Source organism: Salvia miltiorrhiza, chromosome 1 (assembly GCF_028751815.1).
Source record: "Salvia miltiorrhiza cultivar Shanhuang (shh) chromosome 1, IMPLAD_Smil_shh, whole genome shotgun sequence".
NCBI lineage: Eukaryota > Viridiplantae > Streptophyta > Magnoliopsida > Lamiales > Lamiaceae > Salvia > Salvia miltiorrhiza.
The window spans coordinates 75,669,594-75,781,339 of record NC_080387.1 but is presented as its reverse complement, the minus strand read 5'-3'; the positions used below and the strand labels follow the sequence as shown (position 1 = coordinate 75,781,339).

The following is a 111,746-nucleotide window of genomic DNA, read 5'->3' as shown; positions in this document are numbered from 1 at the left end:
GTAATTAATCTACATACATAATTCATAAAGATCATGAATCATGATCATAGGCTTGAGAATTCTTTCTCAAACCAAACTAATTTCTCTATAAAAAAAAAACAAATAAATTTTCACCATTAACAAGACAACACGTGTCAGCCGAAATCCTCTTTACACCACGCATCTCCTCTTTGCGGCGGCGGCGACGGCGCCGCCGATATTTTCCTCAGCCTTTCTGAAGAAGGCGTCGATCTTGTCCTCGGCCACGGCCTCGAAGAAGTCGAGCTCGTAGAGCTTCCTCTTGCACGAGGAGCCCCGCCGCCGCAGCGGCTTCTTCGGCGCCGGCGGGGGGCTGAGCGCCGCCGGGATCATGTGCTCCGTTGATTTCGGAGTCAGGCACTCTTCCTCCTCACTGATGCAGCTCTCGCTGTCGCCATCAATGCTGTCAATCTTGTCGGAATCTTGAGAAGTCGGCGCAGCATCGATGATTGGAAGTCTGATTTCGAGATCTGCAGACATCGTTACTCGCGCCGGATTTCGCCTCGATGCCGATGGGGGGCTTGGGGGGGCCGGAGGCGTGTGTTGTGGGGGCGGGGAATGGTGAGGTTTTTTTGATAAGCAAAATGAGAGAGTGTGTGTGAATTTATTTTTTGCGTCAATATATGTTTATGTATAAGGGTGGGGGGGAGGCGTGCGATGTAAGGTAATTGAGTGAGGGAAAGGGTGGGGGGTGGGGGTGGGGAGGGGTGGGGTGGTAGGGGGTGGGTGGGGGTTGGGGGGTTTCTTTATTCTTACACAAGTGAGCTAACTTTTGTAACATGTCTATGTCATGAACTGTTTGCTTTTGGAGGTGATGCATCTCAATCTTGGGTTTCTTTTTTTCTCCTTAAATTCACAAATCTTGGCTTTTTCTTGGTTTGTTGCCATTTCTATTTTCCTTTTCTTTTTTGTTGCTTGTCATAGCTAGGGCTCCTAGCACATGAAATATGTTGTGATTTTTGCAGGTTTTGGGGCTGGATTTACCATTCTTGAAAGGATTTTTTTTGTTTGCCTCCTTTATTTCTGGCTTGTTTTGATCATTTAATGCATAATATCATACACTTTCTATTTGATGAGATGCCTTTTATGTCCAAAATTCTTTCATTTTTAGCAATCGTGAGATTTTACGCTATGTTCTGTTTTACGCTTGTCGTATTTGATTAAAGAAGATCTTGTATGATATTGCCGATCTCACAGTTTGTCGAGTTGGGGATTCAGATTTAAATCGATATTGTAATGCTTTTGTGGGTGTATAGAAAAATTGGTATATAGTTGATTTTAGGTTTAGTTGGAGTGTAGAGTAAAATAGACCTATTATCATCATAGCCTAAAATAAGTAAGCATTGCCTTTTCCTTCTATATCACACTTATGATGACTTAAGCTTGAAAAAAGGGAGATTGCAAAGTGCTTTTTCCTTGCTTATTTTGAGGGACTAATGATTCTACAAATTGCAATTTTCAACTTTCCTATTCATCTTGCAATTGATGATCAAAGATGAGTTGAGCTAGGTATAAGCATCCCAATATCACATATAGGGCCATTTGCCTATAATTCTAACGGTTGATACCAGAGACGGATCTAGAGGCCGGGCACCCTCGGCGGTCGCCCGATCAAATTTTATTTTTATTACCTATATATATATTTATATTTTGATGAAATTTTAATGATCGCCCGATCGCCCGATATATTTTCTTTACTAAAAATTCATTAGAATCATCCGATTGAATTTCGCCCGGTCCTAATTAAATTCTTAGATCCGTCCCTGGTTGATACTATATCACGCTATATATATCCAGTAATACACATTCTGTCGTAACATCTAATTCTGTCTTTTACTCCACATAAATACAAACCACAATCTTGGAGAATCACTTTAAAATGGCATAAACCTAAGTGATCACATTAATGCAAAAAATAGAAGCCTATTTAGACCAAAAAGATTCTTAACTTAGATGACATTTGGTCTCATTATTCCCATTGCTGTCTAAAGTGATGCTCTGCTGTTGATACTGAGCTTATGAGGTGTTCTACATTAATTAAATTCATTCAATCCACATATATGTATGTATATGTGTATCTAAATGTAGAGAGAGAGAAAGAGAGAGAGGAGAATTGACATTACTTTTTGGGATTAGTGCTAACTATAACTGCAAGTTTAGAAGTTACGTTACTTGAAAAAGTTATAAAAGTGGTAACTAAATGGGCTCCCACCACTTCTCACGCGGTTTTTGGATTATATCTTCTATTTTACCTTGCTTTTCCCATACTTTCTATTTTTGTCGTTTTAATTTCTTTTTTTACACCTTGAAATATTCTAACTTTAAAAAAAATTATGGAAGATACGATCGAATGAGCAGATAATATGATTTTGTGATAATTTTAATTTTAGAAATTGTATTTAAAAAATTGTTCAAAAGTGATACATAGTGCCAACATTATAATTGGCGACCAAAGATGACACATAATTACTAACATAGATGAAATAATATTGTAGGTGGATATACAAATTTACCCTAATATTATGATTTTTTTTTTGTGATAATTTTAATCCAATCATTTTTTTAGTTTATCTTATTTTGAACGTGACCCCAACGATGTGTCGTCCACATTGCTAGCCACGTATTATTTTTGGTCACAAGTTGTAGCTCTACAACAATAAAAAATCACTTTTGGGCTAAAATTGTTGTAAATTTGATTCATTAGCTTGAACAATGCGTGAATGATTTATTAAATTAAATCTATTACGAAAAAATTTAATATTTTCATACTAAGCAATGTAATTTTTAAAATAAATAAATTAATATTCGTATGAACATAGCAAATTGCTATGCTAATACAAAATTGTCAACGATGCTTAGCTCAAATAGCAAAGTTGAGACACCCAAAGTCTCTTCCTTGTAAGAGGTCCTGGATTCAATTCCGCCTACGTACGATGTAGTGGTCCTGTTAACGTGCGGTGTAGTGGCTTATTTGATTATATAATATTTGTATATCACTTGTAATTCAAAAAAATAAATAAATTAATATTTACATATTACGAGTAAAAATAAGATTTTGTTTGAATCCGAGGAAGGGAGAACCAATGGTATACATGAAAAATAATGAAGATGTACAAAAAAACACAATTAAAAATAGACCCCTAAAAAAATACAATTAAAATAGAAATTATTTAAGTTATTATTGTACAAATTCCGATACGGTGACTAAAACGGCGAGGATGTTTCCAAACCCCTCTGATTCGGTGCTGTTAGAATCGGAAACATTAATTATCTAATCTTTTTTTAGAGCAATTAATTAATTAGTTATCTAAATCTAATATGCAATAATGCAATGTTTGCCACCTCCCTTCCACCCCCTCGAAATCCACCCCCCTTAACCATCACCAAATTTCAAATTCTAAGAGGCTGTCGACAAAATTCAAATATATATTTTTTTTAGGCGAAAATTCAAATATATTTAAAATCTTTTAATTATAAGAACGATCACCCACCCATTTAACTACATGAGAAAATGGTATACACTATACTATATTAGTAGAATGCTTGAATGATCAAATAAAACCATCATGATTACTTAAGTAGAAACCAATTTAGGTCATATATTCATTTTAATTGAGGGATGATTAAGATTGATTAAGCTTAAAATAATGATTTACTTACATATTAAAGTTATGGAATAAAATTGGTTTTTACTTCTCTTATTAAAAAAAATTATGAAGTCATTTGAGGGACGAATGAAGTATATAATATCAGGTACATGATCATGTCAAATCCAATCTGAATCATCGATCACTATATGATACTATATGATTTGTCATAATTGATCATTGTATATATGATTTACATTGTCATCAATAATATTTTTTTATGACAACCTCATAATTAATGATTTAGATTAAAAAAGAAAAAGAAAAAAAGATTTGTATGTGATTGTATGATACGATATTGTGAATGAATTAATTAATGATATATATATATATATATATATATGTGGTAGGATATTAGCAAATTAGCATAGGATACCATGGGAGAAGAGCCTTGAATACACGTAACAACCAGATCTCACTTATTAATAAACAAATAGTGGGTGCAGTTGGACTTACCAATTTTATGCAATTTATCCACACTATATATGAATCTTTCCACGTGAACTGTCCCTTTTCTTTCTTTTTTCACCCTTCCCTTCAATTTAATTTCCTCTTTATATATATATATATATATATATATATATATATATATATATATATCCCATATATTTATTTTGTTATTGCTGAATTATTATATATGTGGATGATTAATTGATTATACTCCCTCCGTCCCAACTTTTTGTATCCACTTCTAGTAGTATTTATTACTAAAAATGGATACAAAAAGCTGGGACGGAGGGAGTATGTATTATGTAGATTACTCGCAGTCTATATAATCAAGTACTAGGGCTCTCTCACATGATTGTTTTTTTTTTTTTTTTTTTTTTTTTTTTTTTTTTTAATGTAATTGTTTTTTATTTAACTAATCACTATGTTAGGTCTTAGCAATATTGGCTGCAATTTATCCATAAATTAATAATCAGAATTTTCTTTTGGAACTCATGTTCTAATAATTGGTGGGTACAATTTGACTATTTTGTCATTTGTTATGGCCTACGAATAGTGCCAAATACTATTTAGTATTTTTAAATAATAGTATCCATTAGTTACGTCTTCAGACTACTTACTGCATGACTCAAAAAACAGAACTTTCTAAGAAACTAAGCACCATATAATTCATCATACAAAGCCAGTGAACATTAATTAAATGAATCTCTCTCTCTTTCTCTCTCTCTCACACACACATGTGCGCTACAATATGACCCTTATTTTTCAATAAATAAGACATATATACTGATGAACAACAGAAACATGCAGATTGATAAATAATGAAATTTAAAAAATTGGTATTGAATAAGATATATATATATATATTGATAAACAAGGCACGCACGAGATAGTGTCTAAGATCTCACTAAAAATAAGGGGTTTCATTGGAGCGCGTATATATATATATCATTTTCAAATTATAAACTCTCATACTAGCGTATTTATGGAGAGAAATTAAAAGGAAAATCCAAGTTATTTTTTGAAATGTTAAGATATTAGAAACAATATTAGCTCGTGTTAAAATCATACTCTTTGCATCCTCAAATAATAAAACTTATCCTCTATGAAGGATGTATTTCATATATAATGATATTACTCTTTCTTGTGCTCAATGCAAATTATTTAATTATTCAATTTTTCCATGCAACTATCGAAGGTAAAAAGAATAAATTTACCTATTTTCTTGGTGTACAATTTAATACGGAAAGAGGCACGTATTCAGGTGATGGGGGGGAGTATATTGTTTTTTTATATACACAATTATTTTAACTTATTATTAGATCTAATTCTATGAATCTACCTATATAATCTGAATAAAATAGAAATAGTAATAAATTTTACTCTTGTCCTCAAAGCAAATTGTTTAATTATTCAATCTTACATGCAATCATTGAAGGTAAAAATAATACTTTATCCGTTCACAAAAACAGTCTTAAAAGGGAACGACACGAGTTTTAATAAAAATAGTAATGATAATTAATTGTATTATAAGTGGAGAAAAGAGCTCATCATGTAATACAAAATTTCTAAAAATGAAATGGAATTAATTTTTGTGAACGTTTCAAAATGACAAAAATATATTATTTTTTATGGACAAATGGAATAAACTTATCTTTTTTCTCGGTATACGATTTAATATAGATAGAGGCATTTATCCGGGCGATGGTGAGAATACTAACTCTCTACATACACAATTTATTTAAAATTTATTAGATCTTCATTGTACGAATCTACATAATCTGAATAAAATTGTAAATACTCCCTCCGTCCACGAAATGAGTACCCATATTTCCTTTTTCATCTGTCCACAAAATGAGTACCCATTTCCCTTTTTAGCAAGTGTACCTCACACATCTCTTTAATTAATACACTCAAAAAGTGGGACCCTTAAACTATTCACACTACACTCCATATATTTCTTAAAACCCGTGCCGTCCACAAATGGGTACTCATTTCGTGGACGGAGGGAGTAAATTATTGAAACGTAAAGAATGTGACACAAAAAGATTTGGGATGATAAATATAATGAATAGTGTATGAAGAGGATGATGCATGAGGAAAAAGTGCGGTAGTATATGGTAAAAAGGTGTGATATGCTACATGGAATAATGTGCAATGATTGTGTACAGAAATTCATGCTCAAGGTACATGTTCCTCGTGATTTTTAGCAGACAAATTATCATGTGATTTCACCACCTTAACCACCACCATTACCTTTATTCCTTCACAAGCTTGCTTACCCACACATATTTAATCCCATTGAGATTTTATCATTTCTTCTCTAAAAAAATTCCATCCACTCCAAATATTTGATGTTCTAGCTTTTAGCTTAAGTCCTTGTCAATTAAGATCACATATTTAATCCCATTGAGATATATCATTTTTTCTCTAAGAAAATTCCATCCACTCCAAATATTTGATGTTTCTTTTCAATTAAGATTGATAGGAAATAACACTTGGTCTATTGGTGATGGTGAGATGGAGTTTCATTTTCTATTCGAATCGTTGGATTGTTTTCATGTATACTTTGATAAATTTTTCAATGAATGATAGTGAGATTTTGAATATACGTGACGACAGTCCAACGATCGGAATAGAAGATGGGATACTATTCTTAAGTTGAGGTTCCTGGGCTGATGAATTAGGAATTTATATTCGTATTTTTTTTTATTTAATGTGGTGTTTTATCTCGTATTTTTATGTGATTTTGTATAGTATTGTACATTGGTGGATGGTGGATATCCCATCGGGTGGCATCAACTATCAAGCCAAAATTGAGGAATGTAATCTTCAAATAAGTGTCATCTGCGGTAAAAAAAAATGTGTAGGAAGAGTTATTGTATTGAAAATCGAACAATTATAAATAATATGCATTCATGAAAAAAATAAAATAGAAAGTTTGAGGACAAATAAAGTGCTACCCATTGAACATATACTCTCTCGGTTGTTGAATGTATTGACAGTGATGAAAATATGTTATAATTAGTATTGAAAGTTGTGAAAATATAAAAAATAAAGGTACATGAGGTATTTATAAATGATGGGGTATAGTCCAAAAATATGTAGAAAGTTATTTTGTGTGTGTCACATAAAAGAAAAGTAGTAAGTTTTTAATGGGCGAATGGAGTATTAATTTACGAGTTAATGACCTTGATTACATACATCAAATTAGGATTTAATGAAATGTATATACACTAGCACTAAATTTTTATTATGTAACTAATTTATACAGGTTTAAACGGCATGGAATAAATAATTTTGATATGATTATATGAGTAAATAAGTCAGCAATAGAAAACTATTACATTAAAAACACAAACTGCTTGCTAGCTAAAACTATAAGTACTATATACTATTTGAAGGTATGTAATTACCGATGGATTCGAACAATAATCTAATATCTACTATACTAAAATAAATATATCCACTGTTAAATTTAGAGTACAATAATAAAGTAAAATCATGTGTGTATATATATATAAGAGAATGCGACAAGCTAATGTAATATTTAATCAGAATTGAAAATGGATTCAAACTGCAAAAAGAAAAGTTCATTTGGTAAGTCAAAAAAATTATGTAAAATTGTAAAGTTCATGGTTTAACTCCAACCAAGATTTGATTTATTTCGTTTTAAACAATCATCTAATTAAAGTACAAATATAAACCACCACGTAAGTTTCACATCCTCAAATTAAAATGTGGTCACATAATACAAATTTCATCAACTGATATTTAACAGAAACACCATGATATTGCAAACTAAATTTGTATCCTAAATGAATTTGATATTTCTATGACTCTCAATCTGCAGTTTGATTTCAATAATAAAATTTGGATCTTCACTTCCGCCGCGCAACTGCAATGGAAGGAAATTTGTAAGTCATCATCATAGCTAATTATATAACTCAAGAATGCTGAATAACACACCAATTTTACAGAAAACAGACTAACTATCAATGTTTTGTGGCCATTTTGGTTCTTGCAACTTCTGCACATTTTTTTTTTGTTCACGATTTTGAAACAGAAACAGAACGATGTATGGCTAATAGCAGCAAATCGATAACGAGGTAGAGTTCTACGTGATTTCCAGAACATGACAGCAAAACAGATAGATGGTCTACAAGGAAGTGTACAATTTTAAGCCGGTGAGAAGGGTGACGTTTAGTGAAGCTGAAGAAGGCAAAGAACAAATGATGCTCTAAAAATTTATAACAGTAACAACGTAATCAAAGCTAATATGACAGAAATTTCTGATTTGGATAAAAGCTGTAGCACAAGGTATCAGTAGACATCGACTTACTGTTTAGTTTCGATGACAGAAGAGTGCTCCGAACCAATAAACGAACTATTGCTGCTGTGTTGCCTGAAATAGAACCACTTAATTTCATGGAGTGGCATAGTAAAGTTCATCTTTCACTAACTTGGCCATACAAGAACAACCTGATGCTGCATTCCCAACAATTCAATGTGAATGAACTTTTTATTTCATGAACACCGGATGTAAACAACGAGCGCATTATAAGACCATAGACTGGTATGGCTTCTAGGAATGCACCGGAGCATCATATTTAGTAATGCAGTAAAACTATGTATTGAATTTCAATAGGATAGACTTCAGTTAGAGTCTTCATATCTACTTTGACAGCTGCATAGCTGAGCATTTCTTCAAGTGCATATTCATATTTATATAACCTTCATTTGCATTGCATTGTTGCAAGAGCATATATCTTCATATTAAAGTATTACAACAGTCAAACTCCAGATGAAAAGCAAAGCTGAATCAAGAGAATTCGAACGTACCACCATACACTATTTCACTCCAGCTTGTTTCAACAAGTGCCGATAGCTACGGCCTCGTATGACACGCTGCCAGTGGAACCGAACGGAGTTCTTTAAGCTCAGATTTAGCCGTTCTTGAACAAGCCTGAAGCACTTATATATGTCAGGACATGCCACAAAGGTACTCACTTCAACTGCTAAATCAAACCCATGCATCAGCATATCGTACCATCTAACAAGGCACCTCTGGATCCCACGGCTGACAGGGCGAATAAAAGACGGATCACGTTGGGTGTACAACAAACCAACCTGCAGAATGTATTAAAATTACGAAAATGATATTGTTAAAAGTATGCCACACCCTCAGATATGAGCCGGATAGGGAGCATGCATGTTAGGTATGATAATTGCCTTTTGCAACTAAAGGACTAATCATGACAAATCTTCTATAAAGCACCACTTCTGTTACCCTTTATTGTCTATAAGCAAAGGATAATCTAATAATAAGGAAGTTGCAAAAAATTCACTCAAGACAATAGCAGTCTGTAGCTTATAGAAAGTGGAAACACTCCAATCTGACAGTGAAGTAGTTCGGTGTAAAAGAAGTGCATGAAGGTATACAAGAGCCTATTATTAAACAAGGCATCCTGGATTTCTGGAATGCTGAGATACAATGAACTAAGAATCCAAGATTAAGGTGACAAAGTAAACATTACAAATGTCATTATTACCTGTAGCAGTGCATCAGCGGCAGGATCCTCCAAGAACTCGAGGCTCCAGTCAGCAAAGTAATTAACCTGCATTGAGTTTAAGGAAAATCCTATTTTTATTTTTTCAGAAATTCAACTGACCAACTGTTCTACATGAGCAGAACCTCCAGAAGAACTCAAATACCAATTGAGACAACTTTCAAATGCTCTCACGCAATTTAAGAATTGCTTAAATGGACAAAACATGAATCGAGTAGTATTTTGAAATATAATATAACAATGTCAATGAGAATTAGACCTCATTTTAGATGCAGGAATAAAATGACGAACAATTTGGCCAAGTAAAAAATCACAGATAATGTAGAATTTCCTCATTGAAAAGAAGTAGCACCACAGTATTAGTTTAAATTTTACCACAAACCCTGCATTCACTAGAGACTGAATGAAGTCCATTAGCTGAATTTTCGCCCATGCTGCAACATCTGTTTTGGGGGGATGCCTCCAAGGAGCACCGACTCGTAATACATCCTCTGGGATTTTCCCATTTTGTGCATCATCAGCAAACTTTTCTACGAGCAATAATGCTTTATCCATAGCAGGATTAACAACGCTTACCTATAGCAGATAAATAGTGTTAAATAGAAAACGGATGTGGAACTTGAGAAAATAATAGCTTTTCCACATTTTCTGATAAAAAATATTTACTATGGTAAAACTGAAGTAACATACAGGGTAGAATTAATATTTGTGCAATACAAACATATTATCTTGGAATAAAAAATTGACAGCCTCGATTATCTTGTAAACAACACTTCCCCATTTCTCCAAATTGAATCTCGCCCAATTAGCCTCTCCCTTCTTTTTATGTATAGTTGTTTGCTACTTGTGGTTCTCTAAGTTGGCTGGTCCTAATAAGTAGAAAATGGAAAAGAAATGGAAATGCAGATCAGAATTTAAACTTATTATAACCTTACTTGCAAGTACGCTAGATATAGGTCCATGATATCTTCAAATGTAGTCTCATTCTCAAAGTTCATCTCCCTGTGATTGGAAGGATATACATGTTCAGCCAGGTAAAAAAATTCTCGACAATTTCCAAATCGAAAAATAATTCTTCATAATTCAGAAAATGTATACTCTTGAGAAATATACACGCTGTAAGTTATAGTAGTCAGTTCAATGCAATTACTTTCTGCTAGAAACATTTTACTAAAACCTAATTTTCCATTCCTTATGCAGCATCCTGAAATCAAAGTTATAAGTTAGCTGTCAGGGGTGCCAAAGGTTTGATATCTGGCAAAAGATGCATTTCAACAAGATCATGCATCCATTGCCCAGCTCTTCACTCAACCAATCCTTCTCCCTCCTAACCACTATTTTCCGTTCCTTATGCAGCATCCTCACCCATTTTAACTCAACCATCGTACCACCAGCATAAGTGGAACGAGCAGAAAAGATCGGTAACATCAATGACAATTGTGGGAAACTGAAGAGAAAAGGAAGAGTGACAAAAATTTAACCAACAGGCAGGGGGTTCCAAAAACGCACCTTCCATGATTAGAGAACTGAGATTACTGATTAACATAGTTTTCAAGTTATTTGTGGTTTGGTGGAAGCGTATGCTATCGTTGGAAACAAAAGGTAATGCTGAGCCAGTTAGGTCATGATGGTTACTAGAAAAAGGTGTGTGCTGTCTACTGCACTCATTTGGGAAAGTCAACAGTGCATTTCAGGAATGTGTGTATAATATAGTTGTGATGAGGAGGTATGATCAGGAGACACACAGGTAGACATGGACAAAGACAGATAGAGATGGAAACATCAGCATGTAAGAAGAAAATAGTTAAATTGGACAAGATGTTCATTGTATGGACACTTTTAAAATCAAGAGATTGACAGGTGAAGGCAATACCTTTTAGGAACAGTGTAGGCAAAACTAAACCTAAAGAACTAGAACAAGATGATTACCAAGAGGAAAATGCACAGGTTGCATATTAAATTCAATATTGACCAGTATATATATTGAAATTTAGCCTATTAATAAAACTTACTTCTGGTAATAATTACTGAGCTTGAGAGCATAAACCTCAAATAGATGTCGGGAATTTGACCCCAGTACCTCAACAATTACTTCCCACTGCACATTGGATTAGCAACGTGAGTATATGAAACATTTGAGAAATAAATTTGAGTATCTCATACCTCTACATTTTCAAGTATATCTAGAAGCATAAGCACAAATGCAAATTTGGATAAGTTTAAGACTATGATGGTTCTAAACAAGGTTTCATTTGAGGGTGCTAGGATTTATGAAACATAATTACTGTTAGAATTGTTTCTTCATATTGACCAAATCTTCTCTTACCTCTCAAGATAAATCATGGAAAGAAATGGTAAATTTTTAACAATCAGATTCAAATAAACCTAGGTTATACCCGAAACAAGATTAGATGCATAGCCCCATGCCATCTTTATGGTTTAAGTAACGGTGACCAAAGAGCATCGACCTGCAATTACTGATGCTTCTTGATTTATATTCTTACTTCTCGCAACAAGAGAAACGACAATAATTCAAAATCCAATTGAGTAATGGCAGACCACACAACAGGAACAAACAGGGTTTAATATTAAAAATTATTGCTGATAAGAATCTAATATACTTTTTTAGCATTCCAGTTTCATATAATTTATAAGAAAACATGAAATTCTTTCAAGAAACTAATCATATGATCGCAAAACATACAAATGACTAATATTAATTCAATCGACAATACCTCAGACTGACTAAAATAATCATCAACCATATGCAATTTTGCTTCTGCCGGAGTCCATCCAAATGTCTGAAATTAACATTTGCATCAAAATAATCAAAGCTTAACTAATAGCATATGCGTATATTTATATATATATATATATATATATATATATATATATATAGAGAGAGAGAGAGAGGGTGGTTACCTCACGGGAGATGAAAACATCTGGAAATCCAAAATCAATAAAAGCTTTATATGAGTAGTAGCTGCATATTAATTTTGAGCTATGATAAGCAACGAGAAGAACAGGTGCATTAAATAATAACAACAATCAGTTGGAAGACCAATTATGAAGTTATAACACAAACTCGTAAAGCTAAATATTTTGATCAAGACAAAGCTTTAATATAGCTTTTATTATTCTGAAATGTTTGGTCAATTGGTTTTAGACATATCAAACTATTTTATTATTAGCTCGTTTTGGGCAATGATCTAGATGTAAGGTAGTCAATAAGACTAACCACATTAAAGTGTTGCTATAAGTGGTTAAACATCCTACTTGAAGATAAGACCTGAAGAAGTTGAAATGAGCCATAAATAGCTGATAACATAGTCTAAAACAGTCATACTTTGAGAAGGTCATATATGCCCTGAATAACAGGCAAATAAGTTCAACCTGAAATCAGATTCAGTGGTAGAGTGAAAAAAGAATCTGAGCCATTAAAGGAACAGAGCAAGAGTGAGATCAGAAGATCCCGTAAAAGATGAGCCCAAGCTTAACAGTCAGTCCTTCCAGAGGATAGCTAATCTGATGAAACAGGACAAAAAAGGCAGCAAAAAATAATTGGGTAATCAGGAAGAGAGGAAACTTCTCTACTAGAAAATCCCAGGATTGAAAGAGACTATGGGTAAGATTTTTGGAGTTAGCACAGGAGGCTTAAGAGGGTCAAAGAATAATCCTACAGAATCTTCTGATCACTTGAAAATCAGAGCAAGAATGAATGAATGACTTTGTTAGCAGCTATGTCAATTTGTTTTATGCTTTCAACCAAACTGATCTTATGCTTCAATAAACCAGAAATAAATAAATACAAAAACTTACCCATCAGAAGTTACAAAAATGACTGGAAGACACCTTTCATTTGCACCCAAAGCTATTATTCTCCAAATCAGGCTGTCATGGTATGTGGATCCACATATCATTCTATCATTCTCTAAAGCAGCATTTTTCAGAAGCTCTATATTGTTTATCACCAGCTTTGGCTACTTATTTCATCAGTACCCAGGAAAAAGGAAGAAATAGAGAAAGAAGTTAAAAATGAGGCATGGGTGGAACTATCAACAATAAATTGTCTCTCATAATCCCCCAATTATACATTGCATTCATAGTTTATTACCAATAAGGTGCCAGATCCTGTTTGCACAATTTACACTAATGGTGTGCTTTTGAAGAAAGCAGCAAGACTCATATCTACAAAGAGTGATCGTATTAATTCTATTATTAGAAAGCTAAAAAGACACCCAACTGTGCACTATATTGTAACATACGTGTTTTGATTGTCAGAACTGATAGAAAATTGACAGGTGCTCTCCTTCTTCAACTTTTCAGTTTAAACTTGAATAAAACTTGAATACCTGAAAATAATCCACTTCTGCAGCTAAAGACAATAACTCTAGCAACAAACAAGGCCAATCAGTAGCAGAATGTCCTAGGGAACGCGAAAATCCACCACTATTGTTCAAATCTTGAATTGCATTCTCCCTCCACTTTCCTTGAATCCTAATCACCTCTTTGGCCAACTTCAGTGCTGCCATGGCTTCCTTGTAATATGATGACTCCTCCACAGAAATGCTCTTATCGAGAACCCCATCTAACTCTTGCTCATTTAATGCAGAAGAAAATTTAAAAATTGCAGTGTTCCACAATTTTGATGGGGATACCCTGTTCTTTTTATCAACTATATGCATTTTGGAAACAGTCTTAACATTCAAAATCTGGTTGAGGGCCGTGGTTGGACTGTGCCATTTGGTAAGAGTCTTAAATATTTGGTGGGAATTAATAGTCCCAAGCTTTATGGCCCTCTGGGCCATTGACTCAAGGCAGTTCTCAAGCTGAGCCTTCAGCGTAACAAGTTTAGGAGGCGGACACATCGTCCACGATGTCCATGGATATGATTGCCCATGCTTTGGATGGTATTCCTTTACTGATTCTGCAAAGTCGACATAACCAGTAACGTGCGGGCCAGTATTCCATTTATCAAATAGACCTGCCAATAAGAAAATTGGGAAGGCTCTTTAGATCAAGTCCACCAGAATGGTAGGTCATAGTTCAGACATAATTGGTTTGCTGCACCAAACATGACATGAAGACATGAAATCTGCACTAAATACTCCAAGGACACGGAACAACACTAGTCGGGAACCACAAAACACATATTCAGAACATTTACTCATACATAACCAAACAATACATGATAACTGAAACCCCATTGCAAGAGTTATGCTAAAACTATTACTTGATAATCGCTAAAGACTGCAAGGCACACATCACATTACTCTAAAACCCCAAGGAGGCATTTGCATTTGAGGACAAGCCAAGATAGACAGAAATGGTATAGACTAATCCATTGTTTACTAAGATGGATTAGTAACTTGGGATATCATAAAGCCATTAACTATTTCTAAGACTAGGATCGGAAAACTCCTTATGGTGAAGATGAAAATAATCTAATCATGTAACAAATGCATCCAAAAACATAGAAAACATTCTCTAAATAAGTTAAAAAGTAAAGCTATTATGAATCAATTCCAGTATCTCATCTTTCCACCTTCTCTTCCACAAATTCCACATAATTAGGCTCAGCACACCACAATGACACACACACACACATACAAAAAGGGGGAGTCATATTTGCTTACGTTCAAGAATAAGGGTGGTTTTTCCATAGCCACGGGGGCCATGAAGGATGAGAGGCTGAGGCACGCGGTGGTGCTGCACGTGATTGTTGAGCACTGTTTCCAGCAGGGGTCTTGGGATGATCCGCCATGGTTTAGCGTTCGCCATTGATAATCAACTCTGAAACTCAAAATTAGGATTTTTTTTTAGAAAACGGACAAATGCAACCTTACAGAAGTTCTGCTGAGCATCAAACTTACAGACATGGCGACGGCGACAGATTTTTCAAGCCTGCAAACCCAAATTCGATTTCCCCAACTTCTTTCAAATACCTCTTCTTCTGCTATTACAGACAATCATCGGCACACTCATCAATCGCTCATTCTGTTGTGTAATGGGATTCTAGGTGCTTTTTTCACAATTTGATTGAGAGAGGTAGCTCTGAATTGAAGAAGCTCAGTTCAATGGCGGCTCCAGTGAAGTTGTTGTTAGCTGCTATTTAGGTGTTTGTAAATATGTCAACTAAAAACCATTCAAAAACCCCTCAATTAAATCGCCATTTTTTTCTGCTCAAAAAAAAAAAATCGACATATTTTTTATTTCATTTTATACTCCCACCTAGTGGTGCCGCCGGTTCAGGAACCGCCGGTTCCGGGCCCGAACCGGCGGTTCAGGGTCCGGAATCCGGCGAACCTGAACCGGCCCGGATGAAAGTAAAAGGGCCGGTTTTCTGACCCTGAACCGGCGGTTCCGGTCCGGGCCGAAAACCGGCGGTTCCGGTCTTTTTCGTTTTTTTTTTAATTTATTTTTGTATTCTTTTTTATGAAATTAAATAATTTGTGATGAAATTTCAAAATTCTAAATTAGATAATATAAATGACTTGTGTAGAAAATTTAATGATTGTGATGAAATTAAATGATTTATGTCATATTTTTTTTTCCTTTTATGCAATTAAATGATTTATGTCAAATTTTAAAATTAAATGACTTGTGAATTTGTGATGAAATTTCTAAATTTTAATTCAACTTTAAATATAAATTATAAACAAGTGTTGAAATCGAAAATATAAACATGTAATAGTTTTTATGTCATATTTTAAAATTAAATGACTTGTGTTGAAAATGTATATTTTATGAAATTAAATGATTTGTGATGAAATTTCCAAATTTTAATTCAACTTACAATATAAAATATAAACATGTGTTGAAATCGAAAATATAAACATGTAATATCTTTTATGTCATATTTTTAAATTAAATGACTTGTTGAAAATTTATATTTTATAAACATGACAATTAATATATTTTTTACATAATATTTTGTTATGTCATCTTAATTCTTTAGTAATGCTTGTGCTTTTTATTATTATTATTATTATTAAATGACTTGTGTTGAAAATTGAAATACAATAAAAGTACAATAATTCTAACACATTGAGTCATTGACAATCAAACATTTTGATTAAAACTTGAATTTATTCTATGTATACAAAAAATGTTATAAGGATACACATTACAATCTTCAAAATTGAATAAGTAAACAAACTAACACTAACTAAATAACTAATTCATTACAAGTTTACAATAAATTCCGAAAGAGAGTTGGCTAACAGGGGGGAAAAAAAATTAATTGAATTAAGGGCTTGAGCTCAATTTTAATATAAATATTAAAATTGAGTGGCCTACGTATCTTCATTGAATAATGAAGAATCAAAGCCTACGTAGTTCTTTTACCTTAACTTACCTAATCGTAGTCCTCGCCGGGCTCGGATCGTTCGGACTCGGTGAATTCATCGTTTGGGCTCTCGTCGGCTTGATCCCATTGATTCTCTTGTTGTCGCAACTCGGCTTTGGACCAATCATCAAGCAACATGGTGGCCTCCATGTTTCGAGGATCCATGGTGCTTCTTCTTTCGTCCAAGACAAGCCCACCAACGCTAAACGCTTGCTCGACGGAGACCGTGGAGGCCGGGACCGCGAATAACTCCTTGGCCATGGTGGCGAGTATGGGATATTCCCTCTCGTGGGAGGACCACCATCTCAAGACGTCAAATTGTATACCACCTACAGGCTTGAAAGCAAATGTACTAGACAAATATATATCTAGCTCGTTAGTAGTATAGCTCCTTTGTGTATTCATAAATGAATAAGCGGCTTGAGCCCATTCGTTTTGATCAAAACTACTTCCTAAGGTGGAGGAGCCATATTGACCTTGTGAACTAGGAGTGCCACTTGAAGAGTATGAGGGGTTTGCAAGCATATATTTTTGTTCGTAGTCATTAAACAAAATTCTAAGTGTGTTATCTATTCTACGTTTAATATCATCTAAGTTGGGAAGGTACCATTCTAGCATTTCATTGTTTCCTAATCTTGACTCATAGATTTCTGTAAAGGCACCATAATAAATTTCTAATAGACGATAAACACCACCAATTTTCATAGAAGGATCTAAAATCTTAGCAATTAAAAAAACATCGGGAATTTCAAGAAAATATTTTAGCCACTTAATGATCATTTGATATGATACATCCTTCAAATCGTTTCTTTTATAACAATCATTTAAAGCAATACCAATAAACATGCAATGTTCTAAAACTTTAATACTAGTACAATAATAAACACCGGATAAATCCATGGTAGCATTTTGAAAAACCTTTAAAAGTTGAAATAAACTACCACATTGTTTCCAATAAGCGGGCAATAAAAGCAAGTTAGCCTCGGGAGTTACTCTAAAAAAATCACATAGATGCTCAATATGTTCCATGGTAGATGCAAGCATGCCAAATGTTGAATTCCAACGTGTAGAAATATCTTTAACAAAATTTGTATATCGAATTTTTTTGTGACGACAATATTTTTGCCATTTTTTGCCAATAGCGGCTTTTCTATGCAACATATTAACGGCTTGTCTAATGGGATCAACAGCATTATTAATAAGAGTATAAGCATCTTGTACACATCTATTTAAAATATGACAAATACACCGAGCATGAAAATACCTACCTTCAAAAGAGGGTGCGCACGCGGCTTGTAACTCGGGAATGGAGGCGGTGTTGGCGGATGCATTATCAAATCCAACCGAAAATATCTTGTTTAAAATGCGATACTCATTTAACACGGAAACAATCAATTGAGCAATATTAGTAGCATTATGTGTTTCATTGAAATCTCTAAATGCAATTAAACGTTTTTGAATTAACCAACATTCGTCAACCCAATGACAAGTAATACCCATATAAGAATATCTTTGGAAAGAATCACTCCATATGTCGGAACATATAGAAAAATTTTGCTTTAAATTCTTAAAATGTTTTCGTAAATCACGTTTTCTTTCTTCGGCTTGTCGCCTAATATTTTTGCACATAGATGTTCGACCAATTTTTTTGGCGGCCGGATTATAAGCATTTTTTGTCGAACTCTACGTGCATATTCTTCATCCTCCGCTTCTTGAAGTTGTCTAGCATATGCTTCATCGGCAGCCTCCCGGCGTGCGTTGTATGGTCCTCGTTCAACTGGAATTTTCACCCTTCTCCTAGAGGATGATGATGGAACTTGAACATTTTGAGTAAACTCGGGAGAAGTGGGAGTGCTATCAATATCTTCTTCGTGGTCGACATTGATAGACTTGCCACGGTTACCACGACCATGAGACATGATAACAAATAAACAAGTAGAGAAGAGAATATAGATAATAGAGATTAGAGAATAATAAGCAAGAACAATAAAGTAAATGAGCAAGTGAGTGTAGTGATAGTGTAATTGAAATATATAATATAGTATAGTATAATATAGTATAGTATTTAGTACTTAATAGTAGTACTAGTAGTAATATAATGTAAAGCAAGAACAATAAATTAAAGGAGCAAGTGAGTGTAGTGATAGTGTAATTGAAATATATAGTATAGTATTTAGTACTTAATAGTAGTACTAGTAGTAATATAATGTAAAGCAAGAACAATAAATTAAAGGAGCAAGTGAGTGTAGTGATAGTGTAATTGAAATATATAGTATAATATTTAGTACTTAATAGTAGTACTAGTAATAATATAATGTAAAGCAAGAACAATAAATTAAAGGAGCAAGTGAGTGTAGTGATAGTGTAATTGAAATATATAGTATATTATAGTATTTAGTACTTAATAGTAGTACTAGTAGTAATATAATGTAAAGCAAGAACAATAAAGTAAAGCAATTGAATAAGCAAGAGAATAGCTAAAGAATTATAGAGCAAGAGCAATAGCACATAAAGAATGGAGGAGAATTAGAAGTAGAAGAGAGGAGAGTGTAGAATTGTTAATACAATGGAGTGATTTTGAAGGTGGAAGAAGGGGGGTATTTATAGATGAAATTGGGTGGGGGAAAATATGAATTAGATAAAATTGTGTGGGGTAAAATATAATTATAATTTTGAAAAAATAAAATAAAATAAGAAAATTGAAATGTTTGAATTTGAAATGAAAGCAAAGTTTGAAATTGAAATTGAGAAAGAGAGTGGCCGGTCAAAGGCCTAGGGACGCCTAGCCCACTGCCACCCCCCCCAAGCCTGCTGCGCCTGCGGTCTGCCCCCCCTGCGCCCTGCTCTCCTCGGTCCACGCGTCGGAACCGGCGGTTCCGGGCCGAACCGGCGGGCCGGACCGGCGGTTCCGGTTTGGGGAAAATGCGAACCTAAACCGGCCCTTATAACTGGCGGTTCGGCCCTGAACCGGCCCGTCGGTCAACGGTCCGGGCCGGAACCGTTGACCGGCGGGCCGGTTCAGGGTCGAACCGCCGGTTCCGGGCGGCCCTTGGCAGCACTACTCCCACCGTCCCACGAAAATGACAGAATTTACTTTTTGGTCTGTCCCACGAAGCATGACACGTTTCTAAAAATAGCAAAAAAATTATTTTTTATTCACATTTTCATTTTTTTATCTACCACACTTAACACACAAAATATCAATTTTTTAATTCCCGTACTAAAAAAACTGTGTCATACTTCACGTGACGGAGAGAGTATGTTTTAATAATATCGTTATTTAATTCGTAGCAAATTAATACGCTTCAGTGAATCCATCTTACTTTTGGAATAAATTCAACTTCTCTATTTTTGTTAGTGTTAAAAACTTAAAACGAATCAAATGATGTTATTTCATTGGTAAAATAATACTCTCATTCCAAGAATGAATTTTTGCCGAAAAAATTAATAATTTTAAATTTGTTATCAATCAAAATATGATTATACAATTAAAACATTTTAGAAATTAAATCGAATTTACAAAATATGAACCCTGGAACAAATTTATTACTACTAGTTTATTAATAGTCCAAATATTTAAATACACAAACTTTAAGTTTTAATTTAGCACACGACTTTTGAATCTATATAATATATAAAAGATGAGTTTTTTTCCCTCCATGTTTTCCTTCTCTTTTTCTCTCTCTTCTTCCACCAAAATTTTTACTATTTTTTCTTTTTATTTTTTATAATTTAATTATTTTTCTAAACATCATCAAATTTGATTCATGAAAAAAAATCAATATGTATCTTAAATTTAATATAGTATAAAAATTATCAAAAATGAATTTAAAATGAATAAGTTATGAAAAATTTTAAATATTTTATTTTCTATCTCCTCATTAAAAATTTACTACAACTTTTTATTTATGTTTATATGTGAAAAATATTTATTATGATTAATAATACTATATAATAATATGCATAATGCAAATTTTCATTATCGAATCATTTTTAAATTTATTTAATAACTATAATATCATTACACTTTGTATAAATTGAAAATTTATATTTTTAAATTCAGAATTTTATTGAATAATTGATGTGAATTATTATAATTTATTTTAAAACATATTTTGTATTTTTTATATTATTTTATTTATTTATTTATTATTTAAATTTATCATTTAATTTCGATGTCTGTCGTGCATCGCACGAATGAGCATATACTAGTTTTGTTATTAATACACACACGTTACATTGTTTGTAATTGTAAATTGATTTCACTTTACAAACAACAACTTAGTTTTGTTTATTTATGCAATTGCAACCCCGTTTTACATTTTTCAAGTCATGCAATTATCCTCTAAATCAGGTTCAATTTGCAAAACAAAAATTAAAATATTACAACCACAAACATAAATAAAGAAGTTTCCTTCAAAGGACTTAGTTTTTCTTTAGAATTATGTTATTATTATGAATTATGAATGGTATATACAATTTAAGAAACAAAAACAGAAACCTTTCAAGTCTTATACTATGCTTATGGTATAACTAAAACAACCGCATTCAAAATTGGTACACCTCAAATAGATACTTGGAGCCAACTTACAAAAGCTTCAAGCATGTGTAGAGAGAGAGGGAGAGAGACTGGCTTGTGGCCTTGGTCACGCTGCGCCGTCTCCGGCAGCCTATGTTCGTGTAATGTTAGATGATCGTGTCAGCGGGGGAGTATCCCCGATGCTGTGAGAAAATCGAGGCTGCGACGAGCACGCCTCGTCTCGGATCCCGATCTGAGAATGGACAACTGGTTCAGCTGCAATGTGCAAGTCAGATAGTTTCATCAACGAGATCATCGGCCTGTCTATCCTCCTAGTGTCTTCTGCTTGTATCCGTGCTTTAACCGGTCTAGCAATTTCTCCTTCGTCTTCCTCTTCTTGTCCATCTTCAGCCTGTATCGCTCCTCTCTCTCCCTCTCGTACACGCCTTGCCAGAAAACTTCTCCGGTTAACGGCCACAACCACGGTCTGTAAGGGTGGTCGTCGTCGTCTGCAGCCTCTGCAAGGTCTTCATCCATACTTTTCAATAAGGTGATGTTGAAATATTTTGCCCACATAAAGCCTTTCCGCTGATCGATAGGGTGTTGTTCTTGCAGCGAGCCTGAATTGGGATCAATGTAAACCATCTTTCGTGCGCTATGATAAGCCCACACATTTACTAGGAGTTCCGAAATTCGACAGTAACAGTGCTTCTTCTGCACGAAGTGGAACTCAGCATGAGAAACTCTGTATGTGTGTGTGTGTGTGTGTGTGGTAGTTATAGCATTTTTGAATCATACCTCCGGTTCTGAAAAGCCCAGAAAACAAGCGGATGTGTTTGTTGAATTCATGCGTAGACTATGAAGAGAATCAACAAACATCCTGGGATCAACGTTGCAGTTAGAGTCTAACTATTATCCGTTTGACTGCCTCGATGTAATGCAGCGATAGAGTAAGCCGGCTTAGATGTATGTTATGAAATGATAATGGTGCATAAAGAAGTACCTGGAGAACATTACAAACTCCAGAAAAGAAGACGTAGGCATCGCCCAGCTATGTAGGGCCAACCAATGCCCACCACCTTGAGGCATGGGAGGAAGAGCTTCTACATTTGATGGCAACCCATACATTCTTCGAAATGCATCCTCGAAAGCTGCTCTGTGAGTTTGAAATCATCAAAAGAATATGAGTCAGCTAACTAGAGGTGTTTCGAAATGATTGTTAAAGGGCCTAAGACGATCTTTTCAAAGGAAAACAAGATAAGTATAGAATTGAAAAGGTAAATAAATGAAATGCTATTTGGTAACACTCACCTGCACCTTCCTGCATTCATAATATCACATGTTGACCAAAACGTAAGCAGATCATTCTGTCCTACAACACCGGCATCCATATCGAGATGAGTCCAAAAGTATATCACATCCCCTTCAGTGTTTCCTTGTATTGTTTTCTCCAAAACATCTTCAGCTTTTTTAGATAAAGATACCTGAGATGATCAAGCAAGATTAGTCAAATGCAGGCAGCGTTGACATTCATGAGTAATATGTTTTAAAAATTGTTAATTCAAGGGAGTAGTAGAGACAGGACTCAATTTCTTATGTAATTTGGATTTAAAAGAACTGGTCTACGTGTAAGGATGGATGCACATGACAGTAAATATGCATACCCTCTTCCCAGCAGCACGCCATGACTGAAATCCTATCCAAGGTCCCTTGTGAATGTCGTCAATTCCATTAGCTATAGCAAACATTCCTCCAATCTCACAAAGAATATCACGATAAGAAGTGTCATTTAAGATGGGAAGCCGACCAACTGCATCCACATCATCTGAACTCAATCTCCGGGCTCTAGTAGACTGATACAGCAAGCCAAAAAGAAGAAAGTACTATTGAAGTAGCAAGTTAATGCACAGAAAGGAGAAATATAATCAAATGAATGGCCTCACCTAAATACTTAAACAAAATTGTATCGGGTCTTAGATTAGTATGGAAGAAATCATTAAAATGAAATCAGAAAATAGGGGATACTTGGTCCATCAGATTTACATAATAAGGCCATAAAATAGTAATCCAAGTACAATGCACCAACCCAGTTGTGAGGAACTTACAAGGCTTAACCCGCGGTATAGCGAACCATGGTGCAGAAATGGCCAACCCCCTGCACCATTGTAGATCTCATAAATGCAAATTGGTTGCCCAGTTCTTTCTAGTTCGCCTTCATCTCTCAGGTTTGTTTCAAATCTGAGCTTTTCTGATTTTCGAGCATTACGATAAATCTCATCCCATTCACCAATATCTTTCTCCAATCTTTCGTCAACCTACACAGCATAAGAGGATGCCATCAGCTAAAAGAGATAAATGGGGGGTTGCAGTTAAATGATGAAAAAGACTTCAAAAGTGACAAAAGAATGGTTGTACCTCCTCTCTTTCCAGCATCTCAACTTCGTCAGAGCTCTCTAATTCGTTCAAGATCTCCCAGTCCAAAACTGTTGGCATGTCCTCTTCCAGACCTTCAGGATTGTACCCACTGACATTTCCCAATGCAACGTAACTTATCATGTCTTCCTCAAGGTCATATACAACACTCGAATTCACACTCAAATGATCTTCTATATACAGATGTCCTCTCTCACTAGATATCTGGTCGAGCTCTTTTCTAAAGAGATTCCATTCCCATACAATATTTTTAAGTTGGGAAGCAGGGGTTGGCAGCAAGACATCTGATGGGAAATCAAAGATATCTTCCACTAACTTTGCAAGAACAAAGATGCATTCTTCTGCAAACATGTTCTTGGCACGAAGCCTTCCGGAGGAGGCAACAGAATGTGCAAATCTAGATAATTTTCTTTCAGATATCAGGAGGGAGAAGGCATTTGTTAATGCTTCAGCATGTTTTTTTGGAAAAATTATTCCATGAACTCCATCAACAACCTACATTCAAAATATCAATCCATGGAAAATATAAGCTTCAGAGGATAGCTACAAGATCACTTCAAAAGAGAAACAAATGTGACGTACATATTTTCTTATGACAGGATAATCTGGAGCAATTATAGGAATCCCATATGACATGGCTCTAGTCAGTAAAGGAGGAAATCCCTGATCTTCTTGGGAGGATCCATACAGAACAATATCAGCGATCAGTATTAGACTGTCCACATCACTATTTATGCCGAAATGCATCAATGATCCTTGCTTTAATCCCAGACGAGTTGCAATATCCTACATAGGTGTAACAGTGTTAGTAGAAAATAATATTAAAGGCAGAACTGAAAACTGCCAGTTTCTTCAAGTAGAAGGTACAAACAGAGCACATCCAATTCTATTTCCAACATTGTGGTTTGAAAAAATGAGCCAGAATCAAACATGTACATACATAAATCATAACAAAATAAATCAAATGTGAGATGATACGGAACAAATTTGGACTAATTATATTATAACTATCAAAAGAATCAGCTGTTGTGTACCGACAAATTATTGCTGGAGGGAGTACCCGTCATCATTTCCCAATAGAAATCAAATGTGGCAATGTTAAACCTTATTGGCATCTCATTTTCTGAACCCACATGGACAGATGCAGTAAAAATTTTACATTTAGAACAGCCAATTGCAAACATATACCTGCAAGGCATCACTGTATACTTTGCTGGAGTTTCCACAAAGGAAAATGAACTTTGATGTAAATCCAACATCATTTTGTCCTGCATATTTGAGGAGCACAGGTTCTAGATCATGCATTGCCACTGCATAATCCCAGGCTAGGTCATAGTAGAAGAATGAACTCCCAAGAACTAGAACCAGCAGGTCATCATCGTGAAAACCATTTTCCTTCCGTAGCTGAGATTTGGAATGAGTCTCACTATAGCTTTCTGCAGCCCAAACATCTATTGGAGATCCAGGAATTACAAAGAAGTTTCCAGTGTCAAGAACACTATATAACATCTGATACAGGAAGAGGAATAATAAATACTCAGAACTAAGACAATCCTTATATAAGTCACATCTTAAGAAGAAAAAATCCAGAAAGAATTTTACCGGGAAAGAAAATTCTGGAAACACCACAAGATCAGCCCTACTGAAAGCAATTTTCCAATTAGAAATGAGATGGCCCCAATCCTTGTCCTCGTAAAGTTGTAGACGACTGGCGAGAGTATCCTCTTGGATAATCCATATCAGAGGCACAGAGCAAAAAGGCTCCTGCATAAGGCTGCATAGATATCAAATTGACAAATCATAGAATACCAAATAGCACTATGCAGTGTACACTGCATGGGAGTATCCATCACATACATGTTTGCTATAGGAATAGGAAACGTGGAGGAGTCCTAAACTATTGTTATGTTCACTGAAGCACTGGTTCAAGATGGTCCTTTCAGAACTGAACAATCTCCTGTAGCTTTTCTCAAGAAAACTCTCAAGTCTTCTCTTAGAAATAATTTTTTCTGTACTGAAGGAAAGTAAATTTCGTGGTACATTGATTCAGAGATCTACTGGTGATGCAGTCTAAGGAAAAATATCAAGGTTGGCATGTTAAGCATGGTGGTGTATGGCATACTAAAGCTTTAAAGACAGGAGAAGACAAAGATAAACTATCGCCTTATGTCAGGCAGGCATTGGACCTTTGGAGTCACTTCTAGCAGTTTTGCTGCAGTCACCCTCTCATAGACAGCAAGCATGGAACCACTCATAGGGATAATATGGACCATGAGGATGTAGTCAGTATTGTAGATTTCCCTACACTATAGTGATCCAATAGCTACCTGGTTGAAAGCCTGTTGGAACATACTTATTTAGCAGCTGAATCTGTAGCTAAACTTGTACCCAAAAACCTTTGCTCAAATTGATGATGCTTGCACATAATTTCCTAGACAACAATTTTGATCACTCACAACTGGTCATATTTGTATGAGATTCTCTCTTTGTTAGGAACAATATCTATCAGTATGTGTGCTTGCCATCAGTGCACCAATCAGATCTATGGGAGGAAATCTTACTGACAGAAAACAGCAAAACTAACTGACCTCAAATGGCTAACTAAATTTGGGCTGGGGAGAAGTGGGTCTAAAGGACAATATTCACTAGGCCTCATTTATCATAGTATTTTACTTTTGTGTTCGCCTCATTTGTGATATAGATCCAGCGATGAAAGTTAAAGGATGTATCTGAAACACAAAAAATTCTTTCAAGAAATAATACCTGGAAATGGCATGTTTTGCCTCAAGGGAATCCGCAACAATACCTTCATAACTGTAGGCAGAAAAAGGCATCGCTCAGCTATAGTGCCTAGAGAAAACTAATCAACAATATATGCAACTAACATACAGAACTTCTAGGGTAAAATGAAGAAATGGAAGAGAAAACATACATTGACCAATCAATGTAACCATATCTTTCAGGCCATAAAATTGAAACTGGACCTCCAAGCTCTTGCCAGACAGAACGAGCTCTGCCATCTTTGAGGGCAAATAACTACAGAAAGTATATGGGGTATAGGTAAACTTTTAAATGTGCATAATAGGAAGATATAGACGTATTTTAGTAACTGATATTATCACAAGTTTCAACTGCAAGCTAATATTTGTTCCAGAACTTTCTCCTACAGATTCATACGTACAAAGGCAGACTCTTAGCTTATATATATATGAAGAGTTTAGATAGTTTTCACTTCTATTACAGCAAGAACGTGTGGTTTCATTTCACATGCGCGGAAGCGTATATCCAAACTAAGATATTAGTTACTAGAGCTTAAGAAGTTGATGAGGACATATACTCAAAGCTCATAGAAATTTATTTACTAAGTAGTTATGCCATTATCTCAGAGTAATAGTACTAAGAGTTATGGCACACTTTCACTCAAGAAGGTATACAACATGCAAGTAATATTCCCAACTCGAATTCCAGGGAGGCTGCTGCTTATACTAATTCTTTGGTTACACCTACTCTATCAAGGTCTGGAGCTTCTGGGCATGAACTCTTTTTTTCCAATGATCTTTACACTTTCTGAATTACTATATTATATCCAGAGCATGATGAATGCACACTATTTTATACAGAAAATTTTCAATTACAGAGATTATCCTTTAGTTTTAGAGATGAAAGTGAAGAGCGGAGAAGGTTAGGAAAAAATTGGGCACTTAGCTTGTATGGGTTTTACAATTGTCATTATGAATACAAAACAGTTAAGTAGCATCAAATGCAAACTGTTATGAAAAAAATACCTTAAGCAGATAGCCGAGACCTTTTAAGTTCTTCATCAAAGAATACAGCAATAGTGCTGAAGGATCTTTCTTCATGTTCCCTAAGATCTTGCATTGATAAAAAAGAATGAATAAATATATTACAGCATTTCAATTGGAATGCATATGGCAATACTAGAAGTTGTTGCCTTTTACAGAATGCATCTTAGAAGTCAACAAAAGGAAATCAAAGATTTGGACAAACATCTAATCCCTACCTTGCAGGGAAAAAAGGTGCGCAAGGTGGGTAGGTAAGATAAATTAGAGCATAACGAAGTACAAAACTTGTACTTGAATTTTCCATAGCTCATCGCGGAAAACATGGCAAAGCAACACCATAATCGAGAGATCCTAATGTTACAATGCTTGTCCAATCACCCACATATTTAACACATGCAAACACCACCTTCTTGCAGCTATTATCAGAAGTTTATTAAGTTTTAGGTTTGGAAAGTGTTAAAAGGCATTGGGTTTTTCCACAACACTTTCATAAGTTAAGAGAAAGACAAATAGATGACTGCCTAAAATATGACAAGAGTGACTCAGTCTCATTGCACTTCATTAGGTAGAAAAGAAGCATGCGTGTGTGTGTGAGTAAGGTATGAAGGTTGCAAACGAACAATATTAAACCTATCTGACATAGATTGCCTTTAGCATTCAGATAATTGATAAATGATCCGCTACAAAATGCATATTCACCTAGAAATCAGCAGAATTAAGGCCATGCCACGTGACTGTTCTGTGACTCTTGCATCTTACCTATCCTCTTGATATCCTATTCAAGCCGAAGCTGGAATTATGAAGTGATTATCACTCACCAAAGCTCTATCTCATTTTTTCACACCTATAATAAGGAAGACAAGCATTTGAAAACAGGATTTGAACTACTCTTCCGTCAAACATAGACATTTGGTTTTGGCACTTACGCTTTTACATTCCAGATCATTATGCATATAATTTCAACAACTATCAAATCTCTGATCATGCAAACCACCAATTCAGCATGTATAACTATATAAGCTCATAATTAACCTTAAATTCAAGTTCAATCATAGGAATTTGAATTTCCTAATTACATCTTAAAGAAACATGTATATCAATCAATCACTTACCAAAGCGATCCTAGGAGGCCGAATACCAATCCTCGGCTGGCTTCTGAGCAAATCGAGCCGGCTTCCGTTCAGCTCTAGCCTCCGCCGAGGCACAAACTCCAGCGAGCTCCCCAGCTCCAACCCCTCCTTCACCGACCACCTCCACCGCATTCTTTCGCCACCAACTCCCTGCCGAAAAGCCAGCATGATCGAGCTCTGCAAAACCATCGAGGCCACAAAAAACACGAAAAGCACCGTGAAAATGCACACGTAGAGCCTCGATTTGCCTTTGAATGGGTAGAACGATAGCTTCCGCTGCTTGTGGTGGTGAGATCGGGAGGTTTTGTGCGCTGACGTCGCCGTTTTGGAGGAGCGCGGAAGTTCGGCCGCGCTGCTAGCGTTGTGGTACCGCTTGAAGGCGAAACGGTCGCGGATCGAGTGGAATGTGGCCGCCGATGCGTCGTCGGAAGCTGAATCTCCGGGGGGTATTGAGTTGCGACCCATTTGATCCCAATCTCGGGGATCTTTTGAGCTCCAGTTCACTCAATTTCGAAGTGATTGAAGAATCGGAGACGGTTTTCAGGTGTGTGTGTGTGTGTGAGGGAGAGAGAGAGAGAGTGGTTCGTTATCAGAGTGTTGATAGTGTGACAGTGATTCGAAGAAGAAGATGAAAAAAAAAAAAAAAAAAATCATGAAAATTTCTCGACTTTTTAACGTGACGCGTTTTTTTACCCCTTTTACGCTTTTTTGTCAATCATTTCCCTTTTTGGTAATGAATTCAAATAAAGCAGACTACTCCATTTTTCCTCCGCTTTTTACAATTCGTAGTTACGAGGGGTTTATTACTCCGTCCATGAAAAAGAGTCATGATTATCCCATTTTTTTGTCCATGAAAAAGAATTTTATTTAATTTTTTGAACCATCACATCATATCTTTTCTCTTTATAAATTGTACTTTTTTTCCACTTTTTAACTAAAATTGTATTTTTATTCTACTTTTTTGTGCTAATAATACCCCAACAAATTATACATTTATCTCACTTACACCTACTTTAACAACTTTTTAAAAATCCGAGCCGAACCTCAAGTGTGACTCTTTTTCATGGACGGAGGGAGTAGTAAATTCTATATTGGTCATTGACTCATTTCATGTAAACATGTTATTTAGATTTAAAACAATATACTCCTACATAAAATATGGTCATTCATTAAAAATATGGTATTTTTTTTATGAAAATATGAAATATATTATTATTCTTAAAATGCCTTTGTCAAATTATAATATGTGATTTGTTTTCGGGACTTCAAAATTGAAATTTAGAATAATTTTATTTATTTTTTTACTTCAAAACTTTTAAAATTGAAATGGTTACATGTTTTCAAAATTCACACCACAAGTCAAGATCGAAATCCAAGCGTAATAAACAACTACTAGAATTATAAATATATTATATTATTGTATACAAAATTTAATACGAATCTTGACCGTATTGGTTGTGAATTTAAGTTTTATTGGTTGTGAATTCACAACTTGAAAATAGTGTTGATTGTGAATTCAAGTTTTATTGGTTGTGAATTCACAAGTAGAAATAGTGTTGGTTGTGAATTGACGCGAATTCACAACTAACACTATTTATAGTTGTGAATTCAAACTTTAAAACTTGAATCTGTGGGTATTTGTAAAAAATTTATATGTAAGGGTAAAATGGTAAATGTGGGTATTTTTTTTTAAATTTTTTATCTTAGTGGGTATTTTTTAATTTTACTATTTCAAAGTGACTATTTTCAAAATCCACTCTAAAATAAATAACAGTATATGCATTTTTACGACAATACTCCCATCATAATGTGAAAAAAGGAAAGAGTAAAGTGTCATTTTGCATAAAGTACATATGAATTGTCCAATTTTTTATATAAAAAATCACATGTTGTGTGGTGGAGGAGTGAAGTATGAGTCCTATTATAGTAAATTGTGTTATGGGGTAATGTTTAAAAATAAAAGGGAACATATTATGTGGACATACTAAAATGACAAAATTAAAGAAACATTGATGGTGTACAGAAGGAAGGACTAGAAGAAATAACCCTAGTTTAAATAAAAGAAACCCATGCTGGTTTTCTTATGAATCATGGTGAGCCTTGTGTAAGTAAGACTCAATTTTACAATACGTGCGGATTGATATAATTAATTAATCCTAAATTGTTGAGGCTGCAGGGGGCGCTTCACAGCGGGGCATATCTGGGGGCGGAGGCAACATCTTCTCATTGGGGGCTTCCCCGTCCTTAACGATGAACGCCATCTTCATTCCCCAACTGTGATGACGCTCGAAATGACAGTGCATGAACCACACTCCTGCGCGCCATAATATTAATGCAACTTTAATTACTTAATAAGCTATGAGACTTTTGCTTAACAATTTATGAAGGAAAAGGAGATGGAACCTGGATTGTTAGCCTTAAATCTGATAGCGCTCCATCCACTTCTTGGAACGGCAACCGTGTTCACCAACGGCGGGTCAATGAGATTAAAGATTGGCGGATCCGTGTTTGGGTCGAAGTTCCCGTATCCAGATCCGAGAACATAGAAGCTGTGTCCATGTAAATGCATGGGATGATCGATTCCATCGCCAACGCCATAGTTGGTGCCTTGAAGCACCATCTCGACTTCCGAGTTGTAGTCCAACATGTACACAGCCGTTCCGAAATGGGCGGGCGCAAAATTCCCCGGCTTATAACCTTGCGTAAAGTCGAATATTATTGGTGTCATCGCTGGGAAATTGGTCGTGAAAACTCCTCTGATCCCTTTGTAATACGCCTCGAGAATATTTTGGGTTTTGGGCAACAACATAGTCACGTTGTTCATGCTGGCCAGCAGCCCGAAGACGTGGACGCAAGAATTTGTGAGACAGGGCCACGTATTGATGGAGAGAGTGACGAACATGTTGTGGGTGATGTTCATAGGAACTTTGATGGGGTAGTTGTCGTCGGCGAGGCTTCTGAGCCTGTTGCTGAAATGGGTGGACCTGGCCACCCCATCGTCGATCTCAGGGAAAGATGGAAGCACCAGTGATGACGGCCGGGTGTAGTTACCGACGTACTCCACGATTCCTGTGGTGTGGATGTAAGTTTTCCACTCGGGGCCGGCGTATACTCTGGCGGCCATGTAATAACGGCTGGGCGGCTGGTTGGCTTCCAGAAGGAAATCTATGGTCTGGCCGGGGGCGATGGCGATGTGATCGGTGTTCAGCGGCTTCGTGTAGGCGCCGTCCATCCCCACCACGGTCACGTTGTGGTCCTTGATTTTGAAGTACATAATGTAGTTCATCATTGCATTAACCATTCTGATCAGGTAAGTCTTGCCCGGCTCCACACTCAACTTCAATGTATCTGCATTAATTGCATCAAACCAAATTAATTAGTAAAACTTTTACTCCCTCCCTCTGTCCCGGTCAAGACGATACATTTGCTCCATACTCCTATTTGTTTGGATTTTACCTTGTTTTGAGCAGGGATAGAGGTCGCCAGGTTGACCATTCATGAGGAAAGCATCAGACAATTTGGCACCGATTCCTAGTTCTGTAGAATCCTCGTAAACTTGTTGCACATCATCATTCCACCACTCTCCTGCATGCAACATTTATTAATTATTCCGAATCGATAGAATTCCAACACAATTAATTAATATTGGTCGAGAATTTTAATTATACCTAGTAAGATGGGAAATTCAGCATGAGGCTTAGGGAAAGGATAAGTGTGTGTCTTGGGCGGTAGAATGATGATGGCTCCATACACAGTAGCTCGAGTCCAATCGATGTGGGCGTGCCAAAACAAAGTGCCTTCTTCGTCGGAGAGCAGAACTCGTTGTCGAAAGCTTTTGCCGGGAGTAATAGGACACTGCGTGACAGCGTTGACGCCATCTGTCCATGGATATCTCGGCATTTTTACTCCATGCCTGAAATCGATCGCCATATATATATGCTTATATATGATGATATATGATCAGTTTCATGCAAATGCTTTAAGAAACAAGGAAGATAGTAAAATAGGACACTTAATAAAAAACGGAGGGAGTATATGAGTTTGAAATGCTTTAATTTGACGTACCAATGGATAGTAATATTTGCATCGGCACGATTAATAACATCGACTACTACCAATTCTCCCCTTCTTGCATATATAGTTGGCCCTGGGAATTGCCCGTTTACTGTTAGCATGCTTTTGGTGGTGCATAGTCTGGTGTGTGAAGTTCTTCTCACCTGCAAACTTACACTTCCAATTAGCTACCTTTTCTATAAATAAAAAACAAAATCAATTAATATTATTAGAACATACTTCAAACTTATGATGAACTAAAGCATGGACTGGAGCCATAATGATACCAAGGTAGCACAGCATGAAAACCTTAAGCTTCCTATGAAAAAACATTTTTCTCAGTGGTGTGTATTTATTTCCTTTTTCTTCTCCGTATTTATAATGTTGATTCTACCTTACATCTCCTCTCATTTATTTCTGAATTAACGTACGTGAGTATTTAATTCTTTCACGTGCATGACTTTCTATTAATAAAAAACAAAATCAATTAATATTAGTAGCATGCATGGGGAACAATACATACTTTAAACTTATGATGAACTAAAGCATGGACTGGAGCCATAATAATACCAAGGTAGCACAGCATGAAAACCTTAAGCTTCCTATGAAAAAAATAATCTTATAAACACTGGTGGAGCTAGAATTTTTTCGAGGGGCTGAATTTTTTTTTGAGGCCTCCACATTTTAGACATTTTTTTTACTAAAATACAAATATAATAGTAATAACTCTACATTCCAAATGTAAAATGTGTACTTGCAACTTTTTTGTTTAATTAAGAACTGAGATAATTGATTGATTAAATGATGGGCTTGATCAAAAGAATGAAGAAGAAAGAGATGATGAGCTCTCTTTTTAGTTGGGCCAATGGAATTTAGGATTTTAAAAACTGAATTTCTCTTTTATTTTGGATTAAAACTTTTAATTGGGGATGCAAAAACTAAATCTAAAATAATTTATATATAAATATTAATACTATTAATTTTTTTTTTTTTGGGGGATGGAGCTGCACCCCATGTTCCTAGCTGCATCCGCCACTGGTGGGTGGTGTTCACTATACGAGGTAGGAGAATTAATTTCCTTTTTCTCTTCTCCGTATTTATAATGTCGATTCTACCTTTACATCTCCTCTCATTTAATTCTTTCACGTGCATGAATGTGAATTTCTGACATCCGAGAAGTTCGGGTTCTGTAAACTGGTGCGCGTATGGGGGTGGGGGTTGATTCTAATCTTTTGATTTATTTATTTCAAGGTCGCAATAAATGTGAATTTCTGACATACGAGAAGCTCGAGTTATGTAAACTGGTGCGCATATGGGGGTGGGGGTTGATTCTAATCTTTTGATTTATTTATTTCAACGTCGCAATAAACTGGTGCTTATTTTACATGCTTATTGAAGGTTAGGTATAGCTACTAACTACAATATATGAGTCGAGTACATTAGGTGTAGCTACTACACGCTCAAATGAGAAAAAACATTTGATGGGTGTGTTTTAGTTATTTATATTCGTGTTGTCTGCCATGGATTATATTTGATGTTACCTGTTTTTGGCGTAGGAATTGCATGAATTATGGTTGAAAGCTCATGGATGGAAGAAGTTTGACAATGACGACATGAATTTGATGGAGTTCGTATGCTTTCGGAAGAGAATTAGAGATTAGGCTTGGACTTAATTATTTTACATTTAATTGAGCCCAAAACTCTTATTTTAGTTTGGAACTTATATTTTAGGGGCCGAAGCTCATGTTGATTAAGAAGGTGGCGACTTTAGGGGTTTAATCCCTATATATATATATATGCTCGTTTAGAGAAGGAGCCGCCACTTCTCCAATATCTACTTTGCTTTAATTTACATAGTTTGACTTTTAAGAATTAGTTTAATCATTAGTTTAGTTTAGTTTAGTTGGCTTTGAAGGTTGACTTTAGCACTGAGTGCAGATTTAAGTTTCATCATTCAACATTGGAATTTGATTTTGTTATTTTACTTCTTAGTTTAATACTTTTATTTTCCTATTCGATGTTTACTTTTTAATTCGGCGAGAATAATGAAACATTAATTTATCAATCTATGAGACCTAATTGGTTTTAAAATTGGTTCCTATTGATTTCGATTTATTCCTAGGGTTTAAAGATAATTATGATTTTATTTAAGTCTGGCCAACTTAGGTTTAATTGGATTACAGTCAATTAGCACCTCCAATCCGTAATTGTTGGAATATGGCTGATTAGTGATAAAACTACCGTGTTCGTAGTAGGAATAAATTGGTGGATTAATTATTACTAGCGTATCTAGGATAATTGGTCTAAACTGGGTTCCTTCCTCTTAATGCTATTAGAATATTAAATCTATGACTGGCGTATCCGGCTAGGTTATATTTTAATAAGGGAAATAGACAGGACTGGCGTATCCAGCCGTCTATGGACACAGTAAGTAGGAATTGGGGTATGTCAGTGCGTATCATGGTATCCTATAACTAGTTGGTTGATAGGGATTAATTAATCTTTGCGTCGATGATCAGAGCTTTGAATTAGTGTGGATTTATTTGAGCCGAGTTACCTTTTTATTGATTAATTTCAAAATTCTTATTTGATTTATTGCTTTCTTAGTTATAATTAATTTTCTCAAAATTAAGGCGTGGTGGCATCACCAAAAATATAAATTTTAAGGAATTGAATGATTTACCTGCTCTCTGTGGAATCGACCCTGCTTGTCATTATACTAATTAGTTTTTGATAATTCTGCAGGAATTATTTGGTGGAATACGACGTCCACCAACATTCCTTATTAAAATTGTTACACAGAAATCCATTATCTGTCTCCTAGGGCACGAATGCAGACGCTGACTAATGTCCTGGTGTCATTGTTGAGATTTTTTTTAGGAGATTAATAGGATTTGCTATAGATGTTGATGATTTTTTTTTCATTAGTTGCAGTGGGGGGAGGTTTATAGGATTTTCAATATCTAGGTTTTATTTTGTGTAGATATCTTTGTTCCAAGGGTAGATAATCTGAGTTTCAAATTTTTTTTTTCTCTTGTCTTCAATAACAGGGCATATCTCTTTTGTTGTTGAGTTTGTTTCAATAGCTGGGCAGATTATTGTGTTTCGATTTTTTGTTTTTGGTTTTGCATAAGTTTTCAATGAACAATTGGTGATGAACAAATTGTTAAACACACAATTAATCCCTTAATTTTCTTCTCCTTAATCTCCGTGTAAAAAAGAAACGTGCCATAAATAGCGGGACAGAGGGAGTATATATCATGACTTTGAATTTATCAACCTATAATTAGCTAATAATTAAAAGTGAAATTAAATAATAAAAAATAATTATATATCCCAAATTGATGGAATAAACCCTAGTTAATAATCACAAAATTAAAATAAAGCATACAAAGTTAAAATTGAAGAAAAAATATATAAGAAAATAAATAAAATTAAAAAATAGAACATAAAGTGGTACATCAAGTTGGGGATCTGTTTTCTCTATTTCTAAATTGGTGCGCATTTCTCTTGTTTTCCTATGTGTGTACTAGGGCTGTAAACGAGCCGAGCCGAGCCGAATACTAGCAGGCTTGAGCTCGGCTCGTTTTAATATTTGGGTGTTCGAGCTGGATTCGAGTTGATCGAACTCGGTTCGTCACCCATTTACCGAGCTTGGTTCGGATGATGCTCGATAATGTCGAACTTAAGTTCGAGCTCGACTCGTTAGATGTTCGTATATATGATGTTCGAGTTCGAATTCGTTATAAATTTAAGAAAAGCTTTTAAATTAATGTGTTACTAGAGCTCAAGCTCGAATTGTTTAAGGCTTGTGCACTAATTCGATTGAAGGCTCGACTGAAGGTTTGTGAACAGGCTCGCAAACATGTTCACGAACAATCGAATCCAAACATGTTCGCAAGCTCAACGAGTCGAGTAATGTCAGGCTCGAGCTTTGCTCGTTTACTATCGAATTGATCTCCGAATTAACGAGCTTTTTTTTCAAGCCGAATCTTGAATAGCTTGCGAGTAGCTTTGTTTATTTACAGCCCTAGGTGGTACTGTGGTAGTGTTAGGTACGAATGAAAATTTAAAATGCTCTGTGGTAGTGTCAGGTAAGAGTGGAAATTTAAAATGCTCTATTGCTTACGTTATATATAAAAAATGTCACATTATCTTAATTTTCCACCTCACCTAAACCCCTAATTTTCCACCCCACCTAATTCCTTCTCTTCTTGCCATTTTTTAGAGATTCCATCTCCTAGAGTCAATACTACTGTAAAAGCTTCAATTTTTACCATTGACTAAGTTAATTTCTAAGTATACAGTGTATTGGTGGTCCCTCAAAGTATTCTCCACTCTCTCGGTCGTTGGTGTGATGGCAAACAAGTAGGGTCTCATTGAATTCTTTATTACCTTGCTTTGGTTGGTGAAGATTGTTTATTGTTGTTTTCCCCCCTTTTTTGCAGCAGCACCTTCGACCTATTCCTCTACTATGGAGTCTACACGAACTTAGCAACTGGAAATGTCTACTTCCAAGGGAGAAGAATCACTCGAGGAAGCACCTCTCAACCTCCAACTAGGGGCAGAGGCAAGGGAAGACCAAGAAGAACTACTAATGTGGTGATAACTTAAGAAAGTGTGGCTAGAGCTCCAGGAGATGGTCAAGATTGAAGTTTGAACTGATGCTTTTGAAATATGTAAACAAACTAGTTTTTTTGTGAAGTTGTGTACTGAAGTTGGCATTTCTGAACAAACTTGGTTTTTTTTTGAAGTTCTGGAGATGTAGGCTATTACGCGCAAGGTCGCCAGCGCCGGCCTTATCAGCGCGTAATTGCCAGTTCTGTCAGCTTTGGCAGCTCTGGCGGCCTTGTGAGTGACGGTCCGCTCTGGCTACCATTTTTTGAGCATTTCATTTCCAGATTTTTTGGAATGTATGGTCAAGTTAAGAACTAGATATATTTTTAAGAGACGAACGAAAATAAAAAAAATGACACTTTTCAGGGACGGAGGGAATACATGAACCACAATATCTATTCTCATAGTTAATCCAATTCTTGACTCAAAAGATCCAAACTCCAAACATAAGCAAAGCAGTAAACATCTCATTCACCTTCTTTCTTTCCCTTCCAGAGTATAATCTGCTCATCTTTGAACAAGATAGGAACACACGGAACCAGATCCTACATAACACAAGGAAAGCAAGGCTTCATAACTTCCTTCACAAATACAAATATCGACAGAAACAAAATCTGTTTTCATACTCTTAGTTTGACACCAATTTTCTTGCAATCGCTTGAGCCCGCGTGAGTGCAGTCTAATCTCACGACATCGTCACTCTCAAATGCTGTCCTCACTCTCTCTACCACGTTTACGTACACGCCATTTCTAGCTGCAAAGTGACAAAAGAGACGATGTCAAGAATCTGATTTTCTCAAATCTCAGAAATATACAAGTAGTTTACTGAGTTTCATTAGAGGGGGAGAACTAAGTCCTCTGTTTCGCTTCTCCTTAGTTTCTTCAAATGTTAGACCATCAGCCACATTCTTCACTAGCTTGGGATATATCGGTGCGTAAGGCTTCCACAACATCAGTGGAATCTGCGGTCGTTGCTTGGGGTCATAGTTACGCCCACGATATAGGAGGAGGATATTTATGTAACGGTATATAATCTTTCCCCCAGTCTTGTCCTACAAACGCACTGCAACACTCATTAGCTAATAAGAATGAGAGGAAGTTGGTGAGTTTTGAGGGATTGAAACCTCGAGATGGAAGCAAATGTTGTCCATGTCAAGAGTTGGCACCCCCAAGCACTTTATTCTCACAGCCTCAGCCCTTTTCCAATGGCTGTGTATATCTTCAAGTGTGTTATGCGTAACACCTCCTCTTCCTATCACAATTAGCTACCAACTCATCAATCCATCAAGAAAAGGGAAAATGTTTCATGACTTATAATTGAGTTCAAAATTCCAGCAAGATAGTGATAGGACAGTAATTGGCTAGTAGAATAGGAATTATGTAATAAATTCATTATCATATATATTATGGTTTATGACACTGAACATAAACTCCCAAAATATATTGATCATTTCAATTTTTATTCTCAATTTTACAAATATTTTCATCCTTTAACTAAATCTACTTTAGTAAGAGTCCGTTTCTTCACTTCCTGATATTTTCTTTATTTTTTGTTTCTCATCTACTTTTCTTCGCACCTTTTATTTTGTCAAAATTTAGGACGTCCTATTACTCCCGGCAAAAGGTTTCGACAACGAATGCTGCTCTCCGACGAAGAAGTCACTTTATTTTGTCACACCCACATCGATTGGTCTCGAGCTACTGTGTATGAAGCCATCATCATTCTACCGCCCAAGACACACACTTTTCCTTTCCCTAAGCCTCATGCTCAACTTCCCATCTTACTAGGTATACAAGCTCGAATTAAAATTCTGTGTTGGAATTTTAGAGTTTGTATAATTAAATTCGGAAAAATATGTTGCAGGAGAGTGGTGGAATGATGATGTGCAACAAGTTTACAAGAATTCACATCAGTGGTGGGCACGTCATGCTTGCCAACGGGTAAGTGATCGATTCGGGATAAATTCCTCTAGTATTGCGTATTGGTTCAGACAATTGATCGAACACCTACTGTTCACTTTCTCCCTTGGCAGTTGGTTCAAAAAAATTGGGCCGCTTTTTTCTAGCATAGCCCATCTAAAAAATGTATTTTATGTATAAATATTTTGGGCCGGGCTGGGCTAGCCCGAAAATATGAAATATATTATTATTCTTAAAATGCTTTTGTCAAATTATAACAAAATTGATATTTTTCGGGACTGCAAAATTGATATTTAGAATAAATCCACTTTTTTTTTTACTTCAAAACTTTTAAAATTGAAATGGTTACACGCTTTCAAAATTCACACCACAAGTCAAGATCGAAATCCAAGCATAAATATATTATATTATTGTATACAAAATTTAATACGAATCTTGACCCGTTTTATGTATTTTAATTCATGAGACGTCTACAAGATTTGGTTTTGTATTAAATGTTACGGTTAATAATTGAATATAAGTTTCTAAATGAAAGTTTGCAATTTTTTTAATTTCACTTTCATATCTAGTATGTTCAGTTTTTTGGTAATAATCGTGTTGATAATTGAAAATTTATATGAATTAATTAAACGAAGTCGTTTTTAACTGCCGTGGAAAATAATTTTTTCGTGTCATTAATTTTTTTTATTTATGACTATTGATAACTAATTAATTCTTAATTCAATGTGGTAGAATAGTTGGCTTACTTATAAGTTTAAAGGAATCAATTAAATCTATTAATGAGACAATTACTAAATTTTAATTTCTTATATCCCAACTTCATGCATGATCTCTTCAACCATTCGTAGTTAACGATCAATCATCTAAATATCCTTTTTAACTTCTTTTTTTCAGCAAATAGAATAATATTTTGCTACCCGCTTGAGTTTATAATATTTTATTTTATTTATTTTGGTGTTTGTTTTAGGGTCAATTCCATACTATATGATCTTAAAATTTTGAATTTGAATTCATCATTTTTTTTGAGACGTGAATTCATCAACTTTTGCTTCTCTTTTTTCCCCATTCAATAAAAGAGGTTGTCTTGGGTACAATTAGGTATATCATACAATCGGGTTACATCCACACTTAGATTATGATCCAAACCCACCGCATCTTGATCTGAACTATATAAATAACACTATTATGGATACATGTTAACTCGATTGTACGGTACACCCAGTTGTACCAAAGTTTTTGTGTCAATTTAAAATTGCCTACAAATTGAAGTTGATTTGGAAAAATAAAAAATAATGAGATAATTAAAATGACTTTGTTTCGACTAAAATAATATCGTTTTATTTGCCACATGTACTTAAGATTTGCATTTTTTCCCCTTACCTACATTACCTTCTCTCATCATTTTTGACAATAATTATTGTATATAGTCCATCTTATAATTATTTAACTCGAAGTTGATTATTGTATATCTTCAATCTTAGGATTTTGGCAATAGTATATATTCAAAATATTGATAATTTAATTTTAAAATAAATTATTTCATTCAAAATAATAAATATATTAATTAATTTTTTTTATAAAAAATGAAATTAATTAGAGATTTAATATAATTATTAATTTTAGCATACGCGTTGGAATATTAAATTTATGGAGAAACTAATAACAAAATATACAAGTGTAGGATGCAAAAATAGAGAAATCAAAGAAAATAAATTTATGGTTTTCCTTTAACATAGAGATGCTAGGTGTTTGGTTTGAGTGATAAGACATTATTGATAAAATAATTCACCTTAATCAAGTGTTTGATTTACATGATTGAATTCACGATTGATAATACGGCCCGCATCTAATCATGCAATTGAGTGATTATTTATCACTCAAAAGTTGGGTGCATTATTTAATCACTCCTCAAATCCTATTAATCTTATCAATCATATCTATCTCATCCATTAAACCAAACGCTAGAGAAGCTTCGTCGAAGAAAAGAGGAGGTAAATTATGGACACGAGTATGGAATATAACTCTTCTAAAAATAAATTATTATTTTCCATACACTTGATCTCACAAGTGTATGAACACGCAAATTAACACTTTTTGAACGTAAAAGAATTATTTGTTTAGATATCTTGAGAAATATTAGTTGAATGCAAGATTACGCATTTATTTTTCTTTTTGTTTTAATTATTGGTAAATCTTAAATTTTTTTAACATTAATATTCCTCTACAATTATAAAGTGATACATTTCGAATGCAAAATTTGTATGACTTCTCATAGTATGATAATTATTCAATTATATTAATTAATTTATATAAATTAATTAAATTGCGTGCAATGCAGGCTTTCTATGCCTAGTAACAATAAAATAACAAATGAGAAATCCTAGAATATCTTAAACAAGACAAATCTGATACTCCCTCCGTCCCGCGAGTCTTGACACGTTTTCCTTTTTGGGCCGTCCCACGAATCTTGACACGTTTCCTTTTTGGGCAATAATTATTACCTTCTCTCTCCTATTTTATCATCTTTATTATATTCTCTCTCATACTTTATCACTTTTATTACCTTCTCTCTCCTACTTTATCAATTTTATACTTTATTAATTACACACTTAAAACACTAATCTACAACTCCTTAATTCCCGTGCCGAACCCAAACGTGTCAAGACTCGCAGGACGGAGGGAGTATGTGCTAATTCTCGTAAAATAAAATGACATAGTTAATTACCAACACACAGAATCTCTTTTACAGCTTAAATTACATGAAAGTTACATCAAACACTAAACACCCTTGTTTATATCATCAAGTTCTCTCCTGTCTCCTAATCTCTTTTCTCATCTCTACTCTTTTTCTTCTTCTTTCATGTCTTCTTCTCCTCGCTCTCTCGTAGAAAATCTTGTCAACAATCTCTTCTATTTTCTCGAAATATCTTTCTCTGAAGCTTCTGCGGCATAAAAGCGTCCATGCAATGCTTCCTAATCCCACAACATAACCAAGCGCAGAAGATACATACTCCCACTCGATCTCACTCTTCTCTTCCCCGTTTTCATCTTCTTCTGGCCACAAATGATCACTGTCATCACTATCAGTACTGCAGCTTATGTTGAGATTGAAACCACACAACCCCGCATTTCCTTCGAAGGAATCAGCTGAAAATGTTTGAAACTGACGGCCATTTGGGATCTCTCCAACCAGCTTATTGTAGGAAAGATTCAGGACTTGAAGAAATGTGAGCCCAGCAAGCTCCACCGGGATCAACCCCGTCAGTCGGTTTCCAGAGAGATCGAGAGATTCGAGGTTCCTCAATTCACCAAATGAGTTTGGGATGCTTCCTTTGAGGGAATTGTGGGAGAGGTTGAGCTGATGAAGTGAGGTTAGATCACCGATTGCATTTGGTATTGCTCCTCCGAAATTATTGCAAGAGAAATCCATGATACCAAACTCTGACCAAATCGTGTGAAACTCTGAATTTATCCCTTTCATGGTTAATGTGACTGTTAATGAAGTCCACAATTGTGAGTAAACGACAACTGAATTGCCGAACCTCAATTGTTCATCACTCTGTAGCATCATTGTTTTCCAACTAGAAAAGTTTATTGATTCCAGATTTCCGCTGAACTGATTGGAAGATATATCTAGAATTTGGAGATCTGGCCAGCTCATGTTGTGACATCTCACCTCTCCATGGAATTTGTTGGAGCGCAAAACAAGAAGGTGCAACTGTTGGGAAATTAGACGCAACTAATTCCGCCCGGGATCAAGTGTGACTCAATATTGTGGATATCGACCGATATGAAACGAGAAGAAAAAATGACACCGATATTTTTAACGTGGTTCGGCCAAACTGCCTACGTCCACGGACCCACACCAATATATTAGAGAATCTCAAAAGGAGGAGTACAACAAAAATACCACACTGTATTTTGTATATGCCTACGCAGAGGCTATCTCTCAACTCACTTTTATCACTCGTGTATAACTTCCACACTGAAGTTTTCTCTCACAAGAATTTTCTCTCTCTATTTCTCTCTCTATCTTTCTTAGCTGAAAGCTTTGTTTGATAGTTGTATTTGGTGTGTTGTGATGCTGCTGCGAGGAAGGATTTTATAGGGGATGAGAGGTGGTAGGTGGCAGATGGTGGTAGGTGGCAAAATGGTGGAGGTGGTTGGTGAAGAAGGTTGGTGGCAGCCTACTTCCATTTTTTTACTAACAATCTCCCACTTGAAGACTGATTTCAATCTGTCTTCACACCTCGATCAACGCAACAGCCTTTCTGTCTTTGTCATTCTAGCAAACCAATTGAAGCTGAGCACAACTTCAATTTATCAATGGTTACTGCCTTTGTAAGCATGTCGGCTGGATTTTGAGCTCCTTGGATCTTTTCAAGAATTAACACCTCATCCTCCAACAGAGATCTGATGAAATGATAACGAAGTCCAATATGCTTTGTTCTAGAATGAAATGCTGAATTCTTTGCCAGATGTATCGCACTCTGACTATCGCTGTGCAAGACATTCTTCGTCTGATCAAAACCCAATTCTGCCAACAACCCTTGTAACCAGATCATTTCTTTGCTAGCCTCGGTGATTGCCACGTACTCTGCTTCTGTAGTGGATAAAGCAACAATCTTTTGTATCTGCGAGATCCAACTAACAGCAGTCGTGCCAACAGTAAAGACATAACCGGTAGTGCTTCTCCTGCGATCTACCTCACCGGCAAAATCTGCATCTACAAAACCTTGTAGTGCTACATCACCTCGTCGAAAGCATAAGCATCTATCAGTAGATCCACGTAGATATCTCAATATCCACTTTACTGCTTCCCAATGCTGCTTTCCTGGATTTGCCATAAATCTGCTCACAACTCCCACTGCATGAGCGATATCTGGTCTAGTACAGACCATGGCATACATCAGACTTCCAATGGCTGAGGCGTAAGGAATTTTAGCCATGAAGTCTCTTTCCTCCTTAGTCTTTGGAGAGTGCTCTTTGGATAGGCGGAAATGGTTAGCTAATGCTGAGCTAACCGGCTTAGCACTGCTCATGTTGAATCTTTGCAAGATTCGATTGACGTAGTTGGCCTGAGACAACTGCAAAACACCTTTTTGCTTGTCTCTGTAAATTCTCATCCCAAGAATTTGCTTTGCTTCTCCTAAGTCCTTCATCTCGAACTCCGCTGAAAGCTGTCTTTTCAACTTCTTGATTTCGTTCAAGTCTGAGCCGGCTACTAACATGTCATCAACATAAAGTAGCAAGATGATATAGCTGGACTCGAACCTCTTGAAGTAACAACAATGGTCAGCATTGCACTTCATGTAGCCATTTTTCTGCATGAATCCATCAAACTTCTTGTACCATTGCTTCGGAGCTTGCTTCAAGCCATACAGGCTCTTTTTCAACTTGCACACCAGCTTCTCCTTTCCTTTGACAGAGAATCCATCTGGTTGTTGCATGTATATTTCCTCCTCTAAGTCACCATTGAGGAAAGCAGTTTTCACATCTAACTGCTCTAGATGCAAGTCCTCCGTTGCGACAATACTCAGGACCGACCGGATTGTTGTCAACTTTACAACCGGAGCAAAGATATCTGTGTAGTCAATTCCTTCTTCCTGTTGGAAACCTTTGACTACCAATCTTGCCTTATATCGCTTTGAACCATCATGCTCTTCTTTGATTCTGTACACCCATTTGTTGTGTAGAGCTTTCTTTCCTTTGGGCAACTCAACTAGTTCCCACGTCATATTAGAGATAAGAGATTTTATCTCTTCTTTCATTGCAAGCTCCCACTTGACAGAATCTCCGACTTGACATGCTTCTTCATAGAATTCAGGTTCACCAGCATCGGTCAGTAACATTTGATTCATGTACTTCCTGTTTGGAACATGAGGTCGAGATGACCTCCTGGGTATAGGAGTTGGAGCTGGAACTGGAGACTGTGGTGGATCAGCCTCAGAGTTGGGCTCCTCCGTCTGCAAACCTTCATCTGTTTGCTTTGATGTACTGCACTCTGCAGTATCATCTGGATCAACGTATGTTGGATCGTCACTTGTTGTGTCGGTGGACTGCACTGCATTCCTGTCCTTGTACATCACATTTTCATTGAATATGACATTCCTGCTTCGAATGACCTTCCTGTTTTTGTCATCCCAAAAACGGTACCCGAACTCATCTCCACCATATCCAATGAAAGTACATTTTAGTGATTTGGAGTCGAGCTTACTCCTGGCATTATCACTAATGTGTACATACGCGACACAACCAAATACTTTCAAGTGAGAAAGTTTAATTTCTTTGCCGCTCCAAACTTCCTCAGGTATTCTGTACTCCAATGGTACAGATGGCCCATGGTTAACGAGATATGCCGCTGTGTTGACAGCTTCTGCCCAAAATTGTGTTGGCAGTCCTGCATGTATCCTCATGCTCCTAGCTCTTTCTGTCAACGTCCGGTTCATGCGTTCTGCAACTCCATTTTGTTGTGGTGTCCCTGGCAACGTCCTTTCTAACTTGATGCCATCCTGGTAACAAAATTTCTTGAACGCCATATCTTCGTATTCTCCACCATTATCGGATCTCAACTTCTTTATCCGTAAGCCAGTTTCATTTTCCACCATGGCCTTCCACTTCTTGAACGCCTCGAACACCTCTGACTTGTGTCTCAAGAAGTAAACCCACACCTTTCTCGAGTGGTCATCGATGAAAGTCACAAAGTAAGACTTTCCGCCATTGGATGAAACTGCTGCTGGGCCCCAAACATCTGTGTGGACTAACTCAAGCTTTACTTGCTTCGGAGTTCTACCACTGGTATTGAAACTCACCCTCTTCTGCTTCCCGTAGATACAACTTTCGCAAAAGTCTATATCAACAGACTGAAGCTCTAGTAGTTTCCCTTTCGAATGCATATACTTGAGCCCTTTCTGGCTCATGTGCCCAAGTCTTTGGTGCCACAAATTTGCATTCTTCTTACTATCAGCAACTGCAATTGTCACACACGCATTCATCGTTGTGTATAGGCTTCCAGTATCCTTGCCACGTGCAAGAATCATTGCGCCCTTAGTGATTTTCCAATAATCACCTGAGAAGTGTGTATCACATCCTTCTCTTGACAATTGCTTGACGGAGATCAAGTTCTTCCTCAACTCTGGAATGTGTCTCACGTCCTTCAATTTCCATACAGATCCATTGAGTTTGATCTGTACTTCTCCTATGCCCACCACGCTGCATGGATGATCATCTCCAAGATATACTTCTCCGAAATTTCCCGACATGTAATTTATGAAGGAATTTCGATTCGAGGTGGCATGGAAAGATGCTCCAGAGTCTATGACCCAATACTCGGCCCTTTTCTCCATGGAACATATCAAGGCATCGCCTTCTTCTTCAGCCACAACATTGGCTTCGGTCTTTGTCTCGTTTCCCTTTGAAGGTACTTTACACTGCGTTCTGTAGTGTCCGACCTGACCACAGTTCCAACATTCAACAGACTTTGATTTGTTGGAATTCTTGTGGATCCTGGAGCTCTGCCTGCCATTCCTTGACTTGCTCCGTCCACGCCCTTGACTTCTGTTTGAGTTTCTGCCTCTGCTTTCTGCATTTAAAGCGGCACCTGAAGTGGAGACTACATCTGACTGCCTCCGGATCTCCTCGGTTAAGATCATGCTCACGACATCATCGAACTTCATTTTGGACTTACCGGCAGAGCTGCTAATGGCCGTGACTGTGCCATTCCAGCTCTCAGGTAACTGCCCAAGAATTAACAAAGCCCGGACCTCATCATCGAATTTGATGTCCACCGTGGTAAGTTGGTCCGTCACTTCGTTGAACTCGTTCAAATGTTCTCCAAATCTTCCGCTCTCCGTCATTTTCATATTGAACAATTTCTTGATCAAATGAACTTTATTTGCTGCAGACGGCTGCTCGTACATGCTGGATAAAGCTTTCATGAGAGACGCTGTTGTCTTCTCATGCTTTATGTTGAAGGCGACTGACTTTGATAAGGTCAGTCTGATTGCGCCGAGTGCTTTTCGATCAAGCACCTCCCACTCGTCGTCCTTCATATCCACTGGCTTTTCCTTCAAGGGCTTATACAGGTCCTTCTGGTACAAGTAATCCTCCATTTGCATTTTCCAAAATCCAAAATTCACACCATTGAATTTCTCCATTTTGGAAATTTTATCGTCTGTCGACATTGCTCCCACTCGATCAAAAAACACGATAATTTTCTCAAAAAATTCGTTTCTGATGTGGAGGTTCAGTTTACACTGCAACCACAGAGCATACTAAGAATTTTAAAAGAATAATTACCGTTGCGCACGAAACACTGTTCGCAAAATTTACTATTCACGAATTCACTATTCACGTGAATAGTACCAGCGCAAGAAAAAAAATTTCGCCACCAACGTGGCTCTGATACCAGTTGTTGGGAAATTAGACGCAACTAATTCCGCCCGGGATCAAGTGTGACTCAATATTGTGGATATCGACCGATATGAAACGAGAAGAAAAAATGACACCGATATTTTTAACGTGGTTCGGCCAAACTGCCTACGTCCACGGACCCACACCAATATATTAGAGAATCTCAAAAGGAGGAGTACAACAAAAATACCACACTGTATTTTGTATATGCCTACGCAGAGGCTATCTCTCAACTCACTTTTATCACTCGTGTATAACTTCCACACTGAAGTTTTCTCTCACAAGAATTTTCTCTCTCTATTTCTCTCTCTATCTTTCTTAGCTGAAAGCTTTGTTTGATAGTTGTATTTGGTGTGTTGTGATGCTGCTGCGAGGAAGGATTTTATAGGGGATGAGAGGTGGTAGGTGGCAGATGGTGGTAGGTGGCAAAATGGTGGAGGTGGTTGGTGAAGAAGGTTGGTGGCAGCCTACTTCCATTTTTTTACTAACAGCAACCACCTGGATGATGATAGCATGCACGGGAAACTGTCAGTGATGTTGTTGTTCCCAACATTCATGAACTTCAACCGCTCGCATCTTTCAAGGGACTTTGGGATTTTCCCTTCTAAAGCATTATTGTTAAGATCCAAATATCCAAGTTGACAATCCATGGGAAAATTATCTGGAATGCTACCGCTGATGTTGTTTTGGCTTAGATCTAAGTATGAAACCACGTTTTCAAGTAAGCACGGCGGTATGCTGCTACTTAATCTATTGCCAGACAAATCAAGAACAGCGATCCTCGTATCACTGCAAAGGGAGGTTGAAATCGATCCACTTAATCTGTTATTAGCAACAGACAAGTACGAGAGTTGAGACGCAGGTGGAATGGGCAAGTGCAACTCACCCTTGAGCTTGTTAGAGTGCAAGTATAGGTATACAAGAGAAGCAGGGATATGGTAAGGCTTTTGCAGATCTGTTAGAAGATTATAAGAGAGGTCCAAATACCAAAGTTGTGTTCCCCAAATCCAACTAGGTATCTCCCCACCAATCCGATTGTCTGAGAGGTCCACGAATTCCATATCCAAAGGTTTGATGAAATTAGGAAAATGGGACAAATTACATGAAGCTAGTCTTAACTCTTTTAGTTGGAGACTGCCATATGAAGTTGAATTGAGGTTGCCAACATCTACTGACAATCTATTGTGAGATAGATCAAGTCGTGTAAGATTCGCAAGGCTTCGAAAGTTTTCCAGTTGCAAAGTGCCATTAAATTGGTTGTGGCGAAGAACAAGTTCCGACAATGAAGGGAGAGCCAAGAGAGAGTGGGGAATATTACCAGAGAATGAATTCCTCTGCAAATCTAAATAAACAAGATTGGAAAGACCTTCAAACAGCGTAGAAGAAAGTGCGCCTGTGAAGAAGTTATATGACAAATCGAGATTAATCAGGTTGGTTAGGTTAGCAAAGGTGGGTGGAATCGAACCCTTCAAACTGCAGTTAAAAAGACTCAAGGTGGTCAAACTTGGAAAATTGGCGAACAAGTCTGGAAGTTCTGTTGAAAGATCGTTAAAATCTAGTCGAAGGATGGAAAGGGAATGGAGTTGCCCAAAGGACTTAGCTAAAGTCCCAGACAAACCACAATCAACCAAGCTCAAGGTGGTGAGGTTGGGTAAATATGATGATATAATGTGGCTCCGTTTTCTACTCTCATGATGAGAGGAAGTAACATTGCTATCATCAAGATAGAGCTCTCGAAGCCCTGTAAGATTTTGGACAACCATCTCCAGTTTCACTGACACATAATCATGGGAGAGATCGAGACTAACCAACCTTCTCAAGGAAGAAATCTCAGCTGGAACCTGCCCACCAAAATAAGCATTGGATAAATTCAAGTGTGTCAAATAGGTGAGATTGTGAATACCTTTCGGGATGGGAGTGTTGTTGAAATAATTGTAGGCTAGATTTAGCTTCTGTAGATGCATAAGTCTGAATAGACTCGATGAATCCGCGATTCCACCAGAAATAATGGACTCATTATCGAGCTGCAAACTAACGACGTAGCCAGCAGCATCACATTCCACACCGGGCCACTTGCAGCACTCATCCCTTTCATTCCATCGCACCAATTTTGTTGAATCAGAAGGTTCGAACTCCAAGATCAACTCATTCCTGAGTTGAAGCAACAATGTTTTTTGATGGTGAAGGCATTGGGTATTATAAGAATGAGTACTCAAAATGAAGGAGACAAGAATAGAGATGAATAACAACTTCGGAAGCATTGTGTGAGTGTGTTGTGAACAAAATTGATGCAATGAGATGTGTAGCTTTATATTGCCACGGGAAAGACTAATTAATAATAAAATTTAATTCAATAACTACTAAAGTCTTTATTGCATCAAAAGTCCAAAGTCTAGGTCGTCCCATTTTAATTTAGTAGTTGCTACAAAAACGAAGTAATATTTCCTTCATATATTCCACATGTAGGCCAATGCAAGATATTGTAGAAAGACTTCTGCACAGTTGATTTGAATGACTAAATAAATTTGTGCATGCTTAGGTCTGTGTACCATTTTTTATACCGAATTATTATACCTAAATAAAACGAGGTGAAATCCTTTGTCTCATTAGCAATTAACCCCATTAATGTGGAGACCAATTCAAAATTCAAATGCTAGAATTTAGCCCAAGGATTGATTGGTGGAGCTTAATAAGCTTTTTCCAAATAATTCATAGTTAGGACTTAGAAGAGTATCAAGTCAACGCTGTGTAGCCCACGTTAAAGCCACATATCAGTTTTATCATTTTCTTCCAATCCCAATCGTGTAGGCCTACTTGTGGAATTTACAAAATATAGATTTATCCTAATTTCAAAACATTAGGAAAAATATCTGTGAAGTCCAAAAACTTAAATTCATTAATTTTTTTTTATTTATCTTACTTATCTTTAGGATTGAGTATAAAATGGTTTCGGAAAATTCTTATCAACCAGAAAATTTCACTTATCAATATCTGAATAGAAAAAGAAAAGAAAAAGAAAAGGAAAAGTTGTGCATCAGTGTATGTGGAAATTACAAATTAAATAGTGAAATATGGTTTTGTCTGATTAGCAACTATAACCCCATTAACACTCTTAAGGTGGAGACCAATTCAAAATTCTAATGCTAGAATTTAGCCCAAGGATTGATTGGTGGAGCTTATAAGCTTTTTCCAAATAATTCATAGTTAGGACTTAGAAGAGTATCAAGTCAACGCTGTGTAGCCCACGTTAAAGCCACATATCAGTTCTATCATTTTCTTCCAATCCCAATCATGTAGGCCTACTTGTGGAATTTACAAAATATAGATTTATCCTAATTGCATAAATAATATATACTCTCTCCGTTCATAAAATTTATGTTATTTTTAGCACAGATTTTAATAAAATGTAAGTGAAGTTGACGTAATCAAAATAGAGCTCTAGAAACCCTGTTAGATTTTGGACAAGGATCTCCAATTTCACAGATATTGTAAAATAATAGGAGATATCGAGACTAACCAACCTCTTCAAGGAAGAATTTCAGGTGGAACCTGCCCACCAAATTCAGCATTGGCTAAATTCAAGTGTGTCAAATAGGTGAGATTGTGAATACCTTTATTGATGTAAATTAAGTACTCCCTATTAATTATTGATGTAACATGTGGATTTATCAACTTTCATTTGTTCTAGGAAGTGGATGAGTTTATTTAATTTGATAATTAATGCAACAAGCTTGGGATGAGAATGGACCATAGCTATTTTTATTGGAACATTATCAATTCAGAAGCTTAAATCAAGGACTTCAAATTAAATAAAAACTCTACCAATTCACTGCCTGAAAGATTAGCAAAAATTATCACTATGAGCACTAAAAATTAACCACATAAATCTATGTATCCACTTCTAAATAGCATATTTTTTAATTAAATAGTTGCGTTTATTGTGAGTGGAATAAAAATATCATTTTATTATGTATGGAAATTTACCAAAAATTAATTGAATACATTTATTGACAGAAATGATAAATTGAATACATTTTTTTTGTGCACAGAGGAAGCAACATATATCCATAGGTTAGAACATTATATAATTAAGTTGATAGCATCCTTTAATAACAAAGGTTACAGAAAACCAAAAGAGATAAACTAATAACAAATTATATATACAAGTGTAGAATGCAAAAATAGAGAAATCAAAGAAAATAAATTAGAGATGCTAAAAGTATACGTGTTCGAATATTAAAGAGAGAAGCTTCGTCGAAGAAAAGAGGAGAAGAGAAATCTAAAATGTAGGACCAGATTATGAAAGTTTGCAAATTTTTTTAATTTCATTTCATATCTACTATATATATATGTTCAATTTTTTAGTGCTCAATAATCGTGTTGATAATTGAAAATTTATATGAAATCAAACGAAGTCGTTTTTAACTGACGTGGAAATAAAATTTTCACGTCATTAATTAGTTGTCAATATTAATTTTTTATTTATGAGTATTGATAACTAATTAATTCTTAATTCAATGTGGTAGAATAGTTGGCTTACTTTTAAGTTTAAAGGAATCAATTAAATCTATTAATGAGACAATTACTAAATTTTGATTTCTTATCCCAACTTCAATCAATGTGGAATAAAGCATATTCATGCATGTTATCTTCAACCATTCGTAGTTAATGATCAATTCGGACATCTAAATATCCTTTTTAACTTTCATTTTTTTCAGCCAATAGAATAATATTTTGCTACCCTCTTGAGTTTATATTATTTTATTTGATTTAATTTGGTGTTTGTTTTAGGGTCAATTCCCGAAAAAATACACCAACTCTGATCAATTTCCAATATTACATATGATCTTAAAAATTTGAATTTGAATTCATTCAAATTTTGTTTCTCTTTTTTCCCCATTCAATAAAATTGCCTACAAACTGAAAATAATAATAGTATCATTTTTTATTTGCCACATGAACTTAAAGATTTGCATTGTATTTTATATTTTACCTACATTACATTCTCTCATCGTTTTTTTAAAATTTTCAACTATTTTTTCACTCAAATAAAGCAAAAAAAAACTTTATTTTTCCACTTTATTATTCTTACAATTTATTTTATTTTATATGTTCTAATTATGTAACATTATTAATTAATAAATACATACTACAAATTATAAACAACCAAATATTTGCTATCTATGTGCTTCAAACATAATAGACCTCCTAAATCTACCAAACGTGTATATAATTAATCTAGGATTTCGAGAATCATGATCATTATTGTATGTCGTCCATCTTATAATTATTTAACTCGAACTTGATTATTGTATATCTTCAATCTTTTGATTTTGACAATAGTGTTGGTATTGATATATTTTTTTTGATAAAGAAATTTAAAGATCGCGCGACAAAAAATTCGAATCCAAGACCTCAGCTCTTATACACACGCTGTTGGTATTGATATTTGGTTTCTATGTTTGTGTATGTAAGACTATGTAATTTATAGATGCTTTAAGGCTTCTGCATAGCATTTTGGTCTTAAAATGACTTGTAGTGATACCATGTACTATCATTTTTTTCGACAGAATAACAGTATTAAATAAATAAATTTAAACGTCGTCGCACCATGGTGAACTTGAATCTAAGACCTTTGTCCTTAAACATTAACGTCTATACCGCTCGACTATAATACACGCACATGATACTATATATCAATGATATTTTATATATGGGCAGCCACATGCAAAGTTGGAGATGAATATGGCATTTATATATCCCAAATTCTCACTTAATTTTCCCTTATTATAGAAATCAAACTATTTTCCTTATTTTCTTATAATTAAATCAAACACGTTAATTTAACAATTAGGAATCACGTTACTTTCTCAAATCATAATTCCTGCGAAATAAACGGGCCACAAGAATTTTATTTCTTATTTACTTTTAGATATACTATTGGGCTAGACAAATTAAATGTAAGAGGAGATGTATAATTTGGTCTGGTTTTTCGGGCTAGCCCATCCCGGCCCAAAATATTTATACATAAAATACATTTTTTAGATGGGCTATGCTAGAAAATAGCGGCCCAATTGTTTTGAACCAACTGCCAAGGGAGAAAGTGAACAGTAGGTGTTCGATCAATTGTCTGAACCAATACGCAATACTAGAGGAATTTATCCCGAATCGATCACTTACCCGTTGGCAAGCGTGACGTGCCCACCACTGATGTGAATTCTCGTAAACTTGTTGCACATCATCATTCCACCACTCTCCTGCAACATATTATTCCGAATTTAATTATACAAACTCTAAAATTCCAACACAATTAAGAATTTTAATTCGAGCTTGTATACCTAGTAAGATGGGAAGTTGAGCATGAGGCTTAGGGAAAGGAAAAGTGTGTGTCTTGGGCGGTAGAATGATGATGGCGCCATACACAGTAGCTCGAGTCCAATCGATGTGGGCGTGCCAAAATAAAGTGCCTTCTTCCTTGGAGAGCAGAATTCGTTGTCGAAACCTCTTGCCGGGACTAATAGGACACATAATGTATAATCTGATGAATGTGCTCGTTTGGAATGTCCGTGGGCTCACGGATGAATCTAAACGAATTATTAAGGAATACTGCATTTTCTTCTCTCTTCTTGTGATGGGTAGCATCGAGCCCAAGTCTAATTTCAATAAGACAATCATTTCTCACCCTCTGCTAAAACAATAAGTTTATACATTCAATGCAATGTTCTCACCTCCCGGAAAAAATAAGTTTATACACACTTTTCCTTTCCCTAAGCCTCATGCTCAACTTCCCATCTTACTAGGTATACAAGCTCGAATTAAAATTCTTAATTGTGTTGGAATTTTAGAGTTTGTATAATTAAATTCGGAATAATATGTTGCAGGAGAGTGGTGGAATGATGATGTGCAACAAGTTTAAAAGAATTCACATCAGTGGTGGGTACGTCATACTTGCCAACGGGTAACTGATCGATTCGGGATAAATTCCTCTAGTATTGCGTATTGGTTCAGACAATTGATCGAACAGCTACGGTTCACTTTCTCCCTTGGCAGTTGGTTCAAAAAAATTGGGCCGCTTTTTTTTAGCATAGCCCATCTAAAAAATGTATTTTATGGATAAATATTTTGGGCCGGGCCGGGCTAGCCCCAAAAACCAGACCAAATTCTACATCTCATCTTACATTTAATTTGTCTAGCCCAATAGTATATCTAAAAGTAAATAAGAAATAAAATTCTTGTGGCCCGTTTATTTCGCAGGAATTATGATTTGAGAAAGTAACGTGATTCCTAATTGTTAAATTTACGTGTTTGATTCAATTATAAGAAAATACGGAAAATAGTTTGATTTCTATAATAAGGGAAAATTAAGTGAGAATTTGGGATATATAAATGCCATATTCATCTCCAACTTTGCATGTGGCTGCCCATATATAAAATATCACTGATATATAGTATCGTGTGCGTGTATTAGTTGAGCGGTATAGACGTTAATGCCTAAGGACAAAGGTCTTAGATTCGAGTTCACCATGATGCGAGGTTTAAATTTATATACTCCCTCCGTCCCAGCTTTTTGTATCCACTTTTAGTAGTACCTTTTAGTAGTACTACTAAAAGTGGATACAAAAAGCTGGGACGGAGGGAGTATTTAATACTGTTATTCTGTCGAAAAAAATGATAGTACATGGTATCACTACAAGTCATTTTAGGACTAAAATGCTATGCAAAGCATCTATAAATTACATAGTCTGACATACACAGACATAGAAACCAAATATCAATACCAACAGTGTGTACCTAGTGATAGAAGATTAAAACTCAAGAGCTGAGGTCTTGGATTCAAATTTTTTGTCGCGCAATCTTTTAATTTCTTTATAACTTGTGTAATATATCAAAAAAAATATATCAATACCAACACTATTGTCAAAATCCAAAGATTGAAGATATGCAATAATCAAGTTCGAGTTAAATAATTATACGATGGACGATATACGATAATGATCATTGAAAGAACCGTCTACCCAACAATACGTAGAACACTTGCACAAGAACTAAAGATGATACCCGGAATGATGCAGCAACACAAATAAAATCGAAAGCAGGAACGGAAACGAACACGCGATATGGTAACTCAGTTCGGTGATAGAACACCTACGTCTGAGAGGTCTCGCCCAGGTTAAATTACAGCAGGACTTATACAAAGACTCAATCTTTCTAACGCCTCTATAATTTCCCAAAACCCCAACACACGATAAACCGTTGAAAGCTAGATAACACTAACTCTCTAAGTGTGAGCCCCGACGAACACACTTAATCCCTTACAACCAATAATTCACAAAACAGATAAAACTGACTTGCTTTGCTCAACACAGAGAATAAACGCAAAGCTAGTTAAAAACAAGAACATAAACACGAATATATGATGTTCTCTCAAAGCAAGGTGCGGCGCTCATAAACTGCTTGACAGAATGCACAAAAAAACTCAACCCTTCTTCGAGGTTGAAGACGACTTATATAGCTGTTGCAATTGAGAATCCTCGCTTGAACCAACTCTTTAAAACTCTGAGAAGTCGATCACTATATCACAAGAGTGACCAACACGGAACAAACACTCTAAGGAGTCCAAGTATATCCATAAACCTTGACCAAATCCGAAAAGGATATTCTCCAAAAATTATGCCCAGTCGTAGTAATGGTATCACAGATGGTCATACATACCACAAACATATAAATGACAACAAAAACAAATAGAGTCTCCAACTCTAACAATCATATATGATTCTCAAAATCCTAGATTAATTATATACATGTTTGGTAGATTTAGGAGGTCTATTTATGTTTGAAGCACATAGATAGCAAATATTTGGTTGTTTATAAATTGTAGCATGTATTAATTAAGAGTGTTACATAATTAGAACATATAAAATAAAATAAATTGTAAGAATAAGAAAGTGGAAAAATAAAGTTTTTTTTTCTTTATTTGAGTGAAAAAAGAGTTGAAATTTTTTAAAAAACGATGAGGGAATGTAATAATGTAGGTAAAATATAAAATACAATGCAAATCTTAAGTTCATGTGGCAAATAAAATACAATGTATATGAATCCGAGGTATGAAGCTATGGCAGCCCATCTGCACATGTATACACCCTCAGATCTAGCTAGCTCGTTTCTCGGCGGCGACATCCGGTTCAGAAGGAGTAGCATAGCACTGATGAGCTCCGTTCCGGCTGACGAGCTCTGTTGTGAATCCGAAATCTGGCGATTTCGCCGTTGAAAGCTTGACGGGGGAGGGGCAGACGGGGTCTGGGGAGGGGGAGGGGAAGTTAGGGTTTGGGGCTCTGTAAACTGTTGCGCATTAAATGTGAATTTCTGACATACGAGAAGTTGGGGCTCTGTAAACTGGTGCGCATTTAAATGCTTATTGAAGGTTAGGTATAGCTATTAACTACAATATATCTATCCGTTAGGTGTAGTGTAGCTACTACTCAGATGTTGCAAATGAGAAAAATGCTTTTGGTTCGGTTTTCCTTAGCCGGCCCCAAATACCACTCTCATTTGTTTGACTGTTTCCCCCATTACTACCAACCTCTTTATTTCTCTTGTTTTCCTATGGGTGGTACTAGAGCTGTAAACGAGCCGAGTCGAGCCGAATACTAGCACTGAGGTGGCCACGGTTCGGCTCCCGATTCGAACCGGAACCGGAACCGGAATCGCCGGTTCTCGGTTCCAAAAACTGGAACCGGAACCGAACCGAAAAATAATCCTCACGGTTTCGGTTCCAAACCGTGAACCGGCGGTTCCGGTTCCGGTTCCGAACCGCCGGTTCCGGTTCGAACCGCTAGAACCGTCCATTTTTTTTTTTAATGTAATTTGTATTATTTTATGTATTGTTGTGTAAAATTTAATGAAATTTGCTTTAATAAAATAAATGACACAAGAAAATATAAAGTCCACATACATTATTTTCTAAATTGAACTTATAATTCAAAGTTACACCTTACAACTCTTATAAATAAAATTTACAAATTACAACATTTGAATGCTAAAATAAAATTAAGGCAATTTAATTTACTTTTTACAACTTAAATTACAAGTTTTCATGAGTAAAAATAACAATTATCGTGAAAAAATACTAATAATTTTGAAATATTACATTTCTTCATATGAATAATTAATTTTTATTAAGTCAATAATTACTCATTTTCCACGAAAAATTTACTTTTTATTAAGACTAAGCATAAAGACCACGGTTCCACGGTTCTACGGTTCCACAGTTCTAACCGTGGAACCTTCGATTCACGGTTCCAAGGCGGTTCTGGCACGGTTCCATCCCGGTTCTCGGTCCCACGGTTCGGAATCGGGAACCGGCAGTTTGAGAAATCCGAACCTTAACCGAACCGGCCGAGCACGGTTTCGGTTTCGGTTCGGAACCGTGTATCACGGTTCCGGTTCCAGAACCGTCCCGGACGATCCGGTTTTTCGGTTCGGTTCTCGGTTCCGGTTTTTTTGGCCACCTCTAACTAGCAGGCTTGAGCTCGGCTCGTTTAAATATTTGGGTGTTCGAGCTCGGCTTCTATGAGATTCGAACACATGACCTTAAATTCATTTAACAAAATGATGAATCAATCATAAATCTTGAAGATCTAAAGGCTAAAAATTGTTCTTATTTTAGTATTAATTTCCGGTATGATCCGTGTCGTTGCTTAATTTAACAGTAGTGACTTGTATACATCTCAATTGATTGTTTATAAAATTATGATTTCTTTTTATAGAAAGTAGTAGAATTAAAAGAGAGATATGAAAAACGTGGTATATTGTTGAGGTCTTTATCAGTCCTTGAATTGGTAAGGTTTTTTTACCCATACCTATGCAAATAATTTGGCATTTAATGACCATTTATGTATAAGTCGTTGTCACACATACACTACAAGAGGAAGGCAGATGATGATCGTGGACTTAGATCGTCCATTCACTCCATTGCCATTTCCCCATCTCATCTCTCTTTTTGCATTTACATTAATTACCCTACCTATCTAGATATTTCTCTCTCAATATATTTCTTTCTCCCATTTTTCCAACTTTTATCGTACAACACTTAAATTTTATTTGTCACGGCCTCTCTCCCTATATGAAATTTAAATAAGAACTTCTATTTAAATTGAGAATAAAGAATTATTCTTACTCTTTTAATCATGAAAATTTATAAATAGATATCTTATTTTAATGAATGAATGCAATAACAAAAATTTAAACTATTGGAGTGGGACGGAGGAGTACAAAAGTTACTCCCTCCTCTCTCCATCCAGGAAAAAATTGTTGCTCCTATTTATAAATGTTTCACACGATTCTACTCACATTTAAACTAGAATCTTACTCATTTAATAATTTCATTCACATTTTATTAAAACACGTGTCATTCACAATGTCACAAGTTTTTGTAAATGGAATGAGTACTTTTTTTTACAATTAAATCTTTATTCATTAATTAGTTTTTCTAAGGAAAACACGTTTCATTCACATTATTATTAGTTTTTCTTGATTTTAAGATGTCTTATCTCTATCTTAATAATAAATTCGATTTTAACTAACATATGGCTTGTCTCTGTCACAATAATAAATGAATAAAATATGGCAGACATTTTAAAATAAATGTATACTCGATCAATCAAAACATAACCAACATAAAACTTTTTATTATATTTAAAATAGTTGAATATTAATTATTATCTATTTTACAAATTGTATAGCTCTTAAAATAGTCCATATATATAGATGGCATGTGAACGATCGGGACGCTACTTGAGACAATCCATATTATGCAGTATAGAGGTGATTCTAGCATGTGAACCGTCGCCGTCGGGACGCTACTTCTTTCCCAATTTTGGTGTCTTATGATCAATTTCTTTTAGTTTTTAATTATTTTTTGTTCATTTTCAACTATTTTACGATTTGACAGCTATGAGTCAAGAGTTCATCTGACCGGTGGATGGCTAGATCATCTAGCCGCCCGAGCAGTCAAATCGTTCTCTTTTTCAAAATTTTCCTACACATTTATGATTGATAGCTGTCAAATCGGTCCAATGTGCAAGACTTTCACAAAAAACCAAGCAAAATCATCAACATTAGACGTATTTAAAGAATACAGCATAAGAAACTTGTATTTATAAAAGATGACATTTTTTATATATAACGTAAGCAATAGAGCATTTTAAATTTGCACTCTTACCTGACACTACCGCAGAGCAGTTTAAATTTTCATTAGTACCTAACACTACCACAGTACCACCTAGGGCTGTAAATAAACAGAGCTACTCGCAAGTTATTCATGATTCGGCTTGAAAAAAAGCTCGTTAATTCGGAGCTCAATTCGATAGTAAATGAGCAAAGCTCGAGCTTGATTTCGACTCGTTGAGCTCGCGAACATGTTCAGATTCGATTGTTCGTGAACATATTTGCGAGCTTGTTCACAAACTTTCAGTCGAATTAGTGCACGAACCTTAAACGATTCGAGCTTGAGCTCTAGTAACATTAATTTAAAAGCTTTTCTTAAATTTATAACGAATTCGTGCTCGAACATCATATATACGAACATCTAACGAGTCGAGCTCGAACTTAAGTTCGACATTATCGAGCATCATCCGAACCGAGCTCGGTAAATGGGTGACGAACCGAGTTCGACCAACAAGATAAAAGCTCGAATCTAGCTCGAACACCCAAATATTTAAACGAGCTGAGCTCGAGCCTGCTAGTATTCGGCTCGGCTCGGCTCGGCTCGTTTACAGCCCTAGTGTACACCCATAGGAAAACAAGACAAATGCGCACCAATTTAGAAATAGAGAAAACAGATCCCCAACTTGATGTACCACTTTATGTTTTATTTTTAATTTTGTTTATTTTCTTATATGTTTTTTCTTCAATTTTAACTTTGTATGCCTTCTCTCTCCAGTTCTCACGCCTCTCTCTCTCACTCTCTACAGCCAAGATGGTTCTCTCCAATGATTACGATTTGCTCAATCCACCGGCCGAGCTTGAGAAGAGGAAGCACAAGCTCAAGCGCCTCGTGCAATCCCCCAACTCCTTCTTCATGGATGTCAAGTGTCAGGGTTGCTTTAACATAACCACTGTTTTCAGCCACTCCCAAACCGTTGTTGTGTGTGGAAACTGTCAAACAGTGCTGTGCCAACCCACTGGTGGCCGTGCCCGCCTCACCGAGGGCTGCTCCTTCCGAAGAAAGGGCGATTGAAAAAAATAGACTCATTTTTCACATTCTTTATTGGATGTGAGTCTGAGGCCTTTTTTTGGTTGGATGTTTTCTTTTTGTGGACATGTAATGCTTGCTAAGACTTGTTGAGTTTCTCAAAAAATAACCCTTCAAGTTATGTTATTCTAGGTTTTGAATTATGTTATATTATAATTGACCAGTTTTTTTGTGAGATTTAAAAAAAAAAAATTTTTAACTTTGTATGCTTTATTTTAATTTTGTGATTATTAACTAGGATTTATTCCATCAATTTAGGGTATATAATTATTTTTTATCATTTAATTTCACTTTTAATTATTAGCTAATAATAGGTTGATAAATTCAAAGTCATGATATATACTCCCTCTGTCCCGCTATTTATGACACGTTTCTTTTCGACACGGAGATTAAGGAGAAGAAAATTAAGGGATTAATAGTGTGTTTAACAATTTGTTCATCACCAATTGTTCATTGAAAACTTATGCAAAACCAAAAATAAAAAATCGAAACACAATAATCTAAGTCATTAACTATTATTGTACTTACAAATTAAGAGTCAATGTTCTTCACAATACCCCAGGTTTCACCGGATACAGCAAAAGCCTAAGAAAAATATATTAACAAAATAAAAATACCAGAATCTAAGTCATTAATTTTTAGATGCCAATAATAATTTAGCTTAGATGGACGAAACGTGCATATTAACTGAATCGTGCCCTGGGAGACAGATAATGGATTTCTGTATAACAATTTCAATAAGGAATGTTTTTCTCATTTGCAACGTGTCAACATCTGAGTAGTAGCTACACCTAATATACTCAACTGATAGATTGTAGTTAGTAGCTATACCTAACCTTCAATAAGCATGTAAATGCAGAACCCCAACTTCTCGGATGTCAGAAATTCACATTTATTGCGACCTTGAAATAAATAAATCAAAAGATTAGAATCAACCCCATCTATATATTATAGCAAAATAAATCTTATCCTACGTGGCATCGTATATTTTTCTCAATTCTCATTCATTCTTATTTATTTATACATTTCTAATCAATTTTTACATTATAGCAAATTAAATCATATCGTACGTGGCATCGTATAATCACCATATTCTGATTTTCCTCAATTTTCATTCATTCTTTCTTTTTCTTTTTTTTTTCTTTTATAAATTTTTAATCAATTTCCATATCTAAAAAAAGATTTATCTTTGTACCGCGCCAGCTTCTCTTCTCCGCACCAAGTGCGGACGGCATTTTTGAAGGGCGCGTGCAATGCACAGCCCTTTAAATAATTAAAAAAAAACAATTTTACTATTTTTTAATTAATTATTTTTTTATAAAAATCACTTAAAAACATAATGTATAATCTGATGTCCGTGGGCTCACGGATGAATCTAAACGAATTATTAAGGAATACTGCATTTTCTTCTCTCTTCTTGTGATGGGTAGCATCGAGCCCAAGTCTAATTTAAATAAGACAAATACTTCTTGCTATTGGGACTTTAATCAAACAGTTGGTTATTTTAGGGATCTTGCTGCTGGCGGGATGGTGTGGGGTTGGCCCTCTCTTCCGGCGTCACTTGCACTTGTGTGGGTCCCTGCTGCATTTTGACGAATAGGTGGTGTGCGTCACTTGCACTTGTCTGGGTTATTAATTTTTAAATTTCAATAGGAAGTACTCATGTAATATTTCAAACCACCTCATAAATCTATCAAAAATTTACCCATTTTACATTTAACAATTTTGACCTTTTAAATATACTAGCGGAAATGAAGTGCATTCGCACGTTAAAATGAACTATTTTAATAAATACTTTTATGAGTGTAAATTTATATATTTAATTTAATTTATTTTATTTTATAGTAATATTTATCATTTTAATACATTTTCTGAATCAATTATCGGACCATGTTTGAAAATTATGATTAGTACTCATAAACTTGAAAAAATTGATATGAAATTATTTTATTTAATCTTTGCATAATAATTAATTATAATTCCAATGGTTCTAGCAAAATTAAACTTCTAATAAAATTAATAACTAAATCCTACGTAATGTAATTAAATAAAAAATTGTAATGGATGTGGATGAAGAGTTCTAATGAATAAGACTACTTAAATAAATATTAAAATATGAAACGTAAATTATAATATATTTTTAGATTTATTATATGTATAATATATTAAATTACACAATTAACCTTAAATTTAGTATATATGAGGGATATAAAAGGCAAATCAAATTTTGTAAAACAAGACTCTTTTATGAGTAATAGGTATAGATATAGATTTACATGGAAGTATGTAATGAAGTATTAGTGGTGATCCCTAGAAAAAATAATGTTAGTTATTTGGGCTATTAATGAGCAGCTTTTTTTTTACATAATTAATACACGATATTGACGGTTGATTTTGTTAGTGTATTAATTTGAGTTTTGCATAACTTAGAGCACCTAATTCTAAATTTAGGCTAAAACAATTGAAAATGAGATAAAAAAAATGCATCCAGCAGATTCCCCAAATTGGATGGGGCCCACAAAATTTTTTACACTTACCTAAATTCAATCTTAAATTTACGCCCACCCTAAACTTATTTTAAGTTTATAATTAGTAGGGCCCACACATAATTATTGTTTTTATGTAGAAAATAGAAGATCTGGTGTATGCATTTATAAAATCGAGATCCTAAAATTAAATAGGAAAGCTTTAGGGAAGAAATATAGGAGCATAATTTAGGGGATCTACTGGATGCATTTTTTTATCTCATTTTCAATTGTTTTGACCTAAATTTAGAGTTAGTGATGCATTTAGGTGATCTGCTGGGAGTGCTCTTATGACTTTAATTTTTCTCTAATTTACAAAATTGTCATTCAAATCAATTTCAAATCGAAAGTTGTCCTTAATATATTATAGATTATAAATTATAGATTAAAGTGAAATAAGAGTTTCATTTTTTATAAAAGGGTTAAGTATCAAATAAGCCCTTAACGTGAAAACCCTTATTACATTGCCGACTCTATGGCAAAGGGGTATCAAATAAACCCCTATCGTAATTAATTTTGAACAATTACACCCTTAGACCTAACGTCCACTTAACAACCGTTTACTTATTATTATTATTTTTATTTATATTTTCAATTTTAGTTGTGTGTTGTACCAATTTGCTTTTCAATAATATGTGCATTTGAATCTTAAATCGTTTCATCATAATTATACTTTATTATTTAAAAAAATTACTTTATTCATGTAATTATATAAATTTTATTGAAGTAAAATATAATACAAACATTAAAATACATAAATAATATAAATATATATATACTATATACATATATGTGTGTGTGTGGTATAAGTATGTCTTGTGGTAAATGTAGTAATAATAATAGTGAGATCCATGACTAATTAAATATGAGGTAGTACTATAGAGGAAACAATATGAATTAGTTGAAAAATGAGATAGTTTATGAGGTGGCACACATGTAGTTCCATTATGGGTAGTACTATAGTGGATGCCTCTCTCTCTCTCTCCATAGGGTACGTATCAATTACATTTGCCTATTAGTAGTAAAATATTTAATTGTAGGGGTTTTTTTAGTATATATTAACTGATTAATCTATGAGGTAGATCCTGTGTTCGATGGAATGATCTTGGATGAGAATTATATAGAAAGTTTTGTGTTTTATAATTAACGCTTTTGTGGATTTTTTTAAAAGTTGTTAAACTAAACTAATTAATCATCTATTGAAGATTATATGATGCTTGCGATGATTCAGTGCAAATTAAAATATATATAAGTGCATGTACGAAAAGATAAAATGCAATTTAATTGTCATTATCTAGAAGAGTATGTAGGGAAAAATATATAATAGAGTGCAAATTGATGAAATAGCGGCTTTATTAAAAAGAAAAAGAAAAAATATAAAAGAAAAACCATTGAAAGCACAAAGAGAGCGGATTCAGGGTCGAACCTCATTAAAACCTACTTAAAGAAAACCCCGTCAGATTTCTGACCAAGAAGAAATCAATCGGCAGAGGTCACACAGAAGCTCCGGATTAACCATCGCCTCCCCGGGACTCATGCCCATGAAAGCAAAAATAGAAAAATCCCAACGCCTGCGAGACGTGAAACGCCAGGTCGCATGCCAATGCATGCTCCCAATGCTCAAGCACTCCATAAAAATAAAGGCCGCGAGTGTCACTCCGAAACCACCCAAAGACCAGATCCCAAACAGAAAGCACCATAAAAATAAGAGAACCCCCACGCACTCCATGTGTTCGAAAAAATGCAATTTAATTTTTTCAAAGATAAGAGTACAGAGCCCAAAGCTTTTTAAGTACAATAACTTTGGTCGTTTTGTAAATGTAGGACAAAATTTTTCGATCTTGTTATTGTAGGAAAAATTTTCAAAATTCGGCATAACTAGGACAAATTTTCAAAATTCAGCGTAAGTAGGACACAGTGTAAATAAATACTGTGTCGTGTCAACAGACAAGGGGACTTGGCACTCGTACGCCAATGTTACCGATATAATCTGGCATCCAGAGCGACATACTCTGTCGTACCGTTCCCTTCCCACTCCTTCCGACGAGGATCTAGCAAATTTTGAAAAACTCAACTTTTTCCATTCTCAAAAACCCTTCGTTGTCAAAAATTTAGTGGAGAGTAATTCAGCCCTGACGACAAACGGGCTGTTCTCCCGCTTTCCTGAGTCCAAGATAGGTAATGATGTTATTTCTGCTCTGGCTTTTCCCTGCTTTCCAACAACTGTTTTGCTGAATAATATTACTTGTTGTTGTTTCATATTCTCTTTTAATCATGAAAATTTATAAATAGATATCTTATTTTAATGAATGAAGGCAATAACAAAAATTTAAGATAAATTTTCATGATTAAAAGAGTAAGAATAATTCTTTATTCTCAATTTAAATAGAAGTTCTTATTTAAACTTCATATAGGGAGAGAGGCCGTGACAAATAAAATTTAAGTGTTGTATGATAAAAGTTGGAAAAATGGGAGAAAGAAATATATTGAGAGAGAAATATCTAGCTAGGTAGGGTAATTAATGTAAATGCAAAAAGAGAGATGAGATGGGCAAATGGCAATGGAGTGAATGGACGATCTAAGTCCACGATCATCATCTGCCTTCCTCTTGTAGTGTATGTGTGACAACGACTTATACATAAATGGTCATTAAATGCCAAATTATTTGCATATATATATATATAGGTAATGGGTAACCAGTTGCGGATCCAGGATTTTTAAATAGGGGGTACTGAAAAATAATCTAATAAACATAAATATAAACGATACTTTAATATTAAAAATAGTACATTTCAAAATATTGTTCAAAAATACAAAAATAAAAACTATTATATAATTATCCAATTTATCATGTGGACTCAGGCAAGTGATAATTTTGTGGTTTTAATTTAGTTAGTAATATTTTTTTTATTCATTTTTTTTGAAGTATTTCTATTAATTAACCATTCCTATTCCCAATATAACCCAATTCGGCCGTCATTTTAAAGTAGAATTGAGGCCCACCAAAATCAAAACAAAATTAAAGAAATTTTCTCTCACCTACTGTTGGAGAACTTTATGGAATACATAATACATGGTATTTTTGTTATAACACATAATAGTATTACTTAAAAAATTTTGGGGGTACAGTCGTACCCCCACTGCCCCACTCTGCATCCGCCCCTGTGGGTAACAAATCCTTGCCAATTCAAGGACTGATAAAGACCTCAACATTCCACTTTTTTCATCTCTCTCTTTTTAATTCTACTACTTTCATCATAATTTTATAAACAATCAATTGAGATGTATATATACACGTCACTACTGTCAAATTATGCAACGACATGGATCATACCGGAAATTAATACTAAAATAAGAACAATTTTTAGCCTTTGGATCATTAAGATTTACGATTGATTCATCATTTTGTTAAATGAATTTAAGGTCATGTGTTCGAATCTCATAGAAAGTTAAAATTTTAATTTTCGAAATTCAAACACTTATACAGTAAATTCGGACATGTTTTACATAAAATTCAGACGTTTTCGTTAGTTTTTATTTTATATTTTAAGAGGGGTTTATAGCTTAGCTCAAACCAATATACTAGCATATAGCAGTGAAGCTTTCAATAGAATATACTAGTATCTAAACTTATTCGTTGACCGTGAGTTGAGGTTATCTATTTTTTAAGGTTTTAAAGGATTTTTTTTAATGGTAAGAAGTGTATACATGTGTTTTTTTAATTTAATACTCTTTACGTCCATAAAAAATAGTTCTAGTAAGAAACGACACAGGTCTTAATAAAAATTTTATTGTATTATGAATGGAAAAAATTAAGTGTCTCACTTTATAATGATAATTAATTATATTGTGAGTGGAAAATAAGGCCCATCAGGCACTATGTGATAAATATTTTTCAAAAATAGAAAGACATTAATTTTTGTGGACGATGAGAGTATTAAATAAAAAGATACATACAACTAAACACAAAATGAATGTTATTGAATGAAAAATGAATAAAATAAATAACGGTATATGCATTTTTACGATAATACTCCCATCATGATGTGAAAAAAGGAAAGAGAAAAAGAAAGTGGCATTTTGCATAAAATACATATGAATTGTCCAATTTTTTATATAAAAAATCACATACTAAAATGACAAAATTAAAGAAACATTGATGGTGTACAGAAGGAAGAATAGTTTAAATAAAAGAAACCCATGCTGGTTTTCTTATGAATCATGGTGAGCCTTGTGTAAGTAAGACTCAATTATTTTACAATACGTGCGGATTGATATAATTAATTAATCCTAAATTGTTGAGGCTGCAGAGGGCGGTTCACAGAGGGGCATATCTGGGGGCGGAGGCAACATCTTCTCATTGGGGCCTTCCCCGTCCCTAACGATGAACGCCATCTTCATTCCCCAACTGTGATGACGCTCATAATGACAGTGCATGAACCACACTCCTACGCGCATAATATTGCAACTTTAATTACTTAATAAGCTATGAGACTCTTGCTTAACTTTAATTTATAAAGGAAAAGGAGATGGGAACTGAACCTGGATTGTTAGCCTTAAATCTGATAGCGCTCCATCCATTTTTTGGAACGGCAACCATGTTCCCCAACGGCGGGTCAATGAGATTAAAGTTTGGCGGATCCGTGTTTGGGTCGAAGTTCCCGTATCCAGATCCGACAACGTAGAAGCTGTGTCCATGTAAATGCATGGGATGATCGACTCCATCGCCAACGCCATAGTCGGTGCCTTGAAGCACCATCTCGACTTCCGAGTTGTAGTCCAACATGTACACAGCCGTTCCGGATTGGGCGGGCGCCACATTCCCCCGCCTATAACCTTCCGTGAAGTCGAATATTATTGGTGTCATCGCTGGGAAATTGGGCTTGAAAACTCCTCTGATCCCTTTGTAATAGGCCTCAAGAATATTTTGGGTTTCGGGCAACGACATGGTCACGTTGTTCATGCTGGCCCGCAGCATGTAGCCGAACACGCAAGAATTTGTGGGACAGGGCCACGTATTGATGGAGAGAGTGACGAACATGTTGTGGGTGATGTTCATAGGAACTTTGATGGGGTAGTTGTCGTCGGCGAGGCTTCTGAGCTTGTTGCTGAAATGGGTGGACTTGGCCTCGTCGATCTCAGGGAAAGATGGAAGCACCGGTGATGAGGGCCGAGGCCGGGTGTAGTTACCGACGTAGTCCATGATTCCTGTGGCGGGGATGTAATTATACCCCACGGGGCCGGCGTATACTCTGGCGGCCATGTAATAACGGCCGGGCGGCTGGTTGGCTTCCACAAGGAAATCTATGGTCTGGCCGGGGGCGATCGCGATGTGATCGGTGTTCAGCGGCTTCGTGTAGGCGCCGTCTGTCCCCACCACCGTCAAGTTGTGGTCCTTGATTTTGAAGTACATAATGAAGTTCATCATTGCGTTAACCATTCTGATCAGGTAAGTCTTGCCCGGCTGCACACTCAACTTCAATGTATCTGCATTGCATCAAACCAAACCACATTACTAAGAATATTGAGTCAGGAGGTTTTTTAGGACAATAACATAGGTTGATTTGAAAATTAGGATAATAACTTTTAAACTTGTAAAAATAGGACACTAATTAATAAGCGTTGCACCCGCATGACATTTCTGGGCCAATTATAGAATTTTCGAACTTTTTCGCACGGACCAAGCACATGACAACCCGTACGGAGGGGTTGATTATGTGGCAAGCACGTCATTTTTACGGCTCAAGATAGGATGTCATGTGCTAGGTCCATGCGGGAAAGTCCGAAAGTTCGATAATTCGGCACGAGATTTTAGAAGTTGTAGATTAGTGTTTTAAGTGTGTAATAATAAAGTGATAAAGTAGGAGAGAGAATCTAATAAAGTGATAAAGTAAAAAAGAGAATATAATAAAGTGATAAAGTTGGAGAGAGAAGATAATAAGGGAATACTTAATTAGTGTTAATTTAAGTGTTTTAAATTCCTTATTTTTGCCAAATATATAAATGTATCATCTTCGTTGGGACGGGTCGAAAAGGAATATGTAGCATCTTGGACGGGACGAAGGGAGTCTTTTGACTTCTATTTGTTTGGATTCTACCTTGTTCTGAGCAGGGATACTGGTCGCCAGGTTGACCATTCATGAGGAAAGCATCAGACAATTGGGCACTCCCTCCTCCGGCTATAAAATCCTCGTAAATTTGTTGCACATCATCATTCCACCACTCTCCTGCATGCAACATTTATTAATTATTCCGAATCTATAGAATTCCAACACAATTAATTAATATTGGTCGAGAATTTTAATTATACCTAGTAAGATGGGAAGTTGAGCATGAGGCTTAGGGAAAGGATAAGTGTGTGTCTTGGGCGGTAGAATGACGATGGCTCCATACACAGTAGCTCGAGCCCAATCGATGTGGGCGTGCCAAAACAAAGTGCCTTCTTCGTCGGAGAGCAGAACTCGTTGTCGAAAGCTTTTGCCGGGAGTAATAGGACACTGCGTGACAGCGTCGACGCCATCTGTCCATGGATATCTCGGCATTTTTACTCCATGCCTGAAATCGATCGCCATATATATATGCTTATATATGATGATATATGATCAGTTTCATGCAAATGCTTTAAGAAACAAGGAAGATAGTAAAATAGGACACTTAATAAAAAACGAAGGGAGTATATGAGTTTGAAATGCTTGAATTTGACGTACCAATGGATAGTAATATTTGCATCGGCACGATTAATAACATCGACTACCACCAATTCTCCCCTTCTTGCATATATAGTTGGCCCTGGGAATTGCCCGTTTACCGTTAGCATGCTTTTGGTGGTGCATAGCCTTGTGTGTGAAGTTCTTCTCACCTGCAAACTTACACTTCCAATTAGCTACCTTTTCTATAAATAAAAAACAAAATCAATTAATATTATTAGCATGCATGGGGAACATACTTCAAACTTATGATGAACTAAAGCATGGACTGGAGCTATAATAATACCAAGGTAGCACAGCATGAAAACCTTATGAAAAAACATTTTTTTTCAGTGGTGTGTATTTATTTCCTTTTTCTTCTCCGTATTTATAATGTTGATTCTACCTTACATCTCCTCTCATTTATTTCTGAATTAACGTACGTGAGTATTTAATTCTTTCACGTGCATGACTTTCACTTTCTATATTACTCTGGAATAAGGGTCTCACATTTTATGTGAGAGTTAAAATAATTAAAGTGAAGTAAGGGCCCCACCTACTTTTACTAATAATAGAAATGGATACCAAAATGTGGGACGGCCAAAAAAGAAAAATTGGATACTAAAGACTGGAAAGAATGGAGTATATTGGACTTGATAATTAGTAATTTCGAAATACTTGATCCAACTACAAGAAAAGAGATGGTTAAAAATTTGATCAAGTGCATGCAGAAGAGCTAGACAGCTCATTACAAGACTCTTCTAGTTGTAATTATAAAAGTTACTCCCTCCTCTCTCTCCATCCACGAAAAAATTGTCGCTTCTATTTATAAATGTTTCACACGATTCTACTCGCATTTAAACTAGAATCTTACTCATTTACTAATTTCATTCACATTTTATTAAAACACGTGTCATTCACAATGTCACAAGTTTTTGTAAATGGAATGAGTACTTTTTTTTACAATTAAATCTTTATTCATTAATTAGTTTTTATTATCTATTTTACAAATTGTATAGCTCTTAAAATAGTCCATATATATATATATATATATATATATATATATATATATATATATATATATATGTATGCAGTATACTTGGGACCATCCATATTATACAGTATTCTTCTTTCCCAATTTTGGTGTCTTATGATCAATTTCTTTTAGTTTTTAATTATTTTTTGTTCAATTTCAACTATTTTACGATTTGACAGCTATCGGTCAAGAGTTCATCTGACCAGTGGATGGATAGATCATCTAGCCACCCGGGTAGTCAGATCGTTCTCTTTTTCAAATTTTTCTTACACATTTATGATTGATAGCTGTCAATCGGTCAAATGTGTAAGACTTTCAAAAAAATCAAGCAAAACCATCAACATTAAACGTATTTAAAGAATACGGCTTAAGAAATAAAAGATGACATTTTTTATATATAACGTAAGCAATAGAGCATTTTAAATTTTCACTCTTACCTGACACTACCACAGAGCATTTTAAATTTTCATTCTTACCTGACACTACCACGGTACCACCTAAGGTTGTAAATAATTCGGCTTGAAAAAAGCTCGTTCGAAGCTCAATTCGATAGTAAACGAGCAAAACTCGAGCTTGATTTCGAGCTCGAGCATGACAGTACTCAACTCGTTGAGCTCGCGAACATGTTCGGATTCGATTGTTCGCGAACATGTTTGCGAGCCAGTTCACAAACCTTCAGTCGAGCCTTCAATCGAGTTAGTGCACGAGCCTTAAACTATTCGAGTTTGAGCTCTAGTAACATATTAATTTAAAAGCTTTTCTTAAATTTATAACGAATTCGAGCTCGAACATCATATATACGAACATCTAACGAGCTCGAACTTAAGTTCGACATTATCGAGCATCATTCGAACCGAGCTCGGTAAATGGGTGACGAACCGAGTTTGATCAACAAGATAAAAGCTCGAATCGAGCTCGAACATCCGAATATTTAAACGAGCCGAGCTCGAGCCGCGCCTGCTAGTATTCGGTTCGGCTCGGCTCGTTTACAGCCCTAGTACCACCCATAGGAAAACAAGAGAAATGCGCACCAAATTAGAAATAGAGAAAACAGATCCCCAACTTGATGTACCACTTTATGTTTTATTTTTAATTTTGTTTATTTTCTTATATATTTTTTCTTCAATTTTAACTTTGTATTCTTTATTTTAATTTTGTGATTATTAACTAGGATTTCTTCCTTCAATTTAGGGTATATAATTATTTTTTATCATTTAATTTTACTTTTAATTATTAGCTAATAATAGGTTGATAAATTCAAAGTCATGATATACACTCCCTCTGTCCCGCTATTTATGGCACGTTTCTTTTCGACACGGAGATTAAGGAGAAGAAAATTAATGGATTAATAGTGTGTTTAACAATTTGTTCAACACCAATTGTTCATTGAAAACTTATGCAAAACCAAAAACAAAAAATCGAAACACAATAATCTGCCCAGCTATTGAAACAAACTCAACAACAAAAGAGATCTACCCTGTTATTGAAGACAAGAGAAAAAAAAAATCGAAACTCATATTATCTACCCTTTGAACAAAGAGATCTACACAAAATAAAACCTAGATATTGAAAGTCCTATGAACCTCCCCTCACTGCAACTAATGAAAAAAAAAATCATCAACATTTATAGAAAATCCTATTAATCTCCCAAAAAAAATCTCAACAATGACAGCAGGACGGACTGGCGTTGAGCCGCTACTAGAGTTTTACTCGGATAGGGTGGATGTCCGACGGGTCTGCGGATGGCGGACAGATCTGGCGCCACACCGATGGAGGTGATGGAGGGGATTGACGGCGAAACGGCGAAAGAAGGCTACAGTGGAGGCGGAGAAAGCGGAACGGCGAAACGGCGGAGGCGGTGCTAGGGTGGAAGAGTCAATGTTCTTCACAATACCCCAGGTTTCACCGGATACAGCAAAAGCCTAAGAAAAATATATTAACAAAATAAAAATACCAGAATCTAAGTCATTAATTTTTAGATGCCAATAATAATTTAGCTTAAAGTCTAATCTAGATGGACGAAACGTGCATATTAACTGAATCACTCCATAGAATTGCACCATTTTTTTCGAATTTTTTATGAATATAGGATGGCTGTAGTTGATATGTGTGTTGTTTGGGTATAAACATTAGTCGGCGTCTGCATTCGTGCCTTAGGAGACGGATAATGGATTTCTGTATAACAATTTCAATAAGGAATGTTTTTCTCATTTGCAACGTGTCAACATCTGAGCGTGTAGTAGCTACACCTAATATACTCAACTGATAGATTGTAGTTAGTAGCTATACCTAACCTTCAATAAGCATGTAAATGCAGAACCCCAACTTCTCGGATGTCAGAAATTCACATTTATTGCGACGTTGAAATAAATAAATCAAAAGATTAGAATCAACCCCATCTTCTATATATTATAGCAAAATAAATCTTATACTACGTGGCATCGTATAATCACTCCATTCTAATTTTCCTCAATTCTCATTCATTCCTATTTATTTATACATTTCTAATCAATTTTTACATTATAGCAAAATAAATCATATCCTATGACATCGTATAATCACTTCATTCTAATTTTCCTCAATTTTTATTCATTCTTATTTTTTTATAAATTTTTAATCAATTTCCATATCTAAAAAAAGATTTATTTTTGTATTTTATTTTATTACATCATACACACAAATTAATATGTATATACATAATACGTTTATATATAGATGTATTCACTTAAATAATATATAATATTAACTTCACACATAATCTAAATAAATAAATTTTATTATTTATTTTATCTCGATAAAAATTAGATTTACATATTTAACAAAAAAAAAATAGGGGTAATTATCTGTAAATCCATAACGTTTACACGAAATTGGTTTTTACTCCTATTTTAAAAAATATGCCTCTAAATACATAACCTTTCATTTTTGTCTCGTTTTTATCTGGTGATCGATTTTTCTTACACCGACGTCGGAAATGACACGGTGGCAATTTAGGACATGTGGAAAAAAAATAATAAAAAAAAAACATCCACATCATCATCTTCCCCACTCCCAAACCATAACTTCCCCTCTCCCCAAATCGTCGGCGCACCCTGCCGCCCCCTCCCCCTCCAGACCCCGTCTGCCCCTCCCTCATCCCCAAATCTCGTCTGCCCCACCCTCGTCAAGCTTTCAATGGCGAAATCGCCAGATTTTTGATTCACAACAAAGCTCGTCAGTCGAAACGGAGCTCGCCTGCTATGCTACTCCTTCTGAACCGGATGTCGCCGCCGAGAAACGAGCTAGCTAGAGTTTAGATCTGAGGGTGTATTTATGTGCAGATGGGCTGCCATAGCTAGGGGTGGCACGGTACGGTATACCTTATTAAATCGACCATACCTTATATCTTACCTTTATCTCCGGTATGGAGAAAATTCATACCTTTACCTTACCTTTACCTACGGTATACCTTAGTTCGGTATACCTTAAGTACGGTATGGAGAATATACAAAACCTTTACCGTACCTTTATTTCGGTATACCTTACCGAATTTCGGTATACAGTACTTTCACGGTATACCGCACTTTAACGGTATACCAAAATAATCGGTATTATCAAAATCGAAAAAATTCAATTGGTATACCGTACTTTATATTCGCATACTTGTATGCATTCATGTAATATATAATAAATTATATAAATGTTATAAGTTACATATAATTTATATGTTAGAAGTAATATTATTTATAATATAATACTAATATTATAACTATGCTATTATATATGTAACTATTATAAGTTAGATGTATAATTTATTGTAAAACAATAATTTTAGTTATATATTAGTATAACTATACTATAATATCAAAATAAATAATTTTATTTTATTGTATAACTTATACTATATACTATATTTTATTTATTTTTGTATCATTTGATGATATTTATAAATTTATAAGTTATACAGTATATACTATATACTATATAGATGTTATAAGTTATATGAGATTTATAAGTTAGATGTAATTTAAGTTATAATATAATATCAATATTAATTATAGCTATGCTATTATATACATAGATGTTACACGTCAGATGTATAATTTATTGCAGAACAATAATCTTAGTTATATAATATAGAATATTATATTATAACTGTACAATAATCTTAGTTATATAATATAGAATATTATATTATAACTGTGTTATGATATCAATATAAATAATTCAGTTATATTAAATTATATAACTTACATACTATATTATATTTTATTCACTTTTATATCATTTGATGATATTTATATTCGCATACTTGTATGCATTCATGTAATATATAGTAAATTATATAGATGTTATAAGTTACATATAATTTATATGTTAGACGTAATATTATTTATAATATAATACTAATATTATAACTATGCTATTATATATGTAACTATTATAAGTTAGATGTATAATCTATTGTAAAACAATAATTTTAGTTATATATTATAACTATACTGTAGGGTGCGGTTATAGTGAGAACCACAATTATCGTGAGAACATAAGAACCAATAAAATTACTGCATCTGCTATACAAATTAATGCATCCGCTATTAAATTTAATGCATCCGAAAAAAATATTTTTTTTGCTCCCTTCAGGATTCGAACCCAGCACCTGCATCCATCCACCGTAGATCTTGATGATCGAATGGCTTAAAATGGTTCTCCGTTCTTATTTTATTAGTGGTTCTTATTTGAACTTCTCCCCTATACTATAATATCAAAATAAACAATTTTATTTTATTGTATGACTTATACGTACTATATACTATATTTTATTTATTTTTGTATCATTTGATGATATTTATAAATTCATGTACAATTGTATATATTCACATAATATAGATTATATACATCATTTTATAAAATTTATAAATATTTTTAAAAATATAGACATAAAAATAAATATTATATATTTTAAAATATAGATTTTGATACGATATATACCGCGATTTTCGGTATACCAATATATACGGACAACTGCGGTATATCAGAATAAGGTATGATACCGCATCACCGGTATATGCAGTAATATTCGGTATACCAGTAATACGGTATCATACCGTATTCTGGTATATACCTTTAATACGGTATTTATTGATTTTTTCGGTATATACCGCGGTATCGGTATACACCGGTATACCCCGGTATTTGGAAAATCCATACCTTTACCTTACCGTAAATCTTCGGTACGGTATCATACCTTACCAAAAAAACCGGTATACCTTAAATTCGGTATTTTACGGTATTTTACGGTACGGTATGACCGGTATACCGAGTTTTCGGTATATTTTTCCAGCCTTAGCCATAGCTTCATACCTCGGATTCATATACATTGTATTTTATTTGCCACATGAACTTGAGATTTGCATTGTATTTTATATTTTACCTACATTACATTCTCTCATGTTTTCTAAAAATTTTCAACTCTTTTTTCACTCAAATAAAGAAAAAAAAAACTTTATTTTTCCACTTTATTATTCTTACAATTTATTTTATTTTATATGTTCTAATTATGTAACATTATTAATTAATAAATACATACTACAATTTATAAACAACCAAATATTTGCTATCTATGTGCTTCAAACATAAATAGACCTCCTAAATCTACCAAACGTGTATATAATTAATCTAGGATTTTGAGAATCATGATCATTATTGTATATCGTCCATCTTATAATTATTTAACTCGAACTTGATTATTGTATATCTTCAATCTTTGGATTTTGACAATAGTGTTGGTATTGATATATTTTTTTTGATAAATTAAACAAGTTATAAAGAAATTTAAAGATCGTGCGACGAAAAATCGAATCCAAGACCTCAGCTCTTGAGTTTTAATCTTCTACCACTAGGTCAATACACACACTGTTGGTATTGATATTTGGTTTCTATGTTTGTGTATGTAAGACTATGTAATTTATAGATGCTTTAAGGCTTCTGCATAGCATTTTGGTCTTAAAATGACTTGTAGTGATACCATGTACTATCATTTTTTTCGACAGAATAACAGTATTAAATAAATAAATTTAAACGTCGCATCATGGTGAACTCGAATCTAAGACCTTTGTTCTTAGGCATTAACGTCTATACCGCTCGACTAATACACGCACATGATACCATGTACTATCATTTTTTAAACAAAATAACAGTATTAAATAAATTAATTTACATGCTTATTTTGATGTGTGTGTCTTGGGCGGTAGAATGATGATGGCTCCATATATACACAGTAGCTCGAGATCAATTCCAATTATATCCTTGCAATTGATGTAAATTACATTTACTTTGCTTTTTATATATATAAAGATTAACCCAACTTTTATTACTCCATTTGTTTGGATTTTATCTAGAGAGCCTACCTTGTTTTGAGCAGGGATACAGGTCGCCAGGTTGAGACCATCTCCAATGGTACACCAAAATCCATTTTGGTGTACCAAAACCTCTCCAATTGTACACTAAACTCAAATCCAAAATGAGTTTTGGGCCACCATATGAATAGTATTACACCAAATTTGGTGTGACACTATTCACTACACCAAAACACTTTATAGACTTTTAGGAATTGCAAACTAACCCCTCTGCTTGCTTGATATAGAGAATCCGTCGAATTGAGTGTTGCATGCTAGTGTTGAAGAAGACGCTCTGTGTTTTCTCAAAATGAAGAAGACGACTTTTTCAATTTTGTAGTGCTATGCATTTAATTATAATTTAGTGCTTTGTATCTGAATTTATTGTGCTCCTACAATGGGCTCTCAATAATTCTTTTGTTTTGTTAATTTCGTAGCGTTTTGTTTTAAGGAATGAACGTTAATTTATTTTATTTTGTTAATTTCGTAGCTTTAAATGATTAGAATGAAAGTTATAAAAATAGAGTTTTAATTTGCAACAACAAAATAGATTAATTTTTAATTACATGACATATTAAAATGTATAATACAAGAATAATTAAAATAATATTAATAATATAAATACCACATGACATAAAAACAGCATAACTAAAATTACACAACATAATAATAATAAAGTTTAGTAATATTTAATGAATTTTAGTTTAAAGTTTAATTTTTTTTGCTTATTTAATAATAATAATAATAATAATAATAATTAATTTCCGTATAATATTTATTTTAATATGAAATTATTAATTAAAAAATTGGGGCAAATGTATAATTTAAAAGAAATACATAGGTATGATTGAAGAAGTATAAAAAGTAAGTGGAAAAATAATATTTAAAGAATATTCTTTTGGTTTGAGTTTAGTGTAAATGGTTGGATAAAAATTACTGTTGGATGTGACTTGGGTGTGAGGCTTAGGGATAGGAAAAGTGTGTGTCTTGGTCTCCAACTTTAATCAAACGTATGTATGATTGATATTTTGTAACAAAAGGAAAACGTGGCTACGAATGTCTAATTAATAGTCGGCCCGCGAGGTGGTACCGTGGTGGTCACTACTGACTCCGAATCATTTATTGACCAATTAGGTGTATGAAAGCAACGGGTAGGATCGAGACTAAGGCGGGTTGTGAGTTATTTTTATAAAAATAATTATTATTATAAGAAAAAAATAATTATCGATATAAAAAAATACAGTATAATGTTTTTCTTCACGTGGATTATTACTAATTTTTATCACAACAATAATTACTTTGAATTATCCGGCCCAAACCCGCTCCCCAGTCCTGTGAAATGGAAAATGGGTAAATTTTTGATAGATTTATGAGGTGGTTTGAAATATTACATGAGTACTTCCTATTGAAATTTAAAAATTAATAAACCAGACAAGTGCAAGTGACGCACACTACCTATTCGTCAAAATGCAGCAGAGACCCACACAAGTGCAAGTGACGCCGGAAGAGAGGGCCAAGCCCACACCATCCCGCCAGCAGCAAGATCCCTAAAATAACCAACTGTTTGATTAAAGTCCCATAGCAACCATTGCGAAATCTAAAATAACCGAGCCACATAAACCGCTATCTCCAAACCCATTCTAACTCTTTGGTGCGGAGACAACCATATTGATCGATTTCCAACAAGCAGTATTTGTCTTATTGAAATTAGACTTGGGCTCGATGCTACCCATCACAAGAAGAGAGAAGAAAATGCAGTATTCCTTAATAATTCGTTTAGATTCATCCGTGAGCCCACGGACATTCCAAACGAGCACATTCATCAGATTATACATTATGTGTCCTATTAGTCCCGGCAAGAGGTTTCGACAACGAATTCTGCTCTCCAAGGAAGAAGGCACTTTATTTTGGCACGCCCACATCGATTGGACTCGAGCTACTGTGTATGGCGCCATCATCATTCTACCGCCCAAGACACACACTTTTCCTTTCCCTAAGCCTCACGCCCAAGTCACATCCAACAGTAATTTTTATCCAACCATTTACACTAAACTCAAACCAAAAGAATATTCTTTAAATATTATTTTTCCACTTACTTTTTATACTTCTTCAATCATACCTATGTATTTCTTTTAAATTATACATTTGCCCCAATTTTTTAATTAATAATTTCATATTAAAATAAATATTATACGGAAATTTATTATTATTATTATTATTATTATTATTATTATTATTATTATTATTATTAAATAAGCAAAAAAAATTAAACTTTAAACTAAAATTCATTAAATATTACTAAACTTTATTATTATTATGTTGTGTAATTTTAGTTATGTTGTTTTTATGTCATGTGGTATTTATATTATTAATATTATTTTAATTATTCTTGTATTATACATTTTAATATGTTATATACGTTTGTTTTTTTTTTGAAATATAGTCGTTTGCAGCAGTTAAAATTTCAGCCATGCATATGGTTTTAAATAATTCACTATTCGTTCCTATTTTATGTCATAATTAAGTTTTATGCGTATTTTTGTTTGATATCGCCTCCCCGGGACTCATGCCCATGAAACCAAAAATAGAAAAATCCCAACGCCTGCGAGACATGAAACACCAGGTCGAATGCCAATGCATGCTCCCAATGCACAAGCACTCCATAAAAATAAAGGCCGGAGTATTGATAAAGGCCGCGAGGGTCACTCCGAAACCACCCAAAGACCAGATCCCAAACAGAAAGCACCATAAAAATAAGAGAACCCCAACGCACTCCATGTGTTCGAAAAAATGCAATTTAATTTTTTCAAAGATAGGAGTACAAAGCCCAAAGTTTTTTTAGGACAATAACTTTGGCCGTTTTGTAAATGTAGGACAAAATTTCTTGAGCTTGTTATTGTAGGACAAATTTTCAAAATTCAGCAGAAGTAGGACACGGTGTACAATAAATATTGTGTCGTGTCAATGGACAAGGAGACTTGGCACTCATACGCCAATGTTACCGACATACTCTGGCATCCAGAGCGACATACTCTGTCATACCGTTCCCTTCCCGCTCCTTCCGACGAGGATCTAGCAAATTTTGAAAAACTCAACCTTTTCCATTCTCAAAAACCCTTCGTTGTCAAAAATTTAGTGGAGAGTAATTCAGCCCCGACGACAAACGGGCTGTTCTCCCGCTTTCCTGAGTCCAAGATAGGTAATGATGTTGTTTGTGCTCTGGCTTTTCCCTGCTTTCCAACAACTGTTTTGCTTAATAATATTACTTGTCGTTGTTTCAGATTCTCTTTTAATCATGAAAATTTATAAATAGATATCTTATTTTAATGAATGAATGCTCAATTTAAATAGAAGTTGTTATTTAAACTTCATATAGGGAGAGGGGCCGTGACAAATAAAATTTAAGTGTTGTACGATAAAAGTTGGAAAAATGGGAGAAAGAAATATATTGAGAGAGAAATATCTAGCTAGGTAGGGTAATTAATATAAACGCAAAAAGAGAGATGAGATGGGGAAATGGCAATGGAGTGAATGGACGATCTAAGTCCACGATCATCATCTGCCTTCCTCTTGTAGTGTATGTGTGACAACGACTTATACATAAATGGTCATTAAATGCCAAATTATTTGCATATAGCAGTGAAGCTTTCAATAGAAATTACTACTCCCTCCGTCCCATTTATAATGGGATTTTACTGTTCGGCACGGAGATTAAGAAGAGTAGAATTAAGGGAATTAGATGTGTAGTGTTATTTTAATTAAAACACACACAATCACACACACTCCCTCTCTCTCTGCCTCACCGGTACACGGCGGCGCCGCCTCGTCGGCTCCTCTCCGTCCCCCCGTCCTCTCTCTCCCTCTCTCCATGGCAGAAACCAAACAAAAATTAAAAATTCTTCCCAAAATTGAAGAAATTGCATAAACCAAATCGAAGAAATCGAAGAAACCAAACAAATTTTTCAGAAACCAAATCGAAGAAACCAAACAAATTTTTTAGAAACCAGATCGAAATTAATTCCAAACAAGTTTCAAAATTAAATCCCCAAATCGGAGCCCTATATTCCCAAATCCACGGCCTCCTCTCGAATCCACAACTCCACAAATCGGAGCCCTAGAGAAGGGCGGTGCGCTGGAGGAAGGAGAAGATGGACGGCGGACGTGGACGCGGGATGAAGGAGAAGATGAACGGCGCGCCTCTTCTTCTTGTCGGCGGCGCCGCCCTCCTTCGGCGACGCGGGTGCGACCGGGTGGTGGGGGGCGCGAGGGCGGTGGTGGCGACGGGCGGTGGTGTTTGAAGAGAGATGGGAGGCAGGCGGCGACTGGTAGGGGGGAGGAGAGAGAGAGAAAGAGAGAGAGAATAGAGTTAGGCGGTGGAGTATGATTTATTTAAGGGTAATTAGTGAGTATTTTAATGCTTAATCCACCCCTTATTTTTTCCCAAAAAGGAAACGTGCCATGAATGCATGGGATGATCGATTCCATCGCCAACACCATAGTCAGTGCCTTGAAGCACCATCTCGACTTCCGAGTTGTAGTCCAACATGTACACAGCCGTTCCGAAATGGGCGGGCGTAAAATTCCCCGGCTTATAACCTTGCGTGAAGTTGAATATTATTGGTGTCATCGCTGGGAAATTGGGCGTGAAAACTCCTCTGATCGCTTTGTAATAGGCCTCAAGAATATTTTGGGTTTTGGGCAACAACATGGTCACGTTGTTCATGCTGGCCAGCAGCCTGTAGACTAACACGCAAGAATTTGTGAGACAGGGCCACGTATTGATGGAGAGAGTGACGAACATGTTGTGGGTGATGTTCATAGGAACTTTGATGGGGTAGTTGTCGTCGGCGAGGCTTCTGAGCCTGTTGCTGAAATGGGTGGACCTGGCCACCCCATCGTCGAACTCAGGGAAAGATGGAAGCACCGGTGATGAGGGCCGGGGCCGGGTGTAGTTACCGACGTACTCCACGATTCCTGTGGTGGGAATGTAAATATGCCCCACGGGGCCGGCGTATACTCTGGCGACCATGTAATAACGGCTGGGCGGCTGGTTGGCTTCCAGAAGGAAATCTATGGTCTGGCCGGGGGTGATCGCGATGTGATCGGTGTTCAGCGGCTTCGTGTAGGCGCCGTCCATGCCCACCACCGTCACATTGTGGTCCTTGATTTTGAAGTACATAATGTAGTTCATCATTGCGTTAACCATTCTGATCAGGTAAGTCTTGCCCGGCCCAACTTCAATGTATCTGCATTGCATCAAACCAAATTAATTAGTAAAACTTTTACTCCCTCTGTCCCGGTCAAGATAATAAAGTGATAAAGTAGGAGATAGAAGATAATAAGAGAATACTTAATTAGTGTTAATTAAGTGTTTAAAATTCCTTATTTTTGCCAAATATAGAAATGTATCATCTTTGTTTGACTCCTATTTGTTTGGATTTTACCTTGTTTTGAGAAGGGATAGAGGTCGCCAGGTTGACCATTCACGAGGAAAGCATCAGACAATTTGGCACCGATTCCTAGGTCTATAGAATCCTCGTAAACTTGTTGCACATCATCATTCCACCACTCTCCTGCATGCAACATTTATTAATTATTTCGAATTTAATTATACAAACTCATAATTAAGAATTTTAATTCGAGTCCAATCGATGTGGGCGTGCCAAAACAAAGTGTCTTCTTCGTCGGAGAGCAGAATTCGTTGTCGAAACCTTTTGCCGGGAGTAATAGGACACTGCGTCACATGGTCGACGCCATCTGTCCATGGATATCTCGGCATTTTTACTCCATGCCTGAAATAACCATATATGCATGCGTACGGTTATATATGATACTCCCTCCATTTTTTATTAAGTGTCCCCAGCCGTCAAAATACACATACCAATAAAATAAGATATTTACTTTGTAACTTTACTAATTATCATAATGAATGTATATATACAACTAATTATTATATTCATACAAGTATTAAATACTCTCAAATTTTTACGTACGAATGGATAAAAAACGGAGGGAGTATATGAGTTTGAAATGCTTTAATTTGACGTACCAATGGATAGTTATATTTGCATCGACACGATTAATAACATCGACTTCCACCAATTCTCCCCTTCTTGCATATATAGTTGGCCCCAGGGACGGAGCCTGGATTTTTTTGGGGGGGGGGGGCTGAACGCGCCCCCGGAAATTTTTTTGGGGACATTCAGTACATTTTAGACATTTTTATAATAATAATAATAATAATAATAATAATAATAATAATAATAATAATAATAATAATAATAATAAACATTTTCATAAATAATATAGTTCTAATACATTTGAAATAACATAGCTATAAAAGTTCAATACATTACAAATAACCTAAGAATAAATACTTGGTGAACTAGTTGTTTCTGTTTGAGAAAGTGATGACAATTGATTGCGACGTGTACTCATCGACTGAAAACGTTGCAATATCTTCTCATTATCTTTTTGAATTTGTGGAGAAGTCATTTGACTATTACCAGAAGCATTTGAACCCAAAACTTTGGAAGCAACATCATTATGATCACTATACCAATGAAGCAACTCAAGAAAATTACCTCGATTTGAAGAACTAGTTGACTCATCGTTTCCACGAAAAGACATTCCTTGCTTCAATAGAAAACGACTCACATCCAATGAAGCCGTCAAACGAGCGCGGTAAGCAACATCCAACTCACGAGCTTGTGATCTAAACATAGATGCCACACTATGTCTTTGATCTTTAAAGGCTTCAATTTGCATTCTGGCATTGTTGTGACAACTATCTGCATTTCCAATATGTTCTGCAAATTCAACCAAGGCCTTCTTCCAATTGCTAAATCCTGTCTTGGTAAATGCATCTGCTCTATACTTACTCGCTTTATCCTGTGGCTTGAAAAGATAACACCAAAAGCAAAAACAAGCGTCTTTTGCAACACTATACTCTAACCACACAAACTTTTCATACCACGCATCTTGAAAACTCCTTAATTGAGTGCCGAATTCAGTCTTCGGATATGTATGTCCAACTACTTGACAAGGCCCCATAGACCAATATTCTCTACGTACTTGATCTCGAATAGCAATATCAAACTCATCAATTGGTTTCCTTAATCCCGGATCACGAACATATTCATTAAAATTTGTTTCAGTTTCCACATTTTCTTCAACTTCTACATTTGCTTCAGCATTTGCTCCAATAAAAGGTGTAATTGAACAACTTGAAGATTCACCTCTACGTTTTTTGGAAAAAAAACGTTCCATTTCCTATAAAATTAAATTAATTCAAACTAATAAATTGATTGCTAAGCTGAAATTAATAGATAAATAAGTCATACCCTATTAATAAACGAAATTAATTCACAAATTAATAGATGAAATGGAGAGTGGAATTAATTGAATGTCATAATCACAATTCTCAAATTAATAAATGAAATTAATTGATTCACAACAAAAATTAAGTCCACTGACTCCACCGTCCAACTGTCCAAGGTGGAATAGCAATTTTCAAGGTGGAATGTCATTATCAGTTTATCACAATTCATAAAATTGACTCCCATCTCTAAAATGGAAGGTGGAAACCGTGGAATAGCTGTATGGGTTTCATCTCACAATTCACAAATAAAATTCGCATATGCTAATTTCAACAAACTACCTCTTGATCTCTAAAATGGAAGGTGGAATCAGCAGATTCAGCACAGTGGTGGTGCCGTGGTGAACCGGTGGTGCGACGGCGGTGGCGCGAGCGGCAGGTGGTGGCGGCGCAAGGTGGGTTCAGGCTGGGTGGGTTCTCGCGGCCAGGGTTTGTGAGTCTGTGACGCTGCCCCGTTTTTAGTTTTCGTTTTATATATATATATATATATATATATATATATATATATATATATATATATATATATAATTATTAAAAAAAATTAAAATTTGGGGGGGCTCTAAGCCCCCCCCAGCCCCCCTGGCTCCGTCCCTGGTTGGCCCTGGGAATTGCCCGTTTACTGTTAGCATGCTTTTGGTGGTGCATAGTCTGGTGTGTGAAGATCTTCTCACCTGCAAACTTACACTTCCAATTAGGTACCTTTTCTATAAATAAAAAACAAAATCATGATGATGGAGCCGTAATGATACCAAGGTAGCACAGGATGAAAACCTTAAGCTTCCTAATGAAAAAACATTTTTTTCAGTGGTGTGTATTTATTTCCTTTTTCTTCTCCGCGTTTATAATGTTGATTCTACCTTACATCTCCTCTCATTTATTTCTGAATTAACGTACGTGAGTATTTAATTCTTTCACGTGCATGACTTTCGCTTTCTATATTACTCTCCCTCCGTCCCGGCTTTTGGTATCCAGTTGAGAACGGCACGGGTTTTAATAAAGTGATTGATGTGTTGTGAGTGGAATAAGTGTCCCACATTTTATGTGAGAGTTAAAATAATTAAAGTGGAGTAAGGGCCCTACCTACTTTTATTAAATAGATACCAAAATGTGGGACGACCAAAAAAGAAAAATTGGATACTAAAAACTGGGACGAATGGAGTATATCGGACTTGATAATTAGTAATTTGGAAATACTTGATCCAACTACAAGAAAAGAGATGGTTAAAAATTTGATCAAGTGCATGCAGAAGAGCTAGACAGCTCATTACAAGACTCTTCTAGTTGTAATTATAAAAGTTACTCCCTCCTCACTCAATCTACGAAAAAATTGTCGCTTCTATTTATAAATGTTTCACACGATTCTACTCACATTTAAACTGGAATCTTACTCATTTACTAATTTTATTCACATTTTATTAAAACACGTGTCATTCAATGTCACAAGTTTTTGTAAATGGATTGAGTACTTTTTTTTACAATTAAATCTTTATTCATTAATTAGTTTTTCTAAGTAAAACACGTTTCATTCACATTATAATTAGTTTTTCTTGATTTTAAGATGTCTTATCTCTATCTTAATAATAAATTCGATTTTAATTAACATATGGCTTGTCACTGTCACAATAATAAATACCAATGAATAAAATATGGCAGAATACCTAATACATTTTAAAATAAATATATACTCGATCGATCAATCAAAACATAACCAACATAAAACTTTTTATTATATTTAAAATAGTTGAATATTAATTATTATCTATTTTACAAATTGTATAGCTCTTAAAATAGTCCATATATATATATATATATATATATATATATATATATATATATATGCAGTATACTTGGGACCATCCATATTATACAGTATACTTCTTTCCCAATTTTGGTGTCTTATGATCAATTTCTTTTAGTTTTTAATTATTTTTTGTTCAATTTCAACTATTTTACGATTTGACAGCTATCGGTCAAGAGTTCATCTGACCGGTGGATGGATAGATCATCTAGCCACCCGGGTAGTCAGATCGTTCTCTTTTTCAAATTTTTCTTACACATTTATGATTGATAGCTGTCAAATCGGTCAAATGTGTAAGACTTTCACAAAAAACCAAGCAAAACCATCAACTTAAGTTCGACATTATCGAGCATCATCCGAACTGAGCTCGGTAAATGGGTGACGAACCGAGTTCGATCAACAAGATAAAAGCTCGAGTCGAGCTCGAGCCGAGCTCGAACACCCGAATATTTAAACGAGCCGAGCTCGAGCCTGCTAGTATTCGGCTCGGCTCAGCTCGTTTACAGCCCTAGTACTACCCATAGGAAAACAAGAGAAATGCGTAGAAATAGAGAAAATAGATCCCCAACTTGATGTACCACTTTATGTTTTATATTTAATTTTGTTTATTTTCTTATATATTTTTTCTTCAATTTTAACTTTGTATGCTTTATTTTAATTTTGTGATTATTAACTAGGGTTTATTCCATCAATTTAGGGTATATACTTATTTTTTATCATTTAATTTCACTTTTAATTATTAGCTAATAATAGGTTGATAAATTCAAAGTCATGATATATACTCCCTCTGTCCCGCTATTTATGGCACGTTGCTTTTCTACACGAAGATTAAGGAGAAGAAAATTAAGGGATTAATAGTGTGTTTAACAATTTGTTCATCACCAATTGTTCATTGAAAACTTATGCAAAACCAAAAACAAAAAATCGAAACACAATGATCTGTCTAGCTATTGAAACAAACTCAACAACAAAACCTAGATATTGAAAATCCTATGAACCTCCTGTCACTGCAACTAATGAAAAAAAAATCATCAACATCTATAGCAAATCCTATTAATCTCCCAAAAACAATCTCAACAATGACAGCAGGATGGACTGGCATCGAGCCGCTACTAGAGTTTTACTCGGATATATAGGGTGGATGTCCGACGGGTCTGTGGATGGCGTACAGATCTGGCGCCGCACTGATGGAGGCGATGGAGGGGATTGACGGCGAAAGAAGGCTACAGTGGAGGCGGAGAAAGCGGAACGGCGAAATGGCGGAGGCGGTGCTACGGTGGAGAGGAGGCAGATTGACGGAAGATTCTGCGTCGCTGCTCCCGCGATTCCGACTTCCCTGCCCTCTTCTCCCGTTGCTCCGACATCGTTTCCAAGTCGGATAATCTCCTCGGCGACGTCGCCGCGCTACTGAGCCTCGTGTGCGATCAGCCGGTGGAGGCGAATGTGGGCAGGATTGGGAGGGAGATTGTGGAGAAGAGGCGAGAGAGATGAAGCGGCCGATCTGTTTGAAGGAGTAAAAATGAATTACTTTAGGGCTAAATTAGTTTAGGTAATTAAGAGGGTAATAAACACCTTAATTGACACCTTATTTTTTTTTTCAAAATAGAAACGAGCCATTACGTGCCATGAATAGTGGGATGGAGGGAGTACTTTTTAAAAAAATTAATTTTTTGAAATAAAAATTAAATATAATTCATAGTATTATAATAAATTTTATTTTTATAGAAAAATATTTTTAAAATATTAAAATATAACCCCAAAACCCCATCCTCATTAATCTCTAAATAACATTTGGTGCAATACAACTAACATTTCCCTGTACTTAAATTTTGGCCATATTTTACGATTTCGGACGAAATTACCCTTAATGAGGCGGACCGGGTAGGATCAGGCACGCGGGTCACGTGACGAGTCGGGTTAGGTACTTATGGCACTATTAGTGCCATAAGTGCCAAGATTTTACTTTCTTTTATTTTGAATTTCGTTGGCACTTTTGGCACTATTAGTGCCATAAGTGCCAACGAAAATCCAAAATAAAACTAAGTAAAATGGTCTTGTTGGCACTTATGGCACTATTAGTGACATATAAGTGCCAAGGGAAATAAAAAAAATTAACCAAGTAAATGGTCCTTCTGGCACTTATGGCACTAATAGTGCCATAAGTGCTCATACGAACAATATAAATACAAAAACAACAGCATCATCTAAAGGCTAAATGGATAATCTAAACCCTAAATGGAATATCTAAACCCTAGGGAGAAGTGTTTAAAATGGTCCTTTTGGCACTTATGGCACTAATAGTGCTATAAGTGCCATACGTGCAGCACATACAGAAACAACAACAACAACAATCATCACTGACATACCAAAAATTAGAAAAAACCAGAAACTCGAAATTCCCCCGATCGAATCGATGTCGTCGAACAACGACAGCCCGTCGTTGCCCACGGCGGCATCCGCCGTCGACACTATGCCTTTGCTTGGCGACCAGAGCCCCAACAATGGCTCCCACTTCCTCGACCTCCACGGCGCCGCTCTCTTTCTCCGCCGCGCCAGCAGCTGCTCGATGCGAGAGCCCTCCGTCCGCATCCACGAAGCTGCGACGGAGCAAATCGAGGAGCGCCAGTGTGATTGCTTGGGCGAGCGACCGTCGATGCCACTGCGATTGGATCTGGGTTCGATGGGTAAAAAGAAAGTTGGGCTGGATCGATGGGTTAAAAGGGTAGATTAGGTATAGTGCATAAAAGATGGCTAAATATTGTAGTTTTTCATTTTATGGACAAAATTTGAGTTTGTATCTCCAATAGGGCCATCCGGCCCTATTGTTCCCAATAATAATTTAGCTTAAGTCTAATCTAGATGGACGAGTGTCCTACTAAGATTTAAAAAAACATATCAAAAGCATTTGCAACATTCATCAGATTATACATTATGTTTTTAAATGATTTTTATAAAAAAATAATTAATTAAAAAATAGTAAAATTGTTTTTTTTTTAATTATTTAAAGGGCTGTGCATTGCACGCGCCCTTCAAAAATGCCGTCCGCACTTGGTGCGGAGAAGAGAAGCTGGCACGGTACAAAGATAAATCTTTTTTTAGATATGGAAATTGATTAAAAATTTATTAAAAAAAAAAGAATGAATGAAAATTGAGGAAAATCAGAATGGGGTGATTATACGATGCCACGTACGATATGATTTATTTTGTTATAATGTAAAAATTGATTACAAATGTATAAATAAATAAGAATGAATGAGAAGAATTGAGAAAAATATACGATGCCACGTAGGATAAGATTTATTTTGAATATAGGATGGCTGTAGTTGATATGTGTGTTGTTTGGGTGCGTCTGCATTCGTGCCCTAGGAGACAGATAATGGATTTCTGTATAACAATTTCAATAAGGAATGTTTTTCTCATTTGCAACATCTGAGCGTGTAGTAGCTACACCTAATATACTCAACTCATTGATTGTAGTTAGTAGCTATACCTAACCTTCAATAAGCATGTAAATGCAGAACCCCAACTTCTCGGATGTCAGAAATTCACATTTATTGCGACGTTGAAATAAATAAATCAAAAGATTAGAATCAACCCCCATTCTTTCTGTATATTATAGCAAGATAAATTTTATCCTACGTGGCATCGTATAATCACTCCATTCTAATTTTTCCTCAATTCTCATTCATTCTTATTTATTTATACATTTCTAATCAATTTTTACATTTAAAAATTATTAAACAATCATATAAATTTATAGATAAATTCTATACAATTAAATAATCGTATAAAACTATTAGATAAAGTCTGTACTATTAAATAATCGTATAAAACTAATAGATAAATCCAACATATCCATTTAATTATAAATCCTACATATCCATTTGATTATCAGAATCATTATATAACTACATTAGTACGTGTCATCGTATAATCACTTCATTCTAATTTTCCTCAATTCTCATTCATTCTTATTTATTTATACATTTCTAATCAATTTTTACATTTAAAAACTATGAAATAATCATATAAATTTATAGATAAATTCTATACTATTAAATAATCGTATAAAACTATTAGATAAAGTCTGTACTTTTAAATAATCGTATAAAACTATTAGATAAAGTCTGTACTATTAAATAAACGTATAAATTTATAGATAAATTCTATACTATTAAATAATCGTATAAAACTATTAGATAAAGTCTGTACTATTAAATAATCTTATAATATAAAACTATTAGATAAATCCAACATATTCAATTAATTATAAATCCTACATATCCATTTGATTATCGGAACCATTATATAACTCACGGCCTTCTATTTTTTCAGCCAAATTAAAACACATTAGCACTTCGAGAGTCCATTCATCTGTTTTCAAACGCCTGAATTCCCTCTTAACCTCATACCAATTATATATATATATATATATATATATATATATATATATATATAAACTCAATGACCAACAATAACTCATCATGCCTCACAATCCTTCTTCTTTTCACTCAAAAAATTTGACTTAATAAAATGATGACATCCAAAATAGAAATCCTTATACCCACTTAATTGAGATTGTTCCAAGTGTCACTAAAACTTAAATAAAGTATACCAATAAATTAATCCACAAAAAACAATCAATTCAAATGTCAATTCATTTTTAAAAAAGATATTCTTCAACTAAATGTTATAAATAAATAAAATACGTGCCTATGCCCAATATATATATATATAATAGCAAAATAAATTCTATCCTACGTGGCGCCGTATAATCACTCTATTTTAATTTTTTCTCAATTTTCATTCATTCTTATTTTTTTATAATTTTTTAATCAATTTTCATATCTAAAAAAAGATTTATATTTGTATTTTATTTTATTATATAATACTCCCTCCGTCCCGGCCAAGATGCTATATTTGCTTTTCATAAAATAATTCTCATCAAATTTCGACAGGTTAGACGCTAGTATCTTATATAGGAAAATGATCTACTATCATAATCTATAATGTCACATTCTCAAATTCCATCATTTCAAAATCCCTCAAATTTCATGCATTTATAATGATTTATCATATATATTTTTTATTATTTATTAATTAATTATCATATATATATTCTCCATTATTTATTAATTAATTAACTATTACATTCCATATGAAAATTCATTAATCTTAATATATATATATATAATATATATATATATAATATTAACTTCACACATAATCTAAATAAATAAATTTTATTATTTATTTTATCTCGATAAAAAATAGATTTACATATCTAACAAAAAAAAATAAGGGTAATTACCTTTAAATCCATAACGTTTACACGAAATTGGTTTTTACTCCTATTTTAAAAAATATGCCTTTAAATACATAACCTTTCATTTTTGTTTCGTTTTTATCCGGTGACCGATTTTTTTCTTACACCGGCGCTGTAAATGACATGGCGGCAGCCGAAATTGACACGGTGACACATTTAGGACATGTGGAAAAAAAATAATAAAAAAAACATCCACATCATCATCTTCCCCAATCTCCCCCACTCCCAAACCCTAACTTCCCCTCCCTCCCAAACCGTCGGCGCCGCCTGCCGCCCCCTCCTCCTCCCCCAACCCCGTGTGCCCCTCCCCCATCCCCAGATCTCGTCTGCCCCTCCCCCGTCAAGCTTTCAACGGCAGGGACGGAGCCAGGAATTAAGTTCAGGGGGGGCTGAATTTACTACGGGGGTTCGGGGGCAGTAGCCCCCGAGAAATTTTTTTTTGGGCTTCGTATATTTAAGGCATTTTTTTTATTAAAATACGAGCATAATAATAATAATAATAATAACAAACAACATTTTCATAGATTATATAGTTTCAATATATTACAAATTAGTTTCAATACATTACAATTTTTTTTTGAACATTTCGTATATTTCAGGCATTTTTTTATTAAAAGACAAGCATAATCTAAATAACAAACAAATTTTTTTTGGGCATTTCATACATTTTCTATTAAAAGACAAGTATAATAATAATAGTAATAATAATAATGAAAAATATTTTCATAGATTATATAGTTTTAAATAACACGATTATCCTTAAGTTAAGTATATATGAGTGAATAAAACAAGCAAATCAATTTTTGTATAACCAAGTTTCACTATATTTTATTAAATGAATTTTGTTTAGTTCAACTTATTAAATTGGATTTTAAGTAGAAATTATATTGGGCTCGATCATAAAATGGACCACTAAAAAAATTGTATACACATATATATTTGACAAACATGGTTTTCATACCTCAATTCCACATATTTTGTTGTCATTTCCCTTCATGTTTTGCTTGTGAATGCTTGTTTGTGCCCGAATATTTAGTTTTATGAAGATTTGATATCTTGGTGTAGTTTTGGAGTAATTTCAGGAAAAATAAAGGATTAATTGGAGCATTTTGAAGATATGAGATTGAAGTACGTCTCGAGAGGAATCCGTGAGCGCAAACGGCGACCAAATCCGAGTCCGGACGAGGGAGAACGGAGCAAAACGAGCGGACTGTGCAAAACGCCCAGTACCCCGCGGTCACCACCCGCGGCCGCGGGGTGGGACCGCGGGTCAGCTGTTCCCAATTCCAGGGGTGTACCGCGGTCACCACCCGCGGCCGCGGGGCGGGACCGCGGGTTCCCTGAGTTTTGCCCACGTTTGAGCACCACGGGCGCGGGCCATGACCGCGGGAAAAGAGCGGAGTCGCGTTTTTTCAGCCCTTAAACCCCTTTCTCCCCCTTTTCCTCACATTATTCATCTTCCCCAACCTCATACTCACCCATTTCCATCTTCCCCAATTCCTCCACACCAAACCCTAGCCTCCATTACCACATCTTTTTACCAAGATTGAATGCATTGAAGAGGAGAGAAGATTGGAGAAAGCTCATTAATAGGATTTGTCACTTCTTACTCTCTCTTTCATTTATGTATTTCTTTGATTTAGGTTTGTTGTTTGTGAACATGTTTGGATAAAATCCCCCATTGGTTTGGGGATTAGGCTCATGGATGATGTGATAGATTGATTTTTATGCTTAATATATGTATTGATTATTTCCTTGTTATTATCTTTTCAAGCCCTAGCTTTAATTCTTGTATGGATTGTTGGCCACTTTCTATGCATTTCTAATTTGTGATTTGAATCGGGAGAGGATAATCATAATAGATTAGGAGCTTGAAACATATTGACTCAATAAACCGGGAGGTTGAGAGTTGGGTGAGAGTTTACCGATCATTTGTGCTCTTGGGAGTTATAGGTTAGAAGTTGACCGGGGACGGCAACTATGACCCGTAATCTACAGTTTTAGTCGTCCGGGAGGGGGCTAGAACTAGTGGGGAGATCACTCTAGATAAATAGGAATATCAAGACTAATATTGAGCTAATTGAAGTCCATTGCTAATCCATCGTTGCCTAATCCCTAAATCACCTTAATCATCTTATTAATCCACTTGCTTATTTGGTTTTATTTGTCTTTGCACTTGTTAAGTAATTAGTAGATAATCAAACCAATCACTCCATCGTTTAGTCTAAATAGCTATAGCATAATGACTTAGGATAATCACTAGATTGAACTACTAATCCTTGTGGGATACGACCTTGCTTCCATATATTACAACTACCCGTATACTTGCGGCGTGGTGAAAATATTAGCGAACAAGTTTTTGGCGCCGTTGCCGGGGATTAGTTTAGTTTGATTACTTGTGATATTTTGAATCATTGTGTTTAACTACTTTAGACATTTTACTTGATTTATTTTTGTTTTCTATCTTAAGATGTTTGTTTTGACTCGTTGTTTTTGTTGGTTGGTAGGGTGATGAAAAAGAAAATTATTACACAACACCAAAAATATTAAATGGATGATGGAAGGAATGAGTTGGTTGAGCAACTCGAACTACAATTGGCGATGATGCAACTTAAGTTGCGAGTTTTAGAAGCAAAAAGAAATTGTAGGCAACCATTCATCCAAGAAGCCTTCCAACCAACACCTTCTTATGGCGAGTATTATGACATGGGGTGCAATGCCATGGAGTGGCAATCACCATTGGAGTATGAGGACCATTTCAATAGTTGGAATTATGAAAATTCTTATTTCACTAAAGAAAGCTTTCAAGGGGGAAATCGGTACTATCAAGAGGAGAAACCGAATGTTAGAGACGATCTTCTACAATGCTTCATAGCTACACAAGCTTGGATAGAAAAAAGTATAGCAAACTCGGATGTTATGCTAGAAGAGCAAAGAAAGTCTTTGGCTACCACTATGGAAAATCAAAAGCGAATTGATGATGTGTGCATGGCCATTAGCCTACAAAATGGAACCTTGTATGAGGAACCAATGCCAATGCTAAGTGAAGAGCCTCAAGAAGTTGAAGAAGATGAGGATCAATTCTCCAAATCCCTTGAAGTCGAGAGCCCAACTTTTCCAATGCAACCTCTACAATTCCAAAAAGATGAAGACTGCACAAGCTTCAAAGAATGCAAAGTCATAAATTTTGTCGATCCTTACCTCGACCCGGGCGATTCTACGAAGGCTTGCTTCTTTCACTTTTATTTATGTTCATCTTTTGATTTTTATTTTGATTTGCCTAATAAGGAATTGTTTGAGTGTGGTGATACTCTAGATGGTGAACGAGATTACCATGACGCCCGGGATGTCTCAAGAATTGCAAAGCCACCATATTTTTGGATCGCGGCGGATGGAGCTTGCAAATTTGATGAGAAATGGCCACCGCCTAAGCCTCCACCTCGCTTGTGAGTACGAGACAAGTGACCATTTTCTCCTTCATCCAGACTTATTTCTCCTTTGTGTGAAATAAGTTTGGGGGGAGGGTGAAGATGGGTTACTTATCTCATTTATTCCGTTGTTTATTTATTTAGTTAGTTTAGTTTTTGAATAATGAGATTTTGTCTATTTTCTTGAGCTTTTCCATGTCTCTTGAGTTTGAGCTTGATTGTTGAAAAACATGAGTTGGATGAAATGTGTGTTGGGCTTATGATATGAATTTTGTTTTTGGAAAAATTGTGTGTATCACTTGTGGATTATGCATGAAAAGTTTGAACTTGTGACAAGTGAGTTAAATGTTTTGCCTCCAAGAACTTGAAAATGAGCTTGTAAGAATTGAGCCTTTGATTGTCATACATTTACAATCTCATTTTGTTCTTGAGTGTAAATCATTTGAGCATGTGTGTTGATCTCTAGAACTTGCCATGAGTCCTTTCTTGAAAATAAAAGTAGATGTGTTGTTAATATTGAAGTGATTTAAGGCCATCTTTGTTAGCCACTTAACTCAAATTGTGTCCAAATTCTCATTTGATCCTAGTTTACCCCTTTCGTGCCTTGTAGCCTTTCTTTTAATGAACCAATGATAAAGGGGTAGAACTTAGAGTGTTAGTGGTTGCTTTGATGAAAATGGTTGGAAAATGATTGAAATTGCTTGTCAAACTTCGATTGAGTGAAAATCACTAGTCTCCTATTAGCTCAAAAAGAAAAAGAAAGAAAAATGAAGAGACATGTGAATAAAATAGTACAAAGGGGAGTGATTTGCCTTTTGAATCATGGTCTTGATAAGTATTCATAGGGTGAAAAGGAAGAAAAGTGGGGATATTGGTTGATTGATTAGAAAAGAACAATGGTGAATATGACATATTCAATTTGGGAATTGTATGGGATATGAGTCACTTTGCCTATAAACACCTCACCTCACCAAAGAGCTCTCATTGCAACCTAAATAGAAGCCCTTTTTGATCTTTATTTGTAACACATTGAAGTATAGAGAGTTAGGATAAATGGCAAGCTTATGGTAGATTGCATACTTGTTTCAATTTGAGTGCAAACACGTCCATTCTAAACACTTGAGAGTTGAGTGCGTCATTGAAACATCCACTTTGTTAGGATTCAAGCTTGGAGGTTATAATATTGAACTCATTATCACTTGTGACTTCTTGGAATGCATTTATACTTGTGATGCACTTTTGAAAGATTTTTTGTAAAATTTGAAGCCCTTGAAATGACACCAATTCATGCTCACATGTTTGTTTACTTTTATTTCTCTTCTCTTCGTCGTTTGGGGACAAACAACACTTTAAGTTTGGGGGGTTGACAAACATGGTTTTCATACCTCAATTCCACATATTTTGTTGTCATTTCCCTTCATGTTTTGCTTGTGAATGCTTGTTTGTGCCCGAATATTTAGTTTTATGAAGATTTGATATCTTGGTGTAGTTTTGGAGTAATTTCAGGAAAAATAAAGGATTAATTGGAGCATTTTGAAGATATGAGATTGAAGTACGTCTCGAGAGGAATCCGTGAGCGCAAACGGCGACCAAATCCGAGTCCGGACGAGGGAGAACGGAGCAAAACGAGTGGACTGTGCAAAACGCCCAGTACCCCGCGGTCACCACCCGCGGCCGCGGGGTGGGACCGCGGGTCAGCTGTTCCCAATTCCAGGGGTGTACCGCGGTCACCACCCGCGGCCGCGGGGCGGGACCGCGGGTTCCCTGAGTTTTGCCCACGTTTGAGCACCACGGGCGCGGGCCATGACCGCGGGAAAAGAGCGGAGTCGCGTTTTTTCAGCCCTTAAACCCCTTTCTCCCCCTTTTCCTCACATTATTCATCTTCCCCAACCTCATACTCACCCATTTCCATCTTCCCCAATTCCTCCACACCAAACCCTAGCCTCCATTACCACATCTTTTTACCAAGATTGAATGCATTGAAGAGGAGAGAAGATTGGAGAAAGCTCATTAATAGGATTTGTCACTTCTTACTCTCTCTTTCATTTATGTATTTCTTTGATTTAGGTTTGTTGTTTGTGAACATGTTTGGATAAAATCCCCCATTGGTTTGGGGATTAGGCTCATGGATGATGTGATAGATTGATTTTTATGCTTAATATATGTATTGATTATTTCCTTGTTATTATCTTTTCAAGCCCTAGCTTTAATTCTTGTATGGATTGTTGGCCACTTTCTATGCATTTCTAATTTGTGATTTGAATCGGGAGAGGATAATCATAATAGATTAGGAGCTTGAAACATATTGACTCAATAAACCGGGAGGTTGAGAGTTGGGTGAGAGTTTACCGATCATTTGTGCTCTTGGGAGTTATAGGTTAGAAGTTGACCGGGGACGGCAACTATGACCCGTAATCTACAGTTTTAGTCGTCCGGGAGGGGGCTAGAACTAGTGGGGAGATCACTCTAGATAAATAGGAATATCAAGACTAATATTGAGCTAATTGAAGTCCATTGCTAATCCATCGTTGCCTAATCCCTAAATCACCTTAATCATCTTATTAATCCACTTGCTTATTTGGTTTTATTTGTCTTTGCACTTGTTAAGTAATTAGTAGATAATCAAACCAATCACTCCATCGTTTAGTCTAAATAGCTATAGCATAATGACTTAGGATAATCACTAGATTGAACTACTAATCCTTGTGGGATACGACCTTGCTTCCATATATTACAACTACCCGTATACTTGCGGCGTGGTGAAAATATTAGCGAACAAGTTTTTGGCGCCGTTGCCGGGGATTAGTTTAGTTTGATTACTTGTGATATTTTGAATCATTGTGTTTAACTACTTTAGACATTTTACTTGATTTATTTTTGTTTTCTATCTTAAGATGTTTGTTTTGACTCGTTGTTTTTGTTGGTTGGTAGGGTGATGAAAAAGAAAATTATTACACAACACCAAAAATATTAAATGGATGATGGAAGGAATGAGTTGGTTGAGCAACTCGAACTACAATTGGCGATGATGCAACTTAAGTTGCGAGTTTTAGAAGCAAAAAGAAATTGTAGGCAACCATTCATCCAAGAAGCCTTCCAACCAACACCTTCTTATGGCGAGTATTATGACATGGGGTGCAATGCCATGGAGTGGCAATCACCATTGGAGTATGAGGACCATTTCAATAGTTGGAATTATGAAAATTCTTATTTCACTAAAGAAAGCTTTCAAGGGGGAAATCGGTACTATCAAGAGGAGAAACCGAATGTTAGAGACGATCTTCTACAATGCTTCATAGCTACACAAGCTTGGATAGAAAAAAGTATAGCAAACTCGGATGTTATGCTAGAAGAGCAAAGAAAGTCTTTGGCTACCACTATGGAAAATCAAAAGCGAATTGATGATGTGTGCATGGCCATTAGCCTACAAAATGGAACCTTGTATGAGGAACCAATGCCAATGCTAAGTGAAGAGCCTCAAGAAGTTGAAGAAGATGAGGATCAATTCTCCAAATCCCTTGAAGTCGAGAGCCCAACTTTTCCAATGCAACCTCTACAATTCCAAAAAGATGAAGACTGCACAAGCTTCAAAGAATGCAAAGTCATAAATTTTGTCGATCCTTACCTCGACCCGGGCGATTCTACGAAGGCTTGCTTCTTTCACTTTTATTTATGTTCATCTTTTGATTTTTATTTTGATTTGCCTAATAAGGAATTGTTTGAGTGTGGTGATACTCTAGATGGTGAACGAGATTACCATGACGCCCGGGATGTCTCAAGAATTGCAAAGCCACCATATTTTTGGATCGCGGCGGATGGAGCTTGCAAATTTGATGAGAAATGGCCACCGCCTAAGCCTCCACCTCGCTTGTGAGTACGAGACAAGTGACCATTTTCTCCTTCATCCAGACTTATTTCTCCTTTGTGTGAAATAAGTTTGGGGGGAGGGTGAAGATGGGTTACTTATCTCATTTATTCCGTTGTTTATTTATTTAGTTAGTTTAGTTTTTGAATAATGAGATTTTGTCTATTTTCTTGAGCTTTTCCATGTCTCTTGAGTTTGAGCTTGATTGTTGAAAAACATGAGTTGGATGAAATGTGTGTTGGGCTTATGATATGAATTTTGTTTTTGGAAAAATTGTGTGTATCACTTGTGGATTATGCATGAAAAGTTTGAACTTGTGACAAGTGAGTTAAATGTTTTGCCTCCAAGAACTTGAAAATGAGCTTGTAAGAATTGAGCCTTTGATTGTCATACATTTACAATCTCATTTTGTTCTTGAGTGTAAATCATTTGAGCATGTGTGTTGATCTCTAGAACTTGCCATGAGTCCTTTCTTGAAAATAAAAGTAGATGTGTTGTTAATATTGAAGTGATTTAAGGCCATCTTTGTTAGCCACTTAACTCAAATTGTGTCCAAATTCTCATTTGATCCTAGTTTACCCCTTTCGTGCCTTGTAGCCTTTCTTTTAATGAACCAATGATAAAGGGGTAGAACTTAGAGTGTTAGTGGTTGCTTTGATGAAAATGGTTGGAAAATGATTGAAATTGCTTGTCAAACTTCGATTGAGTGAAAATCACTAGTCTCCTATTAGCTCAAAAAGAAAAAGAAAGAAAAATGAAGAGACATGTGAATAAAATAGTACAAAGGGGAGTGATTTGCCTTTTGAATCATGGTCTTGATAAGTATTCATAGGGTGAAAAGGAAGAAAAGTGGGGATATTGGTTGATTGATTAGAAAAGAACAATGGTGAATATGACATATTCAATTTGGGAATTGTATGGGATATGAGTCACTTTGCCTATAAACACCTCACCTCACCAAAGAGCTCTCATTGCAACCTAAATAGAAGCCCTTTTTGATCTTTATTTGTAACACATTGAAGTATAGAGAGTTAGGATAAATGGCAAGCTTATGGTAGATTGCATACTTGTTTCAATTTGAGTGCAAACACGTCCATTCTAAACACTTGAGAGTTGAGTGCGTCATTGAAACATCCACTTTGTTAGGATTCAAGCTTGGAGGTTATAATATTGAACTCATTATCACTTGTGACTTCTTGGAATGCATTTATACTTGTGATGCACTTTTGAAAGATTTTTTGTAAAATTTGAAGCCCTTGAAATGACACCAATTCATGCTCACATGTTTGTTTACTTTTATTTCTCTTCTCTTCGTCGTTTGGGGACAAACAACACTTTAAGTTTGGGGGGTTGACAAACATGGTTTTCATACCTCAATTCCACATATTTTGTTGTCATTTCCCTTCATGTTTTGCTTGTGAATGCTTGTTTGTGCCCGAATATTTAGTTTTATGAAGATTTGATATCTTGGTGTAGTTTTGGAGTAATTTCAGGAAAAATAAAGGATTAATTGGAGCATTTTGAAGATATGAGATTGAAGTACGTCTCGAGAGGAATCCGTGAGCGCAAACGGCGACCAAATCCGAGTCCGGACGAGGGAGAACGGAGCAAAACGAGTGGACTGTGCAAAACGCCCAGTACCCCGCGGTCACCACCCGCGGCCGCGGGGTGGGACCGCGGGTCAGCTGTTCCCAATTCCAGGGGTGTACCGCGGTCACCACCCGCGGCCGCGGGGCGGGACCGCGGGTTCCCTGAGTTTTGCCCACGTTTGAGCACCACGGGCGCGGGCCATGACCGCGGGAAAAGAGCGGAGTCGCGTTTTTTCAGCCCTTAAACCCCTTTCTCCCCCTTTTCCTCACATTATTCATCTTCCCCAACCTCATACTCACCCATTTCCATCTTCCCCAATTCCTCCACACCAAACCCTAGCCTCCATTACCACATCTTTTTACCAAGATTGAATGCATTGAAGAGGAGAGAAGATTGGAGAAAGCTCATTAATAGGATTTGTCACTTCTTACTCTCTCTTTCATTTATGTATTTCTTTGATTTAGGTTTGTTGTTTGTGAACATGTTTGGATAAAATCCCCCATTGGTTTGGGGATTAGGCTCATGGATGATGTGATAGATTGATTTTTATGCTTAATATATGTATTGATTATTTCCTTGTTATTATCTTTTCAAGCCCTAGCTTTAATTCTTGTATGGATTGTTGGCCACTTTCTATGCATTTCTAATTTGTGATTTGAATCGGGAGAGGATAATCATAATAGATTAGGAGCTTGAAACATATTGACTCAATAAACCGGGAGGTTGAGAGTTGGGTGAGAGTTTACCGATCATTTGTGCTCTTGGGAGTTATAGGTTAGAAGTTGACCGGGGACGGCAACTATGACCCGTAATCTACAGTTTTAGTCGTCCGGGAGGGGGCTAGAACTAGTGGGGAGATCACTCTAGATAAATAGGAATATCAAGACTAATATTGAGCTAATTGAAGTCCATTGCTAATCCATCGTTGCCTAATCCCTAAATCACCTTAATCATCTTATTAATCCACTTGCTTATTTGGTTTTATTTGTCTTTGCACTTGTTAAGTAATTAGTAGATAATCAAACCAATCACTCCATCGTTTAGTCTAAATAGCTATAGCATAATGACTTAGGATAATCACTAGATTGAACTACTAATCCTTGTGGGATACGACCTTGCTTCCATATATTACAACTACCCGTATACTTGCGGCGTGGTGAAAATATTAGCGAACAATATTTAAATAAACATTTATATATTTATGCATATATATATACATAGAAAATTTTAAAATTTTGAGGGGGGCGGTGGCCACTACCAGCCACCCCCTGTCTCCGTCTCTGTTCAACGGCGAAATCGCCAGATTTTGGATTCACAACAGAGCTCGTCAGCCGGAACGGAGCTCGCCTGCTATGCTACTCCTTCTGAACCGGATGTCGCCACCGAGAAACGAGCTAGCTAGAGTTTAGATATGAGGGTGTATACATGTGCAGATGGGCTCTCATAGCTTCGTACCTCGGATTCATATACATTGTATTTTATTTGCCACATGAACTTAAGATTTGCATTGTATTTTATATTTTACCTACATTACATTCTCTCATCGTTTTCTAAAAATTTTCAACTCTTTTTTCACTCAAATAAAGAAAAAAAAAACTTTATTTTTCCACTTTATTATTCTTACAATTTATTTTATTTTATATGTTCTAATTATGTAACCTTATTAATTAATAAATACATACTACAATTTATAAACAACCAAATATTTGCTATCTATGTGCTTCAAACATAAATACACCTCCTAAATCTACCAAACGTGTATATAATTAATCTAGGATTTTGAGAATCATGATCATTATTGTATATCGTCCATCTTATAATTATTTAACTCGAACTTGATTATTGTATATCTTCGATCTTTGGATTTTGACAATAGTGTTGGTATTGATATATTTTTTTTGATAAAGAAATTTAAAGATCGCGCGACGAAAAATTTGAATCCAAGACCTCAGCTCTTGAGTTTTAATCTTCTACCATTAGGTCAATACACGCACACTGTTAGTATTGATATTTGGTTTCTATGTTTGTGTATGTAAGACTATGTAATTTATAGATGCTTTAAGGCTTCTGCATAGCATTTTGGTCTTAAAATGACTTGTAGTGATACCATGTACTATCATTTTTTTCGACAGAATAACAGTATTAAATAAATAAATTTAAACGTCGCATCATGGTGAACTCGAATCTAAGACCTTTGTCCTTAGGCATTAACGTCTATACCGCTCGACTAACACCAGGGCCGGCCCTTCTTCAATTCAAATGGGGCAAAGGCCTAGGGCCCCAAATTTGAGGGGCCCCCAAATTTAAAATTAGTTCTAGTAGTAGTATTTTTCTTAAAAAAAATTATAAGTTAGTATTATTTATTAATTTTAAATTTATTAATTTTAAATTTATTAAATAAATATTATTTGATATTGATATTAAAGATTTATTTTAAAATTATAAGTGATACAAATGTGTTATACTTATCATAAGAAAATAAAGTTAATTGTAGAAGTTTTTGAGTTTGTCAAAACATCATATTGTTAATTTAATGTTTCAAATGCATGTAGGATATTGTTAAGTATACCAGTTATTGTAGTGTGAATAGAAATATTTTTTGTAAATTAAAATTGATAAATTCACATTTGCCGATTACTATGTCTGAAGAAAGATATATTAAATGTGCTAACAATTTTGTGCATTGAAAATGAGATATTGAAAACACATTATTTAGGGATGGTAAACTTGATCTTAAAAATGTTATTGATGATTTTGCTTTTCAAAAGCTAGAAGATCAAAATTATTTCATTATTGTTATTTAGTTTATTGTACTTAATAATTAATAATAAAGTTATGTAGTCACACAATCATGAGAGACAATCACATGCTACTCTATTCGATGACAAAAATCTCAAATTTTAGTTGCATGTGTTGGTCAAGCGGTAAAGGGTTAATGTCTAAAGCCAAAGGTCTTGGGTTCAGGTCCCTTATGGAGCGGCCTTTAAATCTCTTTATTTAATAATGTTTGTTTATAAAATAAGAAAAAAACATATATAAAAAAAAATCTCAAATTTTCATTTTAATAAGGGCCCCTTTTTTCGTTTTCGCCTAGGGCCCCCGAAATGTCAGGGCCGGCCCTGACTAACACATGCACATGATACTATATATCAGTGATATTTTATATATGGGCAGCCACATGCAAAGTTGGAGATGAATATGGAATTTATATATCCCAAATTCTAACTTAATTTTCCCTTATTATAGAAATCAAACTATTTTCCTTATTTTCTTATAATTAAATCAAACACGTAAATTTAACAATTAGGAATCACGTTACTTTCTCAAATCATAATTCCTGCGAAATAAACGGGCCACAAGAATTTTATTTCTTATTTACTTTTAGATATACTATTGGGCTAGACAAATTAAATGTAAGATGAGATGTAGAACTTGGTCTGGTTTTTTGGGCCAGCCCGGCCCGGCCCAAAATATTTATACATAAAATACATTTTTTAGATGAGCTAAGCTACAAAAAAGCGGCCCAATTTTTTTGAACCAACTGCGAAGGGAGAAAGTGAACCGTAGGTGTTCGATCAATTGTCTGAACCAATACGCAATACTAGAGGAATTTATCCCGAATAGATCATTTATCCACCGTGGGCAAGCATGACGTGCCCATCACTGATGTGACAATTTTTAGGATTTGTGTGTCTTGGGCGGTAGAATGATGATGGCTCCATATATACACAGTAGCTCGAGACCAATCGCTGTGGGCGTGCCAAAATAAAGTGCCTTCTTCGTTGGAGAGCAGAATTCGTTGTCTAAACCTCTTGCCGGGACTAATCGGACACTGCGTCACATGGCTCGCGCCATCTGTCCTTGGATATCTCGGCATTTTTACTCCATGCCTGAAATTAATCACAAATTAGAGCACCCACACTGGGGGGCGCGGACGCTAGCCCGGGCCTGGCGCGTGCGTACGTGCCCCCCGCAATACCGCGCCAGCTTCTCTTCTCCGCACGGACTGCAGTTTTGAAGAGCGCGTGCAATGCACAGCTCTTTAAATAATAATTAAAAAAAAAAAACAATTTTACTATTTTTTAATTAATTATTTTTTTATAAAAATCATTTAAAAACATAATGTATAATCTGATGAATGTGCTCGTTTGGAATGTCCGTGGGCTCACGGATGAATCTAAACGAATTATTAAGGAATACTGCATTTTCTTCTCTCTTCTTGTGATCGGTAGCATCGAGCCCAAGTCTAATTTAAATAAGACAAATACTTTAATCAAACAGTTGGTGATCATATTGCTTTTATTCTGGATGACCCGGTCAGATGGTTAGTGCTGACTTCGATTCATGTGGGGTTGTGGGGTTGGGCCTCTCTTCCGGCGTCACTTGCACTTGTGTGGGTCTGTGCTGCATTTTGACGAATAGATGGTGTGCGTCACTTGGACTTGTGTGGGTTATTAAATTTTAAATTTCAATAGGAAGTACTCATGTATTTTTTTTTAATATTTCAAACCACCTGATAAATCTATCAAAAATTTACCCATTTTCCATTTCACAATTTTGACCTTTTAAATATATTTACATGGAAGTATGTAATGAAGTATTAGTGGTGATTCCTAGAAAAAATAATGTTAGTTATGTGGGCTATTAATGAGCAACTTTTTTTTTTTTACATAATTAATACATGATATTGACGGTTGATTTTGTTAATGTATTAATTTGAGTTTTGCATAACTTATGACTTTAATTTTTCTCTAATTTACAAAATTGTCATTCAAATCGAAAGTTGTCCTTTTAATATATTATATAGATTATAGATTATAAATTATAGATTAAAGTGAAATAAGAGTTTCATATTTTATAAAATTATGTAAAACAATTTTACTAAAAATAAAAATGATATAAAATTGGAGGACCGATTAAAATAACAAAAAATATAAATTCTCCTATTAGATTGCATGTATATGTGAGACGGGTCGGGTCAGGTCAGGTCAGGATAATTATTCTCCTGGGCGCGAGTTGCGGGTTTGGGCCAGATAATTCAAAGTAATTATTGTTGTGATAAAAATTAGTAATAATCCACATGAAGAAAAACATTATACTGTTTGAAATATCAACAAATAATTATCTCAATTTACAAGATTCAATTAACACTTTTAATAAAGGGTTAATTATATCAAAACTCATATTTTTTTTCCGATGGGTGGTCACGTGCTTGGCCATCTGCCAGCGGAGCTTGGGGTCGTTAATTGTCGATTGGTGTCCACTCTCACTTTCTCTTATTATATTATTTTATTATATTATAAACTCTAATTAATATTTATAATTGAAAATTTAAAATTTAAAAAATTATATGAATTAATGAACCCAAATAATCTATTATTAATTTAAATAAATATAAAAAAATAATTATAGACCCTAAATGGATGAGTGAACCCTTGTTAATTATATCTATATTATATAGAAACATAATAAATTAAAACGGAATAAAAAATAATTAAAAATTTATAACATAATAAGAGTGGTACACATTATATTTCGGGATAGAGGATCCCATTTGCCTATGGCGGAACACTTGTTTCATTTTGTTTTTTTTTTTTGTTGTTTTTTTTTTTTTTACATATAGTCGTTTGCAGCAGTTAAAATTTCAGCCATGCATATGGTTTAAAATAATTCACTATTCGTTCCTATTTTATGTCATAATTAAGTTTTATGCGTATTTTTGTTTGATATTTTAAATTAATGTGTTATGTGTATTTTTATTTATATTTTCAATTTTAGTTGCGTGTTGTACAAATTTGCTTTTCAATAATATGTGCATTTGAATCTTAAATCGTTAATCATAATTATATTTTATTACTTAAAAAAATTACTTTATTCATGTAATTATATAAATTTTATTGAAGTAAAATATAATACAAAAATTAAAATACATAAATAATATAAATCATCTGCCTTCCTCTTGTAGTGTATGTGTGACAACAACTTATACATAAATGGTCATTAAATGCCAAATTATTTGCATATCTAGGTATGTATAACAAATCCTTACAAATTCAAGGACTGATAAAGACCTCAACATACCACTTTTTTCATCTCTCTCTTTTAATTCTACTACTTTCATCATAATTTTATAAACAATCAATTGAGATGTATATATACACGTCACTATTGTTAAATTAAGCAACGACATGGATCATACCGGACGTGTTTTACATAAAATTTACGATCGAATCTCATAGAAAGTGAAAATTTTAATTTTTGAAATTCAAACACTTATACAGTGAATGCGGACGTGTTTTACATAAAATTAAGACATTTTCGTTAGTTTTTATTTTATATTTTAAGAGGGGTTTATAGCTTAGCTCAAACCTATATACTAGCATATAGCAGTGAAGCTTTCAATAGAATATACTAGTATCTAAACTTATTCGTTGACCGTGAGTTGAGGTTATCTATATTTTTTAAGGTTTTAAAGGATTTTTTTAATGGTAAGAAGTGTATACATGTATTTTTTTTAATTTAATACTCCCTCCGTCCCGCGAGTCTTGACACGTTTGGGTTCGGCACGAGAATTAAGGAGTTGTAGATTAGTGTTTTAAGTGTGTAATTAATAAAGTATAAAATTGTAAAGTAGGAGAGAGAAGGTAATAAAAGTGATAAAGTAGGAGAGATAGAATATAATAAAGGTGATAAAGTAGGAGAGAGAATGTAATAATTATTACCAAAAAAGGAAACGTGTCAAGATTCGTGGAACGGCCCAAAAAGGAAAACGTGTCGAGATTCGTAGGACGGAGGGAGTACTCTTTACGTCCATAAAAAATAGTTCTAGTAAGAAACGACACAGGTTCTAATAAAAATTTTATTGTATTATGAATGGAAAAAATTAAATGTCTCACTTAAAAAATACTCCCTCCGTCCCGGCTTTTAGTATCCAACTTTCCTTTTTTGGCCGTCCCACATTTTAGTATCCATTTCTATTTTTGGTAAAAGTAGGTGGGGCCCTTACTCCGCTTTAATTATTTTAACTCTCACATAAAATATGGGACCCCTATTTCACTCACAACACATCAATCACTTTATTCAAACCCGTGTCGTTCTCAACTGGATACCAAAAGCCGGGACGGAGGGAGTAATATTTATAATGATAATTAATTATATTGTGAGTGAAAAATAAGGCTCATCAGGCACTATGTAATCAATATTTTTCAAAAATAAAAAGACATTAATTTTTGTGGACATTTCAAAATGACAAAAATGAACTATTTTTGTGGATGATGAGAGTATTAAATAAAAAAAATACATACAACTAAACACAAAATGAATGTTATTGAATGAAAATGAATAAAATAAATAACGGTATATGCATTTTTACGATAATACTCCCATCATGATGTGAAAAAAGGAAAGAGAAAAAGAAATAGGCATTTTGCATAAAATACATATGAATTATCCAATTTTTTATATAAAAAATCACATATTGTGTGGTGCATGACTGAAGTATGAGTCCCACTATAGTAAATTGTGTTATGGGGTAATGTTTAAAAATGAAAGGGAACATACTAAAATGACAAAATTAAAGAAACATTGATGGTGTACAGAAGGAAGGACTAGAAGAAATAACACTAGTTTAAATAAAAGAAACCCATGCTGGTTTTCTTATGAATCATGGTGAGCCTTGTGTAGGTAAGACTCAATTATTTTACACCACGTGCGGATTGATATAATTAATTAATCCTAAATTGTTGAGGCTGCAGGGGGCGCTTCACAGCGGGGCATATCTGGGGGCGGAGGCAACATCTTCTCATTGGGGGCTTCCCCGTCCTTGACGATGAACGCCATCTTCATTCCCCAACTGTGATGACGCTCGAAATGACAGTGCATGAACCACACTCCTGCGCGCCATAATATTAATGCAACTTTAATTACTTAATAAGCTATGAGACTTTTGCTTAACAATTTATGAAGGAAAAGGAGATTGAACCTGGATTGTTAGCCTTAAATCTGATAGCGCTCCATCCACTTCTTGGAACGGCAACCGTGTTCACCAACGGCGGGTCAATGAGATTAAAGTTTGGCGGATCCGTGTTCGGGTGGAAGTTCCCGTATCCAGATCCGACAACGTAGAAGCTGTGTCCATGTAAATGCATGGGATGATCGATTCCATCGCCAGTCCCATAGTTGGTGCCTTGAAGCACCATCTCGACTTCCGAGTTGTAGTCCAACATGTACACAGCCGTTCCGGATTGGGCGGGCGCAAAATTCCCCGGCTTATAACCTTGCGTGAAGTCGAATATTATTGGTGTCATCGCTGGGAAATCGGGCGTGAAAACTCCTCTGATCCCTTTGTAATAGGCCTCAAGAATATTTTGGGTTTTCGGCAACAACATGGTCACGTTGTTCATGCTGCCCACCAGCCTGTAGTCGAACACGCAAGAATTTGTGAGACAGGGCCACGTATTGATGGAGAGAGTGACGAACATGTTGTGGGTGATGTTCATAGGAACTTTGATGGGGTAGTTGTCGTCGGCGAGGCTTCTGAGCCTGTTGCTGAAATGGGTGGACTTGGCCACCCCATCGTCGAACTCAGGGAAAGATGGAAGCACCGGTGATGAAGGCCGGGGCCAGGTGTAGTTACCGACGTACTCCACGATTCCTGTGGTATTAGTCCCCACGCGGCCGGAGTATATTCTGCCGGCCATGTAATAACGGCTGGGCGGCTGGTTGGCTTCCAGAAGGAAATCTATGGTCTGGCCGGGGGCGATCGCGATGTGATCGGTGTTCAGCGGCTTCGTGTAGGCGCCGTCCATGCCCACCACCGTCACGTTGTGGTCCTTGATTTTCAAGTACATAATGAAGTTCATCATTGCGTTAATCATTCTGATCAGGTAAGTCTTGCCCGGCTCCACACTCAACTTCAATGTATCTGCATTAATTGCATCAAACCAAATTAATTAGTAAAACTTTTATCTGTCATGGTCAAGACAATACATTTGCTTTTCGGAACGAGATTTAAGAAGTTGTAGATTAGTGTTTTAAGTGTGTAATAATAAAGTGATAAAGTAGGAGATGGAATGTAATAAATTGATAAAATAAGAAAGAGAAGATAATAAAATGATAAAGTAGGAGATAGAAGATAATAAGAGAATACTTAATTAGTGTTAATTAAGTGTTTAAAATTCTTTATTTTTGTTTGACTCCTATTTGTTTGAATTTTACCTTGTTTTGAGCATGGATACTGGTCGCCAGGTTGACCATTCATGAGGAAAGCATCAGACAATTGGGCACTTTGTCCTCGGGCTATAAAATCCTCGTAAACTTGTTGCACATCATCATTCCACCACTCTCCTGCATGCAACATTTATTAATTATTCCGAATATATAGAATTCCAACACAATTAATTAACATTGGTCGAGAATTTTAATTATACCTAGTAAGATGGGAAATTCAGCATGAGGCTTAGGGAAAGGATAAGTGTGTGTCTTGGGCGGTAGAATGATGATGGCGCCATGCACAGTAGCTCGAGTCCAATCGATGTGGGCGTGCCAAAACAAAGTGCCTTCTTCGTCGGAGAGCAGAATTCGTTGTCGAAAGCTTTTGCCGGGAGTAATAGGACACTGCGTGACAGAGTCGACGCCATCTGTCCATGGATATCTCGGCATTTTTACTCCATGCCTGAAATCACCTTATATGCATGCGTACGGTTATATATGATACTCCCTCCATTTTTTATTAAGTGTTCCCAGTCGTCAAAATACACATACCAATAAAATAAGATATTTACTTTGTAACTTTACTAATTATCATAATAAATGCATATATACAACTAATTATTATATTCATACAAGTATTAAATAAGGATAAAATAGGAATGTCATAATTATACTCTCAAATTTTGGCGTACCAATGGATAAAAAATGGAGGGAGTATATGAGTTTGAAATGCTTGAATTTGACGTACCAATGGATAGTAATATTTGCATCGGCACGATTAATAACATCGACTACTACCAATTCTCCCCTTCGAGCATATATAGTTGGCCCTGGGAACTGCCCGTTTACTGTTAGCATGCTTTTGGTGGTGCATAGCCTTGTGTGTGAAGATCTTCTCACCTGCAAAATTACTCATGGAATTAGCTACCTTTTCTATAAATAAAAAAACAAAATCAATTAATATTATTAGCATGCATGGGGAACATACTTCAAACTTATGATGAACTAAAGCATCAACTGGAGCCATAATAATACCAAGGTAGCACAGCATGAAAACCTTGAGCTTCCTATAACAAGACATTTTTTTCAGTGGTGTGTATTTATTTCCTTTTTCTTCTCTGTATTTATAATGTCGATTCTACCTTACATCTCCTCTCATTTATTTCTGATCTAACGTCAGTATTTAATTCAGTGCATGACTTTCGCTTCCTATACAGTGGCAGACATTTTAAAATAAATATATACTCGATCAATCAAAACATAACCAACATAAAACTTTTTATTATATTTAAAATAGAGTCCATATATATATATATGCAGTATAGAGGTGATTCTAGCATGTGAACCGTCCCCGTCGG

The 111,746-nt window shown here is 35.3% G+C and overlaps 9 protein-coding genes across 17 annotated transcripts; 1 reads left to right on the top strand and 8 right to left on the bottom strand.

Moving 5' to 3' along the window:
• Positions 1-150: 150 nt before the first annotated feature.
• LOC131013686 (cyclin-dependent protein kinase inhibitor SMR1-like) lies at positions 151-498 on the bottom strand. Its single transcript, XM_057941814.1, has one exon. It carries the CDS (start codon positions 496-498, stop codon positions 151-153), a length of 348 nt encoding a protein of 115 aa, XP_057797797.1.
• A 7,253-nt stretch (positions 499-7,751) lies between these two features.
• LOC131006264 (uncharacterized) lies at positions 7,752-15,879 on the bottom strand. Of its 5 annotated transcripts, none has more exons than XM_057933449.1 (14): positions 15,556-15,879; positions 15,319-15,475; positions 14,035-14,666; positions 13,502-13,662; positions 12,605-12,665; positions 12,418-12,483; positions 11,695-11,780; positions 10,618-10,684; positions 10,058-10,258; positions 9,665-9,730; positions 9,163-9,242; positions 8,955-9,078; positions 8,455-8,517; positions 7,752-8,010 (listed from the first exon to the last, which is right to left on the bottom strand). In XM_057933449.1, the coding sequence occupies exons 2-12, from the start codon at positions 15,461-15,463 to the stop codon at positions 8,964-8,966; spliced, it is 1,680 nt and encodes a 559-aa protein (XP_057789432.1). In that variant the 5' UTR covers positions 15,464-15,475; positions 15,556-15,879; the 3' UTR covers positions 7,752-8,010; positions 8,455-8,517; positions 8,955-8,963. The 5 variants fall into 5 exon arrangements, with proteins under 5 accessions (XP_057789432.1, XP_057789433.1, XP_057789435.1 ...); XM_057933450.1 differs by having other exon boundaries at positions 8,455-8,600; positions 15,556-15,867; XM_057933452.1 differs by having other exon boundaries at positions 8,455-8,600; positions 10,065-10,258; positions 15,556-15,839.
• Positions 15,880-21,428: 5,549 nt separating this feature from the next.
• Positions 21,429-29,606, bottom strand: LOC131006247 (uncharacterized). 3 transcript variants are annotated; one of them, XM_057933428.1, is made up of 15 exons: positions 28,898-29,000; positions 28,485-28,629; positions 27,768-27,854; positions 26,915-27,018; positions 26,746-26,796; positions 25,585-25,756; positions 25,171-25,491; positions 24,565-24,768; positions 23,965-24,477; positions 23,655-23,864; positions 23,214-23,402; positions 22,861-23,033; positions 22,553-22,705; positions 22,348-22,429; positions 21,429-22,263 (listed from the first exon to the last, which is right to left on the bottom strand). In XM_057933428.1, the coding sequence occupies exons 3-15, from the start codon at positions 27,840-27,842 to the stop codon at positions 21,874-21,876; spliced, it is 2,637 nt and encodes an 878-aa protein (XP_057789411.1). In that variant the 5' UTR covers positions 27,843-27,854; positions 28,485-28,629; positions 28,898-29,000; the 3' UTR covers positions 21,429-21,873. The 3 variants fall into 3 exon arrangements, with proteins under 3 accessions (XP_057789411.1, XP_057789410.1, XP_057789412.1); XM_057933427.1 differs by lacking the exon at positions 28,485-28,629 and having other exon boundaries at positions 28,898-29,606; XM_057933429.1 differs by lacking the exon at positions 28,485-28,629 and having other exon boundaries at positions 27,768-27,847; positions 28,898-29,036.
• A 1,258-nt stretch (positions 29,607-30,864) lies between these two features.
• Positions 30,865-33,376, bottom strand: LOC131006262 (laccase-15-like). Its single transcript, XM_057933446.1, has 6 exons — positions 33,209-33,376; positions 32,981-33,132; positions 32,584-32,828; positions 32,372-32,500; positions 31,319-32,263; positions 30,865-31,229 (listed from the first exon to the last, which is right to left on the bottom strand). The coding sequence occupies exons 1-6, from the start codon at positions 33,299-33,301 to the stop codon at positions 31,072-31,074; spliced, it is 1,722 nt and encodes a 573-aa protein (XP_057789429.1). The 5' UTR covers positions 33,302-33,376; the 3' UTR covers positions 30,865-31,071.
• A 4,553-nt stretch (positions 33,377-37,929) lies between these two features.
• LOC131006272 (CRS2-associated factor 2, mitochondrial-like) lies at positions 37,930-38,927 on the bottom strand. Its single transcript, XM_057933464.1, has 4 exons — positions 38,710-38,927; positions 38,412-38,637; positions 38,212-38,339; positions 37,930-38,130 (listed from the first exon to the last, which is right to left on the bottom strand). The coding sequence occupies exons 1-4, from the start codon at positions 38,734-38,736 to the stop codon at positions 38,053-38,055; spliced, it is 459 nt and encodes a 152-aa protein (XP_057789447.1). The 5' UTR covers positions 38,737-38,927; the 3' UTR covers positions 37,930-38,052.
• A 9,457-nt stretch (positions 38,928-48,384) lies between these two features.
• On the bottom strand, positions 48,385-50,178 carry LOC131013669 (receptor-like protein 7). Its single transcript, XM_057941803.1, has one exon. The coding sequence runs from the start codon at positions 50,176-50,178 to the stop codon at positions 48,385-48,387; it is 1,794 nt and encodes a 597-aa protein (XP_057797786.1).
• Positions 50,179-60,844: 10,666 nt separating this feature from the next.
• Positions 60,845-61,370, top strand: LOC131006274 (40S ribosomal protein S27-2). The gene has a single exon (XM_057933466.1). The coding sequence runs from the start codon at positions 60,894-60,896 to the stop codon at positions 61,152-61,154; it is 261 nt and encodes an 86-aa protein (XP_057789449.1). The 5' UTR covers positions 60,845-60,893; the 3' UTR covers positions 61,155-61,370.
• A 6,402-nt stretch (positions 61,371-67,772) lies between these two features.
• On the bottom strand, positions 67,773-111,500 carry LOC131006261 (laccase-15-like). 3 transcript variants are annotated; one of them, XM_057933443.1, is made up of 6 exons: positions 111,377-111,496; positions 70,402-70,553; positions 70,005-70,249; positions 69,793-69,921; positions 68,237-69,181; positions 67,773-68,142 (listed from the first exon to the last, which is right to left on the bottom strand). In XM_057933443.1, exons 1-6 carry the CDS (start codon positions 111,467-111,469, stop codon positions 67,985-67,987), a joined length of 1,722 nt encoding a protein of 573 aa, XP_057789426.1. In that variant the 5' UTR covers positions 111,470-111,496; the 3' UTR covers positions 67,773-67,984. The 3 variants fall into 3 exon arrangements, with proteins under 3 accessions (XP_057789426.1, XP_057789428.1, XP_057789427.1); XM_057933445.1 differs by lacking the exon at positions 111,377-111,496 and adding an exon at positions 70,641-70,801; XM_057933444.1 differs by lacking the exons at positions 67,773-68,142; positions 68,237-69,181; positions 69,793-69,921; positions 70,005-70,249; positions 70,402-70,553 and adding exons at positions 108,604-109,070; positions 109,160-110,101; positions 110,395-110,523; positions 110,607-110,851; positions 111,137-111,288 and having other exon boundaries at positions 111,377-111,500.
• On the bottom strand, positions 82,185-83,039 carry LOC131006269 (laccase-15-like). The gene has a single exon (XM_057933461.1). The coding sequence runs from the start codon at positions 82,997-82,999 to the stop codon at positions 82,205-82,207; it is 795 nt and encodes a 264-aa protein (XP_057789444.1). The 5' UTR covers positions 83,000-83,039; the 3' UTR covers positions 82,185-82,204.
• Positions 111,501-111,746: the final 246 nt, after the last annotated feature.

Coding starts and splice junctions, on each gene's coding strand:
- LOC131013669 (XM_057941803.1), bottom strand. CDS start 50,178: ATGCTTCCGAAGTTGTTATTCATCTCTATTCTTGTCTCCTTCATTTTG.
- LOC131006261 (XM_057933443.1), bottom strand. CDS start 111,469: ATGTCTTGTTATAGGAAGCTCAAGGTTTTCATGCTGTGCTACCTTGGT. Junction 70,554..111,376: donor TAGTTCATCATAAGTTTGAA/GTATGTTCCCCA, acceptor GTAAGTTTGCAG/GTGAGAAGAACTTCACACAC. Junction 69,182..69,792: donor GTATCCCTGCTCAGAACAAG/GTAGAATCCAAA, acceptor GATGCAATGCAG/ATACATTGAAGTTGAGTGTG.
- LOC131006262 (XM_057933446.1), bottom strand. CDS start 33,301: ATGTTTTTTCATAGGAAGCTTAAGGTTTTCATGCTGTGCTACCTTGGT. Junction 33,133..33,208: donor TAGTTCATCATAAGTTTGAA/GTATGTTCTAAT, acceptor GTAAGTTTGCAG/GTGAGAAGAACTTCACACAC. Junction 32,829..32,980: donor GCAAATATTACTATCCATTG/GTACGTCAAATT, acceptor GATCGATTTCAG/GCATGGAGTAAAAATGCCGA.
- LOC131006264 (XM_057933449.1), bottom strand. CDS start 15,463: ATGGCGAACGCTAAACCATGGCGGATCATCCCAAGACCCCTGCTGGAA. Junction 12,666..13,501: donor ATTTTTGTAACTTCTGATGG/GTAAGTTTTTGT, acceptor ATTAATATGCAG/CTACTACTCATATAAAGCTT. Junction 10,259..10,617: donor TATATCTAGCGTACTTGCAA/GTAAGGTTATAA, acceptor TATCTGCTATAG/GTAAGCGTTGTTAATCCTGC.
- LOC131006272 (XM_057933464.1), bottom strand. CDS start 38,736: ATGGACAACATTTGCTTCCATCTCGAG. Junction 38,340..38,411: donor TCCCCCTCTAATGAAACTCA/GTAAACTACTTG, acceptor GTCACTTTGCAG/CTAGAAATGGCGTGTACGTA. Junction 38,131..38,211: donor AAATTGGTGTCAAACTAAGA/GTATGAAAACAG, acceptor TGTGTTATGTAG/GATCTGGTTCCGTGTGTTCC.
- LOC131006269 (XM_057933461.1), bottom strand. CDS start 82,999: ATGGTTAACGCAATGATGAACTACATTATGTACTTCAAAATCAAGGAC.
- LOC131006274 (XM_057933466.1), top strand. CDS start 60,894: ATGGTTCTCTCCAATGATTACGATTTGCTCAATCCACCGGCCGAGCTT.
- LOC131006247 (XM_057933427.1), bottom strand. CDS start 29,380: ATGGGTCGCAACTCAATACCCCCCGGAGATTCAGCTTCCGACGACGCA. Junction 24,769..25,170: donor TATACAGTGATGCCTTGCAG/GTATATGTTTGC, acceptor ACACCTATGTAG/GATATTGCAACTCGTCTGGG. Junction 23,865..23,964: donor AGATGCTGGAAAGAGAGGAG/GTACAACCATTC, acceptor TATGCTGTGTAG/GTTGACGAAAGATTGGAGAA.
- LOC131013686 (XM_057941814.1), bottom strand. CDS start 498: ATGTCTGCAGATCTCGAAATCAGACTTCCAATCATCGATGCTGCGCCG.